The 121,896-nt window shown below is 36.5% G+C and overlaps 1 protein-coding gene and 2 long non-coding RNA genes across 6 annotated transcripts; all 3 read right to left on the reverse strand.

Annotated features, from left to right (window-relative positions):
• Positions 1-28,451: 28,451 nt before the first annotated feature.
• Positions 28,452-30,451, reverse strand: LOC147652535 (uncharacterized). Its single transcript, XR_015287843.1, has 2 exons — positions 30,299-30,451; positions 28,452-29,045 (listed from the first exon to the last, which is right to left on the reverse strand). It is a non-coding gene; the product is annotated as an uncharacterized LOC147652535 (long non-coding RNA).
• A 23,397-nt stretch (positions 30,452-53,848) lies between these two features.
• LOC147652536 (uncharacterized) lies at positions 53,849-89,688 on the reverse strand. The gene is made up of 4 exons (XR_015287842.1): positions 89,632-89,688; positions 71,239-71,416; positions 58,192-58,304; positions 53,849-56,542 (listed from the first exon to the last, which is right to left on the reverse strand). It is a non-coding gene; the product is annotated as an uncharacterized LOC147652536 (long non-coding RNA).
• A 4,109-nt stretch (positions 89,689-93,797) lies between these two features.
• LOC111930101 (uncharacterized) lies at positions 93,798-121,680 on the reverse strand. 4 transcript variants are annotated; one of them, XR_015287840.1, is made up of 9 exons: positions 121,510-121,668; positions 109,990-110,137; positions 108,406-108,492; positions 108,034-108,146; positions 107,118-107,263; positions 102,187-102,257; positions 101,941-102,071; positions 98,421-98,613; positions 93,798-98,025 (listed from the first exon to the last, which is right to left on the reverse strand). XR_015287840.1 is itself a non-coding variant. In XM_086892391.1 (8 exons), exons 1-4 carry the CDS (start codon positions 121,648-121,650, stop codon positions 107,254-107,256), a joined length of 351 nt encoding a protein of 116 aa, XP_086748517.1. In that variant the 5' UTR covers positions 121,651-121,680; the 3' UTR covers positions 93,798-98,025; positions 98,421-98,613; positions 101,941-102,071; positions 102,187-102,257; positions 107,118-107,253. The 4 variants fall into 4 exon arrangements, 1 of the variants encoding a protein (XP_086748517.1); XR_015287839.1 differs by lacking the exon at positions 109,990-110,137 and adding an exon at positions 101,065-101,183 and having other exon boundaries at positions 121,510-121,608; XM_086892391.1 differs by lacking the exon at positions 109,990-110,137 and having other exon boundaries at positions 121,510-121,680.
• Positions 121,681-121,896: the final 216 nt, after the last annotated feature.

The following is a 121,896-nucleotide window of genomic DNA, read 5'->3' on the forward strand; positions in this document are numbered from 1 at the left end:
TTGTGGTTTTTGTTTTGCCTTGTTTTTTGTCTGAACATGGACAGCACAAAAATCTTTAAACTTTCAGTATTTAAAAATATATTTTTTTGAAAAAGCAAGGCATTTACTTCAACAGGGTTTGATTATTAGTGAGCTCCCAGTTACATAAAGCCATCTCAAAATGATGCAAAACCAAGCAGCCCTATTTCAAAAAGATAGTATTTGAGACATTCCTTTTACATATAAATTTATTTCCAAATCTTTTAGAGAGGTTATTCCTGGAGAATAGCAGTCCACTGATCTTCTTTTTAAACCATCTGCCCACTTCAGCTTTAGTCTGGGCTTATTAACTCATAAAAATTAGACCATGGTGGTAAAAAAAGGTAAATGTCACCCCTAGAGAAAAAGAACCAGAAGGAATAAGGACATGACGAGTAATAAACCCTGTTATTTAGCCTTACAGAGCAAAGAAGAGGGCAAAATTCCCAGCAGATGTTAAAATCAGTGTGGCTAACCTCAGTCCAGCAATTCTGTGCTGATTTACACCAGCTGAGGTTCAGGAGGTGAATGCCTAAGGTGAAGATGTGAACTACATAAGCTACTCTGACCTTTGAGGACGTTTCTCTCTTCAAGTCAATAAAGAGTTACTGGGGCACCTTGGCCATATTCATATTTATCTCTTGCCATTTACATGAATTGAGTTGTCATGACAGCTGTTCTTCACTTATCTAGATAATAACAGTAGTATCTAGAGTTTTTTTCAGTAGTCTTTTTCTCTCAATGTGTGCATGTCTACTGTGACTTTTCAGTGCCTTTCAGATTTAACCAGCCTCAGAAACGTGTCCTCAAATCTGTGCTGCATATTCCAAAGGTCATTGCTAAGCTGATGTGTACAGATTTATGCATTATAATTCTTCTGCTTTTGCAATTACTGCACAGAATACTTATGAAATGTTGTATTGATTTTTATAATTTTAATGTGGTTATATTCAGAATCTTTCTACTCCCTCTTACCTTAGCTGACCAGTTAAGTGGCCAAATTAGAGACATCTTTCTTTTAGTTTATCCAATCAAAACGTGCTTCTCCATTTAGCATATTTTAGAATTCTTTTCTGTGCTTTTATTTCTAATCTACAGAATATCCTCTCAAGGGCAAGCGAGCCTTAAGAATCTTGTGCTACTTGCACATTTCAAGGCCTTTCTCTTAGAAATACTGCATTATTATTCAAGTTTTTGCCGCTGGCTTAGCCATGTCCATTAATTGAAATTTACTTTGTGTACTTTATTGTCTGTAGACTTAGCTATATTAAAATTGGAAGGGTGATATTCACTATTATTGTATGAGTAGCTTTTACAGTATGAATCTGAAAATCACAGCAAAACCTTTCAATCTTTTCTGAAGAAAAGGTACTATATCAAATATAAACATCTGCTGCAATTACATGAGGTAGAATTCAGTTTGCAAGAGCTGTTGAGCTTTGGAGCACAAGCCAGTTACCAGCAGGAGTCAGGAATTTTTCCACTAGGAACAATTATCTAAACTATATGGGAGGTAGCAGGGATTTTCATCCTGGAACATTTTAAATTCTTTTGGTTTTGAGGGAAACATATTCTTACCTAGAAATTGCAATCATTCCAAGGCACTTATCTATCCAGAGCTATACATCTATGGACAGTGTCCCGTGGCCACTGAAAAAATAAGCCTGTGGTGCTATTACATATACCACAAAAACTTGGAATAAGCTCAATATCATGTGAAAAGACCTCAGGGGCTATCTCACTGGCTCTCTGGTTTCCAATTATGCAACTTCTTTTTGCATTTAGTAAGGGTATTGACCACCTACAACCAAGCTGTGTTCTTCAATTCAGTCTTTAATTTATTTCTTGTGCCCCTATTGAAGAACATATGTAGTTTATACACAGTTTTCCCCCCACACTGAAAGACTGAACAACAACACACAATTTGAGCCAGAGTCTAGGTGTGTGCAGAGACCTTTTTCTAGTTCCTGTCCCCTGTGATACTCTAAGTGATGCGATGGTCTTGTTTCCTTTAAGATGGAGATTTGATGTGCATTACTACTGAGGGGGGGGAAACCTGTCAAGGAGGAAAAGGGGAAGGGGTCCATTTGCATCACAAGTCCCATGACTATTAGTGTAAACTAATTTTCTGTCTGGTGATGGAAGAGTACACTTACCTTTTGTATTTCCTGTAGTAAGGTCTTTGTCATGGCCCCTCTGCTTCCTTGGGGCTTTTTAGCTCACTTGTTCCAGTCCAGAACAAGCTTTACCTCCCACACAACAGCTGCAGAGTCCCTGTGGTTTTGCTGTTGCAGCCTAACCTGCACAGCTAATTTGACAATCCTGTGGCATGACTTCTCCTGTTAAAAGGCCTTATGGAGCCTTTTAACAATGGCAGTAATACATTTCTTGCTGCTTGAAAAATGGAAGTGGTGGCAGTTACCATAGGTGAGCACAGCAAACACTGGCACAGTTAAAAAGAATCATTTTAGGGAGGGCTGTGGAGCTGTGCATTAGGGCTGCACAATTTGACACTTTGCCCATAGAGATCTGTTTCACAGATTTTCAATTATTTTCTTAGTGAATTTATGGCTTTTGAAAGGCTTCATGCTGATGGCCACAGAGACGGAAATCCTTTATTCATAAGACAAATAGCGGCAGTACCTACTTTCTAACACTAATATGACTCAAGTGCAACCCTGCCCTAAATAAATGATTGCAGCCTTTACATTCTTTCATGACTTTGCTAGGAGATTAGCGGGCATGCTGATAAGAGCCAGATGAGGGTTTTAATTAGGTGAATACATATTCAGTGTGGGTAAGATTTAGACAATCTTAGCTGCACTCATACATTAGGCTACAGCCATCATATGATTAGAAATTTCTAGCCAATATGGACTTGAATAAAAAAGTTAAAGAGTAACTGACATCTGAAAGTTCTGCCCCTTGTGTTTTGGGAAATCTCCTGTGAGTGGCTTCAAGAAAAAGAAGAGTCCTGATCTAAAGGGCTAGACATAAAATCAGAGAGAGGTGAACAAAAATGAAATGTGATATATCAAATACGTATTCTGTTTTAGCATTTCCATTAACAAGATTTTTGGGGTGCAAAAATGCATGCTTACAACAGGAAATCTGTAGAGAACTTGAAGTTCACAGTTTGTGTGATCTTTACCTGGGTGTTATGATAGCTTCAATAATACATGGTATGTGGTACATTCTGTGGAGAGAAAGGTTCAAATGTACACGGAGCAATAAGCAGAACTTTCAATAGTGTGTGTATCTCCACCTAAATATATATATAATATATATTTTATATATATATAATATATATACAATATATATACATATGTATATATATACATACATGGATACAATTTGCTCAGCTCATCCAAGAAGTTCCTATTCAAAAGTTCCTTAGAGAAATTTGTCACTCCTCACTTTAGATGCAGGGAGGTGCTTCTACTCCTGGTGGCACTAACAACAGTGTTTCCTTTGTATCTTTTTCTCTGAACTTTCTGCCCACTTAAATACCCACAGTATAGCTGAACACCTAGATCACCTTTAAGTCTTTAAATAATGAGACTGCAGAAACAGTTACCGATGTCTGGAAGCAAAAATCTTTCTGTTCAATCTTGTCAAAGGAAGTGCTTGAAATTTTTAGCAGCAGACACTCCCTACCTTACACTGTCTTCCAGGCAGATTCCAGTTAGATTGATGCCATTATTATGGTGGTTCAGAGGTCCTCAACTCACAAGTCCTAGGTTACATGCAGCTTTTTAAAGATGTTCCCTGGAGCCTTCAGTTTTTTAACCAGAGATTATAGCCTAAATATTTTTCTTCCTCCATATGGATCCTGCAGGGTGACTCTTTACGGTTTATGAAAATGAAATGAAATTAAATTAAATGAGAGTTAGTCCCTTTTGAAGCTATATGAATATTTTTTCTGTTGTGTGGTATAATACCATAAAAAAAATCCCAACAATAACAAATATCTGTCTGTATTAAGTTTTACCATTGTAAAAAATACAAACAATAACAACAAAAACCTATATGAAAACTTAATAAAATAAAAATACTAAATCTCAGCCCAGTGACCACAATCAAAATCAGCTACAGTCAACAGTGGCACTGCTGACCTTGACCCAGAGTGCTGGCCATATTTAAATAGCAATCTTTCAGATTATATCTCCATATACATGGATTTCAGTTTTCCTCTGACTGCATCTCTACTTGACATTTATGATGTGCTGATTCCATCCCTCCCTATCCCCTGGGTGGGGTGAAAAACATGTAATTGGAAAATACTGACAGCAGTTCTCTGAATAACCCCAATAGAAGCTGGGTGAGATGTAGCTGATTGCTTAAAAAAGTTGGTACTGCATGCTATGAACATTCACACAAACACATAATGAAGCAATTCCCTCTTAAACTTCTTTCCCCAAGGTGAGGCACCATGGTGCTAAGAGCCTTGTCTCCTCCTGGTCTGATCCTGGAGAGAGAAGCCATGACATTTTCTCTCCCATGGCACTTTTCAGATGCAGCCCCTAGGGCTGTAGACAGCTGAGCATAATTTAGGGAGCCACGGACTTTTCTAAATTGCACTGAAGACTGAAGAAAAACAAATATGATTTATAACCACTTTGGTTATTTTCCTTCTTTCCTCAGCCATGCTAAGATTATACTGGCTTCAGTTTAAGCATCTAAATTAGTTCTTATCCTTTTTTCATGCAATTCATGATAAGCATAAAAGGTGATGCCTTCATTGAGGTCCTTTTGGTCTTATAAATCTCTGCAAGAAAGATAAACACATAACTGTGTTATGTAAGCTTTATGATATTGCCAACTCATTTCTCAAAAACGCAGCTGATTGTAACTGCATTCTTCATAATGGATCTTCAGCAATGATAACCATATGCTCTGTGTTTTGTATAACCAGGTTTTTAAATCATTAAAACCATTAAGGATTCTCGGAAGCTTTGTAAAGAAAAATAATTGTAGTAATAAGGATATGTATAAAGACTTTTTCACTGGTGAAGACTTAGCTTGGCAGACTGTTTGGTTTATTTTCTTCCTAAATTCCTTCCTAGTTTAAAACATTGTGTAGTGGTCGTCATTTAGGGGATCATCCCATTTGTGCCCTTGCACATTAAAATCATGTTAAAGTTATGTAAAAGACAGGGGCAACATGAAATGCTAAATCTTTTACATCTCTAGGCATTAAGAAGAAAAAATAAATGCATACATTTGCAAGACTTACTAAGAAATACAATGGCACTGTAGACTTCAAAGAGAAAGAAATCCATGATGCGTAGTAAGAAATCAGTGTTACTCTCCTACCCACTTTGGCAGAGTGAGGGTTATACAATTTCCCAAATGCTACAGATTATTTTTCTATTAATTCCTTAATGATGGAGGGATGTAGCTCTTTCTATTATTTTCAAGCACTGTGGCAAAGACAGATATCACAGAGAAATCAGTTAAGAGTGGATCGGAGTATTTCTGCCACAGACTTGAGTAGTATAATTTGGGATAACAGCAGTGCCAGAATTACCATCAGAGTCCTGAAGAACATCTCCATGGCAGGGACAATTAATATACAAAATAATCTTTGGCTTTTTACAATGAGTGCTTCTCACAAAGCTATAAAATATATTCTTCCTAAAATTATATAAATCCATCCAAATAATTGCTATTTCTGCCAGCAACCTTTTTGTTGAAATTTATCTGAATGTCTCCAAACATGGTCATTACCTCATGCATTTCAAGGACATTTGGCCTCGTGAAATAATAGCATGTCACTTTTGGGGACAGAATATCCTTTGGAGGCCATCTAGGCTGTTCACTCAGCTCTCAAGTCATATTGCTATACATTATTTACATGTTTTCAATGTATTGAGGACGCTTCTTAGCAAAGACGGGTTTGTTAGTTCACACCATTTTAAATAAAGTCTAAATGTGTTGACTTATGAGCTTTGCTTCTGATTTCTGCAGTGTCTTAGGCTCATAATCTACTCTCTACTCTAGTTTAATCTTTTAGTCCTAGTCAGAGACTAGGACAGCAAATAAAAGGAAAGAAGCACGTCTTGACAATGCTGTAATCAATTGAATTTATTGACCTCTGTCAAAGGACAGACCTTAATTCTTAAAACTCTGGACATCTTTATTTTTTGTAGTGTTTTCATTGTTCTCAAGATGCAAGTTTTACGATTCAATGAATTGATAAATTAAATTAAGGCTTAAATAAGACCATTTGTATGAAGAAAGTATGGAAAAATGTGGTAGAAAAAGAAGCATGAAATTGTGCTCCAAAGAGGCTCCAAAAGGGAACTCAGAAAAACAGGCAAGAGCAGTAGCATTGTTTGTGCTGAATAGTGGCAGCAGGACTTCACATGCCTTGTATTTTGGGATACTGGATAGATAGAAATCTGTGACCCCAGTAGACATGCTGTGCTTTTTTCTTTGCCTTTGTTGTAGATTTACCTTTTTATTGAGAGTCTATTTATGGAGGGGTCTGCTGCAGAGCCGTGCTCTCATGCAAGAAGGTGGTATGTCATGCTGTGGTTTCTTTTTGGATCAAGATCTTCCCCTGGATGGAGGAATGTTGATAGCTCTTGAATGTCATAGACACCAAGGAAAAGAACTGAGTGTATTGCTCACTCTCCCAATGGAAAGGGATATTTTATTTTACCCATTTTTAAGGAATAAATCATCGTGGCCCAGGAAATAACTATCCCTGGCCTTATTTCTCCCTCACTTTAAACAGACAAAGAAACTGCACAAAATTCTTTTCAGTTATGTCTTCCTAGAAATACCTTCAAAATTGGTTTGTGTGTTTGTTAAGGACTGGGGTAACTGATGAAGCCTTCAAAAGAGCCTCCAAATAAGAGGTAATAGGAACTTTAAAAGAAAGAAATTTAAAACAATTGCCATTCCATGTCAGTGGTACTATTTCAGCAATCCCAAACCAGGATGCACTGGTTTAGGGAAGTTGCTGCACTCTGTAAATAGTTCTGCCCTAGGGCTGTAAGTCTATGAAACTATTTGAAGTCCCTGGATCTGCATGAATTTCATGATCGGATCTTAGTGTGCAATAACAGGGATACTCTTAATTGAATGCATGGAATGAAAGTTAAAAGCAAATGAACTACAATTGTCAAAATAAATAGAAGATTAAGGATAATTCTTGTTTCTTGGTCATACAAGAAAATAATTTTAAAAGAAAGCCTTTGGCTTTCTTTCTCAAGCCATGAAAACCCTATAGTCAAAATATTGCATCTAATCCTAGTTTCTGTTTTGTATGTTTCATTAACCTATTGTATCACTGATTAATGATTAGTTGATTCTAGAGGCTGTTTCAGGTTAATTACTTTTTAAAAAATAATGACAAAATTTAATGTATTTGTAAGACTAATTATTTTTTGCTATTTAAAAAGTGCACAGCACAAATAAGTGCTGAAAAAACTGCTATCTTCATCGTAGTTTAATTAGGCTGCTGCACTGTAGCTACTCACTATAGTATCAGATTTTTATCCCTTTTAAATAAATAGACTTTATTTATTAAATTAACCATTCTCCAGTTTAGAATTTGCTGATATTAATCTGCAAATTATTTTCATTCCCTTATTAAGATATTTTACTGAGACATTAATGTCTTAAAACCTCCTCATGTAACTTTTATTCTTCAATCTGAAATCCCAGTGTGTGCAAGATAATGAAAAGGTCTCATCTACTTTAGTAGGATCAAGATTTCATTCTAGCATAGCAAATAACAAGCATGAGGAAAGTATTCATATTTGTGACAAACCGTCTGTCTAACCTTTTTAAGTGCAACCCTGTGTGAATGCACAGCATTGTTAATGGGAACTGGTGTTTTACTTTTATTTTTAGATTCAGTATTAGCACACAGCAGCAAGAATTCAAGTAAAACCTCTTTCAGCAGCAATCAAAGGAGTTATGACAGCAATAGCTGAGTTATTAATTGAAAGCTGATGTACTTTTATTTGGGCTTGGTAGCTTTGGTTCTCTAAACATAAGGCATGTGCCAAAGGAGGGCTGTGGGCTCCCAGAGCCCAGACAAAGAGGAGACAATGCCAAACAACTGACAGGGATGTTTCAGACATAAAAGCTTTACAAAGCCAAGCTGCTTTCATTGTGGCAATGCAGAAGATAGCTCATCTGAGGGGGATTTACAAAGGTGTAAACAATACCCTGAATGTAGGCCATTTACCATGTTTATGCATTAGTTTGCATGTGTTGCACCTTTGATGAGTTGATAAACCACAGTAAATTTTAAAGCAGGTTCTTAGGCATCATTTGGGTCTGTCATGTGTCTCCAGTTTGAGATATTTGCAGGATCCAACCTGGCTGTATCTCCTGAAATAGCAGCATTTTGTACCCTTGTGACTTCAGCACCAGTTATGATCTGAGAGCAGATTAATGACAGATTTCTGTTTTGGATATTGGATTGAGTCTGACAGCAAGGAAGGGGAGTTTTTCCTTTGACTGGCTTGAGATGAGATCCGATCACAACTGTGATCACAACTGTGCAGGGAATTTAGACATCTGCAGTGAGTTTCTTAAACAATAACCAAAAGCTTTCAAACAAATGAACACACAAAGAAAATGTCCCAGTTTTAGTAGAATATAAAGTAGATTCATTAAATTTTTTAATACAGAAACTAGGATGGACTAGTAATAAAAGGGGTTGTCAGCCAACTTCCCCTAGTCCACCTGGGACTACCTGTCCTTGCAGGTAGACCATTGTCTCAGCTGCTTCAGTGGATTTCTGACATGCAGCAAAATGCACAAACCCACTGGGCACTTTTTGCAGTGCCTTGGGCCCAGCAACCTCTCCAGTTCCTGTTTCTCTGGGTGTTATCTTTGATGTTTTTGGAGCTGCAGGCTGTCTCCCACTCTTCTGGTGGCCTTTCTTCCTCCAGTTTCTTAGAAATCTCTTCTGTGTATCTGTGCAAATCTTACAAAAAAAACCATTTTCCCTCATCCTCCAGAGGGTTATGTATGACCTCCCTTTTTAAGAAGTGTAGTGCCTACACTAAAAAAAAATCAAAGAAAGGGTACAGTCTGTCACATGGCTGATCTTGCTAAAATCCTCAAAAAGGAAACTGGTCCTCCTACTTCTGTTGCCATGACAATGAACATTTTTACAGAAAGCCACATTGTGGCTATGAAATATTTTGTATAGCAGTTCATACAAAGCAGTAGCATCATAGCAATTAACTTACTGACTCTAACTAACCCCCTGCCAGCCCCAATATCCCTTTTCTGATGGTGACTAGGACCAGATGCTTCAGAGAAAAATGACAATAAATTTGTTAGAAACAATTACACAACAAATTTGCCATAGAGAACTTTTCTAACTGCTTTTAGTTAGAGATTAGTTCATCACATAAGTAAAGGGTTTGTGGGTTTTTTTTCTATTTACATAGCTTTCCTCTGCAATCTAACTGCATGTTCTCACCAGACATACAAATGCTTGTCTTTAATTATCTTCTAAAATCTTATTTCCAAAGTTGTCTGTGGCTGTGAGTTAGAATCAGTAGTTTAACATTGTTTTTGTTTTTTTAAAAATCATTTCCTCATAGATCAACTTCTCTTTTGATGAGACCTTTTTTATGTTATGTTATATTTTATGTTGTGTTACCTTACTTGCTTTTCTCACAAAACTAAACAGCAGATACATTTTTATATTTGCCTTGTATATATTCTGGTCCTTGTCTGCATAAGCTCTGACCATCTCCTCCAAGTGCAGCCATGCTTCTTAGGAATGGGCATGATCTGAACCGTAGTCTGGGATGTATTTATTATGGTGATAATGATGTCACAGCAGCCTCAGTACTTATTTCTAACTTACCTACATAAAACAAGATGTGGGAGTTGCGTGTGTGGAAAGTATGAAAGGAATAAAGAGGTAAAAAGTACCAATGTAAAAAAGAATTCAAAATACTGACAGTTACACCAGATTGTTTTGTTTTAAAAAATGTAGAAGAAATTATCCTTCCTCAACACAAGAGAAAAGCACTAAAACAAGCAAGAAAAATCCACTGGCTAAACATACACTTGGAGAAGCTCTTGGCTCTCACAGGCAGTGTTTGGAAACTGGTGCAGATCATCCAATAGACTTTGGCAGTCAGCCTGAGAAGCATTTAGACACATTGCACCTTTTTGGATCCTAATAAACTAATGGTGTCTTCTGCAAGCAGCTGACTAACTTAAAGGACTAAGTGTATTTGTTTCTTGTCTAAGTTAAAGACTAGATCATTAAGGCAGAAACAAGAACAGATTTGGGGGCACTTTAGAAAAAATAATGAAATATTTCTTGCCAGGGAGTTATCCCAAGTTTCAACTAAGATGCAATAATGGTTTCCCCTCCTTCTAACAGAAATTACTGTCACAATATTAATTATCCTCTTGTACAAGAAACAACATTGTTTGAAATAAAAATAAATTAAAAAAAAAAAAGACTTTGTATCAAGAATATCACTAACAAGTCAGCTGTAATTCCGTTTTACACAGAGACTATTAAAATTTCAAATAAAACCTAAATTCAAATTTGAGTGAATATAGGTTGTTTAAAAAGAAACCATGGGATTGTTATTTAGACTCATGCCATAAACAGAATTTTATGTATTTACCCAGCTGAGTTATGGAACATTTACCTTTTTCAGTACTCCAAAGATGTTCCTTCTTGGCAAACATGAGTACATTAAACTATAAATTCAATTAAATAAAGTACTTATGATCAAGTTAAATATACAAGCATGCAAAAAAAACCATTAAACCTTTTTTTTGGAGGATTTTAAATAAGTCCATCTTTATTTTGCACGTATTCATTTAAAACAAGTATTTTATGAGCAAATTTCTTGGGCAGCAATGCATTCTGGTACAGACAGTTATAAAATAAATATGTCAGAAAATTTATTGGGAGACAATTTACAGCTTGTAGTTGTTAGTATTTTCCTTAGAAAACTAAGCTTGCATAGGTAAGATAAGAAAGTGAGTGTGACTCATAAGGGCAAAACTGTGATGACTACTGTGCCCATTTGAAAGAGTACAAAAGATTTTAAATGAGATATTTAACACTTGATCAAAGACCAAGACCATAGTCATACTCAAAAATACATCCATATATCTATCTCTAGAGTCCTAATACCACATCTTAACTGGGCATAATATGTCCTTCCTAAGCAGGGAAGGGACCTTGGGAAAGGGGGGAAAAAAGACATCTAAATCCCCTTCTTTGTTCATTTTGTAAAGGTAATTACAAACTGGTCCAAATCAAACTATCTCTGAGTGCTGCTGTTAGTGCTGTCCAAATTACAGGAGAGTAATTTTCAGAAAAATGGGCAGGGTCCTATCTTCACCAGAGTAATATGCTACTAATATGTCTGCCCAAAAGCCAAAATTATCTCCTCAGCTTCGTAAAGAATAATCTGCAGAAAATATCTAAGACACTTATGTGTTTAAAAGGACATGGAGGGTGTGTGGAGCAGATAATTTTCACAGGAGTTGGTTTGAAGGGGAAAAACATACCCATAAGTGATCTTGCTGAAATCTAATTCATATTAGAGACCCCATCTCCAATTTCATTGCACAGTGCTTGTAGGGGGCGATGTGCTAGCAGAACCACGGTGCAGTCTGCATTTTAAATGCTCCATAATTGAGTCTTCATTCATTTCTTTGCAGGATTACTTGTAATTGCAGCGAGACTCTCGATCGTTTGGTGGTGGCCTGCACAGAGAGATCAAGCGTCCAATTGAATTAAGGCAAATGTGCTTCAGCAGGGAATTACGAAAGAGAAATTGGACAGAAAAGAGATGGAATATTGTATTAATCAGGAGCATGACTTTTCAGTAGAGGTCACTGTGCATAAGTCAGATCTACTGACTAACAGCATACAGACTGAAGTGAATACAATAAATTGATGTGGGTGGTGCAATAATTGCAGGCTCAGAACAGCATATACTGCCAGAGGGCTTTTGAAGGGCAGAGGATCAAACAGAGGTCAAGTTCAGGATTTACAGGGGCTAGATTCCTGTGACCTTGGTAGCAGAAAAAACACAGCTGTGAAACTGAACAGGTGGCTAAAGCAAAAGAGTTCCAGAATACAAATTGGTCTCAGAAACAGCATTAGACCAACTTAAATTGTTTTGCTTCGGTTTTGATAAATATAATGAAGTTTGAAATTAAGAATCCTCCTCCTTTTTTACTTAGCCTATTAGGACTAGGACCACTGCACTCTATAATGATACACTCAATTTCATCAGTGAGCAGTAATTATTTCTCCTACTTGCATGGGAGATCTCTGAGACTACCCCAGGTCATTCTTGAGAATGGCTGTGGTCGATTAAGTGCTGCAAGGGTCGCTCTTCCTTCAGAGCCAGCGCTGAATTAAAATCCTACCCTGCAACAGATACTGGTGCTGTTTTCAGCTGAGACATAAAGCCAGGATCCAAGGGGTACAAAAACATTTTAATTAGAAGTTAATGTGTTCCTTTGAGCATCTAAACTAAATCTCCTTTGTTCACTAAATCTGGCCCAATCCTATCTGTTTAGTCATTATAGTACTTGTCAATATAGTTCTACTGTGTGCTGTCATTTTACAGGGCCCTTTCTCCTTATAGAGGTAAATAAAACATCAGTAAAATTAAAGTTTTTATGTAATTTGTTATTATTTCTCTACTACTAAGGAGAAGCTTTGCCTAATTTTGACTGGCAAAGCTCTAATCGATTTAAATAAAAGGATTTAAGTGGGTATCAAAATCAGTACCAACTGAAAAACCTGGTTTATTTCTACTCTTTTCTGTGTGAGATTCTAATTCCTCTAAAATGAAGAAGTTAGGCTCTGCTGTATGAATCTCCTACTCATAACAACAGACAGATTGCATGGATGCATAGGGTGTAAATAAGTCATTAATTAATATTCCTAGCTGTTAATTTGAAAGAGAACTTAAAACAGAGATGCATTGTAAACCAAATACATGCTCCTCTCTCTGATTTCCCTTTTCTTTTGATCATAACAATCAACTCACATTACTAACCTGAGTCTTGTATCTTAGAGATGAAATTCACAAAATTCCCACAAGTATTTCACAGCAAACAGAGCAATCAGTCCCTTAAGCCAAAATAAAGTCTTTCATGAAAGGAGAAATTAACTAGTCAATTAATGTGGTTTTATAGCAGGATAATTTGGAATGGAAAATTCTTATTGCAAAGCATTTTTGAAGTACAGCTCAAAAAAAGTATATCAATATTAAAATCTTTCTAGTAATGTGATCTCACACTTTTGAGTGGGGAAATAATTTTTAGAATGATCTGGTTTTTATAATACACATGTATCTCACAGTGGACTGTAAAAATCACATGCATAATTAGAGGAAGAGAATGAAACAAATGACAGAGTAGTGAACCATGCCACAGCTCAGTGTTAGAAGCTGCTCTCTGCAGTAAAACCTATTTACTGCAGCTCCAATACTGTGTTCAATTTCAGTACACTTTATGCTATAGAGGTAGGCAGACTACAGGAGCTAAGGAAGAGTTATAAGAGACAACATGGTGCAGAAGCAATGGTCTGTAACCATATACAAAGAAAACACTGTGGGCAATGTTAAAAGCCAAATTGTTAACACAGAAGTGAAACCATAATAAACATAGTGAAAAATAAATGAACAGAGATAATAGATTGAAATTAAGACAAGGAAAATATGTTCTTTGTTAGAAATCTTCTTACTGGAGTTATATGAACATGTAGAACAATATCCCTTAAGAAATACTAGAAAACCCATAACTTGGACTGGTCAAAAAATTAGGAAGAATGTGACAATAAATGGTTGTACAGGAAGTTAAATTAGATGTCCTACTCCCACCAGAGCCCCTTTCCTTTCCAATTTCCATGAGCTGAAGCACGTGCAGATACATGCTAAAAAGACAGAAGGAAACTGAAGGTATTTGAGCCCAGATAATTTTAGTTTCCCACTCTTCTGTTTCTGTGTCTTGGAGTAAACCTATTGCAGGATGAGTAAAAGCGGCTGAAAGCACTGTGATTACTAACACAATCAGACTGAATAGGTCTGACTCAAAGGTATACTAGGCTAAGACAGTAGTAGGAGTTCTGAGATGGTTTTATTTATTATTATTTATTTTGGAGAAGGGGTGAGAAGATGAGGGGAATTCAAAGGGCAGAAAATATTTGTGTGAAAATAACTCCTCTCTTGTGTTTGGTCTTGATATATGCTCCAATAGTGCATGTATAACCTTGAAGATCATTGCTCAATGCCAAAGAATGCATTAGCTTCTGGACTGGAGCTATTTGTGAGTGGACAACCATACTGACACAGCAAAATTAATCATTAAATCTGTTATAACAAAGTTGTGAAGCCTTGAAAGATTCTTCCTCTACACTGCTGTGGCAATCATGAAAGTTATTGCTAAATGTGAATCAATGTGCCTTCTAAACATGGGTTCACAAATTTAGTCTGCTGCTCACTCACAAGAACAATAACTCCAAGCAGAAAATGATATTTCCTTATAGCATAAGGTCTATGAACATTGACATGGGCAGTCAATACACAGGATATACGGGATTAAGAAAATTTCTTTTGTTCTCAAGAAAACAATAATTCTTGGTTTTAACCTGCTCAGTCTCAAGAAAAATCCCCTAGCAATGAGGGATAAGGGCTTATGTCATGGGCATTGCTTCAAACTCTCTGCTGCTCTTGCTCATCTGCTTGGACAAAACTGGGTAAAACTCTTGAAGCAAGCACTCATTTCCTGCAAGACAGCCGTGGAGCCTGCATTGAGATAATCAACCACAAACGGAGGATTTTGTATAATTTCCTGGACTTCATTGCCTTAAATTTCCTCTAATTATTATTACATCCTCTGTGTTCCACAACTTCTTTGATGCCCTCATAAAATTGTTCTATCAGGAGTCTTCTCTGATGTCACCAAGAAATTCTCTAACAGAAAGGTGCTGAAAAAGTCAGAACAGCCAGATATCTGGACAGCTACTTACCTGCATATCCCAAGAAGAAATAGTTTGGAAAGCCTTTTCCAAATGTTGTGTTCACATTCACTTCAACAGACCACTCCTTTGTACATCCCTCTGCCTTTATACATGGATGGTTTTTTCGCAATACCCTGAATCAATCCCTTCTTTCCATTATGTTTCACTTAATTATCAGGTCTCTCCTATCTGATCCTAACTGCAGACTCTGAACTATCAGAGTTTGCCAGATTCCTCATGTAAGTCTCTGTGTGACAGAATGCTGCAGCTTCATATGGCCCCTCTTTTCAGGGCTGGTGGCACTCATGTGTCTGATCAAAGAGAACAGAAGTGCAGCATGTCCAGAAAAGCATTAACCGGAGAGAGGTACTAATCTGCTGTACTCATTCCTTCAGGAGAGGGGCAATGTGGTTTGCCATAGCTCTTTTTTAGCTACAGTGAGGGTATGAGCAGTAGGAAAATCCTAAGTTCAGTCATTTAAAATCTTGTAATGGAAAATATGACTGCAAGTAGCATCAACCTTCTCCACCTAATTCCAAATAATTTTAGGATATGTCTAGTCCCAAAAAACAGGTTAGTCACATTTTCTCAAAATAACTCTGCCATTTTCTGGGACAACAATCTATTTCTCTACGAAAAAAATAAATATCAATATAAATATAAGGTAGTGGTCATTCTTCCTTTAAAAATACAGTAACAAAGGAAAATCTTGAAGGGTTCTACTCCTAACCAGAACATAAGAATGAAGAAAAATCTTATTCATGTTGAAAACTGTAAAGAAATAATTAAGAAATCTGTTCTTATCTTCTGAATTTAAAACATTCAATCAAAACAAAAAATAAAGTTTTCCCAGCAAACCAGAAAGAAAGTATATGTTCCCAAATCCTTGTTTGCATCCCTGCTCAGATAAATTGTACACTCATCCTCTGCTCCCACTATGTGAATGACACATGTCACTGGCAGCAAAGGTAGAGGAAATTCAGTTACCACCCTTGCAGTGTCCAGAACAAAATGTGACAAAAGAATCTGGTTCTTTCTAGGGTTGTCCGAAGTGCCCATCACTCCCTAAGAAATCTATTTCAAAATTTATCTGATTAATCCAAGGTAATGATTCCCTAGAGATGTTTCTAATGAAATCCTGCTCCTCACACCCATTTGAGAGACTAAGCCATGCTCAAAGTTTTTCAAAATCTTGTGATTGATGTAAGCAATACACTAAAATCCCACTTTAGGTCTGCCCTAATAGAGAGGTATTTACACAGGAAACTGTTTCACCTGCCACACAGTAGGAGTACTGAAGAAATAACACATATGAGTTCTTATGAAAATTATGAGCAGTGAACTAATGAAAAATATCAGAATTTCCTATTCTTTTATTCCAACACTAAGGATGTAAACTGGCTGCACAACTTTAGCAGGGAGATGAAAATGGAAAGTTTTATAAACAACAATTTACAGGATTTTTCCTTACCCCAGTGATGTGGCTGGTCCCTACATCCAAGCACACTCCTGAATGAGAAAATAATCTCTTCCAAAGCACACAGTAAAATTCTTTGAAGGTACATATGAGCATGACACACAAACCTGTATATCATGTAGATGATATAAGACATAGTTTAAAACCTGACTGGAAACCAGAAACTGCTACTTTGTCTTAAAATTTAAATGAAAGCCTAACATTTGAAGTTAATAGACTTCCTTAATAGACCACTTTTCTGCAAAACAGAATATCAGTGTTTCAAAAGAAGTTGCTACATGGTACAGGCCAAACCCTGTACACATCTACCCCCATTTGAGGATGCTGCCTACAACAAAATAAAAGCAGCCTAACAAACAGTCACAGTTAATATATATTTGCATGGTATTTAAAGAGCTGATATTTGACGTGTGCAGTACAGATAAAAATCACAAGATTGTGCTTGTAGGGAGCAGCTCCTCCTCTTGTATTAGATAGGCAAGCTTGGTTTTTTTTTTAAATTGCAAATTAATAGCTGACATTTCTCTTTCCTAACATTTTCTAAGCTGATTAATTCTGAGAACCAATTCCAGTAAAGGTATCAAGCCACACTATATTAAGTGATAAGGATTACACTAATTCATCCACAGCATCTTGATAAACAATCTTTCAGTGATGGATGAGAGGAATTTAATTTCTACCAACTGCAGACTGAATTCCTTCAGAGTTTTATGACCTACTGAAAAAGGTGTTGGTTACAGACATATAAACTGATTCCAGCAACCAAAGCAGTCAAAATAACTTCTGCCTGATTATCAGCTGCAAATCTGCAAGCAGTAGTTTGTGCATTAGTAGTATTATATGCTCAAATAACAATAGATTTACAGGGACACTTTAGATGGATTTTGATACTCCTTTTTCATGGACATGGTCCCCTGTCCTGTTCTGAAAGTGCTTAGCATCTCCCAGGGTCTGCATCCTTATTAGGTCATGATTCATGCTGAACTTCATCTGACTGGGAAAAATGACATGGAGCCAGTTTTATTCAGAAGGAAATATGATTTTTTCCCAACAGATAGGCAAGCCCAAGAAAAACCATCTCAATCAACATGAACATTTTACAAAAACGCTGCCCTTCAGTTGTATTCAAATACCCAGTTGGCAAAAGGACCAAAAAAAAAGATCATATTGACTAATCCAGCTCCATAAATTTCTGTATAATAAACATTCAAAATGGCATATAATATGCATGTGTTTAATTTCTTATTACACTTACAGACTTTTTACTTTCACTGAACTATCTTCAAATATTTCTCTGCCTTATGAAGTCCTTTCTATATATATACAGTAAAATGTTTATATGTAGAAGATACTTTCTAGTGGTGGGATACCCTATGCATGCACATTTAGCTTATGTAGTCCAGCACCTTAAAATACATTTTTCTCCTAAAAATGACTAATATATACACAAAGTATTTCAAACTAATCTCACTAATCTTCTTATCCATTTTCATTTTTAATAGGCAGACCTTCAAATCCTCTGGAAGGACAATATCAAGCATTTAATTTATTAGAGGACCTGTTTTATTTGAAATCAAGAACTTTGGTGATGTTTCCCTTTTCAGGAAGAAAAACCGGGAACTCTTCTCTTCATTTTGCTACTGAGGAGGGCATAATAATGAAAAATGCAGATGAAATATATGGCAAGATATAATTACTTAAAGAGTAGAAGTATGTACACAGATTTCAGGTAAGGAGCCAAACCCTAACTATACTACCAATAACAGATTTCTATACCATTAAAAAAATATAAAATTATTGGTTAAGAAATCTATCTAAATATCTAGTTACATGCAATTCTTCATTGTTTGTCTTTATTCCTTGTGAAAGCAAACTTGTATCTTTTAATCTTTCTATTTAAAAAGTAAGTTTAAGTACATTTGTTGTTATGGAATGAGTTTCATGCTCTGGGATAGTATACCATCAAGCAGCTTGGGCTGGAAGGGACCTTAGAGATCATCTCATTCCAACCCCTATGCCATGGTCAGGGACACCTGCCTTTACATCAACTGCTCAAAACTCCACTCAGCCTGGCCATGGACACTTCCAGGTATGGGATACCCACAACTTCTCTGGGCAACTTGTTTCAGTGTCTCACTAACCTCAAAGTAAAAAAATTCCTCCTAATATCTAGTCTAAATCTATCCTCTTTCAAGTTGAAGCCATTACCCCTTGCCCTATCACTACATGCCCTTGTAGAAAAAATCCCTGTCAAGCTTCCTTGTAAGTCTCTTTCTGCTCCAGTAAGGTCACTCTAGGACCTTCTCCAGTAGAAACAATTCCATTTATCTCAATATTTCCTCAAAGGAAAGGTACTCCATCCTTCTAATCATCTTCATTGCCCTCCTCTGGCCTTGCTCCAACAGGCTGATGTCTTTCCTGTGCTGGGTATCCCAGACCTTTATTCAGTACTCCATGTGGAGTCCCTGCAAGGGAAAAGTAGAGGGGGAGAACCTTCCTTTGATGCAGCCTGGGAAGGTTTTGGTTTTATGGTGATTGGTTTTCTAGGCTGCAGGCTCATGTCCTCATCCAGCAGTGCCCCCACGTCCTTCTCAGCAGGGCTGCTCTCTATCCACTCATTCCCCAGCTCATGTTGATATTGGGGGTTGCCCCAAACCAGGTACAGGACCTTACACCATATAAATATCGACATGAATGGTGGTACTTCCACTGCAGAGTTACTTTCACTGCTCTTTGCCTTCAACTCTCACTTCTAACTAGGAATGTATGCAATCATTCCTTTCATTTGTTTCAAGCCTGAATCAAAATCTCATACTTTTGCCTTCTTTCCTCCTCCCTCTCCCAGTTGTCTGGAGTGTCTCTTCTAGGGGAATTATGTCATTACTTAGATGTATTAAGATGCATTAGTGAATTACTTTTATGCTAATTATTATGAAAATACATAGGTTGAAAATAACAAAGTTAAACACTAACTTCAGGAGGCTGTCAGGATTTGACAGGACTAAATCACTCATACAAACTGTCTGTTAAATAAAAATTCCTATAGCTGAGATCCATTAATTTTTTCATTAATGCCAGTAGCATTCCATTAAGTAGTTTCCATAGCTTCTTGTATAATGAGCACAAAAGAGACTCTTGCATTCAAACTAGGGCTTATGTAAATGCAACACTGCATGAAATCTCAGCTCTGAAACAGTGATGAGAGTCAATGACATTAACGTAGCGCTGGTGACTCCTCTCCTTTGCAAATATTGCTGATACCGCAGTTTTCACAATGGATTTTATCTAAATTAACTTTATTTCACACTCAATTTGTTGTGCATAGTTTACCCTGTCTTTCATGCCAATTAACTTCCAGAAATGCTTGGTGTGCAAAATGAGGAACATCTAAATGAATTAAATTGGAACTTAATTGTACTGTGTGATAATAGCTGCTTTGCAGTTTACGCAGCGGTTGCCATTAATGTATTTGTGTTTTAATAAGTTGCATTTGTAATGTATTCACCTCAAAACCATCTGGGAAGCCAAAGTAAGTAGCTGTTTCAAAGGCCTGAAATCTCTTCTGTTGTCATATTAAAAAGGGGAAAAAATTTACTTGAGAAACCAGCAAAGATGCTAAATACATCACTTTGAGAAGTTACATGCTACCAAGTGGGAATGAAATCTCTCATGATTGTCTTTCTGCTCATCATCAGTAATGCAAATTAGTTAGCAGAATGCCCATTCCTTTTAGGTGTGTTGCAAACACAACTGACTATCATTAACTTGCCATGAGTGTGATAACCTCAGAGGTAAACAATGCGTTTTTTAAATGCTGACCTAAATATTAGGAGGCATTTTCTGCTGGCCAGAACACCAGTGTAACAGACAGAAATAATGGATATTTGTGTCAGGCTCCTCCACAAACGGAATCTGGTATTTCTGAAATTTCTCACCACTACTACAGGAGATATATATACACACATATAATGTCACCTGTACCTACATATATCGATACATATACATATATACCCATTTTCACAGAGATTAGTTAATTGTGAAAGTTCTTTAAGATCTGTGGCTGGACTTTTTTTTGATTAGAACTTGAGAAAGAGGTAGAGCATCTACAGGAATATTAAATAAACCTATGTGAATGTGTGACCTTTATGAATGGTTTATGAATAGCAAGAATTTATCTGACCCAAAATAGCAGTATTTATTTTCATGTGAACTCTTTTCCTAAATTTGTATATGAATATAACTCACTCCTATAGGCACTGTTATTGTCTGCAACTACAGTGGGAGTGTTACACCCAAAACAAGTCCATGCTTCTCATCACCTGGGGGACCATTTAAGCACTCCAGGAAGAATATCTCTGTGCCACTTCTGGGCCTCAAAGCTCTGGAACACAGCCACTGTCGACATCTCTTCTAAATATGTGACTACAAAATGAAAATCAACAGTCTTAGCCTTTTCTAGAATTTTGAATGCTTTGTCGAGAAGCATTCCATCTAGTCTCTTGGAGACAGAAGAATGACTTGTGGGAATCAGAAGTGCTGGAAACATGTATGAAATCTCCCTCTCGGTTGCATCTTTTCTCTCTACCCTTCTCTGCTTGGAAAGAAAGGAACCAAAAATGAATCAAGAATTGCAAATCTTCTAGTTGCCTTCCTACATGGTTAATATTCAGAAGGGAAAAGTCACATGGCACTAAATTTAAGAAATGCATTTGTAAAAATTATCTGTAGAATGGGACATATAACAATTGTATCATTTGCCTGCTTTTTCCCTTTATTTCATACCACATTATTTTGATGTGCTGAACAGATCAGGATTAAGACCTGATGGTGCAAGACAACAGCTTTCTGGGATGATTTCTGAAAGATGGGGTAAACTGTCTAAAAATTTAATGAAATATTATGTAAAATTTAGAAAAGTTCTTGTGTTAACATTCTTAGAAAACAAATCTCTTCTTCACAAAGATGCAAAAGGAAGCAACGTTGTGAAGCACATTACAATACAACGTGGAGCTGGGACTGGCTGTTTCCTAATGAAATCCAGAGGAGCCAAATTAGAAACCTCTGTACAATTTCACAGGACTCAGAGGGATGCCCAGCATGATGTATCCACTCAGATATCTGCACTCTTGTGAAGAATAGTTGATGAAGTGTAACATGTTTGCCTGGAGGCATGACCCGTATCAGTGCTAATTTTGCAGACTGAAGGATCAAGGAGTAATTAGACAAGCAGGGGCATAATTAAAATGTAGCATGTTTTCCTTTTATTCTCGTAATTATCAGATGCATTTGAGTCATTTAAAGAGGAGAGACAAGTCTGTGCTTGCTGTATTATTAAAATTCTGAATTATATTTTAAATCTTAGTGCATACAATGTCTCCCAAGACAAATTGCTATATCTAAGCAGTAGTTTCAACCACTCTAGGAGATAAAAAAGGTAACTAGTTATATTCACTTTTCAGCAGTGGCAGAGGTTTATCTGTGCTCTTTTAAGGATTTGCTGAAACAAAAGTGTATCTCATTTGCAGCCACAGTAATCAGCTTACTTTTAATCTTTTGTTTTCTTTATAAATAGCAAAGATTTATTTGCTTTGAGCTGTCTAAAACCAGAGCTACCATAGATCATCTAAGAACATTAATCTTTGTTTCTGCAACCTGATTTCCAAAAACTGTGAGAAATGCAAAGAAGTCAATGCAAGAAGGTAAAATAAATACATTTTTTCCAAATATTGGTGTTGTTGTCACTAAGTTAAGAGGTGAGAAAAAAGCAGTTTTCTCCCAGTTAAAAAAATTCAGTTAAAGAATAGTTTTGAAACTGATCTTTATTGATTCAGATTTCATTGAAAATCCGTCACTACAAAATTTGTTGGCAAATTGCTTTCCTTTATTAAAAAGCCCCATCACAGAATACTAAACACCAAGAAAGGATTAAAACAGCCAATCAGCAGAGCTGCTCACCATGCTGTTGAGTGTTAGAATTTGGCAATGCTGGTGGAATTAGGGCCTAGGCTTCAAACTGAACCAAATCACATGTTAGCAAAAGAGTTTATATGTGCAAACCATAATTGACTTCTTAATTTCTTGTTTTCTCTAGCTGGAATGCTAATTAATGTAGTTGTGATTAGTAACAGAATGGCTAATTGCTATTTTTCCTTCTTCGTAAATGTCCTTTTTTATTTAGAGAGTTTTTTGTTTAATTTGCATTGTATGTTTCTGAAGTCCTGATTTATTTGTCCCCACAAATTGCTTATTAGAAATGCATGACAAAGTGATAATTACAGTCAGATCAGGGCAAAACATTTCACATGTTCAAGACTATTATTTAAACCTATAACTGAGTATGTCAACCTAGTTTGTGCAAATGGAAATTTCTGGTGGAGACTCAAATAATATCAGCAAAATGAAAAAATAATGAAAATTATGGATGCTGTAGAAGGGTCACAGTCAGGCTAAATGACAAGGAGTAATAACCTTTACAGTTAAGACCATGTAATCTACCAGAGGGGGACAATTAATTTCAGTTGTCTGAAACCAGTACATCTGAACATCAGAAGCTTAATAGAGCCGCAACCTAATCAGAAAGACAGGTGCTACACATCTTATATTAACTTTTTCCATGAATTAACAGAAGTGTTAGCATCTTAGAATCATCTAAATCACATGAGACATTAGTATTATACTTCTGGAGTGGTAGGTGTATTTCTCTCCCGTAGAAACAATGTTGGTTTTATAAAATCAGTGTCCTCTGAATTTCATCTGACCTTTATAAGGTCAGTGCCCTCTGAATTTTATCTTTCAATTCCTTTTTCTATAAATGTGTTCAATATTGAGAAGATGGTTTTCTTATTGTTCCATTGAAATTTAATGGAACATCCCATTGGTTTTGTTTCTGTGTCTGGGTTTTTGGTTTTGCTTTGGTTTGTTGGGTATTTTAATTTGTTCTGGTTTGTTGTTTGTTTTTTTTTTTTTTTGGAAGTGAAACCACATCCTTTGAACGTTCCCAAATCACTTTGTTTCTCTTACTGGATCATGAAACTATCTGAAAAGCAGGTGACATTATAGATCCTCCTTTCACTGTGGTATAGCATGGGGGAAAAGCATTACCATTATTTTGATGTAAAGCTGCATCATGCAATCCTGTTCCTATAGTTTGAATCTTAGCAGTTCCTATAGGTTGATTCTATAGCAGATCTTTGCTCATAAAGTACAGTTATTTTCCATCATTCACAAGGGACAACAGCTGGTCAGTTTGAAAGGCTGACCTTTGAAAGAATACAAACACATAAATGGTGATCTCGGGATTCTGCTGAGACTTTACTCCAATGGATTTTTGAAGAGTTCTTCATTCTCTCAAAATAGTATTATTCATTTTATAATATTTTTAAGGGCTTTTCTCAGGTCACTTATTCTTCCTGAAATTCCTATATGCAGTTCATTGTAAATTAAGTATATATTTAATGTTTTTTTTACGAGGTACAATATTTTTTCCTGACAAGACCTTGAGCTAATTTTTTGAGGAACTTCTTTTATATTGGCAAAACTTATTTCTTTTACTGGGAAACATATGATGGTTGTGGTTTGACAGACAGGCTATGATGGCAGGGGTATGGTAATAGACAAGATCCCATTCTATGTAGGAGTTGACCTGTCTTTGCCTGGAAGGAAAATTTTGGGGTGAGTAGTGTGTGTGATTCTTTAAGGTTACTGTGGTATATTACTCAGATTAAAGTCAGTATTTTAATAAGCAGAAAAATGAGTATTTGTGCTTTTGCCATTGACATTTGCTGAATGACTTTTAAGGCAAACGTCTTGGCCACTTGTCAGAATGGAATATGAGTTATCACTTTTCATAAATAAGACAGTGGTGACTCTAGATACGGCTGCCTTGTTCCAACACAGGCAATCATATTCCATTTTCTTCAAATTGAATATGTTTTCCAGTAGGTCTGGTGTTTTTTCAAATATTCTCTGAGCTGATCACTAGAGTTTCTGCATGCTGTGGAAAAAGTAAAGTGGTCTACCTGACACAGGGATATATTTCAGCTATAGAAAATTGACCTGTTAAACACCCACAGAAAAAAAAAAAAATCCAACAACCTATCATTAAAAGCTCACTATTCTCTGCTCTAGGTAGCTGCAGTAACCATGGTACTGATCTACACATAACACTAAAGGTACAGTACGATAATCCCTGTGGAATGGCAAATGTAGAATTTTAATGATTCCTGCTTTATTTAGGTTGTAAAGTGCTTTGGGAAAGGTATCCTTCAAGATGAAAGCTAGTACAGAAATATAAGCTATTGCTATTATGCTTTGAATTAATCACTACTTGCTTTCCCCTCCAGAGTGATGCAGAAAAACATCTTAACATCCATTTTACTTGCAGCCTGAAAAAGAAAAAGGCCTTCCTCTCATAAAATAGGATAAAGCAAAGAAAAATATAAAGCTCCTTCAAACCTGAAAGAAAGAAAATCAGTTTCATGTTGATATATATAGTTTTCATCCTGCATTTCTTGAAATTGATATTCATCTGAAGGAAAGAAAATGACCTATGAAACAGAATTGAGTCCTTGGTTAATAAATATCTGTTAGGACAGATTCTGAATGGGTAATGTCTGTAAGCCCCTAAAGCAGGGGAACTGAGGAGACAAAGCCTACCACCCACTTAACACCACTAGCATGAACGAGACACCGTCATAATGCACAATAATTATGCCATGAAGACTCTTATTTAATTAAACTTCAGTGTGCGAGGGGAAATACACACAAAAAAAAAAAAGGCAGAAAAAGAATTAAAACTGGGCTGGATAATACATTAATGTAAAGGATAATAAAATTTGCATATATAAACACACTTTAAATTCACACTTTTAAATAGCTCAATGGGGGTCCTGTTTCCAGTGTGCAGTGGCACACCTACAGTTACATGCATGTATCACTGATCAAGTGATACACTGATCACCACTGATCAAGTATTTGATTTCTGTCTCAGAAAATAAAATTATAATAATAGAAAATAGAGAATTTTCATTGAAGCAGGAAGGGACATCATGTTTTATTTACATGGCGAAGAGTACAGGATAGTCTTGTGTGCAGAAATCTCTTTCTCCTTTATTGCAAAGAGGTCTGCATGTCTTGCATTCTACACAGGTGAGCTAGTCTAATCATGGCTTTATGTAGTGATTTGACTTGGAAAAGACCTTTAATGATCACCAGGCCCAACCACCCTGCAATGAGCAGGGACATCTTCAGCTGGGTCTGTTTGCTCAAGTACCATCCAAGCTGATTTTGATCAGTTCCACTGATGGGGCATCCACTACTTCTCTGGGAAACTTATTCCAGTGTCTCACCACCCTCATCATAAAAAAAAACCCCAACAAACATTTCCTTGTATCCAATAGAAATATGCTTTTTTTCAGTTTAAAATCATTGCTCCTTGTGCTGTCACTACAGGCCTCGGTAAAATGTTTTTTTCATCTTCCTCGTAAGCCTCCTTTTTATATTGAAAGTCCACAGTGCAGTTTCACCTGAGTATTCTCTTCCCCATGTTAAGTCTTCTGCATAGAAAAGGTGTTACAGCCCTCTGATAATTTTTGTGCATGTCCTCTCTAGGTACTGTAATAGGTCCATGTCTGTCTTGTGCTGGGGACCCAGTAAGGCATATATGTAACCTTGATCATAGGGGAGAAGATCTAGTGGTACTTTATAGAATATGCTGCTTAACACTTGTGGGAAAAAGAAAAATGCTTCTTGTTATTACCCACTCTGCTGAGAAAAGCTGTTCACAGCAGCCATCACATCCATAAGCCTTCATGGAAATTAGTGGGGGCATAGGAACACGAGCCAAAGGCTGAGGACATTCCGTGTTATCTTATCTGATAACTTTAGAAAGTCATTATGATTTCAGACCACTTCTCTTTGACTGATTTGAGACCAGTGGGTCTAATTACAGAAAACAGGTTGCCATGGAGTCTGAGCTATACTGTGTAATCTTTCACAGCACCCATCAATTATTCTTGAAGTAGGGGGGTACAGAAAAATGCTCCTCTTTACATTTTTTTTTTTTTTTATCTATTCTTTGGGTGCTGTAACCTATGTATGTGATATGTGCATATGTCACCATATGTAACACAGTCTGGGAAGTGGCATTGTTTTGTCTGGGGTTGTTTAGCCTGGAGAAAAGGATGCTCAGGAGAACATTATCACTCTTTACAATTGCCTGAATGAAGGTTGTAGTGAAGTGGTGGTCAGGCTCTTTGCCACATCTCAAACGAAAGGATGAGAGGAAATGGCCTCAAATTGCACCAGAGAAGGCTCAGATTTGAAATCAGATTAAAAAAAAAAAATCACTGAAAGAGTGGTTAGGCACTGGAATAAGTTTTTAAGAGAGGTGGTGTAGTTACTGTCTCCAGAAGCATTCAAGAGGTGTCTGAATAATACTTGAGAGTATTATAAGGTTTAGGAGCAATTATGGCAGTGCTGGGTTGGTGGTCAGGCTAGATGATCTTGAAGGTGTCTTCTAACCTTTAGGATTCTATGACATAAATATCTATGTCACTAAGATATAAGCAGCTTTGGAGACTTTCAATTATCAGAGGTTTTCTTCTCTGAGGAAGGTTCTATCAGCAGGTGGCTTTCAAGCTGTCCTGATGAACAGATGATGATGATCCTGTCTTTGATTTTATCTGGGACATGGATCTGGAAATGTAGGTCAACCAACCAGTGATGAAAAAAAAAAAAATCATAAATGAAAATACAGCAGTGGAAACCAATTTGCTACAGTTGCATCAATGAAGGATGAATCTGAACTGTTTGCCATCCCACCACAGGTATGCTCATTGTACTTCTTGCAAAATTACAGCAGAATCAAAATTTCTGTCTGACTTTGTAAATGGGCCTCACTCCCTCCTGCCCTGGACTCCACTTAGATGACACTTTTTATTGGTTGCTTAGACACTTCACACTCTGTACACAGTGCAGGAATGCACCAAAATTCGCAGTTCAATACACACTCCTGGCTGACTGTAAACACTTTGCCACTTATTGATGTCTTTATCCCTTCTTGAGAGCTTAAACATGGGAATGAGTATGATATTTACTATAATAAAGCCAGAGCTGGCTGTTAAATTAACAGAGCAACTCAACCAAGAGCCTCATAAAAGCTGTTTATCTCTGCTTTTCACACAACTGAGCTCCAGCTAGTATGAGTTTGGCCATCTTCATTCCACGCTATTCCATGGACACAAATACTGCATAGCTATAGATGGTTACTGTATAAATTTTATTTTATTCCCCCTCTCCAGCTAATCATTTAAAGAGCAGCTAGTAATTGAATATATGTTTATTTCTTTCTTTGCCTTCTTTAAAGATTCGCTTTCCTTTACTTCCAAGAGATACAAGATGTGTCAATGTGTCTTGAGTACTTTTTCATAAAACTAAATCCTTTTCTCCCTAGTAAGCAAGCCTAAAATTGTGTTTTCCTAGATTTGGGGATGCCTCAAAAACACCCAGAGATGCTTTATGTAAAACCACACTTACACCTGAACACTGGAAGATTTTTTAAATCATGTATCAGTTCTTTTCATGCTATTTTGATTTTGCATCTGAAGAAAAGAGGCAAAAGGCAGACACTTGATTTGAAGAGGTTTCTACTGAGAGGTGGAAAAGAAGGAATTTAAAATATGACAGTCATCTCGCTGTCCTCTCCTTATTAGCAGCCATAATTTGATAAGAAAAGACACACGAGTCAGAGTGGACATCTAAATGCAGACTCAAGTAGGAATGGCAAAGCAAATCTATTGTCAAAGTTGCCTGAAGTGACTTTTCATGATTTCAGCCCTCTGGGTTAAATGCTTAGTTGGTGAATATTGATGTAATGTCGTGGACTGTAGTGGAGTCAAACTGAATTAGATGAGCCGAGGATCTGAATGTCTGTCACAGTTTACTGAACCAGATTCCTTGTAGTAAAAATTGCCTTTTTATTTTCATAAAGATGTCATGCCTAGCAGGAAATCTCAGTTCTTTCACTGGAGACTTTGTGAGTGTTTCTCAGGTATCTGCTGTCTTGCTGAAGCTGGTTGAGCCCTGTTAAACAGTGCATGAAACCAGTTGGACAAGTGAACACAGTGAGCACAAGGGAGAATTTTCATCACATCGTCACAGCTTGCTTGCTTTCTAACATAATAAACTCCACTCTTCCTAGACAGCTTCCCCAGAGAACTGCACATCCAAAGTTCTTTAAACATCAAAAGTCTGAAGGAAGAAAGATAAGTTATTTATTCTTAAAGATCGTGGGCCCAGTGGAGTAACTCCCAAAGACTCGGGTCTGTACCTGCAAGCTGAAAAATTCAGCTCTTGCTCCAATAATATCAGTGCATGGCTGTATAGTGCACCTCTCTCTGAGGCAGTCATGTTACTGTTGTATCAAGGAAGCTCTCAATTAAGGATTTTGCAGGTGTTTGAGGTTAATTGTGAAAATGTGATCAGGACAGCTGACCCAATCAGAGAGTACTTATTTTTGTAGCGGCTAAATGGACCTTCATGTCAGTTTACCTGGAAAAGAAAGAAAAATGTTATCAGCATTTGTTAATTCATAAATAGCCTCACAATATTTAGTGTCTAAATATAACAATTATTTGAGACTCTCATGTAATTTTCATCTTTTTATTTTCTTCTCGTGGTTTCAGAAAATAATATTGAAAGAATATTTAATCCAAGCAGATTTCAAGACAACAAAATAATAATCCAAAGGGAATCATAAACACATGATTATTTTAAACCTCTTTTAAAAACTAACCTCTCTTTCATACCTCCTCAAGAAAAAGAACCCCCAAAACCAAAAACCCAAACAAATTGATAAAGACTTGACCGATGACATTTGAATGCTTGGCTTCTTTTCATCCCAGATTAAAGGGTATTCCTTTAATTCTGTATAATGATTGGGCTTTTACACATGCTCAGAATTTCTAGGGTAGAGTTTTTAAAAAGACTTCATGGCTGAAATATATTTGCACTGTTCTGATCATCCAGTGTAGTTTGGGTTCTTGTGACACTTTGTGTCATTCATCAGCTAAATCCCAGAGCACGGAGGGAGAGCAGTGGATCATCACTTAGAAAAATAGACTGCAATGATGAGTTTTAGATCCATTTCTGCAGACAGGATCCAGTTCTGTTTAAGTAATGCATATCCTAGAAACCAAGCTGTAGAGCATGAAAATGCCAGTGAAATCTCATTGTTGAGTTTTCCAATGCAAACTCAAGGCTATTTAGGAGGAGAAAATAGGAACAGTTTGGAATATTTTGTTTTGGATAGACCCTTAAAAAATACACCAGTTTTACTTTTAGAATTCACTGTAGGAATTTTGGTTTTGACAGCTCAGCTTGGCCTAGGCAGTGCTCTTGATGCAGTTAACCATTATTTACAAATGGCAAGTCTCTCTACTGATTTTCTCAGCAGATGTCAGCCACAAAAAATCACAGCTGGTTAGACAACTTGTTTCTAAGAAAAAAAGAGAAGCACAAATGAAAATTTGTAATTTTCCAGCAAGCAGCTGTCTCATATGAAGTCCACAGCTCTTAAATCCTAGCTCCTGTGAAGCATCTTTCCCTGTCCCTGGACACCATCACCAGGGCTCGCAGTGAAGGTGCAAAGTACCGTCCGTGATGCAGTGCACGATCTCAGGCATCTACCAGCGATTTATAGAAGGCAGACAGAAGATGCACTGCTCTCTTTTTCCCTTGTCCAGATCACGAAAACCAGCAGGCTGGCTTCCTAATCCCCTCCCTGGAACTCTTTCTTATCTCACATTTGAAAAGGCGAGGTGTGCGGTGGCGTGTGCGATCATCGCTTGTTGCTGGGTGAGCATCACAAATCCGATTGCACGGATGGAGCTCAGCGCGTCCTGCAGGGGAACTACCGGCCTCTGCTCCTCTAGCTTAAGGAGCACATCAGCTTTTCACTAACAGAGACAGTGAAATAGGAAACTGTTCTTAATTTTACTAGGAGAACATAGTGATCTTACTCATCAGCTAACAATGACAGTATTTAAGCTCCCTCCTTGCAGCTAGAAAAGCATTTACTCAAACTAGCAGTTATTGTTAATAAAAAGAACTGCACTAACTACAACAGATGAATGTGACGTAGCGAGCTCTAAAAAGTGAGAAAACTGCATCATAAACAGAAGAGAAACAGACCTTTCTTGCTTTATGAAACTGTTCATAATTCACAAATTTATTTGTTTCTCCTATCTGTTTCAGATGAATGGACTGTAGTGGAACAGCTAGATGTTAATTTTACCCATCAGCAAGAACTTAGCAAAACTATACATCTTCTTACAGTCATCTGAGGCAAGAATATTTTAAATACATTCAGAATAACTTTCTTTCCTTAAGCGATATCTGTAGTTTAATATTAATTATTTATATTTCTCATTATTTGTTCCTTATTCTCTCCTTTTAGAAGTTCTACTTATTTGAACACAGATCAGAAATGGTATTTTGTGAGTTATTGGCCAATCTGCTAATGCTAATGATGAACTGCAAGAGCTTCTCAAACTGAAAATTATTTATCCAGTGCACAAATACAGTTACTTTATGACCAGAGAGAAAAGGGTGAAACCCATCAGCTAATTTAGAGAACGATTACTCTCCACAAGTTTCTTTGGGTTATCAAATGAATACTATAGTCTCAGAAATATATGCAATTATAAATAACTATATATATGTATCATATATATGTATATATATAAGTTTATGCATATAAATGGAATAAACTTTTAAACTTTCTTTTCAATAAATAACTTAAACCTTCTCTGATCAAGCATACTGGCAAATCACTTGACCATATATTCAGATTCAGAAAGAAATTGCAAATTGAGCATTCATGTTTGATTTTATCTTCTTGGCAATCAGTGAATGTTTTTAAACTCTCCTAGTCCTTTAAGAAAGAACTGCAGAAACCAAAGTTGTTCTTCATTACAGAGCTACAGCTGATAGTCTGGTAGCTTTTAATGTAAAAAGAAACAAATTTGATAGAGAAGGAGAAGTGGTAAAAATACTAAATAAGGATAAACACATCAATATACTGAAAAAGACTAATAGTAGAATCAGAATTGATAAGGTTCTAGAGCAAAATGCAGGAATTTTGAGGAAGCAAGCACAGGGTAATATGGATATTATATTTTCTCATAACTGTAATACTTCTTATGCTTATAAGAAATAAGCTATACATATTCTTATCTGACTTTTATTGAATGAAGTAATGCACTTCAAATTTTGCTTGTTCATTCAGACTCATATCAAAGTATCTCTAACCAGAATAATTATTTAGGAGGTGGAATAAATGCTTTCCATTAATTTCCTTTATTTGATCAGAATGAACATTTCTTCTGATAGCATGGTCATAAACTTCACATTTATAAACTAGTCTTAACACTTATAATAAACTACAGTCACATTATGTAAATGATCCCTATGATGGTATCCGAAAAAACTATCCCATACTGAAAAAAAGTCACTTTTGCTGATACTTAATGACTATGCTGATATTCTAAGGAGTGTAGTTTATTTCCTCACAGAGATGATATAATTTTCTGGTTTTTATGCTGAGAATAAGTAAATATGTTTCAAACTGTTGAAACACAGAATTATGGTTAAAAAAGAAACGTGTCTTTTACACACTGCCCTTCATCACAGTTCCTTGCTACAGGTGTGATTCAGAGTTACGAAGGTCAGAGGTAGCTGGTCCATTGACCTCCTGATCCATTTCTTTCCTAAATGTTTCCTTTTTTGCAGCTTGCCATTTCTGGTGCTGCTCATGGTAAAAAAGACAAATAACACAATCATGCCTTCTTGCCCTCTGAGTTTAGCAGTCCATGAAGTACAGTTCCCCCGCTCCTGACCACCCCAAATGGCTGTATCTATTACCCACTGAATTGATTACTCATTGATTTTCCTGTCACTGTTCCTTATCCATCAGCAGGAAGACAGAAAATAACCCTCTCTGTAACTCTGTATGTGGCACATGCAATAAGATGTGAAGCTGAGACCATACTGGTGAAATGATAACTGGATGGCCAGGGAAATTATGCTCTTTGAGCGTTTTTGACAGATTGATACCTACAAGCCCTGAATTCTCACGACTGGAGGGCATGCAGTCCATCTCCTTGCAGTACTTCGTAGGAACAGATCATGTGCACTTCTTCCTAAGTGAAACAAAGTGGCTAAAAATATCTGTTCTTTCCTGTTTGAAAACTACACGAAGACATTTATTGTTTTGTAAATGGATTCTGCAAAATCATTTCCAGTTTACAGATTGTTTCCAATCAGCTGAATGTGAATGTTTGATATGCAAAACATGAGCAGTGTCACTGGGCACAAGATTCACATAAGTCATTGGTACAAGCTTTGAGAATTGAGTTTCATATTCAAAACATTCACACTGATTTCAAAATGCAGTTTCTGAAAAATATCTTTCAATGTCTTCTTTCCTCTTCCTGGTTGCACTCATCATAGTAACTTTATTAGCTGTCAAATTAGCAAAAAAACCCCAAAAACTAAAGGAAAACTATTGGCAAAGGATAGGGCAAAATTTAAGACAAAGTTCACAGAAAAAAATATAGAATTAAAAAATAGCAGTACATCCTACTAATGGTTTTCAGCAATTAGTAGAAGTCCATCAAGGTCAGTCTGAATTGTTCAGTGGTCTACTGGACTTTGGTTGCTTTCCTTTGTTTCTCTAACAGACTGTTTAATTTATGGTCAGTATGGAGAACTCCTGGCAAAACCCAAGACTCTTTTTTGTTCTGGAGTTGATATTAAATATATGTAGGAGGCATAAAAGCAGTCTGTTCCTGCATAATTGGGGTGATGCTGTATGAAATTGTAAAACATGGTCAGAGGGATTAATTAAGCTAATATGGAACAGTGACCCCAGTTTGTGCTCTCTGCTGTGAATCCTGCTGCTGTAAAATATAAGATTTTTAAAAAACATCAAACAGCAAGAGAATAAAAGCTACAATTGACATGCATAGATCTCAGCTTAATTGTAGTGATTATCACCACAGCTGTCAAGAAATCCCTCTTAGAGATCACTGTGGCTTCTGCAGGGATAATTTCATTCCTTACAGAGGCCAGCAGACCCTTTACAAGCTACACACCAACTGATTTCAGTAACACAGCATCCACCTGTTTTCCTCAACATATAATTTGCAGCATCTTATCTGCTGTAATGTGCAACAGATTAGTAGCCTGAAAAATGAGCCATCTACCTAGCTGAGGAGGGATAAATAATTGATGGTTGGAACTGTAACCAAAAGGAAGTAATTTTTCCTCATCAGGTCACTCAGATTCACAAAGCAGTCAGGACACAAAAAATCTATAATTTTAAGTAGAAAATGATGGCATACTCTCATAAAGTAATAGTGTTCTTCCATTGTTTGTGGTGATTAGTATAGACTACCTGTGAAGGAATGAGAAAGGTACTATTTTATTTACCTCCCAATGGAAAATGAACCCAATAGTCATGACTTGTTTAAATTATTATTTTTTCCAAATTTTTTGTTCACTCTTAGTCAATTTCTTATGCTGATTCAGAACATTTCGGTGTAACCCTAATGAACAGACTGTTCATGTAAGAAGACATAAAATAATCTTTATTTTATGTTTAATATCCACTACTCAGAAACATTATCCACCTGAGAAAATACAGGAGTGAGAATGCAGTATGTTTACCTGTGTATTGCTGTAGAGACTTCTTGTGGAGACAGTCATAAGTGAACAGGCACATTCCATTTTAAAATGTTTAATTTCACCCTGTTCAGCTAATTTAGCTCAGAAGTTACCATCAGGCAGCTGATGAAATATTGATTACGAATGGTTTTCAATAAGGTTATGTTCATATTCACAGAAAGTATTTCTTCCTGACATTTTAATTCAAATGACTTCCTACTTGAATATTCTGAAAGTGTAAGATTCACACATGAAAGCAGTGACTCCAACAGTAATACTTACCCTATTTAATTTTTCTGTCTATATGAAAGCACAGTAAGAAACAATCTCTACACAAGATATTTTATTACTGTCTCAGATCTTCAAATCAGAGAGTAGTTTCAGGGGTAGCACATGGATCACACAAAGGCAAACTGGGATGGACTGAGCAGCAAGATGTTGTTACTCTTGGTTTTTACAGATAACAAAGTTATACTCCATGCAGTCCTAATGCTGCCCATTCACACAATTCTACTTGACCAATGATGGAAGAAAAGGTGCTTTTATTTGAGCTGGTTATGGAAAAGCAATATCTACAAGAAAAAATTGCAGCTGAGGTGTTCATTGCAACATTTTTTTGGGTGTGTTTCTTGAAAAATAGGCTACTAGATTTTATTATTTGACAACATGTATGAAAATATTTGTCCTTTATATTGCTCAAAGGAACCTTAAGTCTTCAAGGCATATACTGAGAAGACACAGAAGATATAGTAATTAGCATTTAAAAAAATTAACGTGAACTCAGGCCATAGTCCAGATGGGAATAATGCCTTCCATAACTGGCATCCATATTACACTGGGCAAAGACATGAGCTATCAGCAAAGGGGCATTTGATGTGACAATGCACATGGAAAAGCTCAGTGTCCTTTGTCAGCTCGGCTCCTAAGCCTTCCCTTGGTCCTTCCCTGCTGAGGACTGAGCAGCCCAAGGTTATAAAGTGCTCTTGGCTATGGCTTGATTAATTGTCTCTTTCAGCATGCAAACATCTTTATTTAAAACTTGTGTTCATTGTCCACAGCTGCCCAAAGATCCTGCCTTGCCCCTTTGTCTATGCTTCAGCTTCAGATTACTGCATTATATTTTGTCTGACAAGTGCAGCCTTACACTGTTAATTCTCAGGGTGCTGATGCCTTGAGTTGTTCTCTTTAGTCCCTTTGGCAGAACTTTACCTCCTCCCATAATTTCCCATAATTTCCCCTCCAGTTATCCTTTCTCCAGTGCCTTGAACATGAATACTTATTAGTAACTTCCCCAACTAAGACATGCACTCATTTCAGCATCAAAATGAGGCAGCACTCTTTTATTTCAGTTTTAAAAGTAGAGCTCTATCTCTTCAGTCCTGCTCAGGGTTTGGATAGCAGGCACAATGGTGATACAGAAAACAACCATTAGAAACAGGGCTGAAAAATTTTTGTGCATACTTCCCCTTCCACTATGACAGCTTTTTTCTAACTAATCTCAAGATGCCTTCCACCTCCCTTGCATGTCTTTGTCTCGGCATTTCTGCATCTTTTCTGTGTTTGGGTCAGGTTTTCACCCTGTTGCAAGGCATGTCCAGTAGCTCAGTTCCCAATGGAGGAGCACCTTAACTTTAGCAGAGTGGCTGATCAATAACTTAATCAGTGACACTGTTTCTAATTCCCTCTGTGCTGCTGGACTGTTTCTTTAGCTTTGAATGCTGCAGATCCAGGGTCAAAGTGGGGTCATGCTGAGACATGAGCCTATGGAGAAGAAAGCAAGCAGGTACACCAGGCTGCTGAATGCCTTGGGAGCTGCCAGATGAAGGCAAACGAGGGTGTGTAAATCCACACACCTAGGCTTCTGCTCCCACTCTGCCTCAGGAGCAGTTTATTTGTATGTAAAGATCAAGAAGTGGTTTTCATGAGAAAGAAGCTTTCAGAAGGAGTAACAAGAAGAGCAACAGTGTTAAAAGAAATTTAAATGTATTTCTTCAGTCCTTGTGAATTGAAAAAAACTGGAACTCATAGTTTATTTCCCACCAAGGTGCTACATGATTTACTGAGTCTAATTTTGGAGCTGTTTACATTTTATTTTAGTTGATTAGTGTGAGCTACCGAAATATCTCTGCAGCAATCTTATTTCTGCAGAAGCATTTATTGATATTCACCAGGTAATTTATGCTAATGTGGGGAACATATACGGTGTTCTCTTCCAATACTAGCACTTACAGATGTTTTGTCAGCAACTTAAAAACATGAGCTGTGCAACTGGATTACTTAAATGTTTTAATTAATACGGCTGCTAAGAAACAATGGTGAACAACAGAACATATTTTTGCAAGATTACTTATAATAAATAGGTCAATAAACAAAAATCACATCTTTGACTGTGCTAATATGAAGAAAACAATAATCTTCAATAAATCTGTAATGAGTTCCACCAGTCTAAATCCTGATATACAATATAGTGTCTATAATAAAATTATTGAAAGCAATGTGAGGTGTTTAGGATGGGAGAAGGGAAAATTTTCAAATCTTGTCACCTAAAAAAAAAAGGTGTTCATTGAATGGTATTGTTTTTGCTCATAAAAGAATCAAATGTTATTTTACACTACGCATTTTTTCCTCTCCTTTAACTGCCTTTTGAGGTCCAGTCATACTGCTCACTTGTCAGAACTAATCAGTAGTGAATTAATTACAAACATGGATTTAGTAATTGCGTCTTTGCTGGAATTTAATATTTGCCTTCCAGTAATCTAGCAAGGGAGCCAGCACTGCATTGTTCAGCATAGTTCCAAGGGATAAAGAAGAGTTTCATAACTACTATATTTGTAGACTTTTGGATGACTTGTAATTAACTGAAGGATATAGTACAAACACTGCTGGAGTGAAAATCTTACAATATTTCTATCAGGCCAGTCACAATTTAATCTGTTTAGAATCCCTGCAAGTATATTTGCAGGTATTCTGCAAAAGCCTATCTGGTTTTGAATGCTGGTAGAAACCCTGTTGATTTATACAGATTAGAAAGCACAGGAGAAACAGAAAACAGCCTCTCACCTCACATGTAATTGCTTAGGGCATAAAAAGTAAACCTAACCATCCAATACTAAGGCAGCAGTGCATGATTTCTAACTGCAATTTCATTATTACATCTAATAGTAAACAACATATTTAGGATAGTAATAGTCTACTAGGCTGCACAGAAAAGGAAAAAGATCATGCTAAAAGAGACACTGCCAAGGTAGAGGCTGGTGCAGAAATTATGCTCAAAGAATTATTTCATACAGCTAATGATGTCTCTAAAAATTTGGCAGATCTTGTCCAATTTTAGGAGAAACTGAGTTCTTCTCTCACTGGAAGAAAAGGGGGAACATCACTTGCCAAGAAAGGAGTTTTGGGAGCACAGGAAAAGCTTCCATTGTGTACAATGGCACAAGCTGCTACAATAAACCCAGCAGTTCTTGGAGGTCCCCATAGGAATTGCAAAAGGCAGGACTGAAGTCCCAGAGCATTACTGACCCTGCAGGTTCTTTGATCAGCTTCCACAAGACTTCAGCTCATCAAGGGACTCTAATTTTTCAGAAGAGCATTTTGTTATTTTATGCACCTTCTTTAAAGCCTGCTTTCAGCTGATTGAACAGTGTCTTCTGTGGGTGTCCTTTAAGAAAGAGTGCAGATGTTTCCCCAGACAAATCCATTAATTATCTTAATTTAATACCCTCCCTCTAAAACCAGAGTTCAGAGTGGAAGGTTATCAAATAACTGGTCCATTAGAAGTACTTTTTTCTAAATTCCAATATTTTCAGGTTGATTTTTTTCCTGGTGCATCTTTTAAAGTATATGTATTATGTGTTTTGATACTTCTAATCTATTTTCCATGGGAAAAAAAATAAGAAGTTAGGGATATTAGAACTAAGAAGAACCAAACCCAGAAATCAGCTATAGTATCAGAAAATCACCTGCTTGCTTTTCACTTGAAACTACAACAGATAAAAAACAACTTTGTGAACAAACCAGTATGGAGGTAAAACATTCCCTACCATTCCACTTTCTGGTGTTAGTAAATAAAGAAAAGAAAGATGAAGGTAAAAATTCCTGCTATTTCCTTTCTTTAGCTGGCATAATGTTAACCAATGGATGGCATCAAAAACATGTTTGGCCATGAATACTTTTGGCCAAGAGTATCAAGGCTTATTGAACAAAAAAATACAGTCAAGGTACAAATTAGGCCATATCATCAAGCAGCTGTAGCTACAATAACACCTACCAGCTGAATGTTCTGCCCAGTATCTCAATCTGATTTATATAAAATAAAAATCTCTAATTAAATTTAATAGGGGCCCTTTCCTTTTATGCAAGATTGTAATCAAAAATAAATGAAGATAAATAGAAGGTCTTCAAGATAGGGAAATTATAAGCTCTGCAGCTGTACTTTGCAGTAAGGTAGACAGCTATTCCTATTTAATTTACTTAAAGTGAAGGTTTCTGACATAGGGAAAGTTGGGGGTGTGGAAGATCAAAGCTGACAGAACTAGTTTAGTGCTTCTAAAGAAACTGAGTATATTCAAATACTTAGACTGGATGCATTCTTTTGCTTTGGTTTCAATAAAAGCGAGGCAGTAAGATGTTATTTTCAATTTGTATGCAAAGCGTGTTGGGGGCACAAAAGTCTAATGGACCATTACATTTGTTTTAAATTAATGTGAACAATATTAATATGAAATACCAAAGATTTTTCTCTGAGATTTTCCTAAGAAATGGGCAGAGGTTTATTATGTGAAACTGCATACAATATTTCTTTCTGAATTGTACTGTGAATTATCACCTTGAAACGATGCTCGTTAGAAAAGATTTAACTGTCCCAGTCTAGAACAGGAACATTTTGTCCTACATCCGCTTGTATATTGTCTACGGCTGGTTGTTAATTTAAAATATGCAACTAATGCCATAAAAACCTTGAAACATTTTTTCTTTTTCCTTATCTGCTGAATACCTACAGTGCACTCTGTTCATCACATTACTAGGAGAGGCAGACAGACCCCATTTTATTTTCCTTTACATTAGTTTAAAGCCTAGGCCTGGAGGCTGCTCACTGAGGTTAACACCGAGCATGGGGGACATGAGAGCACCTGGGGCCACCACCAGCAGCTGGGCATCCCAGAAAAGAGGGGACCAGTCTGCCAAAACAGGATTACCCCTCTCTGAAATAGGCCCTGTGATACTTTTGCCTGCCCAACCATCCCTTGCCTGCGATTTATTTTGAATTCAGCCTCACCCAGGTTTGATAGGTTTTAAGGTTAAATGTTAATATTTAGTGGGTTTGTTTTTTTTCTTTTTATTGGATTTGCTTGCTCCAATAATCTCCACAGAAAAGTTGGAGAGCAATGGTTTTAGCTAGAGAATGCTCTTCAGCAAGACACTAGCAATATTAATTGCTTTTTAATTGTCTTTGATCTAAGAGACAAGCAACATAGCTGCTAGTGTACAATGACTCCTACACAAAAGAATTACATAAGCTTAATAAACTTTAAGTAATCCTAAAAAGAATTTATAAATGCATAATTATTCAGAGACTTCTCTTTCATGAATTATCAGTGTAAAAAAATTTCAATTTTAAAGAAATATCTATTTAATTAGGATGCATATTTTTGTTAATATCTATTTATTTTTATTCTTTAATTTTGGATTTGTGCCATAAGACCCTTGACCCTGAATTCCTGCCACCCTTGCTACAGTAAATTAGAGGTCTGGCTACCTAATCTTTCTGAAAATTAGGCCTAGTTATTGTCCTTTTAAAGGGAGAGATTGATTAAAATTTTAAAGGTGATTAAGAACTGTGGAATAGAATATGAAGCACCGCAAACAAGGAAAGCATCTGTGTGAGTTTGAGGGAAGAAGCTGGGACATGAGTAATAATAAATCAGATTATAACTCTCTGAGCTGGGTATTTTGAACTCTATTTTTTTTAAAATTCCTCACTATTGTGATTCCTATAAATTACACACTTCAAAATATAAATGACTTAGAAGATGTTTATATCAAGTTTAAATGTCTAAAATATAACTTCACTGGATTATAATGTTTTCATGACATTCAAAGGCTTGGAATTTAATGAGTTCTTATTTTGGTATTTTGGTTCATACCTATGTTTTGGAAATGAAAATGATTGTATTTTTATTCTCATTAACTTGGCCCCCATTATATTGCTTTGATTTTTTAAAATTTTTTCTTATTTTCACACAAAAGGCTTGAAAAAAATCAGCAAAAAGCATAGAACAAAGTTGAATAAAGCTTCATGTTAGAAAAGTAAATTCAAGGTCCTGTTAGAGCAGACAAGGCTTTCTGAAAAAATATTTCAGTGTTTTGAAAAGAAATATTCCATAACATCCTATGCAAAATGTGAGCTAGGAAGAATTCTTCACAGCCTTCCTGTTCTTCCAGTTAATCTCTGAATTGTAACCAACCCCATAAAATTGTAGCACACCTCTCTTTCCGTTTTTAGGAGCTTTCTGACGAGAGCCATGAATTATTTACCCCATAGCTTCAGGGAGGAAACTTGTGCCAGAAATGTTGTGAAGACCCAGCTCACAGCTGCTCTGGGGCTCAGAAAGGTGTGTGGCTGGAGGATTTGTCCACAGCTGAAAAGTCGTGGCAGTGTCAGAAGAACATTGGGACAGTGAAGATTTCCGTCCCACTGATTGCTGTGCCTTGTGCATCTGTAGCACTTGCTCTTGTCTGAGATTGCAAGGAGTCTAAGATAGCTGTGTTTCCTCTGAATATTTCTGTGCTCCACCACCGATGTGACCAAACTATTCTGAATCATGGTAGTCTTTACCTAACATGATAGTTATTGTTCCTTTGTGGCTGGGAAATTGTTGCTGTATTACCTAATCTTTAGCATTCTTCCAGGAAGGTGATAAATTTTGCTGTGTTGAAATGGGCTTTCTTTTCTTTTCTGTCCCCATCATAGGATTATTCAGGACATTCTCTATAAGTAAAATATCCTTTTTCCTGACCCTTCAAGTTCTTGGCATGGCTTTTTGTTTGCACTGATATTTTAAAATATCAGATAAGGCATGAAAACAAGGGTACTTCTTGAGATTAGTACTATTGAAGGCACAAATAAGTGAAGCCCTAATTTAAATTAACAATTTCAGTCACGTTCTGATATCTCAGGGAATTTTTTTAACTCTGACATGAACACTGGTAGCTTTTTGTTTGGTGCTTACTGAGGGTTCCTAGCTGGCATTTATGGCCTTCTGCAGTAGTGTTTTGCACTTAGCTGCTTTTCATGTAAGAATATCAAAGCAGTTTAGAAAATAATAAGTATTTTATGAATTTTGTAGCTTAGGCAACTGAAGGAGCAAGATAATGAATGATAAGATCAAGTCTCTGGGCAATGCTACAGCAGAGTTAAATATACACTTACAAAATCAGAGCTCCTGCTGTATTTCAGAGGTAAAACACAAGGCTACACAGAGACTGTGAGGAAGCTCAGAAGAAAGCAGGTATGGCAGGAGATGGTAAATTAATGCATAACAGGCACCACAGGTATCTACTATCACTCTGAAAGCAACCACTTCACTATGAATGACATAGAAAATTCTTATAATTGTCTCTAACTGCAAAAACTTAATTTGTTTTGAGAATTTAAACTTTTAGAATTGAGATTTCCTATCTGATTCAAGGAAGAAACAGGATTACTTTGGTAATTTGCTCAGTTGTCTGTCCTTCTGACAAACTGTGCATTAGATAACATCCCCAATCCCATTTTGAAGTTCCTTGATATTTAGCTACTGTGCTAATCCCTTCCCTTCTTCCATTTGCTTTATTTGCTGGCACTGACAGCTAGTTTCTCCATCTGTCTGTTATCCAAAGGCTGATGCAGGAACATTGGTACATCTCTGACCCCTCAAAGGCTCCTGACAGGAGATAGTGTGTTCTCTTGGCTACCAACAGGCCTGAGAGTGACATGGACAGAGCTGCCATCCCTCTTCCACTGACCAAGAGTAGTGGGTATGCAGCTATATGCAGATAAATTCTATTTGCTGAAAAATGGCCTTTTTAACCCAGACATCTATTAGTTGACACCAACACACTTCAGATGCATGGGGCTGGCACTTTATACAGTAGTGGTATTTTCAGGTGGCAACATAATTACAGAAACAATTAATTAGCTGCATAATAATAAAAAATTATGTGCTGTGAAGTTCTGCAGCTGCAGTGTGAAGACACACAAGTGTCTTCTGACAATAGGTCACTCCTGCCAGCACTGAGGTCTTGTTGTACATCTCAATATCTCTTAATTTTTTCAACATTAGGGTGGATTATCCTCATTGAAACAACAATAAAAAGTTTGAACATACAGTACATGCTGCTAGAAATATTCACAACCCTATGAATGCTAAATGACATTTTTGCTTAGTTTCTACCTTGTTCCTCTTACTCCAGCATTTGACTTACTGCAAATACATTATTGAGTTACTTAAGTGCAATTACCCTCTAATGCCTATTAATCAGACTGTCCCAGGAAAAGAGGCCACTCCTTGATCAGTTTTCAAAATCCATGGAAGCTGCCTTTATAACAAGTATGGATCATCAGGAATAGATGGCACTGCTCTCTCCACCGCCAGGGTCTGCAGTCCGGACACCGCCCGTCAAATATTGGCTGTCCGTAATTTGGCATGCACTGGTGCCTCCCTGTGGAGCTCAACGCAAACTCGTTGGGATAGATCAAAAGGAGAGCTAATTCAGGTGCTGAAGAAGTCAGACCTTAACATTCACACATGCTTCTCCTTAGAAAAAGCGTTTCTCATTTTAAAATTACAATAGAAATGCGTGTCATATGGGAAAGTCTTGCTCTGGAGTCTAAAATACCTTTGTATTCAGGAGAATGTAATTAATTTATTCTTTAAATAATTTTGAGGTTGGATACTTATGTGAGCATATATTTTTATCCAAATAACTATCATATGTTTTTGACTTTAATTATGAAGAATCAAGGCACAGATAGATTAAATAAGCTAAGTGGAGAATTATTTTAAAAAAAGATATTCCTATTATTTAAAATTTCTACTCTGTCTCTGCCTGATTTCTATTATGGGAAATATTCAAGCTAATGAGAATGTGAATAGATTCTTTAGTCTGCTCACATAGAAGGCACTGGAAAGAATAATACTTAATTTCACTGCTATTTCTCTGTGCCCTCCAACCAAAATATCCGTCTCTGTTCTTGATTACCGGTGTCCAAACCCCTTGGCAGGCACACTGTGATCCATCTCCATACATGACTGCCAGTACCCAGAACTCTTGGCTTGCACACTCTGGAGCTCCAGAACAGATGCTAAGCCATCTTCTTCTGTGTGTGCTGGGATGTGCTGATGGTCTCCCACTGCACTGCTCTGTGATCACTCTCCCTACCCTAAGAACTCCCTTATGTTTTCTTAGCAGTCTCAGAAAAATAAAAAGATGCTGTATGCCAGTTCCTGCCAGCTGCCTGCTTTTGCCTCAAGACATAACCTTGTAGACAAAACCCACAATGGCCTCAAAAAACAGAAGGTGGCTTTTCTTCTGTCAACATTTTACCCTGAAACAACTTAAAAGCTTCTCCCACACAGGGTATAACTCTTTATACATCAGTTTACAGGGATTATACTTCCAAAAGCTATGAAGAGAACCCGGGTGGCTAAAAGATCTTGCTGGCCACTAAGCATTAGTTTTCTGTTCTTGTCTCATAAGCACACATCATCCTGGGCAACACTGGAGTGAACACCACCCCTGCACTGAGGGTTCAGCTGGGTGACTGCATCCAAGGTGACCACTGCAATAATTTAGTTTGGTCACCTACTCAACCTCAGCCACAGAATCTCCTGCAATGCTCATTGTATGAATACAAAGCCTAGTTTTAAACCTGACTATTTTTCCCACATTAGAGCTTAGGAACAAATTTTGAGGTGGTAAAGTGTGATTGGCACGTGAATAGATATATCTAATGAAAAGAGAATGAAGATAATTAGCAGGTAGTTAGTTGCATATGCAAAGAATAATGTCTGTGTTCATGGCAATATGTTACAAGCTGATTCTTATCTCTTGCAATTCTTGCAGTACTCTAGCTACATTTTGTTTGAAATAAAAGGGCTTTTGATCTATAAGATCATGATCAGGCTCAGGTGTGATTTCCAATGGAGCTTATGCTCACAAAACACTTAGGTTATTTTGGAAGGATCACAACAGCAATATGCTTAAATTGGATTTTAAGGGATTTATTCTCCTCTTATTATAGATAAGCATTAGTTTTGCCCCAGTGGGGCTGAAGTATTAGGCAAGGCGCCCAATTTCTTTTGCTGCCTACCCTGTTCCCACCTGAACACCACACTGTCTTGTTTCTGGGCTAGAAGAGTTTCTCACTCTCTCCTCATTTCTTCTTTCCTGTGAGTTTACAGCAAGAATTTTTGCCTCATTTTATTTTGCAGCTACTTGCAGAAAAAGCCATTTAACTCAAGCCTCAGCAACTGATCTCAAGTGTTTCCATAATACAGTATCGTAGGTAAAGATCTGGAGCCTTCTGAGCTGTATGTTCACCTCCTGTTCTCTGTCAGTGTGACCAGAAATCTATATTTACTACTTAAGTATTATATTTACTTTCCATTGAGAGGAATTGCCAGGCTGCAGCAGGGAAAGGTAGGGACATGTCCAAGAAGCAACTCCTGGGCAGCTGTCAAGATATGCTTGGAGGGGTGACAAAACCTGAACAACAGTAAGTGCTGCTCACACTGAGAGCTGGTGGAGAGGCATTTTCCCAAGTATTATTGGGTATTAGTCAGGATCCCTTACAGTGAATAATTCCTGCCTTAATGTCCTGCCATCACTTGGGATGCTAAGAAACTGTATGGTTTAATTGGATATCTTTTAATGAAGGCAGGTTTCTTCATGTTTATCCAGGTTTAATTCTGGATTCTGTCAAATGAGAATGCTGCCACAGAATTAGAAATTTAAAAGCTTCTGTTCATATAATGAGAAAGAAATATGGCTCAAAATAATATATTGGATTTCAAATTTATGTCTTCAAACTTGAACTTTATTTTACTATCCATGCACTTCAATTTGCCTTAAATTAAGAAAAAAACCCTCAAAGTTGTCATAGTTAACTTTTTTACTATTTCATTTAGGATGGAACTTGTTTTTCACAATGCTGGTCTGAAAATGAGTTACCATTATCGTAACTTTTCTAAAGCATTTATTTGCATTAACTTGAAAAATGAAGTTATTGTAATATGGTTATATAATCAATTTATATTACTGCAAGGAACATTGTTGAGTACGCTTCTTGAATTTAGGAATAATAAATAAATGCAATAATTTGGTTTTAAGCATAAAATATATTAAAGACCTCAAGATGTTTTGGTCCTGAACAAGCTTACATATATGTTTAATTTCAAGTACCAGAGTGATCCAATGAAATCGCAGGAATGATGTCCACATACAAGGAAAAGCTATTACATGCATCAGTAAATCATTATAGAATTGATTTTTCATTTCAGGTATTTTTGTTTGGGGGAAACATAAGGGTTTACAAACTGACTCATTTAAATTGTATCGTATTTTCTTATTATCTTGTGTTATTCACAGCACATAATGTTTGAGCATTAGTTCAATTACCTTCAATATTAAAACAGCTGAAGACTGCTAGATCTGTTTACATTTGTATTTTTTAAAATCAATTTTAATGACAGAATCCTGTCTGCACTGAAACGGAGGAATTAGGGTTGTTTGGTTGCATTTGCCTCTGGTTTTTCTTATGAGCTGTGTTTGTGTTGGAGTTGAAGGTCTGTGTCTGGGGCAGCAGAGGACTGGTACTTTCTGGCCTCCCCATCTCCTCAGCTGCTCTTTGCCTGCCTGCTTTGCCAAACCTGGGCATGGTGCAACTCTGCCAATGTCAATTTTCAGGGATAAAGTGCGTCCCACATCACTCTCAATGTGCTGGCCTCTACATCCATGTTCACTGGTGGTAAGGGCAGTAAATTTGATTTGAGGGCAGCTTAAGGGCTGCTTCTGCAGGAGGCACCAGTCCAGCTTATCCACCATAACTGCTACTCTTGGACCAAAGAGTCAGGGGGACAGGGTGGAGGCTGGAATGGAATCCTTATTTTGTCCTCTCACATTTCTCTGCTATAAAATTTTATGTCCAGCTTGAAAGAAAAAGATAATCAAGGCCAGGTCTGGCAAAATGTTTTTCATTTTTGATGAGCTACTGTGTATGTAATGAGAGATTTTTCAAAGCCATATATTCCAACAATGCCTCATTGTCCTCAAGCTACTCAAATGATTTGGAACAAGTACAGTGTTAGAATAACCAATATATTTGAAAGTTAAATATAGAGGTCCTTTGATTTATCTTCCTTCTCCTGCAATATTTTGTACAGGACAGGATTACTGAAACCTCTCTGTATTGCAGCATCCGAGGAGGACTCTAAGGAGACATTATTTGGTTTGCAGGAGGAATAGGTTACATATGTTTACTGCATCATTTCTCTTTCTCACTGTGATTGTTGCCAAGGAATGGATTAATGCTGTTCCATTTCCCAACAGCAATGCAGCTGTAATTTCCATGTACAAAATGCATTCCCTTTGAATAGTTGCTTCCTTCTACTTTGAGAAAGAAAAGTTTTATATTAACAGAAAAAACTTCTGGTGCAATATTTTGTTTCTGTTTTACACAGCCTTTTCCACACAAGGTTAAGGACAGCAAGAAAACAGATACAAATACTGAAAAAATGTTGATACCACTTTCTTTGAGCAATTTCACACCATCACCACTGAAAGAAATGTGTTGGCTAAATAATAAAGTAAGAGACTCTCAGGACTAATTCCTCTAATTCTAATGCTGGTTTTCAGCTTATTCTCTTTACAGTCTGTTCATGTAAGCTGATTTTAGTCCTCTGTATGCATGTATTTTGTTTATTCATTACATGCTATGTATAAATTTAATCTTTAAAGACAGAAGTAGCAGTGATGGACACCATCTGTTTGGGAAGCCAACTTGTTTTAGAGACTATAGAATTTTTTTTGCATTTGCTGTCATTAGAGGGGAGTCATCCATCCCTTTGACTCTGAATCTATGCACTACTAATTTAATTCAGACTTGTAAGACTGAGCACATTTTGCTGAAGGGAATGGCCAAGATTTCTATTCTATTCAAAATGCAGATTCTTGTATGGGGAAAATTCTGTAAAAGGAAACTTCTGTAAAAGTTCCCCAAAGACACGTGATTCAGTGTGCTTTTTCCAAGCCATTTGGATATTTGGGGATGAACATAGAAAACTTAGGGTTCCCATGCCAATGCAGATGGATCTACATGGCCAGTTCATTAAGTGTTCAAGCTGTACTTATATCCATCCTCATGCTATAAAAACCCTCTGATGATGTGAAACGAAGTGCCCATTTTATTTCAGGTATTTAATTTTGAGAATGTCCAGGAAATATGATCTTAGGATTGGCAGAGCACTTCCTTTGTATGGGTATATGTTTCCCACGTGGTATTTAGGGGAGCACGAAGTGCTATGTACGTCTGGATGTGGAAGCTGGTTTCAGATGCTCTGTGGCTGTGAGGCAGTTTCAGTCATTTGGCTTCAGCAACAGGATTATTCCATGGCACTCTTTTGGTTAGCAGTATAGGAGAAACACTGGATTATTTAAATACAACACCTCCTGCGCTTTTTTCCAGCACTAGAAACAGCTGGTTGGTGATAAAAAAGCTGATGCTTGAAATCAGGATGATTCCCATTACATTTTACAGACCTTAATAAAGGCCCGGATGACCTGTTTGTCTTTGGAATTGTTACTGTCGCTAGATGGATGAATTCCTGTACATGAAGGAAGATGATAATAATGGTGATGAGTTTGATTTAGGACTGATACACAGAGTCTGCCTTGCTCAAGGATATTCTGTGGAAATCCTGTCTGAAAACACAAGCATGTAGTCTCAAGATTTTCTTGAATGAGATACATAAGCTTTAACAATCTTTAATTAATTTAAAATATTTATAACTTTTTAGTACTAACGTTCTTCATTTTGTTTTCTTACAATGCTTACTTCTGTTCAAATTTTGAAAAGTTTAATAAGTAAACAATCAAGTTTGTCAGAAAGTTTAATGAGTAAAAGATCATGCCATGATTCTTGCCATTTATTGCAAGCAGTCATGTAGTCAAATTAAATTATTATCCAGAGATTACAAAACATTGTGACACCAATGGAAATGTCACTGGGAGTTTATTTGGAATAAAATAGTGATTTTCACAACAGAACTGCAGCAACCTCTAATTTTGATTTTCTCTCCTTTGTTCATAGCCAGTGCAGTTTTTTAACCCTTGCAATTTCATGTAAGGCCAGGTTGTATTTACCAGCTGTTTTACTACCAGCAATTTACTACCAGCCTAGTAGAAAGGAAAGATTACCAACAGTTCAAGCAGGGGAGTTTTATTTGCAGAGTGTCTGTCATCAGAGCAGTAGGGCGATACTCCCAGTGAGCTCTCTTAAATTGATTTAATCTTACATTTATAAGAAATTTGTAAAGATAGGAGAGTTGTACAAAATGCACAGCCTAATGGTACCAAAACCTCACAGTTATGCTTTGTCCTCAAGCCACAAAGTGCCGCTGAGAAGGCTTTATGTCAGGGTTAGAGTGGGAAAACTGAAGGCATTGTGGAAGATCAAACAAGCCCCGTGACCCCCTGAAAATGGGACATTAGGCAGCTCTCAGGCACTGATGGTGTTCAGAGGTGTAGTGGGCATGGGGACAGCTTTTCTACATGAATAGAAAAATCACTTTTCAAGGATTTTGCAGAAGGGAAAACAGAACAGATCTCGGTATGGCTTTGACAGGATAAAGTGAGTTTTTGTCTCTCCCCTCAAAGCTTTCCCTAAGTCCAGTGCCAGCCTGGGGACTAATCTGACAGCCTGGGCTGCAGTCAGCCATGCAAAGCCCGCTTTTGCCTTGACACTGGCTCTGTGCTAGCGGGACTTTCTTGACCTCTGTGTGGCCACTCTGATTGCAAGTTAAAGAAGAATGATGTCTAAATCCTCTTGAGGAACAGGTTTCTCCCACATATCCTTGCATAGGGGTCCAGCTGCACATACAAGGCTACAGTAAACTCTGGGAGACCCGTGAAGTGTAAGTGGGGATGGATCTAGCGTAGCTACTTCTTGTTACAGAAGGTAGGAGGCAGGCATGCAGGCATGTTTAGCAGAAACAATGTCATGACAAGCTAACAAGGATGTAAAAAAGAAATTCTCATATGGGTAAGAAAATAAATAGAACTGACATATGGTGTAATACTATTTCCTAGTGTAGAAAGGGTGGCATCCGGATCCTGTAAATCCTAATTCTTGCTGCTAGGTTCTGACTCCTTTTTCTATTTCAGTATTTCAAATAGGCCTATAAATGTGGAGTTCATGCATACATCTCATTGAAAACAAATGAACTTGTATTTAAAAATGTAAATTCATCAAGTGCATTACTCATAATTTGTATATATGGTTTGTACATAATTTTTTCCCAAAATCCCTGCCAAGAATTGATGCCACCTTACATTTGGTCACTATTAAGAGTGATGGTTCTCTCTGTATAATCCTGATGAAATTAAATGTCTAGCAATAAATATAATATTGTTTTATTTAAATAATAAACAAAAAATTAAATACATTCAAAAATAGAATATTGTTTTCCTTAAGGATATTTATTACTCTTATTGAAGAATTAGTCATGTTACCATAATTACTGTTCATGATGTTAAACACCGGTGAATCCTGAGTTGGGCAGGCCAATGTAGTTTTGTGCTGTAGAAAAAGATTGTATTGATCATTACAACATGAATTTATCTTTGACTTAGTGCTACTACTGTGGCTTAAGCTGTTTAGAGCAGCTCTGAAATGGAGTTTTAGGAATGTTTATTATTATGGTTAATATGATAATATATCTACATAACTCCTGTGCCTATTTTATAAGGCTATAGTCATGTTTAAAATCGTTTTAAAGACACTTTCAAATATTAAAGAGTTAAGACTTGGTAACAGACAGAAAGTACCTGTATTTACCAGAAGCAGTCAATAATAGCACTTATTAACCATATGCCTCATATTTATTCCAGTACATAAAAACTCCCCAAATTTAAACAGATATGGAGGGTTTTTCACTTCCTTCCCCACACCCTTATTCTCCATCACGTTCTTGATTATAAATATTTTAAACTCTCTTTTCATCACTACAGAGGATTAATATTTACATAATATAAATGTCCTTTACTTCTATGTGATTGGCACCTTTCACTTTTCCTTCTGGGGCATGAAAACACTGCCTAATGAAAAAGATATTATCACTTTTAGCAGAGGTCTACAATATCCTTTCCTAACCCTTTTTTAATTGATGACTTCATAATTAGAAGGTAGCTTTCATTTAAAGAAATTCTATAATAATTGCTTCCTGCTGCCTACCTGTAATGTACATATTTTTGTGTAAGAAATCACTGGAAGTTTACTTTGTGCTACCCTTAATCTAACCTTTTCCAGATTAGGCACAAAAAAAGCAGGTTCAGACTGTTTTGGAGATGTTATTCACATTGACTGCAAAAATCCACATTGATTCCACCAGAGTGAGAGGAAGAATAGAAGAGAGACAGATGAGGATCTAAGTGCAGCGTTATACAAAGGACTGACAGAGTGCTTCTCATAAGCAGTTCCAAATTTGTATCTTAAAGTGACCAGCAGAAAGCAAAAAGACACTTTAGTCACGATAAATCCAAGAATTCAGAGATCAAAAGACAACCCCACAAAAACAAGGCTGATATCAAATCATGGCTTGCTTTAATACAACTCCATTTTATTGACCTTTTGAGGCTTCAGTTCCATTTAAAGTGTGTTTCTCTGCAGTTAAAAGCTCTGGCAAAAATAGTTTAAAGTATGGGAAAACACAGAGGCACATAGCAGCTCTAGGAGGTGGGAATGCAAAGGCAATATCTAAAAGCATGACAGCTGGAATGGCCCTGATGCAGAGTGATGATCCAGATGGTAAAGGTGCTGCTCATTTCTCTAGGAGTGGTACCAGATATGGGAGTAAGATATAGGGAAAATGTATTAATGTCTTATTTCTGTTTCCAGTAAAGTCTGGCTTCTTTGATTAAGCTTTTAGTGTTATGTTTCCTCTAGCTTTTAAAATTCCAGGTGATGGGTTAAGTGGAGAACCATTCTATATCAACCATTCTTATCTACTAACAAGTTATTTCTTCTGTATATGACTCTAGTCTGGAAATCAGGTCTTTGAGAGACCTAACATCTAATATGAATGTTGATATCTGCTGTTAAAAATACTTTCTTTCTATTTAATATTCCACGCTCTGTTCTCTCAAAGGGAAAGGAACAGGTAATAAATATAATAGAAAGATTAATTCAGAGAATAGTCATGTAAGGAAATGGAAAGGTCTTAAGAGTGTTCTCTCTTTCCATTGGAGGAAATAATTAAAATACAGCAATTCAATTAGTAGCCTCTTTACTTAAACAAGAACTCATGAGTAGTTTAAATAAAAAATTTCATCTGAAGAAATAGTGCATCTGTTAATCAACCCCATCACAAAAAAAGCCCAATTTTCATCCCATCTTAAATACTGTACTTTCTTTATGACTGTAATTTTCATATATAAATTTCCAGTGTTCTTGTCAAACACAAACTTCTGGTTTTAACACTCCAATGGAGAGTTTTACAACCACCTACTCACGGCTATCATTCTAATGAAATTCGATACAATGTAATGAAAAGATAATTTCTCATGTTTAGTGAAACAGAAAGCTCATCAAATTATCATTGGTATCTCATGATAATATTGAGAAATATCTCAATCATTCTGCTTGGCTTTACAGTTTATAAAACCTTGTGTACACTGCAGAGATTACAATATGCAAGAAGCAAACAGATTTTGCATGACTGCTCATACCTCCACCCAAGCCCAATATTGAAGAACACTCAAAATATGTTTCTTTTTAAAATTATTATTATTATTCATCCAGCATACTGCACAGACCTGGTCTAGTACAAGGTAGAAGAAAATCAAAATTTTCTGTGACTGACCACCAAAAATTACCACTCAAATTAAAGGGCATAGGACCAATGAAAAGCTCCTTTAATTTTCTCAAACTTGTGGCACATATTTTAAACAGATTATTTAGCTTGAATTTTTCCCTTTCCAAAGAACTCCAGACAGAATTAAGAAAATCATGGATAACAGAAGTGCAGTTATGCAAACTCATTATGAGTGAAGTGCAGGACACACAGCAAAGGAAGAATGGAGGAAGGGAAAGGAAAGCAGCCATGGTGGCCACCTGACATTGCAAGCACAGAGGCATTAAGTGGGGGATCTGACATTTGACATATCTGGTGTAATTTATTTCACTTCGGTAACACCTAGGATTTATAATTCTTTTTCCCTGGATTGTGGGCCCAAATCTAGAGATGCTCAATGTAGAGGTTAAAAACTGTATGCAGGGAAAGACCATTCTGTTATTTGCTTTTTTAATCATGATCGTTATAAAGGTTAGTGCCAACAGCCTCAAAGCACAGTCTTTGTTACTACAGCTTGTAGTTACAAAGCTTTAGTACAGCTTTGTTTCTTTCCTACTGAAGGGAAACATGTAAATACAAATGGGTTTTGCTTGCCCTGTTTTTCTCACATGCATGACATCTAATAGTTTCTGCACAATGCTCCCTGCTCTTTCGTTTTTAAAGGTAATTCCGATGAAAACCATGGCTTGGTGCTTAAATAGCAGTAAAACTGAAGGTAAAAACCCAAGATAATCACCTATATTCCAAGAAACCATATATTCTGAAAAGTATACGCTTTCCATGCAAGTGTTGCTGCTTTTCAGGTTTAATGATTGGAATTCTATGAAAAATTAGAGACAAGATAAATCCTGAACTTGTGGTAATGAGATAGCTAAAATATGATATAATTAGGGTAAAAATTACTCACAGAATAAAATATTTTTGGCAGAAGATTTGAATGTTGAGTAAAGAAAAGGAAAAGTAACACTTTAAAACCAGCTCCAAACTTTCATTTGCATGGACAATAAAGCTGGTCACTGCTAATGAGCAGTCTCCCATGGAATTATGCCAGGTACATTGCTGAGATGCTGGCACACTGCAGGGACTCAGATAAACTGCAGGTTGCCCTATTAGGTGATAGAAATCTTTGCTGTATCAATATGTTTGTGTTTTTCCAAAGCAGGTATGGAGTAACAGCCACACAAAAAACAGGTAATAAGGCAGAACATGAGTTATACCTATGCACAGGAAGGCAGAGTTTTGTTGGTACTGTTCACCAGGCATGTTTTCAGAGTTTTCATCACTGTATCAGGATTCCTCTGATAAACCACTCACCTGATCTATTTTTACTAAATAATGTGCCACATTCATTTCTGCTCCCACACACACAAAAACTGAGTGTATAATTATACTACTGTGGGTGTTTTTTTAACCAGAGCAAATATTTTATAATTCTACTTTATGACTTAATCCCGTGTAATACATAAGTTGTGTTACTTTTTGTACCATTACAATATTTAAGCTTTAAAGCAGAAAATCTGTTCGAAATTTTATTGGAGTATATTTAGAATAGATACATGTCACATTTTGGACAAAATGATGCCAAAATGCCTTGATTTACATTGCTATTACTGGAAGCAGTATTTGGCTCAGCATCTCTGGGCATCATCAGCTTGAAGCATGAAGCATTGTATATGTCATTACATGATGTCTATACCCTCAGCAGACAAATTAAAATCTGAAAAGATACGTAACTTGGGAAAAAAACACAGGTAAAAATGCTTCATTTCCACTCATTACTTCATCCTAACATTTTTTCAACAGGGAAAAGCAAGCCTACAGAGATTCAGGATGAAGGCCATCTTCATGGAAACTATCCATCATAAATAAATCCCAGAGATGCAGTCCAATATAGGAGGAAAATTCTATGTAATAAGCCATTCCAAATGCTGTACACGTAATACAAACAATAGCCTGTTTCTGCAGTCTTATCCAAGAAACAGAGTAACAAAATTAACAGATGACAATCTCCAAGCCAAGTCCAAATCAAGCAAACCAGGGACTATGAGTTACAGAGTACAAATAATGATCCAGCACTGTAAAGTTTTGGACAGCCTTGAAATCATCAGTGAAATGACAGTCAAAGTTTTGGTTTTAGTGGATGATTTTCTTGAGAGCCACGAGTGCTATGCTGCTGAGCTGTGGTTTATGATAGATAACATAACACAGTTAGATTTATGGCTCAAGTACAAGCAGCAATGGTAAAATATTTGCAAATATATAGTTCTGGAAATTGATGTAGCAAGCGTGAATAACAGTAGTAATGGTACCTCACCACTATTTATGAACTTTCATGTAACACTGTCCTGGTTATCAGAACTGCTCCAAATGCCCTCATTTTCAGTCTCCTGACAATTAAATATCAAGCTTACATCTTCTTTTCGTTTCAAAAGTCATCACCTAAAGCACCAGCTGCCAAAATCCTTTATTTTTTTCATTTTTGTGGAACAAAAATGTTCCATGGATGATCCAAAAAAAAAAAAAATCCTAAAGCACATAAAACCACAAGATATTTACATTGTAATCTGAGGCAGTTTGGATTCTTATTATTACTGTGGTAATAATGAACTGAAGCATTCTGTCAGCTTTTTATTCCCCCTACATTTTTTTCACACCACAAGCCAGATAAATACCCTTAGAGACATGTTTCAAGTTTTCTTTCCCTGTGTGATATAGCCCATCTTTACATACCATCAAATGAATCATGAACAAATATAAATATCTGTCTTCACTCTGGAAAATGTCAGGTCTCATTTACAGGAAGGGGGCACTAATCACAACTGGGGAGAGGTCAAAGCATCCCCCTGGTGCTCTGAATGACACAGCAGGAGCAGACTGATGATGTTGGCTTGACCTTTCAGAATCAACAGCATCATACAAAGGAAATCAGGATGGTTTTTGGTCAAAGCAGAAAGAGCTGATTGTGTTTTAGACAACCAGCATAACTGATCTGTGTCCAACTAATTCAACTGATATTGAGATGTGAAACCCGCACTTACCAGAACTGATTGAATACTGTTAAGTAACTTAGCTGACATGCCTATTTATAAAAATTAATGAGTATACTCTGTCTCCAACTGTTATGTCTTTTAATTATGAATACACTAAGGAATACTCTTTTACTATGAATATTGAAACAATTTTATGCAAACACTGTGAAGTTTTTTTGCAAGCTTTAAGGGAAATTCAGTGTATAATAGTCATGAGTATTTGCTCCAAAAACTTAGTTCCAGTAATTATACACATTCAAACTGCAAACAGAAACATGTGTTGTGACCTTCTGGTGCAGGTATAATGAACTCTGCTTCAATGTCAAATGAGAAAACGTTTGAATTATCTCCCAACAAATGTACCGCAGCACAAGAATTATGTATATAAATTATTCTTTCAATAAATTCTAAATGGAAGGAAGTCATGCTCTAATTACTGAGAAATGCCAGGTAGATACAAGGTGCTGAAAGTCTAAACCAAACATGCTTGCAATTTTTTTCTTTTTTTCCTGTGATCAACACCTTCTACTGCCAGGTTTTTTTCAGCTTTCTTTGGAGGGTGTCCTGGTTAAGGGACGAAAAAAAATCAGATTTTATCCATACAGATATGCTTGTATTCTTTGGTTGTTGTGAGAATTAGACCGAGTGTGGATTTATCCTAGATGCATAAGAATATATATATTTCTTGTAAAACAAACTGTTCTGAGCATTACTAATTTGCTCATTTTTTTATATTAGCAAAACAAATGGAAGCTTCCACTACCACACAGCAAGACAGTGAAGATTTTGTGCTGGTGCCATGACTGGTTGCCTGGAAAATATTGCTGTCCCCTGCCTCTGCTAGTATCTACCTTTGTGAAAAGTGAGGAGATTGTAGCACACAGACACTGGCAGCAAACAGATTAAGGAAGAACGATCTGGTGATTTTGTGAGAGGTTAAGGGTGAAATTGCTCAGCACTGGTAAGCAGTCTAGTAGGAGATCCTAAATAAAATGTAGGAGACAACTTTTTTTTGAGTCTCTTGATCTTGAACAAATGCAATAATCTCTCCAAGCTAGGCTGAGCAGAGAAATCAATCCGTGTCTCCTCATGGGAGGCAGAGTTTCAGATGGCTACATTTTGTCTTCTTGCTTGAGAAAGTTGCTCCTTGAAAAACTGCTCCAAAGGGCCTTTCTTGTGGTACCTGGAAGGATTAGATACATGATTCTACATATTTTCTTTAACAGCAAAGTGTTAAAGCAGCTTTATCTACCTCTGGACCCCCAGGCCAAACAATATTAGAAAATCTGTTCTGTTGCTGGTTTTGTAGAGTTATAACTTTAGTCACTTTGAATTTTGTATATGCAGCATGAAATTAGTAGCACCTATCTGTTCCTTGAAAGGCTTTTGTTTTTTAACTAGTATAACTGCTGGAAGACTTTAAGCATTTTACAAGCCTGTATAAATAGAGAAATGCAAACTATTCACTGTCAATACTTTCACCTGTATAACAAGTCCAGAACCTTGAGATGAGGTATGTCAACCCTACAGTTGAGTCTGATGTGAAGAACTGTGAAGTTCAAAGATTTGTAGATTGGTACACGATGTCAGCTGGTCTAAGGAAAAAAAAAAATACTGCCTCTTCCTTAAAAAAGCTGCAGCTTTTAAAACAAATAAAAAAAATGTCCTCTTACATTTCATGGGTCTTAAAGAAAATATACTGGTGTTCAAGCTGTTCAAACAGAATAAAAAAAAAAATATCAGCCCATAATCACCTGGTCTGTATGCACATTTATGAGAAACAGAAAGTTGTTGGCTGGTATCAGATTCAGGTTGGTATAATGGTATAAAAGTCTATGTTTTATGGAGTATTGCTGACAGCTTGTAGACATCTTCAGAACAAGCTTTAAGAGTTAAACCCCTGTTTTTGCTAGTGGTTCCTGACAGCACCTACCAGATGATTAGCTCAGCTACATCACTGCAGTGTGACAACCTGACAGAAATTCAACTGAAGTTCAGGGTCTGTTTACTAACTAATAAAAATGATCAATGTTGCCAAACTTGTTTTGTTTCCCTTTTTTTTTTTTTTTTTCCTGTTAAAGAAAATCTGGATATTAGTTTGACCAATTAGAATGTATAATAATATAGTATAAGTTACTTTCAGTCTTTCAATACATAGAGAAATCCACAGAGAAGAAAATTATACATTGCAAAGAATTTAAGATTGAATTACATCTGTCACCTTTGAGAAGCAAGCACATGTAATAGACAGAGTAAAACATATATTATGATAGTTTCATGGAAAAAATTGGTGTTATTTTTGTGTTACAAATAATATTATTTTTTTTCCTCTACAATCTTCTTATAAGAAAATACCATCAGTGTAAACATCATCAATCTAGATGTAAAATAAAACCAAATAAGATTGGTGATGTTGCTTTGCTCATACCCTCTGGAAAGAAGCCTGAACAGAAGCACAGCACAGTCCAAGAGGTTTTGCCACATTCTGGCTATCATGGCTAAGTACTTCACAAAATAAAATCCTGCCTCCTTTTACAATGGGTGGGATGTTGCCCATTGCTTTTCATACAGAATTTCAGGATGCTATTGATTGCATTGGAATTTGCATATTTTCATAGGAAATCAGATACCTGTTATTCTGTCAAATAAAATAAACAAATGTGGCTCCATGTTACTGTGTTCAGTGTTCCAAGTGTGACAGAATGAAGATGGGGTACCACGTTCTCACAGAAATGTCACAATTTTCCAAGCATTTAGTGCATTTTAATGTAGTTAGAGTTTCACTTGTACTTTTACATGGGGAAGAGCAGTGTTTGCTGTTCTTCAACTCACCTGTTGAAAATGTTTCATACAGCCAGATAGGTAAATTAGTCAATCACACAGCAAATTGTCAAAGTGAACAGTTCACAAATATCCCACAAATTGACATTTGTTCATGCAAATTCCTGTAAGAAAACTTATAATTAATAAACATATTAAGAGACCTCTGAGTCAGATCATAGATCTGTGTTGACCAGTGAACACCACAAAAACTCTGTTCCCCATTTGCTAATTCTGATATTGCTGTTCCATTGGCCCGAATTACAAAGGGCACAACACAGACTCTTATATTGTGGAAATATATCTGCTTTCATGTGTTTCTTTCCCACTGGATACAGACATCATATTTGGAGTGACAATTCTTTTATCACATTACTATTGCACTATTACCTCAGGACTACCCTCCATACTGATAACAATCCAAGATTAAAAAACTCAAAAGAGGTTTGGCCATTCTTTCTAACTATGTAACACAGTAACCTGCATGGAATTTAATTCAAGGAAAATCTACATCCTATATCACACAATTCAGTGAACACTGTGGTCATATTTGGCTTTTCATCTTGGGATTCTGAGCAGTATCTGGACTCCCTCTCTCTCTCATCCAAACAGTCATCCAAACAGCCTTGCCCTCAGCAGTCTGACTAGTTATTTGTCTCTGAATTTTCTTCACTCAAGCTGGGCTGATGCTTTTCTCTGCTTTCAATTTGTAACTCCCACAAATCTGTCTTAGAGTACATCTGTGTGAAGACTGATGGTTCTACCCAAGTGCTTTTGATCAGTGATAAAAAGGGCTGTTTTTGCATTGTTGGTACATGTGAAGTTTTATGCCTCAGTCCATTAATATGCCTAAGATTTATCTCAGATTTTTAAAAAATATTTTAGTATAGAACTTTAGTTTGAACTTTTCAGGCTGTTTAATGGGCTTCTTCACATCAGGCTAAAAAATGCAGGGAAAGAAACAAATCTTGCTTTGATTTGTCCTTTTGAGAAAGTGGATTTGCTTCTCATAAAGAAAAGGGAGATTTCAAAGCCTGGGAATCTAAAACTCACATGGAAGGCACATATTGGTAGCCTTCCCTCCAGGCAGCAGAGCTCCCCATGACGCCATGCAGACACAGTCACTCATTACTGCCTGAGCATGACTCATCTCTTCACAGAAAAAATATAGGGACTTGGACTGTTTGGGAACAGATTTAAAGATGTGAATACCTGTTTATTATTTAAAGAGTGTCACTGATTATTATTGCTTTGGTGTGTATCTGAAGTAGATTTGTGGAAATCCAGGTCAGGATATGCCCTCAAACTGAAAATTAAGATGGTTGTCACAGAAATTATTTCATTGACAATCAGGTTCTGAAAATAGAGAGAAATTGTAATGATATCAGACTCTTTTTATGACAGAACCAACTTGAACTTTTTTCAGCTTTTTGAAATAGAGCATAATAATTACATTCATAGGAGCTGGCTGAGACTGGGCAGCCAATTCACAGGTGGAAGAAACATCTGACTAAATCCCTTTTAGCAGGGAAACCATCAGAGCATGCACCTGGCTTTTTGTTGCAGTCATTTCCATCTGCCAAAAAAGCATTGTTGCGAAGTGATGGGGAAAAAAACCACAAGGGATAAACCATACTGGAATGTTAACTAAAACAGCATCTTGCCTGAGTTTGGGAAAGGCCAGGGGTAGCACTGGAGGGCCTCATGCCTTCCCATCTGCAAAAGAGGGGAAAAAGAAGATTGTTTTTTACATCCTCTGTGTTTCACGTGTTTTCTTAATACATATTGTTTGTTTCCAAGCAGTCATGAGGATCATGTTGTTGAACAAGATCTCCCTTCTTTAGGGATTTAAAAAATGTAATCAGAATTCTGGGTCTTGTTCCATGGACACACTATGGTGATTTGTAAACATTTCTGAATGATGTCAAACTCTTGTTAATGATATTTAAGTGCAGATGAATTTTAGTTTGCAGGCGGAGTTCACAAATTAAGTATGTCACTTCTGGGTAAGTACAGTATACCAGGAGTTGCTGGCCTTTTTAATTGTTGTAATTAAACGTTCAGAATGTAAGTGCTGAGTCCTCAGACACTAACACTGAATATGTGCAGTGAGGGCTGACCAAGTGGAGAATACAAGACCACAGCTCCTCCACACATTTTTCTACTTAAAAGATTACAATAGAGATAACAACCATTATAAAACAAAGTAAATAAAACAGAACTGGGTCCTCTGGGCTTTATCCATGTTGAATTTCCTAAAATTCTCACAAAATGTAGCTTTAAAATGGCCAGCATGGGTCATCAACACCTTGGAAGGTTTATGTGTAAAGGGCATCCAAGGCAGATTCTTGGCCCCTGTCCTGTTGGGTCATTTTTCACGTTCTATATATTTCTGACTCCTAAAATAGACTCTTGACAGCCAAAAACATCCATTGTGCAGAATTTTTTAGACCTTTTGCCAAACTCATCACTGCCAAGAAGTGGATCCAGCTCTGAGCCTGTAATGAAAGCAAAATACTATAACTTGCACCAATCTGCTGACACTTCTCAAATTCTGCCTTGCACGTTTTGTGTTTCATCTGTTCTGTCTCCTTATTTTGTGGTGCACTTCTCTGCATGTGGAAGGCAGTTATTTATTGATGGTAGGAAGACTTCCCAAGTAAGGCTTTGTATCATTCCTATTTACAGTCCTCTTCTCAAAGAGGAAGGAGGGACCCCTTCTTCTTCTTGCATTTGAAGAGGAAGACATTTTGCACTTCTGTTACAGAAAAGGAAGAGAGAGGAGAAAAGGAGGAGGTCTGAGCTGCTCTATGCACCAAACACCTGCTCTCTTTCCATTTCTCTTCTCTAAAAGGCTCCTCAGGACTCAGTTGCTAACTTGAAAATCCCCTCCTTTTTTGGGGGGGGGGGGGGGAAAGTAAAAAAAAAAAAAAAGTAGAGAGGTACAGCTCCTAATTTGATCAGCTCTGGGAACTGAAGAGTAAAACTTATCTTAAGCTTCATTAAAATGAACAATAAAGATGATATTTCCAGGGACATCAGCTGCTGTTTCCTGTAGAAGGTAGCATTTGTTGCAATTCATATGAATGAAATTCATTTTATGACAGCATATATCCTGAAATTCTGTGAAGGGTAAAGCAACTCCCTGGACAAGATAGTAACTGTTTTTAAGCAGAAAGAGAGAACTGAGGTTTCATTTTACCTTCTGGCTTTGACCTGAGTTAAAATTTACAGATGAACTCTCTATTGAAATAGGTGCCTATAGACACCTTGATTGTTTCCTTTGTTTTCTCTCTATAACAGAGAAATGCATGCAGTGAGAAAGTACATGAAAAACAATTTTCCTTGTTGCACAAAATGAAATGAAATTCAGGCATGTCACAGCCTTGAAACACTGCTTCATGGACTATATAATGGATTGGCAGATATAAAGGTGGAGGTTTCTTAAATCTTGTATTCCTGTTCATGTTCCTTTGACCTATGGTTGTGTTCCATGTATATGAAAGCAGAATGATGAAATGGTTGAAGTTATCAAATACATCTTGGAACACTACTTAAGAAATGCATTTCAGTCAATTCTGACTGATGAACTGTGTCTGAAGCCTTAGGCTATAGAAACCGGTGTCCTGAACCTAAGATATCATTCAAGCTCTGGATGTTCTCTGACTCTTGTCAGTGTTCTGCCATTGGGATCAAAACATCCTTTTTATCAAAGCCTGTAAGATCCTAAGATCCTTCACTTTATGACCATATCCTCTCTCTGTGAGGAAATGCACATTTTCCCATATTTGCATTCCCCCCATCTTTCTTTATAAAAGCAAACAGAAAAGCAAATGTGTGATAAGCTTCATGCAAAGATGACTTTTGTTTTCTAAGGGTTCATCTACTCCAGCTGCTTTTTTTCTCCCTCACAGTCATAATCCCCTCTCTGCCATATCATAATTAGCAGTGGAGAAGTCTGGGATTTACATTCAGTGGATTACAACTTTCAGAGAGAAAAAGGCAGCAGGATTGAGCAAAGTGTGCAACATAAATCCTGTCTTCATGCAAATGTATTTAGCAATAAAATCAAAGTTTCACACACATTAAAAAAAGAAGGAAAACGTATTTGCAGTATTCTCTAAGAAATCAAGTGAATAGAAGTGTCCATATCCCCCTGAAAGTTCCACTCATATATCTATAGATTTTTTAAAAACATGGACAAAATGCTTTCTAAATTTTTTAAAAGTTCTACAACTACTGACAGAGAAAATGAAGCCCTTCAATAGGCTGTGTAACAGGGAGAAGCAACCAGGCACAATCTCAGGTGGCATGAAATATCCTGATGATTATTGGCAAAACCACTCAGTTGAAGAAGATGAAGTATCTACAACCCAATCCCCATGATTATTCTCTACTTCAGTGATATTTAGTGACAAATGGAATTGCCAAGGTAGAGAGGTTTTTTTTGCCAGCTGGATCAGTGCACATATGCCTAAACCTTGAGTAATGGCAGAGATACACCACTCACAGTTTTGATGGCTTCAGCTGAGAAACAGTGTATCAACAGATAAATGTGTGGGAAGATAAAAAAAAAATAAAAAATCATGTGATGTTAAGTGTGTTCAAGAAAAAATGATAAATTCTATGGATCTTGATCCAAAGTTGATAAGTAGAAAAAGATCTTTTCCTTGAACTCATGAACAGCTTGCCAGAATGGACCAAGGAACTGGAATGAGTAATTATTCTGGACCTTCTGAGGTACTATTTTTATTCTTGCAAACAGCCTTCAAAATTTTTACTGCTTTCTTATTTGAAGTCTTCTTCCTGAGCTGAGGAAGAAGATAATTTATCAATTTATTAATCACAAATTGCAATTCTGGTGGTACCCCTTCCTTTTAGTATCGTGGTGAAAGAGAAGAGGAACAGGAATGTTTGGCGCAGTGCTGGGCAGGACACACAGCTCACACAGAATGGGGTCTACCCCGCCTTTACCCATCTCCTCTACTATTTCTTCTGCTTCTAAATGGGCAAATGAGAAGATGTTTCTCCATGTAACCTCCATATATCCCGTAACTGTAAAGTGTTTGGTAGCACTTTATTAAGCAGCTTCTGTGCCACACAACCCAATAAATACATTACAGAGCTTAAGAGTAAACTCTTTTGACTGGGAAAGAGTATTTGATGACAATGATACCCATAATCGAGTCCAGAACTAAGAGTCACCTCATCCCATCTTAGTTTTTTCTCTACTCAATATATATTTCTCTTTTTCTAATGAGTTATTTCATGCTGAATGCGTGCTTATAGATAGGATATAGAAGCTAATCTGAAGTTCTTTCTATTTCTGACTTCACCTGTGTTGACTCTGGTGTTGTTGTTTCATTAATACTGAAAGTGCCAGGCTCTGTCTACCCTTCCATAGCAGATAAAGGAAAGGTTGCCTTATAATTCATCCTTTACAAAATAAACAATAAATTTAAACCAGTTGATATAACTACCACGGCCAGTTACTTTTATTTCAAATGATAAAGAAAAATAGCATCAGATAAATATTTTGAAGTGATTTTTCTTCACCATAATCTGCAGTGAAATTCTGTTCATAATGGCAACTGGCATTTTACTCTGAAAATGTCACCTTTTATCATTGCTGAAATCCAAGTGAACCCCCCCCAAACACTTTATATCAATTTTAGTCTCACTTTTATGCAACTGATTTGGAACTGCTGGAGTTAAATTACTAGTTCTCAGAGTGTAAGATGGGAAACTGTTTAAAAATGTGTTATTACTCTGAATAATGCCACCCCTGCACAGAGCTCCATATCTGCAAAATATAATTGCACTGTCATTAACAGCATAACTATTATAGATGAATTTTTAAACCCCACCTAGTTTTTTTAAACAAATCATATAATCATTTGAATGATTTGAATAGTTTATGTTGGAAAAGACTTTTAAAGTTATGTAGTTCCAATCCCCCTACCATGTGCAGGGACACCTCCCATTAACCAGGCTGCTTAAAGCCTCATCTAACCTGTCCTTAGCACTTCCAGGGATGGGGCATCCACAACTTCCCTAAGATCCTGCTCCAGTGCCTCACTACCCTCAGAGTAAAAAAATTTCTCCTCATATCTAATCTAAACCTATCCTTTTTCACTTTAAAGCCATTCCCTGTGGTCACTGGCTGTTTTTGTAAAAAGTCCAGTATTATTCAAGCCAAACTACAAATCCAAAGCACAAATCCATCTTTGTATAATTATATTAAACAATATATATGATATGATATATATGATATATGATATGATATGATATGATATGATATGATGATATGATGATATATTATGTTATATTAAACAAAGTGAAAAGAGGTGGGGTTAGATTAGTAGTAAGCATCGAAACCAAACCCTTAATAAGTAACTAAATGAGTTTTTAAGCTTCTTCTATTCCAATACTTTTCATCAGCCTGATAGGCAGGCAATGGAACACAAGGTTCATACACAATAATATTTATCCTTTTCCTTTTAATTGTCAAGGAGTGCAAGGATTAGTCCTGAATTTTCCAGAGATAATCTGAGAAAGTTAAATCAATTCTTATGAATGCTATGGGTTAATTTAGTTAGCTGAAAGACTTTATCTGATGAAGACTTGTAGTGTTGAAAGCACCTTTTTTTGCCAAATCGGCCAGCACCAAGAAGCTAGTAATTGTGGAGAGGTTTGATTACCCTCTTTAGTTTTTTAACCCCTGAGTAGAAAATGAGATCAAGTGCTACTATGGCAAGTTTCTTCCAGAGGAAGTACAAGTTGCAGTGGAAGACTGAAATTGAAGAGCTCTCCAGCCTGTCATCGTAACTATGCATATTGCTCCCAGATTTTGCTGGTTTATCAGCTACAAAGATGATCTCTCCAATTCAGCTTTGGGCACTTTGCAAGATAAGCAAAGGGAGTCTTTGTTTGGATAAATTGTCTGTATGCTGTGTTTAGGGACAACAGAAGCTGATTCTTTGATAAACTCAAACTGCAATGTGTACATTACTGTTTTAGTGAGAATCAAGGGTGCAGTTTTGAAACAAAACTGATTGAACCCAGCCACAGAATAGCCTCAGAGCATATGAACTGTATTTCTTTTGGGTGAAACTATACTGAAAAATGTGCACACAATACACACCTGATGCACTCCAGTATCCATGTTCGGACCTTGGGACCAGAGAAAACCTAGTACAAAGCAGAATGCCTTCTCCCTTTATAACATATCCCATTCTCCTTAATAATATTACAGTTCTTCCCCTTTCTTTTTTTTTCCCCAAACTACTTGCTGATGTAGCCATAAGACAGTGGTGACAAAAAATATCTCCTGTTAATTTGGCATATCTAATATTACTCCAGAAATACCTGATTTTGTTGGAATATCAGTATTGGCATGGAATCTCTTATGAAAAATTATTAAAAATGTCCTTGAGGAGAATCTAAAAGATGATATCTTAGCAGTATCAACTTTTATCCATTAGTTATCACAAATATTTCACTGTGCAACCAAATATACTAATTCATGTTCAAGATTAGATATATTCATATCACACATCAAAACACAATGTACCAAGCTCTGATGACGACAGAACTATTACTAAATAGAACTATTTCTATGTAAGGACCCAAAATTTGTTCCATATATTGCAGTAAAGGCAATAAAAGGTACCCTTTTTATCTGAAATATGTATATATTCTTAGACTAAAGGTGACAGCAGAGGTTTAGACATAAATAGTTTCTTTTTGTCTTTAACTACTTTAAATCTAATGTACCCCTTTACGTTCTGGTCTTTTCACACAGGAAGCTGATAAAATCTTTTATTTGATAGATATCCCCTAGATTTAATAAAAAGCTGCAGCCTGCCTTAGCAGTCTGATCAACATGAAACAAAGACAGAAATCAAAATGTTGGTAGTATTTTAAATATAGATGTCCTCTAACTTTGCCCTTGATAATCAATCCACATTTAAATAGTTTTAGGGCATGTGGGAAAATATCAGAAATGGCTCCAGGCTAATAAACCTATGTTTGCTGCACAGACTGTCTTAATTATTTTTTGTTTCCCAAAAATGTGCACCTGTGTGTGCTAAGACTGTGCAGCAAAAATGCAGGATAAAAACCAGTCTAATGAATAAAATTTTGTCTTTTTCTGGGCTATTAGTGAACCGTTTTGCTAAGGCAGGTCTGTCTGACAAGACTAGATTGAAGGCTGTTCTCAAAATCAGATGTGGAATCAGGGTCACGTTGACTTTGTAAGTGGAGGTGAGATGTCTTGAATTGTCCATATCAAGACAACTGGAGACAGAATGGATACTCAGGCCTCAGATGGATACTCAGACTACATATTCTGGATCCATCTCAAATGAGTTATCAGTTCTCAAGTATCTCCATGAGTTCTGTGCTGCTATTATGGCAACATAAATATCTATTTCCCTTTGGAGATTGCTTACAGGAGGGATGTGGAATCCATCATCTACCTAGAAAACACTGATATGGGTTGCTTGAGAATCTTAAATTTCATAATGAAATAACAAATTTGATTCTGTATTTTAACCTTCATGACCACGCAATTAAACTTTGTGACAAAAGACCCAAGTGTTTCTCAGTGATAGGAAATGAGTGAGTCTTTTCTTCCTACCTAGATAGATTCCATCAATTGTGAAGTGAACCAAAAAATTCGTAAAGTTAGGGAGAATTTCCCTGGAACAAATGTGGCCAAATGCGCCAAGGAAAACATTCTCAGAGAAGGTAGGAAAAATGTTTCACAGATGACCCAGAAACTGAATCTAAAAGTGCATGCTATTCTCATATCATCAGGAGAGTACTTCAGGAAAGTTAGCAGGATATATAATATATATAATATTATTCAAAGAAATCCTCCTTGCCAAAAATATAATCCTAATGTTTTTGGTAGTTTTAACATTAGTCCTGTAGAATCTTAAAAAGATCTCTCTGAATACTTCACCAAAACCAAGGGGGCATTGTGTTGGATACAGAAACCATTTGGGCAGATAAAATCCTCTGAATTAGAAGAACTTTATTATGGATTTAGTAGGCCACATTTTCTATTTCTGATGCAAGTACTGCATGTGGGATTGAACCTATGATGTATTTTGCAACAGCTATGCTGATACTCTTTGAAGACACAAAGTATTTTGCTCACCATGTACTTCCAGATCTTTATTTACTCAGTATCATCAGTCTTTATGAATTGGAGTTTTATGAACTCGTTGGCATTAAGGACTAGGGACTGATATTCCAGTATTGCTTTCTGCACTGTACTATTATTTAGTTCATTTCTTACGGATAAAATATGTGGGTTTTAATTTGCTAAAGGAGCTTTGAAGGTGCTCACAAACAGTATAAATGCAGATCCTCACACAGAATCACTTTTTCTTTTAGCAGCAAATACTTCCTCTGTCCAATAAACAATTTTTACAGCCGTATAGTCAAAACAGAGACCTGTAATGGCTACACCTGAGAAGTGCATTAATCTGGGAAGAATCAATATTAGCTTGTCTTTAACCTAAACATAAACGTAAAATAATACTGTAACAAATGTATTTTGTGATACTGTGATTGCATGACCAGGCACAAAGTACAAGCATTTTGCATAAGTGGGTGGGCAACGTGACCTCCAAGGAAGGCAAAGACTTGTACACTTGCACACATATGGCACAGGAAAACACTGTTACTACAAGAAGCACCATTTTCAATATCAAGAATAGCTTAGAAAATAAACACAAAGGCCTGCAAATGTGGAGGGCATTTTACTAAACACACAACAAGGACAGCTCAGAAAACCAGAAATGAGATGAGCAGCATCAGGAGCACATGAGATCCTCCTTTTGGAGGGGGGAAAGCAATGAGGAAAAACACCAGATGCGAGCAAGGAGAGGTGCATAAAAAAAGATATTCAGCTCTGATTTTCCTTTTGGAATAGCTGTGAAGCCTGGTCACCTTGGTCCTTTAAGGACCTCATCCACCAGTGCTCACTATCTAGCATGGCCTCTGTATATATATATATATATATATATATATATATATATATATATATATGCTGCTGTATAGTCACAACCATTTTAGTTAGATATTAAGATCTTACTGGGTAAGAACTAGGCATTAGCCCAAAGTATACAAGATAGACCTTTAATTAATTAATAACTACCAGTCTACCTCGTTGCTGTTTAAAGTTTGAATCTGGTTTAATCAGTCTTCTAAACTCTCTCATCACAGCAATCTCTAAATCCTCTATTGATATTTATGTATATGGAGACATTCATAACATTTATTAATTTGTGGCTGGTGTATTTTTGTTCACCTGTTAAAATGGAGGAATCCAACAGAGATACCAAAAGCTATTATTTCCTTTGTACTTCACCTTAAATTAGGAAGATGCAGAGGAGATTGTTTTCTCACGAAACATAAAAGTAAACAGCAGATGTCAAGAGGCAGTGGTTGTCACAAGGAATACATTTGCAATAGCAGAGACTGTGATTTTTTGACACCAAAATCTTCATGTCCAACAGTTTGTATCACCTGAAGCATTAACTCATTAAGCAGAAATTCATTGTGTATTGGGGACATGGGAATTACTGAAACTTTCTCTGGATGTGGAGATATGAAGCTGGAGATGCTGATCACTGTCTTTAAGCACCAGTATTTGCCTCTCCAGACTGCAGACATAATGTGAGGTTTACACAGAGCACAAGAATTTTGAACAAAACTATTCCTGTTACAGACTAGTCCAGGATGACTTTTGGGAAATAAAAACCTCACTACAGCTATATTGGCTCTTTTTTTAAACAGTGATAGCTAGACATTTTATACTTTATATCACATTTTGCATAGAATTTACAGACTGATTCTGTGACTTACTTTTTGGTTTTTTTAAACCACTGCCATATTCTAACAGTTTTTCTTGAAAAAGCGGTTAAAAGTCTTTTTTTCCTAGAATTGCTGCTAGCAATATGCTGTGACAGTGGCTGTCTTTGCTCTGCATTTAGAGAAAGTGAATTATTTTAACTAACAGGAAAAATCTCTATTTAATCTAAATTATATCTTGGTAGCTCGCAATCAAATCTTATACATGATACTAAGCCATGAGGTGCAAAACTGACTTTGCTTTCTTAAAGTTGTATAAACTTATTGACAAGTTAGATTTATGCAGCTGGGATCTCATAAAAATTTTGCAGTGTAACCAAAGACCTTTTAATTTTCTTCCCTCATTCTGTGCTGCAGTCTTCAAGAATATCCAGATATGATGCTTTGGTTTGTAGTGATGGGATGATGCTTGTTTTTTTCAAGTGAAAAAGGGTGGCCTACAATAAAATCCTGATATAGGCTGGTGTTACTTTTTCTTTAGACATCTAATATTTCTATTCAATAAAAAAACCCCAAGGTTATAATTATCATTATAATTATTTCTTCATAAACCTGAGTGCTGTCATAGGTTTTTGACTAGACAGTGCTATAGGCAAACTTCAGTCTTATTGTGATTGAGGACTCAATAGATAGGGATTTTTTTTTCAGATTACATATCCTGAAAAGATACAAAAGAGGGTTATTTCATTAAAAGTCATAGCTGTCAACTATAACTGTTTAATGTTAAAACTCTATGAACTCTTGATTTCAAAGAACACAATCTCTACCTAAATTTTCAGCTTTTTACCTATATATTCAAATTTCTTTTCATTTGATTAACGAACAAAACTTATCCCATCCTTTTTGCACAGTTAGCAAAGGTATGCTTAATAACTTCATTTCTATAATGACATAAAAATTTATACATTTCTGAGAATAGTAACTGCTCTGAAACAAGGTCCAACATCCTTTCTATAGGATAGTTCCAATGTTAAAAATATATAATTTGGGTCAGAATATCTAACTGGCCCTGGATGAAGAAGAAGGTGTTAGGAGATGGTAGGCACTTTTTCATAGATTTCATAAATGTAAGGAGCAAAACCCTCTGATCTGTAATCAAAAAGAAGTGATGCAGTTTTAGGAGAGTCAAGCAAATATAAGCAAAAAATCAAATATCTACACTACTGTAATGACATAGGTGTTAAAATATTCATAGCATGTAGCTGCAGAAGTATTGCACCCACATATGGTTTTAAACCTGTGTATGTCAAATGAACAGATTGGACCCAGCCAGCCTGTATCTATAAAGAGAGAGGTGTTTGTGTGCTCACCTGAGCCTGTGTCAGTGAACTGCAAGTGAAAATAGGACTATAAAAACACTTGGTTTCAAATAATGGTAGATGGAATCAGACACCAGCCTGCCTAATGAAACACATTAATTCCTCCAGTAAGCAGTGCAAGTTCTGTTCTATGTTTGATCTGCAGACACATAAATTCATGCATGGTGTCCAGCTTTGTCTCTGCTGTCTTTTGTTACTATTGCTATCATCAAAAGATCAGCCAGAAAAAAAAAACTGTTCCAAAAAATTACTAAAGAAAAAATTAAGCCTTAAGGTGATGAAACTGGGCGTAATTAATAAATTGTGTATTGATGATTGAAAATAACACATTCTAGATCAGTTTTGATTGTAATGGAACATTTCATGTGCAATTTGTTAATCTTCTCAGTATCTTGAGGGAGTGATATTGCAGTCCAATTAGACTGAATAAAAATTGTAAAAGCTAATTTTATGTTACAGCCCCCATAGGCCAAACAATAGGAAATGCTTGTGAGGGAAAACTTCATAATGTGGAAGAGACTGCTCTGAAAATTAACCTTATCATGATAGAATCCACAGAAAACACTGTATACATGCTGCTCAGCCAAATTAATCATTTAATAAGCATCTGCTTCTTTATAAGATTCAGTTTGTGAAGTTCTTTTAGATGCATCCTTAGGAAATCAAAGGCTGGAGGTCTGAAAGGTGTTTTCAGAGGTCACTGTCAAGGCAAAATCCTACAACAGATAACAAAAGAATTTCTGGAAGATGCCAGTTTAATCTATAGCTGAAAATCTCCAAATAGAATACTACTGATCCTTCTAATAGTCAACTCTGATTCTCATTTGCTTTCATAAAAAAATGTCTTACTCACATTTAACAGAATAATGCTGCAGCTTAAATACATCCTCCCTTGTTTGTTCTTTCTTAAAAAAGCTTTCCTTTTTTAAGGCAGTGTTTCCTGTATTTGAAGTCTTCCATCTTTCCACAATCTTCTTTTGTTTCTAAACTGACCATATCTGATGTTTTTTCAGGTCAAGATGGAGATGGGCCTGTAAATGCATAGATATTTTGTGGTTAAAATGAACACCCTACTTTCAACGAAGCAGAATATTTATATCACACACATAATAAATAAACTTAATTATAAATGCAGAATTGCTATGTCTTGTAATTCTGTATTAGAATCATAGAGTGCCTAGAAAGAAAAAGAAAGCATCACTTAGCTCATTCCCTGGATCAAGTTACTCAAAGTCCCATCCAGCCTGGCCTTGAACACTTACAGGGGTGGGACATCCACAGCTTCCAACCTTCCAACCATCCACAACAGGGAAACCTGTTCCAGTGTCTCACCAAATTAATATCTCCTTAATATCCATTCTAAACCTACCCGTTTTCAGTTTAAATCTGCTTTCACTTGTCCTTTCACTGCACTCCCTTATAATGAGCCTCTCCATCTTTTCCACCGCCTCCTTTTAAGCGCTGTGAGGCTGCTACAGTGTTTACCTGGAGTCTTCTACTCCCTAGGGTAAACAACCCCAGGCTCTATAGACCCCAACCCCCTGATCATCATCGTGGCCCTCTTCTGGATCATTTGTGCTTAAGCCATTAATTTTTCTTACTTACACACAGTGCTTTCCTATTTATTTTTTTCAGACCCTTTCTCCAATTTATCAAGACTATACTGTATTCTAATTCTGTCCTGCTGAGTGTTTGCAGTTTTGCCTGCTTTGAGTAATTTGCAATGTTAATACCCCTGTACTTTCTCCCTGAAGTTCTTGGGGTTTTATTTAATATTTTTAGCTTAAATTGCCCTTTTCTGTTTTGACTACACCACAGCTCATCTTCTGTCACAGCTCCCTGTACCTGCTAGCCATTGCATTTCTTCCACTGCTACTAGTCACGTCCTCAGTCCTCTCAGTTATCTCCATCCCTTGTCAGTGTAACGTGTCTCTTCCAAAAAAAATATCTTCTGGAGGATTTGCTCCAATCCCTCAATAAAAGTCAAGCTCTCCAGCTGCCTTAGCTTACCTGTGAACTCTTAGAAAGTCTGCAATGGCCTTGTCCCCTCTATAGAGGAGGTGCTATGTTCCTTTCCCCTGCCACGGCAGGTGGGGAAGGATTTCAGCAGCCACAGCATGTACAGAGCTCCCACAGGCCCCAAACCACCTCCAGCCTGGCTGACTTCCTTCTCTGTTTACCTCATTATGTCATAAAAGGGACTGTAGCCATCCTAAGGCTTAGATGGTGAATGGGTACTATCAGACTCAAAATAGTTCTGGTAGAAATCTCCTCCATTCAGACAAAGACCCATTGATAATTGCTTGATGATAACGGAGCAGCTGTTGTGATTTCCTAGGTTGTAGCTGCTCAGTTTGCTCAAGACAACACGATGTTGAGGCAATATCAAAGCCTTACAGAACTCAAGGTTACTCTTACACTCACCTACCACAATTGCATGTGTGTATCTGCATTGCATGTGGTAAATGTTGCTATTGACTCAGTATATTTTGGTCAAATTCCTGATGACAATTGTTTTTTTCTGGAGTACTTCTACAAATTGATTGTTTTCTTTTTTTTCTGGGGAAATTAAACAGTTAGACTGGAATTTCTCAGTTCTTTTGCAAGCCGAGTACATTTCCTTTCATCCCAGACACTTAAAATAATTTTCAATTAGTATTTTTTAATTCAGAAATAGAAATATAACTTTTATATATATAAATGATCCTGGGATTGTTAGAAATGCTAGAGGTTAGATTTTATTAGATTACTAGAGAACACATCTGGTTTAAGTACTGTCTAACTTGCTCTTTATAATGCATATTAAGAAAAAGAAATCAACTTACTTCTTATCTTATTTCCTACTAAACTAATTTTAAAGAGGAAAATGAGAAGTCAAGATTATGTTCTCAGATGAAAAGTATTTCTAGAAAAATAATATTACTATTATAACTTTACTAGACTAAAGCTTGCTTAGGTTAGATATCAGGAGAAAGTTTTTTATCCAAAAGATGGTTGAACACAGAAAAGTGGTCACAGCACCAAGCCTGTTTGAATACAAGAATTCGGACAATGCAAATGGTGTGATTTTTGGGGTGTCCTTTGGAGAGCCAGGAGTTGAATTTAATTATTCTCTTTCAATTCAGCATATTTTGTGATTCTATGATGTTTCTTTGATTGAGCTACCACAATAGGTTTCAGCAATTTTTGATAATACATTAAACTAGCCTGCCTGCAGAATAATCTATCACAAAAAAAACCAGTCTTTCTATTGAATTAATTTCTTAACTGCAAAAAACCTCCATATCCCTGTATTGAGAGCCCAAAGTAACGATGACAAACAGACCCTAACTCTAACACTGCTTTGCCCATAAACACTTAAAGGTCTCTTTTTCCTATCTCAACCTGTTTAATTCTGTTAATCAAATTAGGGTCATTCTTTATTTGTCTCAATAAAGAATGCAATTCTTCTCTAGTTTTAGAACAATTTGTAAATACCAAAATGGTGTACAAATGGTGAGATTTTGCTGGTGTGTAGAAGTTGCACTGGAAAAATTGGAAGAGTAAAGCAAGTTCCTAATCTGCCTTTTTTTAGTTTCTATCTCTTTTATTTTCTTTGAAAATCTATATTTTTCAGACTTCCTGTTCATTTCTCAGAGACATATTGCTTGTGTGAGTGAATTGAATTAATTGCAAGACAGCAGAAGTTGAAAGAGTCAGTGCAGATGGCACTGGACATGCAAGACAGACAGAAGAGTAAATAGGAGTTAGCTTTCAGGACACGAGTGCCCACAATGGTCTGATTACTTTTAGTTAGGAAAGAAATGAGGAGTAATAGTTGAAACTTTGAAATTTTTTCTTTAATAACACGTGTGTGCTGTGTGTCTGCACATCAACATGAAGTTATAGAGAAGTTCTGTGAAGAGACTACGCTCATGGAATACGCAGTTCTGTTCAAGGAAGGGAAGCATTCAAGAAGACAACAGAAGACTAGATTGAGAACCTCAAAATGCCTTTTTTCAAAATGCCCCAATTCACAAAGACATATCTATTAGCAGATTCAAGAAGAAATAATCTGCTGTATAGACACTAATTGTGCTGGTGAGCATATAACAGCCCCACTCACCAAGAAGGAATTAACTGTTCTGTAAACAGAGAAAGCAATCTAAGTAAATGGGCCATTTGGACATCACTTGTAATAAAATTGTATACTTCTCCTGAGAAAGTTTCACTTTCAGGGACAATTTCTTTTTTCCCTTGCCACATACCTTGTATTATGATATTCATATTAGGCTTGTCACTGGAACTTTAATATCTTTCATAAAGCATTGTGTTAGCCAATCAAGAAATCCTTCTGTAAATTAGTTTTATGAAAAGGGAGTATTAGAAGGTCAATGCCTCCTACTATATATTGGAAATTATTTTTGCTTTTGCATTTAAGATGCTTACAAATTCCAAAAACATTACTTCTGAGCATATACAATACTATGAACTTTTGAAGATGAGAAAGTCAGTTGGTGTTTATCTCCATAACTAAATCAAAAAGGAATTAACTAATGAGTCTCATTAACTTTTCCTGGTGAACACAGAAAACCGTCTCTTTCCCCTACTGGTGTGCAGAGTAGAAACTCATGAAGATACTGTGCTAACATGTCAGTAAAAGTGAACAAATGCAAGTGTAGGGATGTTATTTCTTTGTCACTAGCCTCAAAACACAAGAGAAAGAAAACAGTGGGAAGATGAGTTAAAATAAGTAGAAGATGAAACATGAAAACCAGATATTATACATGTGTACTGTTTTTCTGACTTATGTCTGGCTTCCATGCAGTAACAAAAAACTTCTGAAATTGTTTAAATTTTTAACAGAGGAAAGATTGAACTCAGAAAAACTGTAATGACTCATCTGTTGTAGAAGAAATTAACTTTCCAGGCTTGTGTAAGAACTGTAGAATTGACAGCAAAGTTTCATGGTGGCGATAAATTTTAAGACCCTCAAATGCTGAGTAGCTACTTTATCAAATAACAAACAATAATGGAACATGAATAAGATTTTTCTACATGACTAGTGATGAACTTTGTATCTGTTTGCCTGTTTACAGATGAAGAACTTCAGAAATATTCACTCGAGTTGAAAATACATTATTTTTTGACGATAAGATTATCGTAGCAAGCACACACCTCAAAATACCAAAGAAGTTTGCACTGGTGGTTATTGCCGATTTGCGTCAAATTAAACGCCAGACCTAAAGAACTCACCACCTATTATAGGAATACAGTTAACATCTGAAAACATTTTTATCCAAAATGCCTTTGTGTACTTACAGTGGATCCTGTTAGACTGAGCTTTGAGGATGGGAAACTTAGGAGACTGGATCAGACCAAAAGATCATCAAAGGTACTGTAACCTGCAAAGCCAGTAGGTTTCCAATAATGGCAAAGAGAATTATCAGGGATGTGTGGAACGAAAATATTATAAACTCAGAAAATGCCAAAAGTCCTCTTTTTCCTTCTACAGATTCCTGATTTCCAAAAGGCATTTTTTTAGGGACTTTCTGATTCTCCCCCTCAATGAGGATGTGATAAACATTCTGACATCATGTTCACTGAAACTGATGACAGAAAAAAAGCAAAACCTAGGCTATAAATGGAAACAAACTATTAGTGTTAGGATAGAGGAATTGGAGGAGATCTCACATATTTTTATAGAGCCCAAACACTGTGGGAGAAAAAGCCTTATTGTCAAGATGCAACCTTGTTTATTTAACCCTGGGGAACTGCCATCACTTTCTCAGACTTATTTAGTAACGTGAGCTCCATATGTTCCAAAGTGAATTCTGTCAAGATGCAGTGTTTATGAAGCTTGAACAGAAGGGACTTTTCAAAAGCTGATATATGGTGAAAAGAAGTTGATTTTTGTGCCACATTGTTATAATGAAACCTATTTGGAATTAAGACAACTTTAGTAAATCTAAAGTGTATGAGATCATTGCTATAACTAATAACAGCATTGTCATTATGAAAAGTATCTAAAAGAAAGGGAAGTAAAGGGGAAAGGTGAGATTGGAGCTGTGAGCTGTACAGCTTTATCTACCTTTAGCCAGAGTTTATAAACATTTGTGAAAACAAAAGCCATAGAAAAACCTATACTCCTTCCATTAAAATGGCAAACATGCCATGTCCCAAGGCTTGTTTCTTAGCTAAGAAAGAAAGCAGTGAGGCCTGCTAAAAATGGTGGAGACACCAGACAAATGAAGACCTATTAAAATTTTCAAGGCTATAGATGAGTGACAAAGGAACAGCAAACACTGCAGCTATAGAAAATTAAATACTTCAGTCAAGGGAAAATAAAGAGCGGCAGACAGATGAGTGAGTAGATATGTATAAGCAAAAGGAAGATCTAAAATGGTGCAAGAACATCAGTATTTAAGCCATTGGAATGGAAAACATGTACAAAACTTCAAGCACACACAGGGAAATAGCAGCTGTAGACAACACAGTCTTTTTCTTCCTTCTGTTACGGAAAGAGAGTAGCACAACCTAACTTATACACCAGCTGTAGGAACATGTAATCACAATCAGAGTCCCATTTCATTCATCAGTGGTCATTAACAGTTTTACTTCCGTCTTGTTAGCTCATCAGAAGCATCCAATTTTAATTTGCCAAGGACTGCAAAGACCAAAAAGAAGTGCCTATAGGCTAGAGACTTTTTAATTTTTTTTCCTGTGAATAATATATCATGTTCTACTTGGTTTCATTAGGGTGGTTTTTGAGGCACATGCTTATAAGAGTAATATGCAATACAGTATGACTGGAGTCATTACAAGAGCTTATACATGAACTTATGGTGTCATGTGGTCTTTTGTTATAGCACTGAACAAGAAAGTCTTCAAAATTGGTCTGATATCATCCAAAGAAATCTGCATTTTTGGTTCTTCTATAAAATGCTCAGGCTAAATTCTTTTATGACTTGAGGAAGAGGGGAAGGGTGCACTCAGTGGCAGAGACAGGATGAATTTTGTTGGAATCTGTATTACATTTTGTGAAGATTTTGTAACTTTCAAGGCTGCTTGGATTACTAAATCATCTTGAACAGTTTAAAAAAAAAAATTGTTACGTTGATTGTAATGCTCCCAAGCTGATCCTGTCATATTGTGCATTAACTCATTCCTTCAAATTCATTAAGCAAAATCCACACCTAAAGAGCTGATGATTTTTACTGTCTATAAAGTATATTAAGCATATAAAACACATTAAGATTAAAAATTGATTCCACCCCTTTCCTGAGGTTTGGATCTACCTATGACTGTTTACCCACATTTACCTTGACCTCTACAGTGGGAAAAAAATTACAAAACAAATTTTCCAAATTCTATAGCCCAAGGATCTCCTCTGAGTTTTTATAGTGGACTATGTCCAGTATTCTTATCTTGATTTTTTTGGGAATTATCTTTACTTTTTTCTTCACATTTCTTAGTGTTTAATTTGTGAAGAGATTTGGTCTCTTACTGCTGTCCTAGTTTTTGTTACAATTCTGCAGTTTATCTGCTGTAAATGAAAAGCAGCAATGTGGACTCATGCATTTATGTACAAAAGGCTACCTAAAATTCTCACAAGTACATCAAAGAGCAATACCTTAAAAACCCCAACAAACCAACCCAACCACAAAAACATTTAGTCGCTACAAGGTGCTCAGCTAAAATTTCATTCTAAATAAGTTCTATTTTCAGTTATGAATCTGATAAATGAACTTTCCAGAACCATATATTAGGCTAGCCTTGAGTGTTCAAACTTAAAAAAAACCTAACCCATTCATTAAAATTGATAAAAATAGATACTGAAGAAAGTACGAGTCAGTCAAACCAGTATTAAAATATGTAAGATTGTCTAAAAAAATTAATTCAGAAAGGAATGAAGATTGGCAATCTGAAGGGATTACCCTGTCATCCACCTATGCTTATTCAAATCTTCCTCATGACTGAAACAGTCATGTGCTTGTTCAGACTTCATTTTGAGAAGTTCAGGCAGGTGATGAGGAATGGGACTATCTGATTATTACAACCAGGGGTAGCAGTAAATATTTCTATTAAACTGATGCATTTTTTACTGGTAATGGTCTCGGACTAATAAATAATGGGAGTATACAACATACCATCACAGATCACATTAGCATGGTTGGAAAATTTCCATAGTGAACAGCTGAAGAAGAGGTATAAATAGGAAGTAAAAAAATCCAAGTATACTAGTGAAGAAAATTTTTTCCTGCACCCTAGAAGCTTGTTTATTAAGCATACATTAAACATATTAAACATAAATTGTCTAAACATGTGGGAGGTAGGGGCAGAGAGAAATGAAAAAAAAAAGAGAGAGGGGAAATAGACATAAAAGCTAGAATTTATACTTCAATTTTCATTCTGCCTGATGTCTAATCAACTTATGCAGCACTCCTTCCAATGCTCTCAGAATAACAAAAGGTATCCTTGCCAGTGAAAGACAAATAGGGTTACAGGTATGAGGTACAGCTAAGGTGTTATCCTGTTCAACAAGGCAGTATAACTTCAGATCAGTAGGGCTTAATATTATCTGATATGAATTGAGAATTTCTCCAATATGTGGCTTTGTGCATTGCCTGAATACGAACCATAAGTTTGCATGAAAAGCCTATTGTCCTCACAAAGATGTTCCTCTCATCATCCACATTTCTGGCTTCCAACCGTAAAGTTGAACACTGACAGAGTTCTGGGATCTTAATATCTGAGAGAATCTGAGGGATCTGAGAGATTATGGGGATTCAATTGGTCCCAAATGGAGAAAATTAATTGAAATGAAAAAAAAAGTAAAGATAAATATTGTTTGTCAGGAGGAAGGATCCTTGAGTCCTGCTAGACCCACCCCAAGAAAGAGCTCTCTCTGACTTGCTGTTACATAATGTGTGCAGCTCTAGTACTGTGCTTAAACAGGTCTTTCTGACTCCTTTGAAGCAGGCCTCTATCATCTTTTCATTAGAGAGCTAATTTTTCATGGATGCCACTTGCCATCCTACACATTCTGCTCAATCTAGTAGAAAATATGGCCCTGAATTTCAGTTTCCTCTTAGATTTAGGCAATAAACAGTGGTGGATACTTCTGCTTTCTGTCTTGGTTTAAGACCTTTAATTGGAATTATCTTTAATGATTCTTGGCATTCAGTAGACATCATTAAAGTGCACCCTTCTAAGACCAACAAATTAATTTCAATTCCAGTTCTCCATTTTCCTGTTTTCTGTTATCTTCTTCCACTTGTTAAATTGTCTCCTGACACAGCTGGTGTAAAGAAGAATTAATTTTCCAGATTTGGCACTGATATGAAGAGGTTGGAAGTGCAGACATATAATTTTTGAAGCAGTAGTGAAATTCCAGCTCATTGCCAACTCTAATAAAGGGTTATAATTTACAGACATGCAGAATGAACTTGAAAAGACATAAATGACACTGAATACTTCATAACTGAATGGACAAATCGTGATAACCAAGTGACAATAGAAAACCTTTGTAAGCATTATGAGAAAACCAAACTACGTGACAAATGACATAGAACTTGGGTTGTTAAACTTCCAAGAGATCTTGGAAACCAATTATTCAAATTCAGTTCTCGAACAATGGGCTCACCTTATATGGCTTTATGTGCCTGTCACTATTCCCATTTTTTCAGCAATCTAATTATAGCTTAAAGACTTTTTTCCCATACTGGAGAAGCATCAGGGTGTAGTTAGTCCATGGACTAACAGTAGGGCAGGACACCGCAGCAAGATGTGTATTTTGGGATGGGCAAATCACCCTTTATACTCTGGGAACAGACAATTGGCTTCATATGAAGGATTTCAGTAGGAGCATTATTTTCATTGAGCTCCCATGCAAACTCACCCAGAAGTTGAAATGTAATGTGGGTTTATCATTTAACTACAGTAAAACTTCAAATGAATACTTTAAAACTTTTCCTGAGCCTTCATGGCTTGAGGGAAGCTCACTTTAAAACACAAACAAAAACCTCCCCATATTGCACCTAGGTTTTATTTTGGTGCAAGGAGTCACTCTTCACTCTGTGAGAGCTATAAGCAGTGTTTATCTTGCAAGCTTGGAATCTTACTCATTCATTTGTCTCCATTTATTTCTTATATCCAGTTTTCAGATTTTTGCTTATATTGCTCTAGTTTTTCACCTAAATTTCCTCAATTATTCACTTCAAATGACACAGAGAACTCTACCATTAAAAAAAAAATTAAAAAGAAATTTGAGAAAAAAAATCAAATGACACAAAGAAATGTTGATAAAAGAATACTTCCAAAATCACAAATAATGACAATATGTGTCTGGAATACTTTATCATAAAATAATGCAAATCAAAAAGAATTTTCCTTTTTATTTTTCTTTTTTGACAGCAGATGTTGTGAACATTAAAATATGACAATGAATATATAGGTACACATATTGAATGAGCCTCTGGAATGACTAGCAATTCTGAGTTGTAGGGAATCTACTCATGAAGAAATCAAGTTTATTGACTTTGAGGATATCACAGAGTTAGCTTTGTCAAGTTCATGAAATGGAGATGCTGAGTCAGAATATGATTAATAGTTTAGTTGAGTTATTCAACAATTAACATATACTTTTCCAAAGGGGAGATTCTTTTTTTAAAAAAACTTAGAATGCTGATTAGAAATATGATGAAAATTCCAATCAGCATGCATCTGATTTGTTTGCTTGTTTGCTTTGATGAAATGGTATTTTATTTGAAATCAAATATACACTGAAAGAAAATAATGGCGATCTTAATGGTTTGTTTCACCTACCAGAACTTGTTAGCCTAGCTTTGCCAAGTGTTCAATTGGTTTGTTGGTTTTAGAAACTGATGAACATTTATGTAATGTTCACATAAATGAGAACTACAAGGACAGAATTATTTCATCTTTAACAGATGTCAGTGTCTCAGAACTAAATCCTGTTTATTTACAGCATATAATAGCAATGTCTTGCAGTCTGGCTTATGATCTACACTAGTGTCTTCAGCTGTCTGCTGAATATTTAGCCTTGCCTTTGCTATCGTATCAGTAAATATACACTTTTAAAATTCAACTGCTGAGACAGACTTTGATTTTAAAATAAATACTTTTTTTCATTCAGCTTTGGTATTAGAAAAGCTGAGAGATGACATCTGACAGGAGTTTCACAGGACATGTACTTTTAAAAGAGGTTTCACAGGACACGTGCCTGCCAAAGACTAGGAACAGCTGTCCTTTTGTGATGCTAGGGAGAAATTTGGAGATCACAGAATGACAGAATAGTCAAGGTTGGAAAGGGGCCAAAGGTGGCGTCATCTGGTCACACCTCCCTGTGCAAGCAGTCTTTTCAGGATACACTGCCCAGGACTGCATCCAGATAGATCCTGAATATCTCCAGTGGGGGACACTCCATCGTCTCTGGGCAGTCTGTTCCAGTGCTCATTCACATGCACAGTAAAGTGGTTCTTTCTCCTGTTCAGGTGGAAGTTCTGTGCATCAATTTCTGCCCATTGCCTCCTGTCCTATTTCTCAGCAGTACCCAAAAGAGCCTGGCTCCATCCCTTTGACAGCCTCCCTCCACATATGAACAAGTCAGTCTGGTTGGTGCCATTGCGCTTGCTGTACGACTTGTCTGCTGTATGACTGCTTCAGAATGATCTTCTGGATTTAGTTGAAGATCAAGTATGCTTTCCTGGGAGAAGTGGTAAAGAGGGAATAATTTCTCAAAGAAAGCCTCCTATTTCTGTGCAGGTTAGTTCTGCAGTCTTGCAAAAGTCTTGGTGATATATGAGCACCAACCTTGAAGGTCTTTCTGAAGAAGCACATAGTGAGAGCTGTAATGAAGGGGTTAGCCTACATGTGTAGAGCTATACAAGTAGGAGATTGAAAGATGATGTTGCATATCTGCTCTGGAAATACCTTTCTTTCTCCCTGGTGCAATGACCTGAAAAGATTTTCAGGAATGTAATTTCTCCATCTGACATCTTTGAGTGCTTCCTTCTGTGTAATCAGGGGAGAAGGATGCTTGCCCTTGTGCAGCTGAATGGTGATGAAAAACAGGCATCTAGTCTGGACATGGTGTGTCACCTAATTTTGGCCTACTACTTTTAGTCAGACAAATTGTACCATAATGAAAAAGGAAATAAAATCTGGGAGTCTTATGAGCTTTCCCTACTGCTCTGCATACTAAACAAAGCACAGGCTAAAGCAGATGGTGGGTATTTTAATGCCTTCACAAGTCTGTGTATCTAGGGAAAAGAACTCCTCATCACTGATAGTTTCTGAGTAAGTTTAATAATTTCTATTGAAGTTCTCACAACAGATCTAGAATCCAGGTTTTGTTAGTTTTTCTTTCTCTTAGTGCTTGTGGGTTTGTTCGGTTTTTGTTTTTGTTTTTTTTTAATTTTAAATCTAACACATGTTTAGGGAAAAAAAAGTTCCTTGTCAAGAAAATGTACAGCTTTTATATTTTTTCCTGAAAGCATCTATTTTAGTTAAACTGTCAAAATATGCCAATCTCTTGACAGCCAGAAATTATGTGGGTGTCCAATATAAGGGAAACTATTTTGTTTTCAATTGTGGCAGCATCTGGAGGAGTGTCCAATCTTATACACCGCTCATGCCTATCTAAGTTAAAGAGCTGCCAGCTGGATCAAACTATGCACATGGGCTTAATTTTCTTTACTGCTGGAAACTGAAGAATTCCACTGGAGCAAGTCATGTCTGAACAGTGCTTAGTGCTACTCACTGGGGTATGGTGACAGCGTCATAGTGTTACAATACAATGCACTTCACTGAAAGCTCTGATTAATAACATTTGGCTGATTCTTTTTAAAGTATTTGACCAGGCAATTGTTGCCTAGTCAGATCAATTTTTTAGAAAATCAAGAGAAGAATTATACCGCATGTATAATTCATCCCGAACCCTTTCATTATAAATACTAAATATCTGCAATTTATGTTGTCTATATGTTGCAGACTTTTGTCTAATGACTCTCTGGCCATGGTAAAACTAAGCTACAGTTATTGGAAAATCAGCTGAGCTCTCAAAAATGTACCTACCAGACAAAGTCTACTACAGAAAACTTTCAGACTAAATGATGAATGTATTTTACACTAGTTAACTATTGAAGAGTGTCCAATGGAAGGCAATAAGGATGGGAAGGGCCTTGAGGGGAAGCTGTGTGAGGAGCAGCTGAGGTCACTCAGTCTGTTCAGCCTGGAGAAGACCGAGGGGAGACCTCCCTGAAGTTACAACTTCCTCATGAGGGACAGACACTGATCTCTTCTCTGTGGTGAGCAATGACAGGACCAAAGGGAATGGCCTGAAGCTGTGTCAGGGGAGGCTTAGGTTAGATATTAGAAAAAGGTTTTTCACCCAGAGAGTGTTTGGGCACTGGAACACGCTCCCCAGGGTCACAGCACCAAGCCTGGCAGAGTTCAGGAAGGGTTTGGACAATGCTCTTGGGCATATGGTGAGTCTCATGGGGATGTCCTGTGCAGGGCCAGGAGCTGAACTTGATGATCATTGTGAGTGTGAGAGAATGAATTCTCTGATTCTGTAAAATATTTTCAAATGTATCCAGTGACCTAGTGCATAGATGATGATTTTGTAAACCATGGATATACTAGGTAATCATGAAAAGAATCCCAAAACAAGGCTTGTGGTAGTGCCCCTTAAATGCCATGTGCACTCAACTTTAAACCTATACATATTAAAACAATTCTGATTTAAAGATGAAAAATCCTCAACTTGTATCCTTCTGGCTTTCCCTAAAATAAAACACTAAAAATATATTACAGTACGTATACTTTATGCGATAATGCATGCAATATGTTTTTTTCGTGATAGCAAAAGTTAAGGATGGTACTGTAAATAGTCAATGCATACAGATTTTTCCTCTACATTGGAATAATGAATGCATGAGAAGTTTCTCTTATTATGCTTGAATGATCAGAATATCATACTGTAAAGAACATAATTTATGCACACTTTTATTTGTTTATTAAAAACACAAGCCATTATGCATGCTTTAACAAGGAGTACTGTGCAACCTATTTCTTTATATTTCTTTGCTTGCCAATTATGCTTCAAGGGATGAGACTCACATTTTATCTGAAGCCTCATTAAATATGTTCTGGATGAAGCACCAGTAATAAATATGAAAAGGAAGGATGTGCTGCTCCCCTTCCCTCATCATCTTATTGCCTAGCATATATCACCATAATATTAAAACATTTAGCATGCAATACAGAAAATAAAGCTATGTACAAAGAGTGTTGCAGTAAGAAGTAGGAAACCCAACTCCAGTGAAACAGCAGACAACATCTAGAGTAGTTTATCTTGGAGAAAACTCTAAAAATAAAGGGGCAGAAAATATTCTGGTAGTACTGGCTGGTGACTCTGCAGGTGAACCTTTGTGGAAAGTTTCTTGCAATGATCTACCAAAAATGGGGATTGATTTTCAGACTTGATTTTGTACCAAAGTTTGGAGGCCATACACAGTGTTTGGAGAATGTATTTCCCTGTCTTTTGGACAAAATCCACTGCTCTGCTTTGCTCTTTTTATGTCCCAGAGGATGCTTGACAGGGAGCTTGACATTAGGGGCAATTGCCCCTAATGCTTTGCACTTGTCTGATAGACCTGGCTCTTCCTCGCAGCTACTCACAAAGCCCACTGGTATGCTGGACTATAATAAACTCCTTTTCTTATTCCAACTTACTGCTCATAGCTTTAACCCATGAGTGAGATTTCCAGTGATTAATATAAGACTCAGCATAACTTTGAGCTGTGAACCATTTTTTATCAGTCTTGTATCTACCAACAGATTAACTGGCTGATGTCAAATCAAGATGGGGTCCAACTGATTTTTTAGTCTGTTCAAACTGAAAGGTTAAGAAGACTCAGTACGGGCTTGCATTTCAAAAGTTTGCTTTTAAAAGTATTCATGAGAAATTACGTTTCTTTAAGACAACCTGGTAATTTGGAAAAAATGTCAAATTAAAATAAAAGCTTTATATTTTTACTTAGTACACTATAAAAATCGTGCTATTGTAAATTTTTCCTATCTATTCCAGAATCCTGATTTCTTTTGGAGTGACCGATTAATGACCAGTGTTCAGTTTTTTATAGTATTTCATGCAGTCCATGACAGAATATTGAGGAGACAGACCACAGACACATCAAAAGAATGGTGTTGTTGGTGCATTTATGATAAAACATAAGTTTCTGCTGGAAAATATACTGGTGCAATCCATTCATATCACATTGGAAAACCAGCTATCAAACAGAAATGTCATTTTTTCAACACAAAACAAAACTCCTGTGTGTTTCATTTAGGAACAATTTTGTCAGGTTTTTCTTTTTTTTTTTATAGTCATATGAATTTTCCTTGGCTATCTTTCACCTGCTTATAAACTCTCAATCCTCCAGGTGACACAAAAATAATAAGAAAAGATTTTGAACCAGAAGACAAAAATAATAGATTATCAAAAATGAAGCTGTAGAATGAAAGAAACAACATAAGGCCTACATTGCCAACATGCCATGTAAGGCCCAAATAGCATTTAAAAGATCAAAAGCTTGAGCTGCCTCCTGCTTTGTGTTTGCATATTTTTCATTCTTTTTGAAGGTGCTCACCTACAGAAGTCAAAGTCATTGCAGATAATGTAGATAAAACAAGGATTCAATAAATTTCAACCTTGTTCAAGTAGAGTAGCTGGTTTGAGAGATAAAAAGTATGGGAATAACCAAATGAGTAGCAGTAGATACATATTCTCTACTGTATTTATCCAAAAGGCTGAGATCCAACATTTATTCCTAAATGAAATTAAACAATTTCAATTTAACAATTACCTTCAAACATTTGTCATTTAAATGCTTGAATATTTCGTAAGACAAATTATCCATATCTGTTGGAAGAAATTCTGAAAACCAGGTTATACCTCTTCACGTTCATTAACTCTGAATCTAATACTGTAATATAAATCATCTCCAACCTAATTTTCAGGAATAGAATTAAATATTTAAAAAAAATAAAAAAAAATCAATTCTTATGCAGCCAAAAATTGCATCCAGAGCTACCACAACTGCTATTGTTAGCGAAACCCATCTATCTTCCAGAATCTCAAATCACTTTTAATTAATCCAGATCCTGCAAGATAAATCCCATTACAGCTGACACTTTCTATTTTATCCCATGCCTTGTATGAAATATTTCTACTAATAATGTTTCTGACATTTCCTCTTTGAATTCATAGTTTTTTCCTTAAGTGAAAAACAATGCTCCTGTTTGTGGTCTAGATCTTCCTGTTATCATGAATTTATCACATTATTAAAATCTTCAGTTGATTGTTTGTAATTGTTTGCAAAATACTGGGGTTCAAAGGAATGGCTGACAAGATTTTAGTACCAGATCTGATACAGCCTTTTAATGGGTCAACAGGGACACACAGGATTCTCCTGAACTAATTTTATCTATGCCTAATCATTGCAAAAAGTTGTTTCCATAGGCTTTACCTCACTCATACTAAAGCAGTAATTAAAATGGAAAGAGCCATTTGAACATGTCTGCACTAACTAAAAAGAAAATTTCAGACACAATATTAGCTATATATGGTATAAGCAAGCATACTGCTTACACAGCTGGAGTTAGAAGAGGTGAATTATACCTGCAGTGTCTAGATGAATACTAACAACAAAAAATCTTCAAGTGAGGAACTATTCACCAACTACATAAAAAGCCAGAAACGTAAGTCTTAGCACCAGATCTGTTGCAATGGCTGGACTTTGTCACTGGTAGCAATTAATTTTGTTCTTCCTAATTTCTGAAACAGTAAGGTGTCAGCCATATGAATTGAAAAAAAAACTTAGAGGCAAAAATGTTAATTTAAAGGAATAAAATGAGCCTATATAAAAGACACTTGACTATCACTATGTATGAAAACAACCTAAAATTTGTCTTTACTCTGAAAACTAAAATACCATCAATGACCTTGATTAAAAATGGTGATTTGGAGCTCTCAGAGCTTTGAAGAAAAATGGAGTTTCATATGAGAATGGGTGTCATATTACAAACACGTAACACATATTTTCTTCTGCTGTTATTTACATTGTACTGATCATCCATAGGCCAGCCATCTGTGATGTAAGCAATACTATTCAGATCACTGAATAAGATTCCAATTATTTTTCTGTGCAGAATGTTTCCAGAGTTTCTTACAATCACACTGAATATTCTCACTGGGGTGTGGGTTTATTGCCCTGATGTACAGTTTGCTTTCTGAAATCTTAGAAGAGTAAAACAAAATAGCAAATCTCCACACAAACATGAAATAATCGAAGACATAAAAGTAAGTAACTATGACTGATAAAATTCTGCACATCATTCCCACTAATATTTTCCATACTGTGCTATGAAATGAAGTATTTTTCATTTAATTTACCAATCAATAGAAAAAATTCAGACCTCTGTAAAGCAGAGTGAAATTGGATTTTGATGAAGAATGATGCAGAGAACAATGCTACTTGTTAGCTTTGAGGGAAAATAAATTAATTACTTTTATTCAGAAAGATAGTAATAAAAGTCTTCAAGAACATCAGCTGCCTAAACTTCCAGTCATAGATTTGAAGTGAGTTTAAAAGCTTTACTAAAGCAGAGACTGAAGAAGGTCCAGAGAGTGAATTGTCAGCATTATGTACAGCTCTTTCATCTTCACATTAAAAATTTATTGCATTTACAAGCCATGTGGTTTGAAAGTATCTTTTCATGGCTGATTAAACTTTATTTATTCTAAGAGGGATAAGTGTCCAGTGACTCGATGAAAATTAATTAACTTACTAATTTTATTAAGGTGGAATTTGAAGACAAGTTAATTGTGAAAAGAAAAAAATATGCTGACAGTGATGCTGAGACTTTAACTGGAACTCCTACCGTGGCTCTGGCAGGAGGACAGTGTGGGTGGTGCCTCCTTCTCCTGAGCATTCCCACTGTTCCGTGGCCACAGAGGGGATGCAGATGCAGCAGGAGCCAGGGCACTCAGCACTGACTGGTCCACACCTTGTCCTTCTCACTTGTGCCTGCAGAGGAAGCCTCAAGGAAGCAGCACCCTTCCACAGCTCCCACAAGTCTCCCTGAAGCAGCTGGATTTATCCATCACAGCATAAAGCATGTGTATTTCCCCATCTCCTGATGGCTGGCTCTGCACATGGCAAGTCACTTTTTCTAGCATTCTTACCACACAAGGCTCTTGCTTTGAACTAATAGATTAAATAAGAGCTTTGTGTGTTCAAGCATTCTGCTGAAAAATATCTTAAATATTGTTTCCCTGGGACATGTTCTGATTCTTGACTGCTTGTGATTCTCAGCTGATTTATTATTTATACTACACCTTCAGCATGCAATAGTAGCACACAAATGTTTTGCTCTTATTTGAACACCTGTTTAACCTCTTACATTACTGTAAACTTGAATGTTACAATGAAATAAAGGAAAACACAAAGACACGAAGTAGATGACATCTTGGGATAACAATTCTGCAGCACTGAATGTAGAACAGAGCACTTGATACACTGTCCTAAGGACCATGTCAACACCAATAAAAATAAATGGGACATTGAACTGCGGCATGGACTAACGTCACTGAGTCACCTCTCTCAGGTTATCCCTTGGAAAAAAGCTTTGTTTTCCCTGGAGATGGAATATGGAACAGGAGTCCTGTCAATCCATCCCATTATTATTTGAACTGGAAAAGATTTTTTTAATTTCTACATTCTTCTAAAAAAATTATATATCTTACTGGCTTCTTTTTCTAAAAAAAAGAATTGAAACACTGAGAACCTACACATTTTTGGCAAAGCATAGAGTGTTGCCAAAAGAAAATGAGAAAAAATTAACCACTGTACCCTTCAACCTGTTAACAGTCAGGGCTGAAATACTGCATTGCTTCAGTGATTTCTGCACAACAGAGCTTTTCTTTCCAGGAGGAACAGCTTTGGCAGACAAACTCACTACCTTTTCCCTGCTCTGTGTGACCTTTGGCAGCTCGGAGAGTGAGAGGCCTGATACAAAGATGGATTAATACATGTAGAATCTAAAGAGAGATTTAGATTGATGAGTGAGATATAAACTAAGAGCCTACCTGTTTTCTGCTTGGAAGCAGAGAGAAAAAGGTCAGTGTGGAAACCAGTATGTTTCTTCTATATACTTCAGTCTTGGGTGTCTCTCTTACCTGTGCTCCAATCAAACACAGAAACTTGAAGTCCAGACTGCTGAAGTGCTATCCATCCTGGACAAAGGTAAAATATTAAATTCATATTTACCCTCAATCTGATCATCTGCATAGTTTGGAAGAGAAATAATATCTTCTGAAGATTCCAGCAATTCTTCCTGTGTTTCCAGAAGAACATATATGTTCTTATACATATAATGTATGTTGAAATACTTACCAACCAGGAGAGTTTGCTGCGTCTGGGAGAGACAGTGCACTGAGCCCCAGAGATCCCTGTGAGGTATTAAGTTGATGACATCACTTAAGACACACTTCTCCAGTAAACTGAAGTTTACTGCCCTGGGAAATCCTTGGTTATCTTGAGAGTCTCAGCTGAGGACAGCACTTCTCACTTGGATCTGCAAGAGAAAGGTTTATTCGGTCAACAAGGGTGAAGATGTATGTGTAGCCTTGGCTGCACAGGGTCCTGAAGGTGTGTTTTGTTTCTTCTGCTGTATGAAAGGGTGTGGTTGTTAGGCTGCTTCTCTGTTCTTGATTAACTGCATGGGAGTTGAGTGCAATGTAGGAGAAGCCAGGGAAAAAAAGGAAAGGAATATTTTGCAGGAAATCATATAATCTGAATTTAGAAGGCTTCTTGATTTTGTTTTCCATTCTGTGTGGATATATATACACTATGTTCAGGCTGCATAAATTGTTTTACTTCTACAAGAAAAGCCGAAATATATTCACAAAATAAAATGTGTGTAATTAATTAAAAGAAAATACACCAGACTATCAACAAATCTCCTGCATAATTAGAATAGTAATGCTGCTATGCAGGAGTTCATAAAACTTTAATTTGTTTTTGCTAAGTCAATAAGCAATATGCTATATGTTTTCTACTGAAAAACTAAAAGACCCTCTGGAAACTTCAGTGCCAAATATATGTATGTATGCACATGTTATTGAGCAATTTATCAAATAATAAATCTCCGTGGAGGATATGCACATTTATACAGTCAGCCATGTCATGCTGTTGTGAAAAAGCTTCATGCTAGCATGTATAAACAGCCATACAGACTGCAAGACACACACAGTAATTACTGTTTCCAGCATGGGTGATGCCTTAGGTGATGTACTGTGCTCATTTTGTGCGCCACAATTCAAGAATGAAGTGGAGCATTTGGACAGCAAAAAGATTGATCAAACGTCTGAAACTTACGACTTTTGGAGAAGGAGAGAACACACTGGTGTTATTAAGCCTACAAAAAAGAAAATATAGGGGTGACATAGTAACAGTCTTCAAATATGCTGCCTTCTGCCAAAGATGAATAATCTACTCTCCTGTCCCTGCTGAGCAGGCCAGGAAACAGTGGCCTTAAATTGTAGGAAGGAAGATCAGGGCTAGACACTCATGGGGAAAAAGGGAATCTGAAACACTGGGAAGTGCCATAATAAAGTTTGTAATGGCTACAAAAGCTTTAGCTGGTGAAAATTTTTATGGAGTAGATTAGATGAATTGTTGAAGTCAGGGGCAGAGTGTGTGTCCTTATCTATGATACCTGGCTCTGACATCCAAGAAAGCACTGAATTTCACATAACACCATGGAGATAACTGTTAAATAGAAAAGCTCGGAGTGTGAGTGTGTAATTTAGAGAGTTTTCTTAAGGAACTAAGTGAAAAAGTTAGAGTTTAAGGTTTAAGCTCTATTAAAAAAACAAAAGACAAGATGGAAGATTTAGGGTGTTATCTCTTCTTCCTTTTTCTTCGTTCTTCATCTTGCTCTTCTAGGGGTTTTGGGTAGTAATAGGTGATTGGATAAAAAAGTGCCACAGTGCAGCACACAGGTATCAGGTCATTGGGTCACTAAGAAAAATAATTTACCTGGCATTTGTTAATTGGATAAATGGACATATAAAAGACCTTGAAGAAGTTCTTTATTAGCCATTTTGCACCTCTCTATATTAGTGCATGTAGCTCCTTGTACCTTGTATACATGTAATGTGGATAAGAGAAGAATAAACAACCAAGTCCGAACAAGAGAAAACTGCCTCTCTCTCTCGTCAATCTCAGTCCAAGGGGGAAAAGAACCCAGCCACCAGTGTCGCATCCTGACAATGAATATTTTTCAGAAATGACACAGATATATATGGAGCTGTCTTGAAGGCAAGGTTCAACTTAATATTGCTCCTCTACTGTTTTCTCATCTGTGATTCTGAGACATCTGTGCAGTGCTCCACAGTTAGTTTTCAGTCTGGGATAAGAGGATACTGCAATGCCTTATCTCTGATTCGAAGCACAGGATAGTTCAGATCAAACATTCATGGCTTTAGTTTTGAGTGTAATTGAATTGGATTGTGGTGTTTTGAGGAAGTCATCAGGGAGAAACAGAATTCAGGAGTGAAGTGTAAATAGAATCAGCTTTTAGACAGTCTGGGGAAAAAAGTTTGTAAGTACTTTGTAAGTTTGAACCTCATTGACCAAAAATGTTGTGCTCAATTGGTTTTTCAATCTGGTCATGCTTAAAATCTTTGACCACATCTTTGGTTCTGAACTAAGTAGAAAGTGAGATTCAGAGTCAGTTTTTTCTCATGAAATTTATTTATTTATTTATTTACATTGTAAACCTGTAGAAACTATAAAAGACAAGACTAAACTGCTGGCAATCCTTCAGGAAAAAGATACTTTTCCCTGACCTCTACAACTTTCATATGACAATTCTGCTCCTTGATATATTACACTTAGATATCTTAGTCCTTAATAATCAAATGCAAATGGTTGATATGCTGTTCAGGTGTTCATAGTTTTTTGTAACTAAATTAGGCAAAATTCTTAACTGCATTCTTTTATAGCTGGAGTTATATAAATTGACATGGTATTTTATTCTACCCTCCTTATAAGCTGTCGTGTTTGATTAGTTCTGTAGTCACAATCTGCTGTAAATATCTGCCTGACATATTCCTTCATAAAATAACTTTTCATATGCTTATATGATTAGGGATCCTCAATAAAAATATCTTTACAAAGATGAATAGAGTCTAAAGAAGCACATGACTACAATAGTTATGCAAAGTGGTTTTTAAATAGGACCATTTCCTTACAAATCACAACAGATAAATACAAATCTCCAAAAGGTCACTTTTGTAATTTTTCAATGTCATACTGCTGAATCCTGTGGGAGATGCTGAGTCTCAGCATTAAAGCTGGAAGTGTTTGAGGACTGTGGACAGAGCTCCCATGGAGAGGCACAGGAAATGCAGCATGACAGATGGAGTTAGCACCTTTCCGGGAACGTCTCTGCACGGAGAGGCCAAGCTCCTGTCCCACAAAATGCTTCACTCAAATCACTAGCCCCAAAGTCCTTCTGAAGAAAACTGTGAGTAAATGGTGCATGAAACACTGTCAGCACAGAGAAAAGTGGTTTGCCCTGGCGTAGTTGATGGGCAATATTTGTTGGAATGCTAAAACAAGGGCAGAAATTCGTATTTCCCACTCCTGCTTCTGCATTTTAGGCACTGGATTATCGCTACTTATTTTTACCTTACTTTTACTTGAATATAAAGTAGGCAAACACTAAGAGAAGTGAACATGAATATTTCTTGTAAAAAATCCTCATTAGTGAACTAAACAGTAAAATTTTGGTTGATTTAAATATCCAGATCATTACTTTGAAGGAAGCGTGAAAGCACCTAAGCTAAACTGCAACAGCAATTTTTTCTGTTCCAGTGATGTCTTTGGCTAAGTAAAACTTGTGATATATGCCTGGATCTATTAGTGACAGATATATTTTATTATAAGGATTAATCATATAATAAAGATCAATCATTTGTTCTCTTTTATTTCTTAAACCAGAGAGACTTGAATTCTTGTTAAGATTCTGAGGGAAGGGGAGTAATTTATGTCAGTGATTCAATACCAGATTTTGTGAGAAAGGCTAAATGAAGCACTTTTGAAAACTAGACACAAAGGGCAGATTGCTCCAATTTTGCTCCCGTTCCATCACTGCATTTGGGATGCTCTATTTTCTATAGAGCAACTGAAAAGACTGGCAATTCTCATTCTATCACTTTACAGTAACAGGGTGTCCTTTCCTGTATCTTCAACCTTGAGGTATGTTTATCAGCATCCTTAATATTTTTGGTTTGACAACACAACTCCAGGAAGCGTAAGATTATGGTACACATCTGTGAGCTATTTAAATGCATTTAAATTGATTTATTTCTTCACTTAGTGACATCATACAAAGAGTTCCAACAACTGTAATAGAAATCTGATAACACCTTCTAGATGATTGAGACATCTTTGATTCATTGCCTGGCAGAGGACAGTAAAATAGATGTCAAAATGATGATATCCTCTGGACATTTTCCTCTACCTGTATGCATTAATAATACATTTTAAACATGGCAAAGCAGTTTTGATTTCCATCTTGCAGTAATAACTGAAATTAGAAGAGGATTACTGTGTACTGTGGCTATGAAGGAGAGAGACAAAAATGCTTTTCATTAATAAGGCAGAATCAGACAAAAGAAATGCAACAAAGAAAACAAAACTAACTCCACAATCTCAAAGATACTCCTTTTTAATTTTGTGTGTTAAATTTTGTATAACAGGAAATGAATTAAGCTGAGCTAAAATTTCCATTCATTTGTTGTACTGAAGTAGTGGTGTTATTACTTTGCTGTTATAGTCTGCAAGATTGGATTAAAGTAATAAGAATTAAAGTCACAGGAAAAGTGTGCAAGTAGCAATTTATGTGCTAATTGTCTGTCCAGGATTTAAATAAGGCTGGATTCATAAATACATACCTTCCCAAGGTGGCGTTCCTCAGCAGGATTTTTAATTCTTGTAAATTTATTTACCCAACTTTGAAAAATCATAAGAAATGATATAAAAATATCCAGAATTCTGAAAATTTATGCTCTGTGTATTAGCATAGGAGCTATCATCATAATTTGGTGCTTTTTTCAAGCTGAATAGAATACTGAGAATTTTAAATAAGCCTTAGGGGTAGGAAAATGTGTACACACAAATGAAAAATTAGTTTTTTGTTAAAGAATTTTACACTTGTATATGATAAAAGAATATATGAATGTAGCATTGTATTTAGTATGATGTCCCTATGCCACACATTATTGAGTCTGCAAAGCCAGATGTTGATTTTACAAGAAATATGGATGTCAACTACATCTTAGGATTCTTGGAGTGACTGGAGTTTCCTTTTACCCTTAAATACTGTCATTGTTCTAGATTGATCCCACAGGTTTAACATCACAGATATTGCGACTGTTCTCATGACACAGTGATTGTTTGGCATCAATTTTACATGTGGCAAAATGTGTCAGGAAGTTTTTGAGGTTTTACTAAAGCCACTGTGACCCCCAAAACTTTTACATCCTGTCTTTTTAGCTGTATCTGTTCAGGAGCTGCCAGCTGAATGTAGTGACCAGACAGCAGCACAGAGGTTTCCAGATACAGCTAAACTTTGTGTTGTGAGCTGCTGAAAATAGTTTTGAGGGCACCTAGGAGATGTTGTACCTAGGCAGTGAATTCAATGTCTTACTAGCATGGCTGCTTTCTGTTTAGCTGACCACAGCTAGTTTTCACTCCTTGGAAGTAATGTAAGTAGCAATTTGGATTCCTGCATTCAAATATTTAAGTTAAAATAGTAGCAAAATTAATCTCCACAAAAAGAATATGGAAAGAGATGTGAAAAGGACTGCAAGGCGGTCTCACTGTAAATGAAACAGAGATATTTGAATCTCAGAGAAATATTTCTATCCTTGCAGACATTTTTCCAGTGTCCAGCCTTAGTAAAAAGAAGTAGAATGTGAATTTGCTATTAAACATTTTATCTGAATCATTGTGATAGAATTATTATGTTCCAAGAAAACATAAATTAAGTAATGAAGAGGGAAATAACCAAAAAGAAATTAAAAGTTTTTGTCTTAAAATTTACATGAACTAATGGTGGAAAGATGTTCTAGTCTCTCATGAGTCCGTGGAAACCTGTGGGGAAATGGAAATGAACGTGAGGCATTAATTTAATCAGCATCTCAACAGATGCAATGTCTGTCCAAGAAAAGCTATTTATAGTACCATATGGACCTACAGGAGGCTGTGTGGGCTGATAGTGCATTGGAAATAACACTAATGGCCTTCTCATGTCTGGGCCCTCCCAGTCTCTTAAAAACTACATGTGACCTTAGATCCACAGAGAAAAAAAATGCAATTGAATTAAAACATATAAAGTAACTAAAATGTGAATGTTATGATATGAGGCAAATGGATATTTTGCTTTTCTTTTTACATTATTCAGAAGATATAAAGAAAACCAGGACCTAAGAAAAAGGGTATGAAAAGGGATAAAGAAAATGAAAGCATGTTTGGAGGAAGCCAGAACCAGGCATAACTTAGGATCCTTCTCAAGAAAAAGTCCTACAAAAATGTATGGATTTGATTACCTATTTCCCATAAACTCTTAAGTAGTCATTTATTTTACAGCAGAACACTAACCAAAAGCAAAATGGGTTTTCACTGCTACCAGCTCAGCAACACATCACATAATACTAACTTTACAATCACTTTCCAGTCAGCTTGTATTGAAAGTAATGTATTTGGATCAAAAGGTTCATCTCTAAACACCTTTTCCAAAATTATGAGTAAACAAATTCTGTAGTGTAAAAAATGAAAGTAACAATCCTATTAATATTAGAAGAATTTAATTTTAAAATATTTAATATTTCAGTTATTTCTCTGTGCTCCCTCAGAGAAAAATGTTTAAATGAGAAAATCCTCTGTGGCTTTCAAAATTAACTGACTCTCCTGTTGGCAGTCAAAGCGCAGAAGCCAGCTATTCTTTTCCATTAAAATAATCCCTCTATGTCCTGGAATGAGAATGGCTGTGTTCATGGGGGCGAGCATCAAAAACCAATGGTGGCTTCATTCCCTCTGCTAATTGATTTTAGTTAATCTTCTGAGAACTGTTCTACTTTCTAAGTTTCATAACAATTAGATTCTGCATTACCTACTAGTGTACACTAGTGACAACAAAAGAAAATGAAGTTTTTATGATCCTTGCATGAAAATCAATTTGGGATGTCTTCCTAGAGGGGTATGGTGCTGACAAACAGGAATTAACTGGTGTTAATACAGTCTTAGCAGTGTCTTGCAACACAAAGAAATATAGTATAGAGTTTAACGTTTTACTAATCAAAGAAACACAGTAAAACCAAACAGGAAACATATTAGCTGACTACTAGTTTAAGGAAAGAAAGAGTGGGAAAACTACCTTGTCTTTATGACACCAAGGAAACACAGCAGCATAGATAAAAGTAAACAAAAATCCTAGCCAGTGTCTGTGGAAACATCATACACTATTCATAGGATGCAATTGAGCTACTGACAATCATTTCAAATCACTCCAAAAGCAACTGTGATAAACCTCTAGTGTTTGAAAATTTTACATGACATTCACCAGAGGATAAATGAAAAATGATTAATTTATAACTTTTTTACAGCACACAGAGTAGTTTCAACTTTCTGAAGTCCATCTATGTACAGCTTTATACTGAGAATGAGGATAGCAGAGACAGGGCTGGCAACATGAAGGCTTTGCAGGAATAGACTTTGCTGACCTGAGTTCTGATCATATTTATGCCTTCCTGGGGAATGCAGCAAGCAATTTCCCTTTCATAAGTCATGAAGTGTAACACACAGAGAATTTTTCACAGGCAGAATTTTGTTAATAGTAATGTGGAGGTGAGAAAACATCAAGGATGATCTGAGATAGTACTAAAAGTTGCCTTTTATTTTTCAGTTAGATTGTATATAAAGATTTGATTTTCTTGTTAAAGGTTCAGCTGAAGTTTGCCAGAATGCTTTTAAACTATAAAAAAATGTGCTCATACATTGAAGAGCAACCTTTAGTTTATATGACAGATAAAGTAACACTCTTTCTCTTCCATAAATTCTTTTTATGTCATATATTTCCATATTATTGTTAATATCTTGCCATCTGAAATACCTTCACTTCAGGATAGCTTTTATTTTCATTCATCTTAATCAAAGGAGACAGTATTTTCTTTAAGTACAGCATTATAAAAAGAGTTGGTTACACTGCCAAATCATAGATAAAATAATGGATAGAAAAAACATTAAATACTATGTTGAAAAGAGTGCTGCCATGTTACTGTCAGTAGAGTCATTAGTCTCAGATACATTTAACTATTTTCTTCCTAAATCTATTGATTCTCAGTCTCTTTGTAGTTAAGGAAGTTGGTTTAGCTGCATACTTGACCTGTGTGTTTTCCTTTACTTTGGATTTTTCATGACGGGTAGGAGGTGTGAGATGATCCTCCTCCCAGCTTTTTCCTCAATATGTGCTTAGACTGCTGAAGTGTCCATTGTTCCATCTGTGCCAATGAAGGAAGAAAGGAAAAACAGGAAAACCATTAAGAAAGTGTATACACTAAGGTCCTGGTTGTTCAAACTGGTTTTATACGTTTCTATACAGAATGGTGCTGTAAATCTGAGCATTTGAAATCTATGCAGCAAAACACATCCTGAGTTTTCTGGATCAGAAACAGTGATAGATTCTGTGCCTGACTGACTTAATCCAGCTCTGATACAGCAATACTGTCCCTTGTCATGGGGAAAGCAAACAAGGCCTGGATGGGAACAGACTTTTAACCTCAAACAGGAGCTTTTGGTTCAACTGCTCGCTCTAGAAGTCTGTCTGGCATTTTCTTTTCTGGGTTTTAGTTTTTATAAGAGAAACACTGCTCAAAAAAAAGATAGGATCACTTACTTTGCTGAATAAGGTTTTTCTGGTAAATTGAGGCATTTTCTGTTGCTTTGGTCTTTAACCAGAGAGCAATCACAGCCAATTGAAGCCCCTGTGTTTTTCCTGCCAACTCAAACAAGCTTCACAATTTGGAAAGCTGGGGAAGCAGCCTTGTCCTTTGCCAGCACTGAAGATGTGAAATTATCCTGAGCAGAGACTGGAGTGAGAAGAAACATCAGGCATGCTGCAAACCCATGGACCACAATCACAGAGAAAAAATACTATAAAAAGTTCAGCTTAGTGAGAAAATCATAAAGACCCTGGATGCTCTACACTGCATAGATAAGCACCATTTCTGCTTTGCTTCATTTCACCACTGAATCCAGCAGTTTAATGCAGCTTCCAACAGGCTTTTGAGTAACAGTAGCATTGTGGCTCTGAGCACTTCTGGCTCTGGAATAGAATGCAAATGTTAAAAGCCTGCTGGCAATGGACATAACACACCCCCTCCCATGTCAGCAGTGAGAGCCTCAGACATTTTGTGCTCTAGACACTTCCAGATGGCAAATCTTCAGATGCTCCTCACTTCTAAGATAAACTGAATCAGTGTGCTTCTGTGGGAATTGGGATTTAGAGGACTGTGAAACTGCAGAGTGCAATTAGCTTATCACCCAGGGGTCAAGTTATTACATAAACAGGTTTTAACCCACCAATTCACCAGCAGAAAGACCAGCAGCACTTGCAAAATACCCACTTTGAGCAGGTCTGAGTTGAGCTACCTGTTATTACTGATGATACAGCAAGGTCCTTCAAGTCTGTCCTGCTTGTGCAAATATGCCCTTACATCTAATGGCAAGGAGCTGACCTCTTTAGATCATTGGTGTCTCAGGCATCTGGGTGGAGGGTGCTGTGCCTGCTGTCACCTCTGCAACTTGCGGGACAGTCATGCAAGCAAATATATCTATGTCCTCTGTCAGTCTTGCTTATGGGAGAGTAATAGCTGGTCAAATAGGGAAAGCCTTATTTCTCATTCATTGTACCATCACTTAAGGTCTTATACTCAATTTCATATTTGTCTTCTACTAGCTAGAGCTATATTGATGCATTTAACCCTCCCCTAGAAAAATAAAGCTCTGCACCAATTCCTTTTTTGTTGCAGTTGTTCTGTAAAATGTCAACCACCGTTTTATTTGTAGGTGGGAAAAGAAAGAAAGGAAACAAGGAAGTTAAGTAAATTTTGTCATTAGGACACGTTTAAAGTGTTAAAATATGTTTGGCCTTCTGAATATTTTCCAAATATTACTGTAGAAGATTAGTGTTTAAAAGAACCCAAACATCCTGTGAAAGCTTTTTAAAGGGAAGGGGAGAATACTGAAACAAACCCATTTTTAGAGGTGCCTTTTCTATCAGTTTGGAACCCCAGCCACATGCTACTACTGAAATATTGAAGAAAAATGCTTTCTTGATTTGCAGTCTAAGCAGATGACTTAATCAAGTAAAATGACACTTTTAATGTTATCTTTCATTAATGGGAAGTCAGTTTTATGTCTCACATTCAAACAGCTGACTCTTCAGTGCAGAATTGTGCTCTTCAGGTGTCAGAGTTATGCTCTGGTACAGCCCTCAGCTCTGCTTTGTGTCTGTGCCTGGTGATTTCCTGGAGCTCAGAAGGCAATTCAGAAGGAAACAGAGTAGCATGGTTTTAATGAACGGGATTAAAGATTCTGGGTCAGGCAATCAAAGCAAAAAGGGGTCCCTCCTGATTTTGATGAAGTTTCAAGGAGCTAAATGCTGCAATAAAGAATGACTTTTGCAATTGCCTTTCTCTCTTATCATTAGATTAATGCTGAAAAAAGTGACACTTTAAAAGGCTTAATGCTGAGCTTAGAGCTGTAGCACTGCTGCTAAGTGAATGCTTTTCCTGTTGAAAGAGCAATGCAACAAAGAAACTCATGTTATTTCCTTTCTAAATTGCAGGCTGATATCCATTTATAGTTCTAATTCTAGGTCTTTATTGGGAATAGAGAATTGTAGTGTCCTCTCTTTTCATTTTCCATGGCTTCAGTGACATTAACAGTTCTGAGTCAAGATTCAAGTCTTCTTACAACTCATATGAAGAAGTCCCTTCACACAGCATCGGCATTTCACTGTCTTGTGATAGGTTTCCATCTTGTTTATACACATTTTAACAGGATGATATGCTTCATGTTTTCTCTTTATAAACTCTATGTCCCTGTATATTTGTCTAAAAAGATTAATCCCATTTTAATTCTCTCTCCCAAGAAACAAGATATTTAATATCACATTTTAAATCCCCTTATGCTTCAGAAGCATATATTCCACACCACATTTCTAGAGAAACTTTTATTCAAGAAACTTTTTATTGACAGGTTGACAAGAATAGTTTCAGTTCAAAGCACTTCTGTCTTTCTGATCACAGTTCTCTGTGATAGCTCTCACACAGCATTGTGTGTTGGGTCTGGCCAACCTGGAGTTAATTTTTCCTGTATCAGTCCTTGATATTAATTTTTCCTGTATCAGTCCTCACATTGCTGTGCTGTTTACTGGTAGCTAGAAGGGTGTGGAGAGCACACTCTTGTTTTACCTACTGCTGAGCACTCCCTGCACAGCATCAGGGCTGCCTCACTAACACTCCTCTCACACTCACCTCTAGTCTTGGGGTTGGGCAAAATCTTGGCAGGGGATATAGGAACACATCCAACACAGGTGATCCAAACTGATCGAAGGAATATTCCATACCATGTAATGACTGATCAGACACACAAGCTAAGAGAAAAGAAGGTGTGAGGGCTGCTTTTGCTTTTTTAACCTGCCTTTATCTTGACCCATAAATTATCTTTTCTATCTTATTTTCTCCCCTCCCTCTTATTCTGAGGAGGGGAGTGATAAAGCACCTTGGTATATGTCTCATATTCAGACACCGTCAACCCATCATGTGTTGGCAGCAAAATTTTATTGTTCGTGTTTTAAATATGAAATATGGGCTACAAATCTTAAGGAAAATACTCTTAGTCCACTGCTACAACGACTGTGAATGAAACACAGGAGTGAAAAATTTTAAACTATGCAGTATCATAATAGCTAAATCTAAAACAAAAAAGACAAATACTTTCCAGGCAGTATAATGCACTGTCAGGATACAGCAACTTTTTTAGGGATGTTAAAAATGAATTCAAACCTACTTTGATTTCTATTCCTTATGTTAAATGTATTTCTGTTTCTTAAATATACTCCAAAGTGTAGAAAGTAATTTTATACTTCTGTCCCTGAACTTACTTATATATATATATATATATATATACTTACAACTACTTAATAATATTCTGGTTTGAAATAGCTGTCTCCCAGTGTTGTGTTCAGACAAAAAGGAAGAGTCTTATACCTTTAAAGCAAAGCCACAATGACATCACCTTCTCTCCACAGCATCCTATGTATGCTTCATCTATGTGGTAAGTAATAAAGCAAACCCTATCACTGAACTTGGTTAAAACTAGCACTTTCACAAACTCATATTAAAACCTACTTTTTGCTAATGCCATTGATAGCAAAAATCACTCATTCACAGCAGGAGGGGACTGATAGAAGCAGGTGGCACTTTGGTGGCACTTGACATCCAGCCAGGGTGAACCCACCACAAGTTACCAAACACATTGGCTATAGAAGAGAGAGAAATCACTGTTAATATTTCAACTTTGATCAGAAGAAAGAGAAAACACTTTCTCTTGCATTTTGCTCTTCCTTGGATGTAGAGGATAAAGAGACTCCCTACCTTCCTTTGACTTTGATTAATATTCTTTTCTCTGGCTTCTTCATCTTAGTCCCTGTTGCTTTCTTATGGACCTACGGGAGTTTAATTCAAGATGCCAATTTTCATGGCAGTTTATGTACAAATACATCACAATAAACATGGCACTAGTGATCAAGATATGCAGATCTTACATCTACATCTGAGCAACCTGTAGAAATCTAATAGATTCCTAATGGAATTGGCATGGGTCAGAAAGTTCAATGACTTGCAGGTAACACTGAAATCCACTTAGTGAAAAAACAGATCTCATACAGATTTAATGGCAAGACATTCTTCCATATTCAAATTCGCTTAACTGAATTAGCTGCAGATCAGCACTAGTTTTTGTATTTATTTTCTAAAGTGATGTTTGGAGATACTATGGCAATCACTGAAGTCAGAGCAAAGTTCTTTTGTAATTATATACAAGTAAAAGTTTGGATTGAATTTTTTCCTTGGTTAACATTTTGGACCTTATTCAAGGAGTAAGAATAATATTGATAAGATGTAGCAAGCGTGTAAAATATGCAATTCTAGTTTGTTAATTTTGGTTTGATTTGTTTTAGAAGCCACAAAATCCAGCAAAAAGGTGCTAGGAATAGGATATTAAACGCCAAATTACGATGCAAGCTTTCTATCTAGTCTTTCTCAAATGAGTCATTCTCAGCTTGTCTCACTTGTGGGTTCCCTCCCCACACCAGATAAGTAGGAGTGGCATGCTCCCATCAGTACCATCGCAATCCATTAAGCTGTGACTCCAGCAGCCGAATATAGCTCCGCTTACAAGAAACTGGCTTCCTCTGGTCTGAAAACTGAGGAAATGAAACAGGACAAGTCCTAAAACCCTGTCTCCCCCTGCTGCTCAGAGAGCTGAGTACTGACTTGTCAGAATTAGAGCTCCCCATTAGTGATGGTGTAAGTGGATTTCATGCTCTGCGCTCACCTTAACCTGACGAGACTCCGTCTCTATCTGCAAAGCCTCTCCGCCAATTTCCCTCACAGCTCAAAGCTTAATGGGCCATTCAGGAGCTAGACTGCTCTTCACTGGTCCTACAAATAATAACTTCTATAAGCCTGGGACTTTTATCCACAGGTATTCCCCTCTCTGCAGCCAGATAATTCACCTCTAATTACTGCTGCATGAGCACCACCATTCTCTCAGGCTCAATTCCATATCCTTTCTCCTCTGTGCTACTTGGTACATCAGAAAATCAATAGATGGCTAAGGGAAGCTCTCCCACTGCTCTGCCTTCCCCAGACGTAGACTTCCTTAGCAATTCTAATGCTTGCTTCTATTCGCTTTTCCCAGCCTGTGAGAGCTGCCATATTTATTCCCTGTGCCTGATTTGATTCCAGGCAGTTTCAGAATTGATCTCGGATCTGTTTTGTGAATACCCTTGAATGAACCTCTTCTGTGGCCATGTGAGACTTCAGAATCTTGTCACAGATTTTCAGGTCCTAATTGCATAACAAATGGTGATGTTATTCCACAATTAACCTTCGGTTACATGGCACCACTTCTTACACATAATAATGACACTTGTATTGATGTAATTCTATGTATAGTTTGATTAGTTTCTGATAGTGTAATACAATTGTATAAATACACATTAAAAAATTATGAGTAAAATTATGACTGAGAAATTATTAATCTTGGATATAAAGAACATTTTGGACAGTGAGATATTTCTTATTTATCCTTATTTAAAGTAGATAAAGTAAAAAAAAAAAAAAGTTATATAAATTCTTTCTTGTAAAAGGGAACACTTTGTGAAATCAAATGTTTCTTTTATGCATTCTCATTTTGGTAGTCATAGCTAAGGTTTGACAGTTCTAAATCTGAAGCCCTAAAAATAAGCTAGTTAAATTGATAATTTTGAAAACTGTAAATTTCTAGAAAGTTTCCTCTGAGTAAACCAAGGTCATAATCTCATACAGGGGGTTTTAAATTAACAAATATTAACATATATTAACATACTTAAATGTGGTAATATTTACATCTCAAGTCTCGGTCAATGATATTTGTGGGGGTTGTGTAATTTTTCCTACTATGTATATGTATGTCTTCAGCTAGAAACTATTAAAAGACCAGGTGATGCTGAAACAATTCTGGTGCATTTACATACGGATAAAGAAAGCTTTAGTATTCTGCCTGTCTTGGATAAGACTTTCTCTATAAGATCAGTACAAGGAGCAATTACCTGCCTGAGAGAATTGCTGAAATCGGTTTTCCAGCAAACTGGCTGTATCCTATTATTTCCTCCAGCGCTCTGCAGACACATGTTTTGTGTCAATGCATTCTGCTCAAACAAGTGCGATCACGCTGAAGCAAAGGATCTTGCCTAAAAGTTTAAGATTTCCATGCTGCGAGGAAATGAGTGACCACAGGACATTGAACTGCCTCCATGAGCTCCACAGAAGGAGCACCCCAGCTCTCTGCTGACTGACTCCTTTCTTAGACATGCTGGACAGCCACCTCTTGGTCCCAGCTGTGTACAAACAGCCTAAAAACTGTTTCTGTCTCACCATGTGTTAACTGCAGGTGAGAGCAACTTAATCTCCAGTTAGTTGTCACAGGGGAGAAAATGAATATCTATTTTTGTCTGGGCAGATAATCATTAGAAGGGCATGAGTTGGAGGGCACCTTCAATTGCATCCAGTTCCAATCCACTGCCATAGGAAGGGACAGCATCCTCTAGACCAGGTGGCATCCAGCCTGGTCTTAAACACTTGCAGAGATGGGCCATCCACAGCTTCTCTGCACAACCTATTCCAGTGCCTCATCACCCTCATAGCGAACAGTTTTTTCCTAATATCTAATCTAAACCTTTCCTCTTCTAGTTTAAAGTGATTCCCCTTTGTCCTGTCATTACATGCCCTTGTAAAAAGTCCCTCTCCAACTTTCTTTTGAGCCCTCTTTGAGTACTGGAAGGCTGTGTAAGATCTGCCTGAAACTTCTCTTCTCCAGGCTGAATAACTCTCTCAGCCTGTCCTCATGGGAGAGGTGCTCCAGCCCTCTGGTCACTTTTGTGGCTTCCTCCTCATTCGCTCCAACAGCTTCACTACTGTGCCATGCTGGCAGCTCCAGAGCTGGAGAAACTGTGTAAGTTACAATACTGTTTGTGGATCTGGGAGTTTGAGGTATAAATGTGAAATCTTTAAAGTAAAATAGAAGGAAAAGCACCCATCAGAAAATCTTACATAGCAGAGAACAGTAGAGCATGTATGAAGGGGAAATCCTTATTTGACAGAGGCACTAAATGAGACTAAATCAAATGAGACTGTAAGGGCACAATTTCAGCACATATACTGTGAAATACTGAGGATGAAACAACAATAATATTTGGAACTGATCTATTCTTCATTAGCTTTGAAAACATCACTTTCTTTTATTAAAGTAGGATGATTTTTTTTTCTTTTTGGTGAGGTTAGGGAGGTATTAATATGAATAGACAGTAGTTTCCTGGCCAAAGGATTACAAATTCATTGTAAGTGGGTGCCTCATTTCTGTAAGTCCTACCATAGACTCTTCCTGTGAACTGAATTTTAACAAAACTACTGAGAAAATGTATTTTGAAAATAAAGCCTTTTAAAGAGTCTCCATTTGTGTAAACAAAAATTAAAGCAGCTGAAAACATCAAAGAACTATTTCGAAGAATGTCCCAAGGCTTAAGGGGCATTTGCTTGTTCTTCAACAGTACAAGACTTACATCTGGGAAAGCAAGGAGTCTTTCCTCCAGTTAAAATAGTCAAAACAAATCAGGAAGGCAAGTGTCAGCTTTTTATTTATTTGTTCTTACTAACACATGCTCTTGTTTTCCTTCTATGATACTTAATATTCCTCAACATAAAAGAGAATTATGGCCCAGATTACTTATACACAAGATTCTTTTTCAGCCTCATGATATTTGATCTTTAGTTAAGTGAAATATTGTAAAGGGCTTGCTGGCCCCTTCCCAGTAAAATAGCTCAATTTTAGTAGAAATAATAAGAAAATACAAGAAATCAAATATATTAAATCACTAATCTTGAGAGACTGTAATGCCCCCAAGGACTATGCAGATAAATTGGCAGAAAAACTTAATATTCTGGTAAAAGAAAGGTTAAAATGATGAAAAAAAAACACATTGTAAAAGTTATATTGAAATTTGTTATATGCTCTATGCAGCCAGTTATGTATTTGTTACAAACATATTTGTTATTTATAGCCAACTGGCTATAGAGAGTTTATTTTTTATTCTACTTGAGTGAAAAACAATTTTCATTCTCTTATTTAAAATGAACAGAGAACAAGTGAATAGACCTTTTCCCTGGGTATATGTGAGATTTAGATCCTTAAAAAAGTATATGAAAATTATTTAGAATTATTTTCAGGAAACACATGAAAACCACAGGGAAATATTTGTACCAGAAGGACTAAAGTGCTACAGTCTCTATTATTTGGTTCCATCAGGAAACTCTGGTGCTAAGGGAATAGGTCAAGAAACGGATGGGCTTCACGAAGTTTTGTATCAAAAACTTTCAGACTTCCTGAAGGTTACATTGCCAGCTCTTGGACTGTACTGCAACCTTAAATATTGTCATACATTTTGCCAAATATTTTAGATACACTGAAGAATTTTAGTGTCTTTTACAACAGCTGTACAGAAAAATCAAAGGTACCTTAACAGATTTTGCCATTTATAGGTGAATGCTTAAGTATTTTATTTTCAACAGTATCACCTTCTAACAACAGAGCAGATCCAAAGAAGATTTTTTAATTATCTCCTCTTTTGTAAAATTAGTCATTTTATTATGCATTCCAGCATAATCATACATAAGTCACTAAAATGAATAAAGTTTGGGATATTAGCTCTTAGCATCAAGAATGCTGGTGTGTCAAAACAGTCTTTAAAAAGAAAGTTAGTCTTTACCTGTTTATATATTAAATGTCTTCCAGGAATTATTTGGCAAAAATACAGATGTTACTTTTGGTGATTTCTCCTAAGCTTTCCAACAACCTCAAATCATGCTGATTGTTTCAGCAGGGAGCAACATGGGGACCATTCTTCACTTTGCCCTTCCAAAATCAAAGAAAAAACAATTTCTGGATATATTATGAAACAAAAAAATTATCTTGTAAATTGCTCAGAAGTGACTACATACCACCAGTAGTGAATAACCTTTATAAGGTTAAAATATGAAAACCAATTCCTATCTGTTACTATTTTCATTTTTAGCACTGCAACTTTTTGTGGTCTTTGAATATATTGTATTCCTTTAGAGTTACAGACCTGAAAAGACTGAACTTTCATTTTCTTTTTAATACTCTTTCTTCAAAGGAGAGATGAAAATAAATGCTATCCAGAACAAATTTGCCCCACAGAAAGAGGCTATAGTCTTCATTAAAGTCATCACATAAATCATATATCATAATATATGATAAATCATATAAAATATATATACAAGATGCAATAGACTGGTCTGGCTGCTTTCACAAAAACCCTAATGCAGCATCTAACCCTGTTTTATAGCATGATCTGCCTTCACCTTCACTATGGCACTGTTCAAAGAGCTGTTCATAGTTCCTGCCACAGTTCTGTTTCAGACAGTGGATCTTTAGTTTTGGAGAGTGACATGGGCTGCAAAGCTGCCAGCTTTCCCTGCCAGGACCACGGGGCTGCACAGGCTCAGGCAAGCTGCAGAGCTGGGGGCATGCTCACGGCACCCCAGACTGTCACATCCAGACCACAAGAACCCCAAATAAATGGCTTTACAGAAAGGCTCTCAGCCAGAGCCACAGAGGCAAAACAGGGATGGGGACAGGTATCACTTCTGGGCTACACTCACCTCTGGACTGTTACAAAAGAAAAGTGAAGGTCACTCTTTCCATTAGATTCTTTCAGGCATGAATGCATTGGTATGTGCATATTTTGAGACAATGTCTGAGGGAAGTGCACAGGCTGGCAGGAGAGAAAATGAATATAAAACAGCAGAAAATACACAGTGGCTCCAATTTTATATTTCCCCGTTTTCAGAATAATCGCTAAAAATAATTCTGAGCATCTTATTTAAAGAAATATGTGCACAGAATTTGTTTAGGATAGAAATTATATTGTATGATACTTCAAACATGCAGTATAATCATATGTAGAACTGTGGTTTTAAGACATGATTTTATTCAAAGATGGACATTTGAAAGTAAATGGAAAATTTTCACACCTTGCTGACACTGTTCTGCAGTTTCAGTGACAAAGAGCTTCTGTGAAATGTTTCACATAGATCTTTGTTCCAGCAAGGGAATCCCTCCTGTTGAAAAATGTGCATTTTAAATTTTAGCATACGATATAATAGTATATAGAGCATAGAACATAACATCACATCGCAATACTGTTGCAATTTTACTCATTGGATATTGTCATTAAATTAGTGATGTAATTATGTTAAACATAAAAATTCTGGGAAGTTATGTTCTGTGACAGAGATAGCGATTTCCCGTTCTTCAGTTAAAAAGGAAAATTCAGATATGCCAGAAGCAAGTTTCACAGAAAAATTGACTTGTCCAGTTCTTGGTATAAAATAATTAAATAAACATGAAAGAAGAATGAATCCTTTTATAAAACACTCATGAAAGACTTCATATCTTGAAGTTGCTCAATTTATGTAGGGGTGACTTTCGTTTTAACATCTGCCAGTCTTCATTGTCATATTGCAGAAACACATCTTTATGTATAAGCAGAGAAAAAGACTGACAAGGTCTTTGCCAATATGGAAATCTCTTCTTTGATCTTTTTGCCCACAAAGGGTGATGAAAAAACAACACTAATTCGCCTTTTGTACTTTATGGTTGATGAAACATCAACCAGTTGTCAGAGGATTTTTAAGTATTCATGAATACTAGTGCTCTACAACATGGATAATACAAGTGCACTTGATTATTTATAACCCAAGACATCAAACTGGAGGCTCTGAGCCAGACAAGTGTTTAGTTTACATTCTGGCTCTTTATTCTGTTTTGCTTTTCGCTTATTTGTTTCTCCAGAAGAGATTGCCTTCCGTTCCTGAAACAAATTCATTGCTGAGAAGCATTTGTAAATCAAAGACCAGTCTTGTTTCCTTGCTGTCTTTCTCTCTGTGTGTTGTTTTAAGCTGGCTGTGCCCTCCTCATATGCATTTGAAGTTCCACTTCAGCACCACCAAGTGAAGGGATGCCATTTTCTACCTTAAATAGTCGGTCTGTGCTTGTGAAAATTGACAACTGGAAAAACAAGTGTCTTAATTAAAAACTAATTTTTTAAATTCTTGTGAATTAATAATGGTCCAAAATATTAAAAAAACCCAAACCTTAATGTTGTTTTTATGGAATTAAATGTAATTAAAATATCATTAATAGACTCTGCAATGATATTATGGAAGACACTTGTTAGATCACAAAATGCAGGATATGTTGTTCAACAGCTGTGCCCATGATTTATCTGCCCATATTGTGGTGATATTTTCCTAATATTTCTCCCTGTGCCTCTTGAGAATGCCTCACCTTTAGGACTTCTATAGTCCATTTATAGTTGTCTATTTCCATTACATCTTAAAAATGAAGTTCACAGCTCCAGTCTTTAGTCATCTTTCAAATAGCTTGGTTTTGCTTGCTGGCTGCAGCTCCATTATTAATCACCAAAATTAATTTCTAATGCAGTCACTTGAACAATGCCAGAATCTTTATTTTTATTTTTTGGGGTTTATATCTTGAGCTTTTTGAAACTATTTTCCCCTTGTGGTTGATTGTTAAGAATCTTGATATCATCTCACCTTATTTCCACTGATGCAACAGTACCTTTCATCTCTTTTATCTTTTACTCTTTTGGACAATCTTGTCTCAACGTGGAATTTCTACATAAATCCTGATTTTATTCAATTGTGCCTTGCAACTTTTCGGTAAACCCCGCTGAAGCTTCTTCTGTAATTAGAGCATTAGAAAGTTCTCTCCCTCTGTCCTCTGTGTACTCTCTCCAGTATTTAAAATGGTATCAATTTTCACTGCAACATTTTTTGTATCATCAAAAGCATTTAGATGAGTAAATGAAAGCATCCAATTTGTATCTATAGATCTATTTCAGGAAACACATACAGCTAACATACCTTTGAGAAATATTGTTGCTATATCAAATTTGTTCAACATTAGCTAATGGGTGTAAAATTATTTAAACAGGGCAGAGAGAAGTGAGAAATAACAACCAAGAATGAAACCCATACACAAGACATAAGCCTGCAGCAAAACCACGTATTTTTAACTTTAAAAACCAAAAGTTTTTCTTGTTATCTATACTGTTCATTGAAATCTATTCATATATTTTTGCCAAGTTCTAACATTTCATTTGTATTTACTAATGTGCCACGTTCCATTGTATTTTGCTTCACATGTAGACCACTTTCTTTCAGATCTCTTTATAAATTTCATCTTGCAGTGCCTGAAGACAATCTGTTCTACAATCATTCTAGAAAACAACTGCTTAATTAGTTGGCTGTATCATCTCATCCTCTATCCTTCCCTGACTTTGCCTCTGTTAAGGTTTAACCCCAACCAGCAACTAAGTACAACACAGCTGCTCATTCCCTCACCATCAGGATTGGGGAGAGAATTGGAAGAGTTAAAGTAAAAAAAATTCATGGGTTGATATAAAGACAGTTTAATAGGGAAAACAAAGGCTGTGCATGCAAGCAAAGCAAAACAAGGAAATCATTCACTGCTTCTCCTGAGCAGGTGTTCAGCCATCTCTAGGAAAGCAGGACTCTGTCATGCATAACATTTGCTTGGGAAGACAAATGCTGTCTCTCCAAAAGTTTCCCCAGTTTGTTTTTCCCCTCGCTTTAAGTGCTCAGCTTGATGCCATATGGTCTGGAATATCCATTTGGTCAGCTGAGATTGGCTGTCCCAGATATGTTCCTTATCAGCTTCTTGTGCACCCCCAGCCTTCTCACTGAAGGGGTGGCACAGGATGCAGAAAAGCCCCTGATGCTGGGCAAACACCACTTAGCAATAACAGAAACATGTCTGTATTTCCAACACTTTTTCCAGTACAAATCCAGAAACAGTCCTTTACTAGTCACTGTGAAAAAACTTTACCTCAGCCAGAACCTTATGAAGTTAACACAAAGCAAATTTTGATTGTGCTTTGATAGAGCTCATTCTTTACAAGGCAGTTTGAGTAATGTTGGGATCTTCTATTTGGCATTTGGCCCTTTTAAACCCAGTAAAAATTACTACACAGGCTGAAGCTGAAAAAACTAAAGGCAGTGGAGGTGAAAAGCCAAAAGGAAGGAGCTGTTATGTTGTAAGATGATAATAATGAGAAAGGTAGTGTAGTTACCACAAGAAATAACACATCTGCAGTAATATGTGGAACCTGAAGAGCTAAGCAAGGGAAGGAGCAAAAGATTCAGACCAGAGAAAGCAATCCTGCATATAGACTCCTTGCAGTATCTTAGGAACATGGACTACATGACAGTTTGGTGAGTACTACTTTTGATTATATATGTAGCTGAGCCTTTTAGATTTAAACTTGAGATAATTTAGAGATGAGAATTAAAAAGGCTGTGTAAATCTCCGTGTGTGTGTGTGTGTGTGTGTGTGTGTGTGTGCTATGTGTTAATGTATTACTCTTTGCAGGCCAGTTCTCACAACATCAGTGTGTGATGAAAACTTCCTGGATTAGATCCTGATATGAACAGCAGCCCAATAACTTCCATAGCCATGGGAAAAAGTAACTGTGTTGAAAGGATTAGTGTGGCAGCAGCTGGTGGTGTAGCCTAGGGCTGCAGTAAAGCTTATGGAGCAGAGCTGCATTGCTTGCATATTGATGGTTTAGCTTGCATATCCACTCCTCTATCCTGGGGCTGCAGAAATAAAAATTTCTCAAATTGGAGTGTAGGACAAAGAGATTTATTGACCATATCTTCAGCATCTGAATAAACATACTTGTCTCAAAATCTTAGATTCCTCCCTGGCATGCACAATGCCTAGTGTGACAGAGGAATGTATTTCCACGTATTTTTCTTCTTCTGAGTCTTTTTCTCTTGTCAGGACTCACAAGAACACTCTTAAGCCATTGAATCTGCACAGCCCTAGTCCTCCTGACTCCATACACACGGTATTGTAAATGGATGTTCTCCTGTTCTGCCTTCCTCACTGCCTCTCTCACTCCCTTCCTTCTCTCTCTCCCCCCACCCTTGTCCAGGGCTGGAGACACCTGCAGTTGTCTCACCACATCGAAGAGTGACTTGTCTCCATCAAAGATCTCAGCCAAATTCTCTTGGCCTGAGATCTGTGTGGAGAAACAGTTTTTAACTGTGTGTACTTTAAATTTAACAGAGGAGGAGAAGCCTCCAGAGCTTTTGGAGAGGGACTTTACTGACCTGGGCCACTGAAAAAAGTGGGAAGAGAGGAAGTCTGTCTCAGAAGATTTCTACCTTTCTTTATAACAAGGTGTGCTGGGCTTTCCAAGTGGGTTAGTCAAATCTAATAAAAGGTGAAAAATCCTAGGAAGTGTACATGTCATCAGAGGAAATGGAGTTTAGTGTATTTACTCCAACAAAATTCATCCATTAAACAAAGCCTTATATTTCTGTACAAGCAAAAAGGCATTCAGAGTGGAAATGTGTTTAGGTTTATTACACTGAAAATATTCAGTGCTAGCAGATTACATTTACAGATACAAGTTTTTATATCCTGCTTTAAGGGACAATTTAAAACATTATTTTCAATATTTTGTTTCTTGCCGGAGACAATAATAAACTTTAAAGAGCATGAAAGTATTCATCCTTGCTGTAGTGTCTGATTGAACTTTGAAAAAACATATCTGTTCAGCAGGGATGGAAACAGTAATTTTATTAAACCTGTAATTCGGTTGTGTTTACAATTCAACCTATACTGTTTATAAATAGGATATTAAATGGTCAAGCAACTACATGCAGAAATTACATAATATTGCTGCCCTGTAATTTTAGTGTCCTGCCAATGCTCTCTTCAATACAAACAGGCAGAAGTGCATTCTAGTGAAACTCTACATTCAAAATAAAGCTGCATTAATACAGTTTATTGTGTTTCGCTTGCACATTGTAATGTGACATTTTTAAAATGTTCAGAGAATTTTGAAAGATATTAAATGTAGTTATGTACCTTGAAAAGATACTAAGCCAATTTCTATCTCAGCATAAGTCAATTCAACTCCAAATAACAAAAGATTGCAGACAAGTAGGGCTAAAATTATTTTAAACAGGCAGAATTATTCTCTCCCCTGAGAGAATATTTCTACAGGAAGTCAAGCTGTAACGCAGCACAGTGGGAAACAAGAAGACATTTTTTGTAAATGTGCTAAACAATGAAATGCAAACAAAACCCTCCCAGAATACAACCAATATAAGGAAGAAAAATAAAAAGAGAAAGAAGCAACTGAAGGCTCTGAGAAATTCTTAGAGACAAAAATGTTTCCTGATTCCCTTGTCATTGCCTTGCAGGTCTCTGGCATTGATTGTTGGCCAGTTTGCGTTTCATATGGCTGATGCAGTCCAGTTTAGCTTCTTCAGTAACAGAAGCTGGGGATATAAAACCTTGTTTAGCTTCCCAAACAAGCAAACCCTGCTTCAGTACTGGAAAAGGAGAGGATAAAAAGTTTTTTTTATAATTATTCATGGTGTGATTTATAAGATGAGCTACTGATGAGACAGTACACTAACATATGCGTGAAAAACAACCACAAAGAATCTTGAGAGAAGACATGAAAATGTTTTGGAAGGGAAAAGAAGAACAAGCTGTCTCAGTTATACAACTGATGTGTCTGTGCCACGGCCTGACTTTACTTTGAACAAGAACTGAGTAAAAGAAAACTGTCTTCACTGAAAGGTGCATGTTTCTAGCCTAAAAGTTCTAATTTTCATAGTAACTAGAAGGCCCAGGTAAACTTACGTCACCTCTTCTTCAGTCTTCACCCCTATATTACATAGGCAAAAGTTGCAAACCGTCTTACACTGAAAAGACTGCCCAGTCATCTCCCAGGTGGAAAGGTAATTCCATTTCCTTATCAATAGGCACAGGAATTTGTTTTTGCCAGTAGGTATAAAATGCAAAGGAGAAAAGACATTCATTTTAAGGCACAGTTTTAAGGTATTTAATTTTTGTTCAGAATGAATATAGGTACAATTTTTCTAAGTGCCTGCTTTACAGTTGCTGGATAGATCATGACAGAGAATACAGTCCTTAGAATCAAAGCTGTATGGAACCAGAAAACAGGGAGAGGGGACACAAGAAGGCGGAATGCTGTCTCAAAGCCACTGAGTCTCTTGGAAGCCTTTAATGAGAATGTCTGCAGTTGCTGAAGGCATGGCAGATGGGACACCCTGCAGAGCCATATGCTACCTGTAGCAGAATACCTTTCACAGCTGGATCTTTCTGGCTTGTACAGATAATTATGCTGTGGGGCAGGGCCGCATGCTCTGATGGCCCTGCTGGAAAAGTGGTGGCTGCAGGGGAGAAAAGGAAATGGCTCTTTGGCTGTGAAAAGTTAAGAAACACATATTCATGTGAGCAGCAAAAAAAAGTGGATTTGGTTGTGTGTTTTCCTTTAACTTGGGATGCAGTGTGCAAAGCAGTGGCTCTAGAGTGGGCATTGCTCTCTGAAACCGACTGGCACGCAATCTCTAAAAAGAATCCTGAAACTATTCCAGTGGCACTGAAAGGATTAGGGAAATGAAGCATGAAGTGACAACAAAGATTTATACTATTCTACTCAGTTAAAGTGCAGCTAAGTAATAGAATATCTTAAATTTTCAGAAGTGTCACAAACAGAGGAACCATTTCTAGAATATGTGAGTTTAAACAATGTGAAACTGCACAGTAAGAGTGAACCACTGTGGCATCACAGTGGGATCACTCAAAATCACTAGAAAATTTAACTCTTATTTCTTTACACACTGAATTTAAAGAGAACACGCATAGAAGTTGTGTCTGCTGAGTGATTAAGCCTAGGGTTTTTTGTCTGTTTTTTAATTCTTGACAGTTAAGAAGTTGGGAAATTATGATGGCAGCAAGGAAACCTTTATTTTGCAAAAACATTCTTTAGGGAACGACAGACATTCAAATCTTGACAAAAACTAAGAACTAAATGACAGGTTTATCACCAGAATTGTAAGAAATAGATATAACATTTAACACGTATCTTCCAATATGAAATTGCAGATTTCTGTATTTATTACTAACAACAATTCCTTGATCAAATGGTCCTCTGTTTACAAGTCAAAAGATAATTTTTCTCATTGTGAATCCACAAATTCATTACGGGTCCAACAATCAATTCTGTGCTGCATTCCATAACATAAAAAAGGTTTATACCTGCACATATTTCCTTTGTGAAGAAAAAGCATTCAAAAATGTGTTCAATCTTAAATGGGTACCTATTTGAAATTTTGTGACACAACAAAACTTCTAACAATTACTGATTGGTTGGAAACTTCTCCACTGTGTGCTTATCTCACATTACTTTTTTCCTTTGGTTGATGAAAAAATGTTTATGGTCAGAAAGTCAAGTCAGCTGTTGTGACTTTAAAAATAAATTAATACAGGCTTTTTACTCTGCTCAAAATGAAAGAATGCAACCCAAAGTAAAACTATTCTGTTTAAGAAAAAAAAATTCATGCAAAAATAGTGGAAAATAATACCTAGTAATTGTTGTATGGAAGTAAAATAATGTTCCTGTAAGTCTATGATATTTACTGAGTGAGAATGAAAAAGTCTTATATGAAACTAAGTCTGAGCTTAAAAGGAATTTTATACTGGTGGAGTTTTATTTTGTGTTTTTTTGTTTTGCTTCATTTGATTGTTTGGGTTATTTGTGGCTAATGAAATCTTAATAAACTCTTGAGCAGTCTTTTAGACAAAATTATATGGCAGTTTATGAAAATGAGAGATGTGGAAGCAATAAAAATACATTTAATAAATAATCCTGGTTCCCAGCTGTAAACTTGTTTCAGATGGCCGTGAGGAAATTTTTATTTGTTAAATATATGCCATGTAGTTAAAAAAAATCTTGCTCTATAGCTTCTTTCACATGGTAGAAAAAGGTTATTAGCATCTGCAGCACATATTTGGCTACAAATATGAAGAATTACAGAAAATCTGACCTTTTTACTTCTCCATGATTATAAATTTCCTTTAGGAACCACTTATCTCCAAAAGGAACAATCTGACTACCTGATGCAAAATGTTATTCATCTCTAGAGAAGGCATTAGATTACTATTCCTACACTGACATTTGGGTCAAAGGTTTACTAATCCTTTTAGCATAAGTGAGATCAATGAAAAAGTGAAATATTTTATGGGGGTAGCACTTTCCATGGAAATTCCTGCTATTTACAGCAACCAAGACACATCATTACAAGCAAAATATTTGAGCTGCTAGCCAACAAATGTATGTATTGCCCATGTACTCTTTTTTCAATTTCTCCTTGCGTTCCTCATTCGAAAAATCACTCTTCTTCAAAGGCACCACGAAGCAAGCTTTTGGATTAGTTTTAATACAAGATCAATAATGGAGTATTAATGTTTCAAGATATTTCATTGGCTGTTAGCTGTTAAAATGTATTAGAAATCTTACAAGAAGGCAGTGAATTGTATATAAAGCATCTTATGCCACATCATATCAGCATTTCAGTCAGTTCTGTAGTTTATATGATGTTGTAGCAGTATTTTCAACACAATGAGCAATAAGAACCTATGAATTTTGACTGTATTTTTCTAGTCAATGAGTAGCTTGGGGGTGGGCTTGGTGTTGAAAGCATTCCCAGCTCCTCATGACACAGATCTCCAAATGAGTGCACTGACTGACTGCTGTGTACAATGTAAACCATGTTGTAGTAACTGCTGTCTACCTAAACTGTTGGAATAGGAGAAAGCAAAAATAGAGAAGTGAATCAAAGGAAAAAAAAAAAAAAAAAAAAGAACTGACAAGAAAATAAATAAGTTCTGAATAATGAGCCTGATTTTTCATCAGTCTTATGGTGATGAATGAAATTAATTTGGAGTTGGTCTCAGTAAAAGATTTCCAGAACTGAGGATTAAAGGTTTGAAAGTTTCTTCTTGGATCAAAGGATGTACTGGAGGATTACAGGCTGGTTTTGCCACTGAGTAAACAAATTTATTTTCGGTTTTGAAATTAATATTAAAAATTTCATTTCATGCAAGCACCTCTGCAAAAGGATTATAGGCAGAATGAGGTAGCAAAATCCTGTCAGAATCCAAAATGTCTTCATTTTTCATCTGGGAAGAAGATTAACTCTTGCTAAGAACAAGCATTCAGTCCTGTATACTTGAGCTGAGGCTGAAAGCCAATTACAGCCTGTTGTGGTGATGGCTTTTGTAAATGAGAGGCTTTACATTTACATACATGTATAACATTAAAAGCATAAATCTTTACTTTAGCATCTCAATAAAGCAGCAGAGGACTTTCAGAGGAACTTAGTTCCCAGATATGAATGGACCTTCATTTCAGAGAAAAAGAATCATATCTAAATACAGATGAGCTATGCATGTAACCCAAAGCAACACTTTTTGAAAAATACCAGTCCTACTGTTAGATTTTACATCCCCCCTCCCCTGCCCCATCCTTGTTAAGGACTTAGTGTTCTAAGTAACATATATATATATATAATATATATAATTATATAAATATATATATATATATATATATATATAGAATATATATATCAGGTAGCCTGAAGCTGAATTAAATGAATTAGACTCCAGGGAAGCAGTTTAGCTTAGGTTCATCAGTTGCTTTTATCATATATATGTTCAAGAAGTACATGTTCAAAGTAAAAATGATAAATGACATTTTACAGACCCCACATTTTTTGTAACTTTTGATTCTTGAAGACACCTAAAGTTTGAAAAAATTATGTATATAAAATATACTAATATATAACTAATATAATTAACATATAACCTAGTTTAAAGGTTAAAGTACCTTAAATCACCTTCTAAGAGTCTGGAACAAAATTTTGTTTCTCAGTCTGAAGAAACAAAAAAGAAACCAGAACCTAAACTGGAGGCAATTTATACACAGAAAAAAAAAAAAAAAAAAAAAAAAGGGAACACTTTACATTGTTAATGTCACAGAAATAGTATTGTATTCATTTTCCCATCTGTTTTGCCATTGATCCAGTTCCTGTATTTTTCACAACGAAGTACTGACTCCTCTTTATCTGGAATCTGATAAATCACTGGACGGGAATGTCTTTCAGATTATTCTGATTTTCTGGTCAGAGAATACCATACCAAAGTAAGTAATTTCCCACAGATGTAACAGAATCCAATGCTTGAAGACAGGTTTGGGATTATTATTACTTCAGAAAATGTACTTCTGATGCAATATGTGTTGAATCTAAAGGAAAACAATTTGGTTAAAAACCTTTATGGTTCAGAGACAAAAAAAAAGTAAACCTTCTGGTTTCAATAGGATGGTCTAAATGGAATATTTGAAAATGTTCAGATGGGGGACAGTAAGCAAGCAAATACGTACTCTGAAATAGAGTACATATATACAGCTTTTGAATTCTAAATTACCCCAAAAGAATCTAAACATCTTCAGTCTTTTGAGCATATATGACTTACAAATATCAGCATATACAGATGTAAGTCTTAGCCCTAAATGTTCAGAATTTGTTGGAACAAATGTAATGTTAAAATTACTGAGTATATTTAACATGAGAAAGCAATATTACATCTCGTGTGTGTCGCATCAAAGGCAGTATAAGATACATCAGAAATAAACCTCAACATTTTCTGCTGCTTCAGCAAACACCTATTTCTGTCTAAAACTTTGTCAAATGACAATAAAGTAAAAAGCTTATTCATTTCACTATGGGCATGTAAATTCTATGCACTTAAAAAAAATGTAAGACTCTGCTTCTGGTTTTGTATGAACCATTTATTGTTGTCAGTTAGAAGCAGCAAATCTTCTCACCTGGTAAAACTGCCTCCCAGATGAAATATATGATGTTTACTTAGTGATAAACAATGCCCAGAGGAGAGAGGGTGTAATTTCTAACATATGTGAACTTTGAAAAATAAAAAGTACTATCAGCACGTACATATTAGCAAGAGTGTTTAATAAAATAAGTACTCTCAGTTTATGAAAACTCAAATGTTTCTAGGAAAGTATAACAAACAAGTTTCTTAGTAAATTACATTTTAATGATAAAAGCCAGAATATTTTATGTTGAGCGCCAGCAAACCTGAATCTCCATGCAAAGCTCCAGAAGATTCTCATTCACTCCAATTTCAAGATTATAAACTGAAGTGCTTCTACTAGACTGGAATGATAGAGTGGATAGATGGACAGAAACCTGTGATGAGGTCACATTGTGTGAATGTGCTGTGAGTCAGGTTGGTGACAGGGGACTTGTTATGGAATGAAAGGCTTAGACCAAAGACTAAGGTTGAAATTTAAAAATGTTTTTTAAATTAATTTTGAAATATATTTAAACCAAGAGAGCTGAGGAATCTGCACTTGAACCTAGAGGAGCCAATAGTTTCAAGGCATGGATGCCATATACAATTCACAAATGGGAGACCCAATCACACTTCGGGTTGTGCAAGTGTGATGTCCCCACTGCAGCATCTTCTAGGTGAGGTTGGAAGGACAGCAAAACCCACCAAAGTAGGAATGCCATCTAATCTGGTACCTTTCTTTATCCAAGAATCATAAAGTCATCTCCCATATGAGAAGAATCCAGGTGTTCCCCGTTTTTTGATCCGTGCGTACCTGCTAATATTTTGGAGAATGCCTACAGTTATGTCAGGGCACAGACACTGCTTGTGATATCCTGTAGTGCATCACATCACTGTCCTGTACAGCAGTGCACATCACTTCTTACTCTATGGTCCAGTGAAAATAAAAGCCCTGGAAACAATGCTGTGAAAAAGCATTTCGAGACCACAATAATTCTCACACGGCACCCAGGTAAGCAGGTTTCAGTATATTTCAGTTAGCAATATTCATTTTCCTCAAAATTAAATCTTTCTCTTGCAAAAAGAGATCAGATTAATTTAACATGAGATTAATTATTAAGTATATCCTTTTCTTAGCCTTTTTTATATGAAATGATTTCTTCAAATAGAAGAGTTGCTTTTTGCTTTTCTTCCTGTCATAGCTGTGATGGTTACAGATGGACAAGCATTAATAGTGGTTAAGATCACAGATCACTGTAATATTAACAGTATTAGGGTATTAGGGGTATTCAATTATTCACAGACTAAATAAAATAAGGCAATTAACAAAAATATGTTATGTATGACATGAAAAGGCCTTTTATTATTGGCCTTTTTGGGTCTGGGTTACAAGCCAAGAAAACTTCCTGTAAAATGTAGAGGGGTTCTTCAGCCTGCAGGTCTCATCTCTGCTGTACTCTGCTTCTCTTTTTACTGAGTTTTGATTTCAAATTAAAATAGTATTAGCATCCAATTGATTACATTTAAACAGTTTATTCACAGATATTCTATCAACATGTGTCATAGTATAACTTCTACCTTTATTTTACAGTGTATCACACCTGTGTGTTTATTGTATGCTAAGAAAATACTCAAAGTTTTAAGGGGATTTGCATCTTTTACTGTTGTAGAAGAGGTAGGCAAGAGAGAGAAAATATGCTCTATAACTTGCTCTGTTTAAGCAAAATGGATCACTGTACCTTCAAGGACATCTCCAGTGCAGTGTAATCCCCAGCTCAGTGTAAAAGAAATTCTGAAATCTCTCATCTTCTCCTTTTCATTATTCACCCACTGACTAGATATAAAATAAACTGATAAACTGTTATACAGTAGAGCAGATCCTTCTAAAATTATTCTGTATCTTTGAAATTTCTGTTCCCAAAGAACCTGTGTTTTCTTGATCTCTTGATTCCCCTGTTTGCAGTGGTTCACGTCATATGTAATCATATAAATCCTTAAGAAAGCTTCACAAGAAAATTATTCATTAAAATGTTGCCTTTCCTGGTGTATATCTAAAGAAAAAGTTCCTTTTATTTTAAAATTGTGATTATGTCATCGGGTATCACAGACTACCTGTCCTGGGGTGACTTTATGACACTGGCATTCCCAAATGCCTGGTTTTTGTTATATATTAAGTTCTTTAAGACCTTTAAGACTGGCTTTGAGAGCTAGGGAAGTTGAAACTGCTGGAGGCTGATGGCACTTTCTTCTCCTGACCAATAACTGGCTATTTCTGAGAACTGACAGTGGTTTTGACCATTGAAAAGTGAGATCAACCTGTGAACACCAACCTTAAGATGTAAGTCCGGGAATTTCTTGTCCTCTTTGGTTTCTGGCTTCTGAAGGGGTAACAGGCTCCGGCTCGGCCTCCCCCCCGCCCCAGGCCAGACAAGGCCGCAGAGGGTGGGGCGGAGGAAGGCGAGCGGGCCCATGCCGGGTCAGGCCGGGTCAGGCCGGTTCCCCTGGCTCGGCTGCAGTTCCTGCCACTGCTGAGTTTATCAGAGACTGCTGAGTAAGGAGAGGTCATCGCACACAGCTCCAGCTGCCACTCCGGCAGAGATAACAGAACCAGCTACAAGGCCTGGGCAAGATTTTAGCCCTTTTACCACCCAGATGAAACTTGCAGATTAATCCTTTTTTGTCTAGAAAGAGAGAGTGATCAACATGTAAAAAAGACC

The sequence above is a fragment of the Cyanistes caeruleus genome, chromosome 6 (assembly GCF_971803275.1).
Source record: "Cyanistes caeruleus chromosome 6, bCyaCae1.hap1.1, whole genome shotgun sequence".
Lineage (NCBI taxonomy): Eukaryota > Metazoa > Chordata > Aves > Passeriformes > Paridae > Cyanistes > Cyanistes caeruleus.

What these genes read in the sequence shown, in the direction of transcription:
- LOC111930101 (XM_086892391.1), bottom strand. Translation starts at nt 121,650, where the DNA reads ATGGGCCCGCTCGCCTTCCTCCGCCCCACCCTCTGCGGCCTTGTCTGG. An exon ending in TCCCGGACTTACATCTTAAG is followed by an intron (nt 108,493 to 121,509) that starts GTTGGTGTTCAC and finishes ATTTTTCAACAG; the next exon opens with GAGGGATTCCCTTGCTGGAA. An exon ending in TGCAGAACAGTGTCAGCAAG is followed by an intron (nt 108,147 to 108,405) that starts GTGTGAAAATTT and finishes CTCTCCTGCCAG; the next exon opens with CCTGTGCACTTCCCTCAGAC.